Source organism: Watersipora subatra, chromosome 9 (assembly GCF_963576615.1).
Source record: "Watersipora subatra chromosome 9, tzWatSuba1.1, whole genome shotgun sequence".
In the NCBI taxonomy this organism is placed as follows: Eukaryota; Metazoa; Bryozoa; class Gymnolaemata; order Cheilostomatida; family Watersiporidae; genus Watersipora; species Watersipora subatra.
In genome coordinates, this window is record NC_088716.1 from 55086753 (window position 1) to 55208648 (window position 121896).

At 36.1% G+C, this 121896-nt stretch overlaps 2 protein-coding genes across 2 annotated transcripts in view; both read right to left on the reverse strand.

The window, feature by feature from the left end:
- LOC137405235 (midasin-like) overlaps positions 1–27966 on the reverse strand; it is a 64231-nt gene extending 36265 nt beyond the window's left edge. Inside the window, exons 1-16 of the mRNA XM_068091465.1 lie at positions 27841–27966; positions 25508–25627; positions 23497–23738; positions 21239–21375; positions 20689–20798; positions 20000–20179; positions 19145–19366; positions 17623–17819; positions 16486–16747; positions 14759–14866; positions 12314–12477; positions 9362–9526; positions 8331–8412; positions 7051–7304; positions 2767–2960; positions 1843–2057 (exon numbers count right to left, since the gene is read on the reverse strand). Of these exons, the coding sequence (XP_067947566.1) occupies positions 1843–2057; positions 2767–2960; positions 7051–7304; positions 8331–8412; positions 9362–9526; positions 12314–12477; positions 14759–14866; positions 16486–16747; positions 17623–17819; positions 19145–19366; positions 20000–20179; positions 20689–20798; positions 21239–21375; positions 23497–23738; positions 25508–25627; positions 27841–27966 (2778 nt within the window). The remainder of the gene's footprint in view (positions 1–1842; positions 2058–2766; positions 2961–7050; positions 7305–8330; positions 8413–9361; positions 9527–12313; positions 12478–14758; positions 14867–16485; positions 16748–17622; positions 17820–19144; positions 19367–19999; positions 20180–20688; positions 20799–21238; positions 21376–23496; positions 23739–25507; positions 25628–27840) is intronic.
- Positions 27967–70733: 42767 nt separating this feature from the next.
- On the reverse strand, positions 70734–120896 carry LOC137405237 (midasin-like). The gene is made up of 42 exons (XM_068091466.1): positions 120798–120896; positions 120433–120557; positions 119776–119953; positions 117348–117487; positions 116950–117057; positions 116050–116218; positions 111010–111186; positions 108931–109050; positions 108279–108435; positions 106638–106762; positions 105928–106137; positions 105507–105584; positions 105203–105339; positions 104238–104389; positions 102204–102368; positions 98671–98858; positions 96691–96827; positions 96431–96583; positions 95307–95444; positions 94700–94863; positions 93968–94145; positions 92854–93032; positions 91782–91990; positions 91301–91447; positions 90470–90617; positions 89988–90133; positions 88392–88513; positions 88160–88289; positions 88109–88114; positions 87053–87207; positions 85612–85720; positions 85232–85428; positions 83601–83749; positions 82793–82945; positions 80282–80484; positions 78441–78563; positions 77331–77528; positions 74832–74939; positions 73249–73326; positions 72062–72238; positions 71477–71608; positions 70734–70874 (listed from the first exon to the last, which is right to left on the reverse strand). Exons 1-42 carry the CDS (start codon positions 120894–120896, stop codon positions 70734–70736), a joined length of 6108 nt encoding a protein of 2035 aa, XP_067947567.1.
- Between the last annotated feature and the right edge of the window lie 1000 nt (positions 120897–121896).

Sequence of the window (121896 nt, forward strand, 5' to 3'; positions counted from 1 at the left end):
ATTTTATTGTTTAACCACGTCTTTGCAGATGGGCTTGTTATCTCCCATGTGAATACAATTCATCGTATGTATGTAACTCATACAACTAGCTACTCAAGATAGTTGATGCATTCACATTACATTCTGAAACTTGTTAAAGCCTTGTCCTCTAGTGTATAAATACGTACAAACTTTGTACCTATGGTTACATTGATTCTTGTGCACCTTTCATACAAGAAAAACTACTGTAGCACCTTCTCTGGATCCTTCTACAAGCGTTAGCTAGCTAGCAGTTTTCTGTCACTGATTTTTTTTTAAATCAGAAGAAAAATTGGACAGGACTAGACAACTTTCTTTCGCCTGCTAAAAATTCCATTTCATTACGTATTAAATTAACCTTCAAGTGTACAGCAACATAATTAACATTGATACGTTTTTACCTCCTCTCTGCTTTATTCGCTACATGTACCAGCTAAAATCATGTTCCTCCAAAGGTATGTACGCCCTGTATAATAGTAAATAAAATTTCATTTGTCTTTTCGGTAGCCATTAAATGGTCAGGTGTGTGCGAGGCCGCTTTCGATAACTGCATCGCTCGGCCTTTCTTATTGAATTTTGGTTGAAAAAGGTTTCAACCAGACACGCTAAATTTTATAATGAAAGTGAAGACAGAAACTTATGAAGGATAAAATTTCGTGACAATAAGTTGAAATTCAGTAAACTAATTCAAAATACATACTAAAACAAATTAACATACTATTTTGTTACTAATTTTCAATATGTACTGCATTTTTATAAAATTTTGGACGATTTTTAGCTTGTATTTTTCCATTGTATAATTACAATGGTTTCTATACCCCGCCATACGGTTTTTCGCTATACGATGTCAGCTTTGGAACGGATTAACATCGTATCTCGAGGGTGCACTGTATAGTGTATAACTTACTCTGTTACACTATATATAGTGTATAACTTACTCTGTTACACTATATAGTGTATAACTTACTCTGTTACACTATATATATAGTGTATAATTTACTCTGTTACACTATATATAGTGTGTAATTTACTGTTACACTATATAGTGTATAACTTACTCTGTTACACTATATATAGTGTATAACTTACTCTGTTACACTATATATAGTGTATAACTTACTCTGTTACACTATATATAGTGTATAACTTACTCTGTTACACTATATATAGTGTATAACTTACTCTATTACACTATATATAGTGTATAACTGACTCTGTTATACTATATATAGTGTATAACTTACTCTGTTACACTATATATATAAAGTAACTCAGAGTAAGTTGTACACTATATATAGTGTACAACTTACTCTGTTACACTATATATAGAGTAACTCAGAATAAGCTCTACAATATATGTATAGAGTAACTTACGGTAAGTTACTCTGTACCACTGAACCTACACTTCTGTTCATACATGAACATCTCTAAGATAAAGTAATAATAAACGTTTCACAGGTTATTGCTTTACTATATGAGTGCTTACATATAATTTAGGTTTTTACATTGAAATTTTTGAAAGTTTTATATAATGCAATTGTTTTGAATAGAAATATTTACCATAGTTTCCATGCTATATTAACAGATAACGAATAGCAAATACATACATGTAGGTGTTGGAATGTTGCTACGATATATTAAAAATAAAGACAATACCATGTATTCCTAAAGATATATTTGCTCCTACAAACAGCAGAGTTTGTATGCAGAGGCTGAACTGTAGAGATCAATATGTACATATGAAGCGAATTTAAGGTAACTAATAAGTAGGGGTCTAAATTTTGTTCTTGTGATCCTAAAAGGCTGGGAGACAACTCAACTCACATGATATGACTTCATATGTTTAGCGAGGGTCTTATGCGCTTTGTCCACACTCGATCTCACTGACCAGAAGTTCATATCATTCCATCTTGATATCTTCACAAAATTTTTCAACTCTTTCTCCAGCCCTGCTTTCTTAGAAGTAATGTACGTCAGCACTGGCCCTTCGAACTGCTTGTAGAACTCCCATATGGAATATAGGCTATTTAGGACAGCATCTAAAGCATGGGTTATTTGTATAAGAGATGTTGTAGCCTAGAAAATCTGTCAACATAATACATCATTTTTGCAGGTGCTTCCAACTATTATAGTTGTTTTTTATGTATCAATCATAGTGATTTACAACGGGTTTCCCTAGTTTTACTGGTATTAAAAATGTACATAAATTACATTTAATATATACTAGTACCCTGGCAGTTCGGTGTGCCGTAAGAGATTAGTAGGTGTAATAACTATACATATAATTATTCTGCAATGCTCATGGGTGGTTGAGTGGCGCAAATAGTAGCGCGCCGGGCGCTTATGCTGAAAGTCGCATCAAATATTTGTTACTTGGGCACTTACTTGGTCAAACATTAAGCGTAACAAATTAAATGAACAATGAAAATCTGTAAATCAATATTGAGCAAACATCTCAGATTTCTCATTTTATGTTCCAAATTACTGTTCAAATTATTCATTTGAAAGAAACTGACAAAATGGTCATCTCACAATTTCAATTTGTGTGATTTTTAGATGGTGTTACTTAGATTATTATCCTAAATTATATTAGATTGTTATATAACACCATATGAGATGGTGTTACCAACGCAGTGATGAAAATACTGTAACCTATACATATACGCCGTAGATAATCTTATTAAAAAACAACTCAATAGTGATTACCAATTTATTCAACAAGTTGACTAGTTGATAAGAAAAGCTCACCGCTGTCTGAGCAATCACTCAAAGCAATATGTATGGTGAATGCGTGAAGCAGACGAAGACGGTAACTGAAATCTCCTATTGTTGACGATTCGAAAAACTGGATGACGATGTCAGCCAATAATTCAACAGAAGAAACAGTTTCTTGTGTCTCCTGCTCCCTTAGAAAGGGAAGAATCACTGAACAGAGATGGAACCTACAAAACCATTGGAATTTGGACTCGGGGTAATGCCTGCAATTCAACTAATAACCAAAAAAGTTAAAAAAATGTTCGTTCATTTAGCATCAATCCAGTTATCGCAGATATGCTTGTCAGTGATATATATATATATACATGTATATACATGTATATATATATAATTTAACGCCAGTTTATAAACATCTATATATATATATATATAGATGTTTATAAACTGGCGTTAACTTATCCATTTCAGTGATTAGGTCTTGAGGATATCCTATGTGCACAGTGATGACACAATGTGCAGCTAATACACCTAAGACTTAGTTACAGTACATCGTCAGTGTATGAGTGAAGAGGTCATTTCATTTGATGAGAGTTTTTTAAGTTGCAATTAACTAACCTAACGCTTACTAAATTATACCTAACTGTACAATGACTCAGCAGTGCTAAGAATTACCTACAATACAGCTAATATTTTTTAGAGTACATTGAGGTTTATTATTATAAGACCTTGATAACTGCATATATCAGTGATGATGCGGTTGATGATAAAGTTCATGATACTGACAATCTGGTGTTTTACTTGTATACTTTCTATACAATTATATTGTGCTATCACTTAGTACACTGATACAGAAGAGGCTCTTATCATTTGGAAACTAGCAATTTATACAGCTATAAAAAGCATTTCAAAATCTAAGTAATGACTCCACCAAGAAAAGTATCATTGATAACATTGTACAGTTCTGATGACACTATTTAGTTCATAACACTGTTTACTATATTCCTCTTTTGCTTTAAATACATCAGTTGCCAGAGGCATTTTATGTGACCGATGAAGTCAGACTGGAAAGAGACTGCACGTGTCTGATATTTGTGACTAGCCTAATCCAATAAGTTAAAGGTATGACTCTAAGTTGGTTTAGCGGAAAGTAATTGTCAGCCTTCAAGTAATCCCAATATTAATCAGCACCAGCACAATACCTACATGTACTTTTATACATGTACCTATATACATGTATATAGATACATGTACCTGTATACATGTATATAGCATGTCAGCACTAGTATCTACTGGTGCTGACTGAACACTTGTGCTCTCTTGGCGTCATCGGTAGTGGTCCTACGAAGTCCACGACTACGTTCTGCCAGGGTCGTCCTGCATACAGCCTCTGTCTACCGCCGGCTGTCTTTGTCCCTTCATGCTTTGCAGCCTGACATGTTTCACAGCTCTTGACCAGTCTCCCTACTGTTGCTGTCATTCCTAACCAGTACCATGTCAGACGGGGGCGGCTGGGCGTCCTTCCCACCTCAGAGTGGGCAATAGCATGTGTTTGCCACACGATGGTCTCTCTGATGGCTGGTGGGCAGACTGCACACCACCGAGGCCAGCTGTGAGAGAATGTCTGGACCTTCAACAATCCGTGCAGTCGTAATAGGAGGAACAACTGAGTTTTGTGTAGCTGACAGGGCTTCTGGTCTCCCAGCTCTAGCTGGTTTTTGGTCAGTTCTTCTGTCCAAGAGTGTGCTTAATACATCCGACCACAGGTCTCTAGCCTGCAGCCTGCATTCAAGCCAGTTCCTTGTCAGAGTCACTTTGAGTCTTCACCTGAGCAGAGTACCGGGGGAGTGTTGGTCAGCCCTAGGTAGGTTTTTGGTGTGTTGGCTCAGCTCGGAAGGGGGCACTGTGCAAGCCAGCACTGTGCAAGCCAACACTATGCAAGCTAGCCCTGCCGCTTTTAATGCAGGCTTCCAAATATTCACAGGCCAGGGTTCTTCGGACTTGCTTGCGAGTACACTCCTAGCAGCGCCACATGGTGACTCGTTTAGGCTCAGGTCTTGTTTCTTCAACCAGATCGTCTTCCAGGTGTTCGAGCTCCAGCTTTCCTACAGCCTCGTAGTAGTTCTGGATAGCTTTGGCTGAAGGCTCATTCACGGCGATTTCGGTCAGGGTAGTTATGGCAGACTTCCTCTGTGTTGCATGTCCATCACCTCTTGAGCTTTGTAGGCTGGAGTCCAACCTGGCAGGTATCTTCGACCAGTGGGTCGGAGCATCTCTTGCCAGGGTTGAATCGGTTTGGGGCTTCAGTGCAACCAGTAGTCGGCACTACTGCTGCGGCCCTTCAGTGTTTTCCCGGTTCTGCGGCTAAAGGTTAGAACAGTCTATAGATATGCCCCTACACCCCAGCATGTCAAGGGTTTCCTAGTCGTGGCCTTTTTAGGCCTGTCTTTTTTGTCCTGCAGCTGCTGAATATGCTTTGTCAGATGCTTCACAAGTAGTGTCAGCTGGCTGGCGGTTTGGCCCTGCACCACTGCAGTCCACTCCGCTTGCCCTTTTTCCACAAACTGGACAGTCATCAACTGGCATTCCCAAGATTTAAATTGGAGGAACTCTGTGACAGCTCAGATCACGTCGGTCTGCGTGAGTATGGGCAGTGCCAATAAATGGCATTGTAGGCTGCAGTTATTCATGGTGTTGCAGTACAACTCCTTCGCCAAGTTCATTCGGTAAGGTTCTGGCAAGTCTACGAATGAAACTTGGACAGCCGTTCTACATGGCCTGCGTCCTCCTGGAATGTAGTCATTGTAGCTCTCCTCAGGGTACTCAGTTCACACTGAGCCTGTGTGGAGAAGAGGCTGAACCAAGCTCTCAGATCGTCAAAGGTGGCTTCTACTTAGTCGGCTTGTCCATAGTTCTCTTCTTCCTTGCGCAGTGCCTTTCCAAAATGGAGCAACCTGGCCGCTTCTGTCCATTCATTGGCCTCAGACATTTCCTAGAAATGGCTGATGAAGCACTCGATGTTTCCCGAGGCAGAATACTGAGGTGATTTGAACTGGTGAGCCCGGCTGGGGCCCAGGCTACCCTCATCATCCTCTCTAGTATCTCAGCTAGACGGTCCATACCTCTATCTGCGCTACGAATGTGTCTGATGGCCTTCCTGATGCTAATCCTTACAAGAGTACCTCTCAGACCCTTGGAGGTGGGCTACCCTTAGAGCAGCTAAGGCTCTCCGCAATCAGGAGGTGTTTCGCCTCAGGGTACTCATTCTCTTTGGACTCATGGCATTCAAATAGAGGTTTTACGGTAACTGCAGTGTGAGACATCCAGGTACTCTGACTTCTGTAGCTTCTGTGGGATCTTATATAGAACCGATTAACCAGCAGACCCTCAGCCGACCGGAAGCACTAGTGAAGACCGTGTCATCTGCCAAGTCGGGACTCGTCCCGGCCCTGGCGTCGATCGCCTCGGCATAAGTGTTCCTCTCGCTCTCAGCCCTGATGATCAGCCACCGCACTATTGTGTAAATTGCTTCAAATCAACTGAAACGTGAAACTGCTGAATGCAAAGACCCATGCTGAACGTATTGGGCTGTAGGACTAGGCAAAGTAGATATACATTTCTGATTGATCAAGGAAAATACACCAGCATTCATGATTGACGATGAAAGTGATACAAGTACAGTGGAACCTCAACCTACAATCATTTCAATATATGAATTTTCAACATGATGTAAAATTTGGACATTCAAAGTAATTTCCAGCTTATGACACAAAGAGTTTCCTGTAGCATGGCGCTTTCATGATTGAAAGTGGAACAACTGAAGGCAGGAAACAATATGAAATCAATACAAAAGCAAAGTTTGTGTGAAAGTTCATGCATTCTAAGTGAGGAAAACAATTAGGCTGCACCTCTAACTCTGCACCAACCAACTACAGGCCTTCACCACCATTCGCAAGTCTCTAGTGGCATTAATAACCTCTTGCTATTCATTCTGTCTTTACTAAATCAATTTACATCTATCTTATATAATGCAGTCAGCGCAGTGCAGTATTTACTATGAAGCTATTGTAGCTGTGGAACTGATCACACAAATTACAGTGTCTCCTTATGTACATATTAACATGGGTAACAAATCCTGAAATACATAAAATTTATATGTAGAGGAGCGATTGCATAGATGACCGATCAGAAGTGAACAAACATTTATGATTGGTCAAAGAAAATATATCAGCAATTATGACTGGTCAAGAAGAATGTATCAGCATTTATGATTGGTCAACGAAGATATATCAGCGTGTATGATTGGTCAAGAAAGTATACCAGTATTTAGTAGAGTTTTGGCAGATTTTGGCTGCTACGCTTTCCAGGGATTGTCTCCATCCATCCAATTCCATCTTTCTCCACTCAATGATGAGTCCACTAACAGAGTTCATTGCTGCCTGTACAGAGACATGTCTAGCAGCATTTGTCTCCCACTCCTGTAGCTTCTCAAGAATGAGTTCAAGACCAGCGGTAAACTTCATCAGTGCGTCGGTCACGGGAAATGACTTGACCCTCTCAACAATACTCATTATCTGAAAACAGCCATTAATGAAAAGGTGAAAATTAATTCTAGGCAACCTTTCAGTAAGCTAATCCATATTCTGAGCAACACAAGAGATAACAATAACAATGATGCAAACGTCAACAGTGACCAATAGCTACGGCTAAACCTTTACGTGCTCAATATTTGTTTATTTTACAAAAAAATTACACAACTTCTAAAAAAACATGTAGAAATATGAGTTGATACAAATAGCCATACTATCTATACTTCAGCATTGTTTTTAAGCTCTCTGCTGCATTGGGCAATGCTATCAAAACCAATTAAAACTACACCTATATGCTATTAAAACAATTAATAGAAACAAAGACTCGTTTGATATTCAGCCACGTGACTGTAATGACGTGTGACGTAGTGACTGCTGTTGTAATGACCTGTAATGTGAGCCTAACAAGAAATACTGCACTCGTGTGTAGTATTTCCTGTTAAGCCAATATTTGCAAGTTGCAGATACTGGCCAAGGTCAGTATTTGCAAGTTGAGAGCAATGCTTGCTAAAGGCTGGTTCACACTACACCCCCATATGTCGGTGTTAATCACCCAATACTTCGGTGATCATCTGTGATAACATTGTTCACGCTATCACAAACCCATTCGCATTTACCTCAGCATTATAGGCAGTCGGGGAAATGATGAAATACTAGTTCTGCAGCAACTGCCACGAAAGAAAACATGGATAATACAATCCGGGACAGCCAATCACCAGCGGCGAAGTGGTGCACAGGCTGACCTGGATTCTCCGTGAACTAACGAGAAAGTTTGACAGTTAAAACCTTTTCCTGAAATATTCGCTTTGCCTCGATGATGCCATCAGTTCACGGTGTACATAGTCGATGAGTAATCACTGGGAGGACAACTCCGACATACGGCGATATAGTGTGAACCATCACTTACTAGACCCCATTATTAGAGCAGAGAGGACCGGTTTTGATATTACAACTAGCTTACAGTACAAGCTTGTAATAATATACATTGGAACTGAATGACAAAAATATCACCTGAAGGAGTAATGGGTGGTCTGGCCAATCGGTGAGCAACTCAGAGATTCGGGTACTCACTGTAGCCAGTGGCTCCAGACACCTGTGACGAATGCCAGAAAGTGCTTTAAATATGTACATAACGTATTGTGCAACAGATCTTTCTAGCCTTTAGATACAACCACTAGCCTACACTTTGGTCTCTTTACTTTAATCATTTACTTTGATCATTACTTTCCATTTTGAACCCTAATCTTGCATATACAAGCAGGTCACTGATCCGAATTAACCACTTTCCATCAACTCTGAAAGAATTTAGAGTAGCGCAACTATCTTTAAACTGAATATCATTCTGAAGCTCCAAGCTTGTAGAACTCTATGAAAAAACCTTTAATTAATTATAGTAAATAATTTTTTCCACACTCTTTTAAAAATGTGATGCTTTACAGGTAGCTAAAGAAACATAACGGTTGATGTACACTGAGTCTATCTGGTAGAGTGTGTATTATTATGAATAAAAAACAAATAGATTAGTGAAAAGCTCTTGTTACTGAAGAAAAGTTTTCTAGTTTTTGTCTATTTTCGATCGTTCATTACAACGAATTTTTATTAGTATGTCATTAGAAACTAATGTTCTGATGGCAGCCAATTTTCATTTAGCGATCGATTGAATGAGCCCTCGGTATTTCAGTAATATCTCAAGGACTAATAATCCTAACGACTTGAAACCTTGGAATTATACTGAAAATCGCGCAAAGCAACCAAAATGTCATGATCCTATGTAAACCAGAAATGCAGAAAAATAAAGTGGAACAACAAAGCTGTGTTCAATCGGGCATGCAACCAGGTGGGGAAAACAACTCCCAAAATTATATTGGGGCTCATTCTTCAGTGTTGAGCAAATCAATAGCAGTAACAAAGTAACACAAAAAAAAACTGAAAAGCTGCTAAGAGAAAAAGGATCTTTAACAAACTACTATGGACAAACCAAACAAAGATTTCATATAGTAGTCGTTGTACTTCAGCCTAACAATTAATTCAATGATTGATACCTGACAGCCTCGGCTACATTTGAATCCCTGTAGATGTCGTAACTAAAGCTTAGCTTTGCATCTGTGGGTGAGAGTTCCTGCCCATGACAGTTGGCCGATAAAAGTCCAGCTGATATGAGGTGAAGATGTACCAGCTTAGATGCGATAGATCCTTCGAAGCACTTCCTCCCAGCTAAGGAAATTAAGACATATACATGTAGCTAGAACCTAATAGCTAAATGGCAGCAAGCTAGTACTATTCATGTCATATTCATATCGTTATTATTAACGCATAACTGTATCACGTGTGCATATAACCGCACCAGCCAATGTTTTCAGGGTAATGAACTACTATTTAAAATATAAACTCCCGTGATATTAGGATGTAGGTATAAACATTTTGTTTTGCCATCTGATATGTAAAGAGTTCCATTAGACTAAGGCCAACATTAAGCATAATTAAAACACCATCCACTACTATTACCACAGTAAGTTACAGCAAATAAACCTAAATTTGTGTATGGGTCGATGATCGCCTGCTAAATTAACTAAAATACACACAAACAGGCGTTATAATTGCAATAATAATAGACAAACTTTAAATTTCTATTCAGCGAGCAGCTATTAGATTTCCACTTCTATAGAAAATCAATTACACCTAATACCAAACACCAACACCTTATCAATTTACACTATAGTACAGCGTTATGTAAAAACAGCTTCTTTAAATACACATAATTTGACTTTACTTCTTTTGTCTCATGGTCTAATTTGCTTTGAACGCCACTAACAGGTGATAATACAATTTATATCTATCTACTGAATCATATCAGGTCTTGTCTGCATTATGCATTGTTAATTAGTGTACAAGTAGAGGTCTAGCATCATGTTATACTCAACTACCAGCATAACCAACAGTATTTATTACTCAACAGAGAAGAAACTAATGGTATCCAATAAAACAGGCATTGGCTGTTTCAAAAGCCCTTGTCATAAAAAGAGTCATACGATAAAACGTACACAAGCACTAAGTGAATATGGTAGTAGTCTGAATGTGGCCATAAAATAATATAAAACAGCTACCCGCACATTCCGCACCACTACTCAATTTTTTCACTTCCTTCCATAATAACAGTTATTTAGTTTTGAAAGCCAATTTTCTTACAAGATGCAATCGGTCATGTAAGAATGTTGCCAGTCATGTTTTTTAATAGGCGACATACAACGTCTGTACCATTATGTCTAACGAACTCTCTTAAACTATAGCTTGTTGTCACTCACTAGAAGATTATGCAGATGTACCACACATTTCATGATGATAACGACGCGATTATCTACTAATACTTGGCAGGCTGTGTACACGTTTTGCTATTACCAACGTTAGAAAGTATTCTATGGGACAATATTAGTCACCGATTTATATTCATGGAAGTTGTCTCTTCATACATTTTAGCGGACTATTTTATTTGCAGAAGAAAACAAGCGAATAAATTAATCCGTGAATCCATCTAGCAATAGAGTACAAAACGTTAACATGCGTATAGCACGTGTTTAACTTTCTATTTGACTTCCATAATATATGTAAACGTATTTGCATATCAAATCATATACATGCCATGTCTGAATCAAAATCACCATTGTCAATGTCATCAACTTCAGTATTAGAAGATGTTGCAGGTGATTTCACAGTTAAAAACTGCAAGAGCGACTTTTGACCATGACATGCTGAATTCTGAAGAAATTGTGACAAACCTGAATAATTTTGTAAAGAATTGTGATGCATTGGCAATGGGAGCAACCCCCGCAATGGTTACAAAAGAGGTTGGAACTCAGCTAGGTTTACTGACTATGCCCGACAACCAGTTTTTAATTTTAGGTAGTAGTTATAAATCCTCTTTTAAAAAGCCAACAACTCTAATTATTCGCGAATTTTAACTAGTAACGGAAATGTCTGCCGTCAATTCGTGAATTTTTAAATCCATCGAATAATATCATCCTTTTAGGGTAGTCTATGGAACAATATAACTTCATGAATCATGTGAAATAGAGTAATGTACTCAGCTGCTGCTGTCAATGTAACCTCTATACTATGTCATTTGCTAAACTAACTAATTGATCCATTGGCTAACATGAACATGTTTTCTGTTGTAGGTCGCCAGGCCAAGTCTACGTTACTGAGGTATAATCACACATCAACATTTGGAGTCAATCATTTTTAATTTTAGTGCGCAGTTCTTTTGTATGTTCAAGCAAATATTCTTACAAGACATTGCATGTTGTTTGATTTGTTCTAGAGACCAAAAACAATGCTAAATACTTCATGTACTCACATATAACATTAAAACCGATGGAATATAAAAATCTATGTAAAATACTGAAATAAAATACTATGTAATTACATATAACATTAAAACCTATGGAGTATATACATATGTAAAATACTGAATTTATAAAATTGATAAATTTTACGTAAACTATAAATTAATAAAGTAACAATCAGTAAGAGTTGTTTTACCATAGAAAAAGTGTAGGTTCAGCAGTAGTAGAAGATAGATAGAAACATGCAACACAACTTACACGAACTTACACTAAATATATATTAAACTAATTTGATATATTTCTATTTTTACGTTCTATTTTTAATTTCAATCAGCTTTATTTCCGCTTACAAAACTGCAAAGTTTGAAAACATTTCAGACAGTGTGTTGAAAATTACTACATATCTCCAAAAAATGTTTGCGAAAATTTTACAAAAAATTTCGATAAAAACCGTATGTGCAGGTGATTGCAAGTTTGACTCTAGTATTTTAGTCGTCAGGTTTTTGATAAGTATGTTTTGTGTTAATTTTTCTTTTTAAATAGCGATAATTTTTATTGCTGATAGATGCGCTCTGACTGCTCGAGACATGGTTTAGATGAGGTTCAAGGTCTGGTTCCTAAAATATTGCTAAAAATGGAAAGTTTGTAGTTGACGTACCTTCCATAGATGATACAATTTGATGATTCATATTCAGTAGCATAAGATGGGATCTTGATCTATGAGTAGGAGGAGAAACCTTGCTATCTCCTGCATACCACGCGGTGCGGCCTAGTGTCAGCATGATATCACAGTGCGCTTCACTAATGAGCTCCATATCCTAATTGAACCCAAAATAGAATTACAGGGATACTTACACAAAAAGACCAGATCTAGTCAAATGGAAATGAGGAATGCAGTATCAAAAAACTAAATACATAAAGCTACAGCGACCTTACGGTCACTTTTAAAGCATGCATTGGAAAAAGGATAAAAGTTCAAGGTTGGTAGATGGAGCTGCTCAACTCTTTCGCTACAGTAAGCCGATGTATCGGCTTATCAATAGGGTTTAACTTATCTTTTCTCTACGTAGCCTACACATTAGCTAGACCAATCAAATTTTGTCTCCAATAAAACAACCTTGTTGCCAATCACGTGCAACCAATAGAAAATCTTTTGGCTCAGCAATTCCATTTCTAATTATTTTTTTAAACGGAGAAAACCACATCGTTATCGTCATGGCAATAAGAAACACACCGTGTTCGTTCAACACGGTGTGTTGAACGAACACGGTGTAATGCCTCAGAAAGCGTCAGAAATTTTGTGAGAATGGTACTCACCACACAATTTTACGCTTATCTTGTAGAGAATTTTGTTCTGAATAAGATACATTTTACAGTAAAATGATATCTGTTTTGATTCAGGAAATATTACTTAAATAAAGTCGGTATATCGATTTTTCGAAAATCCATTCGAATTAATTCGGTCAGAATAATCATTCGGTCAGAATTTAATGTGGTAGCGAAAGAGTTAACAAACCAACAATACAACTTCGGACTAGTGATACCCCTTTGTAAGCCTAATTCAATCATTAGAAAACACAGCAACATATGAAATATCAGTACAAAAAAATCACGAGAAAGGCATTACACAGTGGTTTGTTCTTGTTGTGGTTGTGCTAAAAACAAATCGATTAAGCCAAGCAGGGTGGCATAAAAACAGCAGAATTCACTGCATGATGAAAAACGATGAGAAATTACCATGTATTCATGCAATAGAGCATGTCGTTGTGAGGACTTTTCCAGAACATGAATGCACAGAAGATGCACGAAGAACAAGTATAGTAAGAATAGACTTTATTTGGGGAGACATTCATGTGACAAAAAGGCTGATCAGTGAACACCATCACCTAGCCAGTACTTATCATCAACTCACTAAAATGTTTAAAAAGACAAAAGGGCTCATTTTAGAGTCGATAAAATGACATTGTTATATATGTATATAACGTAATTTTATTGGGCAACACACGATCATTTTTTATAGAACATTTTATTTACATATGGTGCCACAAAAAATGAAAAAAGTAAATAAATAAAAAGGTATTGCATTGTTACACATTATAGATAGCACTCGGGGATCACCAGCTAACAGATTCCTTGTCAGAGGTCAATTAGAAACATCTTATATAGTGCACAGCTATCATAAATTTTAAGCATTGCTGTCGATACTATAGTTTTTTCTATTCAAGTTAGAGCTAGCAATACAAGCAAGAATGCAAGAATACAAGAAGAATAGTGAGAATACAAGCAAGTGTTGGCATGTGAGTGCCGATGACACTGGTCAACGACCTGAAAAGTCAAGGCCTTTTTCCTTGCATGGCCGAATCAGATGGCTTGCCTGCACCAACAGTGAACCAAAAACGTTTCTTCCCCTATTGCATGCTCAGCAATTCTCCCTCAAGCTTTCCATTGACATTGGTATTTGATGAGCCATCAAAGATGAACTTACACAAAACTTTTGTAGTTGATCAGAAATTATCAGCGATTTTTTATCATTTGCGATTATTTTTGATGTTTAAGGTGATCTGACTGCCAGTATGTTTCAAGATTAAAATTGACAAAACTAGACCATGTTTACACCCTTACATCAATCGACAAAGCGATTATGATGGCTATAATTGCAAATAGATCGACAGAATAGAGATGCGTAACACTTCAACTTGAACACAAAAGCTAATACTAACTATCGCAGCGGTAACAACAAGTCATCTCATTTTGCACATTTTTTTCTGAAAATTTCAAGTTCAAGTTTTGTTGATTTTAATCTAGAAACCTCCTGGTAATCAGATCACCTCAAATATCAAAAACAATCACAAATAATAGAAAAATACAGACACTTTCTGATAAAACCTACTAATTTTTTTGCAATTTCAAAAGTAATCTTTAAGCCAATTTTTTGAATACAAAATTTGAAATTTTTTTGAAAACAACTGATAGGCTTGACGTTGCAACTGCCACTTTCTTTTCTTGCAAAAAAACGTATTGTGTGAAAGTATGCACAATGACTGAAGGCTCATCACACAATGATCGATAGGAGATACAGGTACACTTGTATGCAAATACCTTCTCTGTGAGAGAAAGTGACAGCTGCTCATCTTGGCATGGCGCAGCAGGTAGCTTATCATCAGATGAGTCATCGAGTGTGTCAGACTGGATCAAATCTGAGAACTCCTACAAGTATTGCATAGAAATAAGTTTAAGTTGTAATCCAGAAATATTTGCTATCTTCGTGTTCACAGTTTATAAAATATTTGGCGAATAAGATTAATGAGATAAAGCTCGGTGTGGCCTCACAACATCGATGGTACAACAATAGTTAAGCTGGTAAACTTAGGATCAAGCTTTACAATACAGAATACAGAACACCAGGAGCTCATTAATGAGTTAGTAGGAACAAACATGCCCCTGACTATGTATACTGTAAACGTATTGGCACAGAATTAGTTTAAAGTTATAATGATATTTGAATTTTGAGTTTGATTAATTAACTCAGCATTGTACTCAGAAAACTGCCATTTTGGTAAACGTAGCTACTATCCTTTTATTTTTTTTAGGATATTTGTAGATTTGTAATATATAAAAAACCCAATTTATACAGAATATTGTTTATTGTAGTTTTGTTTTATTTTCAAATACAAAAATGGTCATCTATAAGCGCTGCTTTTGCAAAGTTATAATTGGCACAAATTAACAATTACGAAGGGTTAAACTAAATAAGCTTATAAATGCAAACAATAACCAAAGAAAATAATAAGCTTCACATTCGATAAATAAACAGGTAATAGAATAATTTGGTTTATGATCGTTCTGCTGCAACAACATCCGGTCTCTTGACAACATAAACTAATTGGTCAGCTAATTGATTGAAAATTGTTGTTTTGCTTGAACTTATAAATACAGTAAATGAAAGAGATAATAACTCTTGTAAAGAATATCGGCTGTAAGATCGCTTGAAATAATCAATGGTATAAAAAATGAATGAGACAAGAATCTTCTGAAAAATAGGTGCAGATCATCAGCTAGTGCATTTCAAGCTTCTCAAAAACTTGCGAGAAAGTCATTAATTTAAATACTGAAAAATGACCTCTAGTAAAATTGTAACTCCCAATGGCAAACAATTTCTTAGCAAATCTTTTTAACACAAGTCCTACACGCAGGTAGACAATTTCAATTAACTTTGCCCAAATTAGTCATAAAATACGGTATATTAAACATATAATGAACGCATATGCTACCAATTTTGTCAATAACTACGAAGTATTACTAAATGGTGACACTGATCAAGGAGCGGCTCCTCAGGCCGATCTCAATTTTTATAATCATAAATTATTGTTAAATAGTTCATGAATATGTGCTTAATCAAAATAACTGTGAGCCTCATTCACAAATTATTGGAACACCTTAAAACATTTTTAATACTGCAACTCTTATAAAAAATTATTTGTTTTATATTTGTCTAATAAAACAGCTAAACAAAAGGATAATTTCACCTTTTGGGCCAATCTAAAAATAATTTTTTCATTTTATTTCTTGGCTGTCTGGACTTACATACTTACTAACCCTTAAAAAGGCAGTATATACAACAATATATACATGTATGTGAATGTGTAACTCATGCGAGAAGACCAAAGAAAGGTAAAGATAAAACTAGTTTTAGAATTAAATGAGGTAAGCATGTTGTTGTAATTTACAGGTTGCACAAATATCTTCCTACACAACCTTTGATGGTTTGGGGTACCTAATAATACTTAGACATTAAGGGGCAAGTATTCGTCCAGCCCAGCACCTACTTTATGATAGCTGGGAAAATTTTGCTGAGTCAACTTTTCGAGTATCTGTTCATCAGTCTCCGGCTCTGCTCCGTGTTGTTTATAAGAATAGAGAGACGATGCCTCTTGTTCCTTTTCCGCTCTCTTATCGTTATCCGACCTCCACAAGGTCACATAGCACTGCATCAGTTCCAACAGTTTGGAAATGAGTGAGTTGTCGATGTTGCTAGAGCTGTGAGCATGGTTGCACAGACCAGCAAGCTGGAGTCGGAGGTAAGTGGAGCTAAAAAGGTCAGGGTAATGTCCAATCAACAGGAAAGGCTGGTGTCATGACATTCAGTTGACTTAGAACTAATAACTTGGTAAGCGGTATTCCTCTAGAATTTCAAAGCTTTCTAAAGGTATCATATTTGAACAATATCGATTTTGAGAAACATTAATTAAACATTCTAACACACGTAAAGTTGCTATTGTACGGTTACAAAACCTATGAAGGCAGCTGCAGCATCAAACACTCATGATCACGTATTCCAGCTCACCACACTTCCACCAATATCATTACACAATCTTTGAACATATTGCCTTTAAGCCAAACTTTCTCATTTCTGCATTTGTGTTACAAGTTTCAGAATCCTGCCTAAACTATGCCCAGATTAATTTGTATATACTCTTCCACACAAATGACAAACATCGTTTTCTACTCTGTAACACCAGCATACTACATCCACCATCGTATGTTTCAGTTTATGAACTTTCCGTTACTACAACCTTCGATTCACTGTCCCGACTCAACAATAATATTAAACTACCAACTTTTAAAACACGTTTGTTCAACCCACTCAATAATTCCTGACTTCTGTCTTCGCATTTTACTTGTATGTAATAAAAAACATCATCTTGTGGATGATTAATATTGCCACTATAAAGTTATACATGACTTACAAAATCATATAATTATTACATAAACAGACAGAAGTGAAATATTTACTGAGATGTACACCATAAAAAAGTTTAATAGCCTGTAAAGTGAAATATGCTAAAGTGTATATAAATGATATATATAATATACATAAGTGAAAATAGCCTGTAAAAGTGGCAGTCTGCACACAAGCAACTCAACAACAAACACTCAGCTAGCCTCGACTCCCCAGTGCATACCTCAGTGAAGCTCTCTGGTCATCTGGAACTTCCGCTGTCTCAACGACAGTGCGCATGAGTTCCAAACCCTCACTGCACGATTCGATTGAGCTGTATAGCTGAGCTGGTGAAGACATCGTGTTGGTGAGATGATGTACGAGAGATTTATCTGAAGAGAGTTGACTAGTGTAAGACATTTGTCTTACCCCATAACACACCTGCAACAAGAGCATGGATCATATATGGTATAACAATTAGTAGGGTATTGGCTACTACAACTGAGCCAACATATAGTTAAACGCTTGTCACGGTACATAACATCTGCTGCAACATGATATTCTATATTAATATAGCCATAAACCAACTTTAGAGTACCCGTAATACTAAAATGATATTAACTCATCTAACTCCCAGATCAGTAATTCATAATCTATATATATATAGATCTCAGTGTTTGTCTGTATGTCTGTATGTCGATTGTCTGTCCAGCTATAGCGATTAAAATTTAAAAATGAAAAATCTGCATCGCACTCAATTTGAACTCACAACCTCGGAGTCTACAGAAAGGCATGTCTAGCCATTATGCTAAGCTGTCCTTCTAAATTTTTATAATATTATCTATCGTTATGTAATATCCATTAGTTCGCTATTGTTTCCCTGCATTGCATCGGTTAAGTATATCAGAGTTGTATTAGCCCGTTTACTTCTAGCTGCGATTGCAGGTTACCAACTACATGCAAGTAAGTAGACTCGTTATTATTAATCAACTTAATTATTAATTAACCTTTTGCGTTTGTTTTTTTAAAAGCTTTATCATATTCATTGCCTATTTTTTAGTTTGTTATTTTCAAATATGTCGTTTTAATTTAGACGCCTTAAATTTCAGGTTCCGCTAGTAACTATTCCTAAGATTAATCGCTTAAAAATGTAAAAAAATTTTATTTAGACATGTTGTGTTATCTCGAGTAGGAATTGTCTTTACATTCTCTCTCCATTCGATCAGATAGGGTAGCCTCGTGCACTACACTGCTTCAGTGATGTCTTCAGATGCTTCCGATATGTCATTTTTACGTTTGTAACGGTATCGTTGTATTCAAAAATTTGATATATAGTTTCTGCTGCAACAGTAACCTTTTTATACAGACACTTCTATGTACTCATTGTTATTGTTAAATCAACATATTCATGATTTTTATTTTGTTTTTTCAGTACATATTAATTACATCAGTATCAAATCATTTTTCATTGTAGCAAAACAAAATATCTAGCCATTACTTGCTAATTATTTCACATTTAAACAACTTTACAATTGTTTTATTTATTCTCTTAATATAATTGAACTGCTTGCCCAAAGCAGTTTTCTCATGATATAAAGTTTAGTAGTTAGAATGATACATAACTGTTGTTTGTTAAATGAAAATAAACTTTTAGCACTGGGGCAACGTCAGGCATTCACCTACCTGGTAACAGATATAACATATTGACAGACACATTAGTGAATAGGCAACTACAAAGACACAAAACACTGAAAAGAGAAGCTTACCACTTTCACCGCATTGATATGAGGCTGGTGACAGTCTATGTATAGAGGATAGGCACTGACGATCTTATCTATGTAGTTCTCAAGCATTTTGTGTAGCATATTTGCTCGAGCTATGAACTTGTTGCAAACTGCTTGCCGTAGCCCAGTGACGAGCTGCAGAAGGTTATCATAGTTTAGGGCACTCTGCAGAGCCCCCTTCACCTCTGACACAAGCTGATGGAACTACAACATCAAGAAATATATTAAATACCATAGAAAGTATTTGTTAAAAGTTAAATTATTTAGCAAGGAACCCTCAGGGAACGAAACAATGACACCAGGAAGTTTAAGTTTTGGGGCTACATGTTGTAAACGACAAATCTAGCTTCAGTTTCACATAATATGTTAAGTATAATTAATGGGTGTGAAGTTAATGTTTCTAAAGATTTTAGTTGCTAAAGAGCAAAGTTGAAATAGCGCTCTCACGCTTTAAATTCATGGACAAAATTGGCTAAAGATGAATTATAGAAAATTATAAAATACAAGAGTTAAAGAAAAATTAATAGATAAGTTACAAACCAAGTTACTTCTCCATAAAGAAAGATAATCCTGAAGCGATTTCAGGCCCAATGTATTTTTCTAAAAAGATTTACTTGGAATGCTTAGTTTATTTCATCAAATAAAAACTAACCTGTAAAACTATATGAGATGATATTAAAGTGTGCAATTTAAGATATAGCCAACAACTGCATGACCACACTCAAATGTGAGGTAAGTAAACATTATCTTTGACAGAGCACAAAAAACTTAAATCCTTACCAAAAAGAGTTGTTTAGTTCCCATCTGGCATTAAGTAGACAACTCCATAATATTTACCTGCTGATTTATTGGTCTGTGTACAGAATCTTCTTGCAGTTCCACACGCCTTTTGTGAAGCTTTTCAAGCCTAGCTACGATATGGCAATAGTACGGATGAGTGACCTTAGAGAGCCTCTGTCCAGACTGAACCAAGGCTAAATTGTTCCTCAGCTCTAGCTCAGACTCCAGTTGTGATATCTATCAAATGAATGTTAAAATTATATTAATAACATTAGCCCAACTCCGATAAAAATAACAGAACAGTTTTGTGGGTTTGATGAATGACTAATTTTACTCTATAAAACAGCAATCGCTGATGATTGTTGTATTTAAGAGATGGTTAGGATTTGTGTGCTCGAGTTGTAAATTAATTTAATATTGTTATAAGTATTTTCATAATGAATGTGCTCAAACAGCAAGTGTTTCATTCTGCTAGCACCGTTTCGAATCTTTTTAAACGAACAATAAACCATGTGTGAATACCAGGGTGAATGTATGTCACTAAAGCTATGAAATAATAACTAATAAAACAGTAATATTAACTATAAAATAATACAATAATGATAAAAGCTCTAGTGATTTATATCTTCATATATATATAAGTGATCAGAGAGCCGGAGACACCGATTTGTCCATGTCTGTAATATTTACTCCAATTTACAACTTCTGTCCTAATGTTCATATAAATGGTACTAGGTTATACACACCTCTTCAGACACGAATCTGAGCTCTTCAATGCTTCTAACTACCGGATCCAAAACACCTCTGGGAGCGGTGCTTACTGCTTGGATATAACCCAGCCACACCCACCTGGCTCCTGTTATAATCAGCAGTCAATGTTGATAATGGGTGATGTCAAAAGTGCAAAGTTGAAATAAAAAATAAGTTTATGAATATAGTTCGTCCACTTTTTTTTTATACTAAAAGTAGACATTTGAAGAATATAAAAAAGATAAACAGCAATACTTCACATTGTATGAATGCATTGTTTTTCAATCAAATGTTAGTAATTTACAATGTAATTCATAGACAAACATGCAGTGTAATACATGAATGCAACATGTCAGTTTTGAATACAAACAGAGCTACGTATTTCCACAAAATAGTAAACAGAGCACAAGAAAGGTTTTGCTAGTGATACAGCAACAATAATAACAAAAGAACTGGTGGCTTCTGAGTTTTTGCACACAGACTTATGATATAATCTTTGTTGTTTTAAAACACATAGTTGAAGGCAACAGATTTCACACGTAGTACCTGTACATAAGGGCGATCCTTGTCTGATCTGAGCCAGGGCAGCTGCGACAGATGGGTTCACTAAAATTTCTTCTGGGATGTAGTCTTTTTCTAGTAAGATGTGTTGGTACTTCTGCAGGAGGTGCTCCTCTTCTTCACTGCCGTAGACATATTCACAATTCATGCACAATAGTCTGCGTATTAATACAGGTAAAGACATTTATATGTATCACTCATTTATATGTATCACTATGGTTGGTTGCTCAACCTATATCTGATTGTTAGTTACATTTATTGTAGACTAATACATGTACAAAAATATATATTAAAGACTTTGCAAAATTGTTTTTATAAAATCTGAGCTCTAGGGTACTGGTGGATTCTCCAGATATTCCCTGGACGGGTGTGTTTGAAAATAAGACTATCGTTGAATAGCCAATTGTGTAGATCCATGTGTATCCATAAACTTGGAGTTATGTTCTGCATGTTACTTTTATTGATGGATGATCGACACGATAATTAATCTATCAATAAGAAAATGAGGGGTAGATGAATAACGAGGCATTAAACACTGCTTGCCATTGGCAACCAGGCTTCTATGACCCAATCATCACATACCATCGCATAGCAATGCAAAAACTCCTATAAAGCTAACACAATGGTAAGGGGGGTAATGGAGAAATTAAACTCCATAAATGCACTCCTACACATAGAGAATCCAAAATCAACATGGTAAGTGATCAGAAGTCGAAACAACCAACATTTGGAAAAAACTGTTTAATGGGTCAAAAATGACATAAAAAATTGTAGCTATTTCATGTCTTGTGGTTGCACATATCCATTTGCTGCAGTATGAATCATGATCATTTGCGATGAATGAGAATAAATACTGAAATCACCAACACGTTGGCAAACTAAAGGTGAGCTTTAGTTGTGGATGGCTGAACTAAATGAAGCGTGGTTCAAATCTTTCGTTTACAATCTTTCATACTCCAGTTATTTTGGCCGTTTCTCCAAACCAAAGCTTCCTATGTCGGATGCTTTGTTTTGATGGCTGTGAGGCCAAGATTTAGCTCAGACCCAGGGCCTTGACTACGGAGTCACAAAGCATTTGCCTGTGAGCAATTTACATGGCAGTATAAGAGCTGAGCAAGATAAAACACTTGCCTTGTCTTGAACGTAAATGCTTCTTTCAGTCACAAATGCTTGCAGTTTGCGATGCAAGACTTAAGCCTGGTTCCCATATACGTCGCAAAGCACTGCAGGCTATTAGCGGTGAAATGGGAACCTACGCGCCGGGTACCGCCGTAGTTGCCGGCGGCAATGCAAGAGCTTAGAGCTGTTCAAATTTCGCGAAGAGCCGCAGGCAAAACTTTCCCGAAATGCACTGTACAAGTGAAGGTTAGCATTATAGAAACAGCTTGGCGAGCGAAATTTTAATGCCGTTATTAACGATGCAGCTTTACATGAACATAAGCCAAGCTAAGCATCGCAAATGTTACCGCCGGAGTCTCGCAATCGATATGGGAACCAGGCTTAACAAGCCGATTTGACCAATAAAATGCATAACAGAGTGATTATGCATTGTTGCTGGTTAAATAAACCTCTTTGCTACTACAAATTTGATTACATCTGTATTATATTGTATTTGCATTTGATTACAATTTGTATTATCACATCTTGTGACAAAAAAACCCAGCACATACTAAAGACCTTCACCTTGTAGCAGAGATTCTCGAGACTTGATCGAGACCAGAAACATTGAGCTCCACGGTTATACCTCAGTTAAACCGTAAAGAAAGACTGATTACCATGCTACTATTCACTAATGGCTATTCACATAGTTTGAGCCTGGTTCCCATATACCTCGCAAAGCACCGGCGACAGCACCGCAGGCTATTAGCAGTAAAATGGGAACGTACGCGCCGGGAACCGCCGAGGATCGCCGGTAGTAGCAGGCGGCAACACAACTGTTTAGCGCTGCTCCAATTTCGCAAAAGGCTGCAGGTAAAATCTTCCCGAAATGCACTGTACGGGTAAAGGTCACCATTATAGCAACGGCATGGTGAGTGAACATTTTATTTGATTACGCAATTATGTTTACGATATTATTAATGATGTAACTTTTAGGTGAACAGATGCCGCCGAGCCTAGCGTCGCAAGCGTTTTGCTGCACATGTTACCGTCGGAGTCTCGCAATCGATATGGGAACAGACATCTACTGCAGACTATTGCAGACATCTACTAGCAAACATAGCCTAAACACCATTATAGCTTACTTGGCATTAGAGGAATCTAGCAAGGCAGCATGACTCCAAACTTCTCTGCAGAACAGATTCAATTCAATCAGTTTGTCTTTATAACTTCCCACACAGGCCTGTGGGCTGATTGAATGCAATGCTTTGTTTTCTTCTCTAGCATCTGTCATTGCGGATGTAGACTGCGGGACAGGCGATATGTCAACAGCGAGGAGATGGGATACTACCATGAAGAAGGAGTTCCCATCAAATGAAGGCAAACACTGAAAAATATAGGTAGCATATAAATACAAACAGATAAGATAATACAACAGAACCTTTTCTAAAAAACATCAGCAATGAGAATTTGCTTTGTTTTTATTTTGTAAAATTGAGTCTTAGCTATTGACAGCAAGTATTTCTACTAACTTGTGCGCAAGAATATACAGAGACTTCCAAATTTAAATCTAATATGACAATGCTTAGATCCCTAGAAACATCATAGTAAGTATTGCAATATAGTAAGTTTTTATAAAGAACCATGAATATCAGTGTTGAAAAAGTATGATGACGACGCCATCGCTAATGTTATGCTTTTTAAAACAAACATTCGAAAAGGACTTGATTAAACTTCAATAATCAGTTCAAGTGCACTTAAAAAACGGCTAGTTATGTCAGTACAATATCGCATATTGTTCTAACATTATGTGCAAGCAGGCTGCTAAGGTAAAGTTAGAGATCACAACTAAAGCCTGGTTCCCATATACGTCGCAAAGCACCCGCGACAGCGCCGCAGGCTATTGCGGTGAAATGTGAACCTACACGCCGGGTACCGCCGGTAGTTGCCAGCGGTCAGCGTTAGAGTTTAGTGCTGTTCTAAAATCGTGAAAAGCCGCAGACAAAAACTTACCGAAATGCGCTGTACAGGTGAAGGACACCGTTATCGAAACGCATGGCGAGCGAAAATTTTATGTGATTATGCAATTATGTTTAGCGATGCAGCTTTATATGTGAACAGAAGCCGCTGAGCCTAGCATCGCAAGTGTTTTGCTGCGCAAGTTACCGCCAGAGTCTCGCAATCGATATGAGAACCAGGCTAAGACAGCAGCATCTATATGAAAGATATTTTATAGTGGCTGTCCCAATTCTTCCTATAGCTAATCATGTAACATAACATCAATCGTCATTATTCTGCAAACTACATATTTTTCAACTACATTTTTGGAAATTTAGTGCTTTTGTGCTATCTGTATTATTATCATATCCACATTACATAAACTTTATATTAATTTATTAAAATGTTTGAATCGCTGCATTAACAAGGTTACAAAAATGTGATATGAACCAAATTGAATTTTAAAAGTGGTTCCAGAAAAATGATATATTATTCATTATACTATTATGATGGGCTATAAATGCATCTTTGTATGCTTACAACAAATTGTTATATTTCCTATTAATATTGTTATTCATTTGATTAGTGAAAGAGATATTGAGGTTTGATATTTGTATATTTAGAAAACTTTAGGCTTTCAATTTATTAAAAATATTAAAAGACTAAAAATAAATGTTATTATCTATTTTCCGAGTTTGAAAAACAGCCAAAACTCAGGATCTCTTGAAATAGAGGAGCTAATGTGACTCGCCTGACCGGTTTAGGGAGTTTCTATCTCAAACCGACTTGCACCAGTGGCAATGGGAGCGATCATAATTTATGGTACCTGATAGAGATCAGTCTTGTATGCAAATATAAGAACAAGTAGATAATATATTTTGGTAGTCAACTGTAGTTTGTGACATGTTGTGAGGGCTAATATTTTATGGCTACTGGCACTCACATGTCACTCGTCAACTGACATCAATGTAAACTTGATGTCAGTTGACAAGCACATGACATCGAAGTTTACATTGATGTCATTTGCTAGTAACATGACATCAATGTAAACCTGATGTCATGCGCTTAGTAATCAAGTACAAGGCAGTGGGCCACATTGAATTGCCACATTGCCACATGAACTAGCCTTTACTTGTTTTAGTGGCGAATAAAAATCACCTGCTCCAATGTGTCGGCTTGTGCTGATATAGTGAATGGCTGGCCTTGACGGAAAGCGGTGTTGTTGCACATGGCATGGGCCCATTCGCTGATGGCATTCAGACGTGCAGAGTCACAATTCTAAAATATAGAAATAGATTAAACACAAAATATGTTTAATACAAAGCAGTACATCTTGCTTCTTATTCTCTTTACGGACATGGTGCAGCTTCAAGCTAGTTGATATACAATACACGCTATTAGACTGTCTAGGAAGACAATCTGAGACATCTTCGCTGGAACTAGAGGCCAGTTTGTAACTTTGTTGTTATTCAATAGATTGGGCCGATTCAGTGATTGAAGGAGCAGCGGGTTGAAGCAGAGTGTCATTCAGTAAATCCGTGAATTCTCTCATAACCTACGACAGTTCCGTAGTATTACTACTTCTGTTCCTCAAGTTTAGTCCAGATAATTTACTAAAACTCATCCTGAGAAATCATCTTCGCTTACCCTAATACCTAACTTATTCAAACCTAACTGCAGATAGTGAATTTTTTAACGATAATTTTTGAGACTACAGACAACTAGTTTGTTGACGATAACCTTTATTATGAACTAAACAAAAAGTTTGTGCTGATGATTAGCTAAAGAAGAGACCGTATATTTATTGCTCATGGACTCTTTCCCAACACGACGCTTTATACGTCGCAAACACACCACCCGAAGTTTTGTTGATTTTAATCTTGAAACATTCTGGCAGTCAGACCACCTCAAACATCAAAAACAATCACAAATGATAGACTAAAACCTCTACTTTTTGACAAAATCAAATAAAAATTTGGGCAAGTAGGTCTGTAAGAAAGTGGTTATAAATTAGGCTGGGTACTCCCCAGGTGCTGCCACAGCTGCATGCCATTTATTGACTCCATTTATTGTATGCCTGTACTGACTCTGAACATAAAGCTGTATTTAGTAGTAAAATAGTGTTCAGTCGTATTTGGCAATGCACACGCCCAGATTCACTAAGAGCAGTCAGTGTAATGGGAACTACTTGACTTTTACTAGTCATATCGGCACTTCCGTCCTACCTGTGCAAAGTTGCCCTAGAAGAAAGCTACAGTTTGTTACAAATAGGGAGACCGTGAGAAAACAAATCCGTGAGAAAGCTACAAATGTGCATGTCATATACACACTCCCTTCCGAGCTGTGCAAAGTTGCCTTAAAAAAAAGCTAGTTTGTTACAAATCAGGAAACCGCGAGAAAAGCAAAGGAAAGCTACAAATCTGGCAGGGACAGAGAGAAGCTCAAGGTGGCTGGCTACATATTTGAATGTGGCCAAAATAGAAGCTCAAAGGTGGCTGCCAACATATGTATATCTAAATGTGGCCCAGATGAAGGCTAGGATAAACTACAAGTTTAGAGTTGGCACATCATAAGCTCCTGTAAAAAAGACATTAGGTATTTCGGGTTTAGATCTAGAAAAGCCCAACATGTAAGCTAAAAGCTTAGGCTAAAAAAAACTAATCCCTAGCTGCTAAATACATCCCAGTGGCTATACCACCCTGTCAGCGTGTAACTGAAAATGAACAAAGCTAACAAAAAATGGATTCTAAACTTGACAAAAAAATTAAGTACTGTTCAACTTGACTAGGACGTGACAGTTTAGTTAAAGAAATCATCAAATGATGAGTTTTTAATTCAGTTTATATTTTACCATTGACATTTGCATTTTTGACCTCGGCAACTACATACATCAACAAAGTTCAACAGTATTCTAACAATGAGCAGAAATTATAGATCTATAACCAATTACGTAGTTATTAAAGACAATATCAAAAATGCCACTCCTGCAATAAAAAATATGTTCCAAAATTTGGACTTGTCATTCCACATAGTTTTGTTAATATCACTCGTGAAATTCCAGTTCAAACTTAAACAGACAGTTCCAGTGCTAAGTCCACTGCTAAAACGTGCTGCATAGCCATTTATAGCACAAAAATTTTTTCTTCAACTAATTGAAACAAAGGCAATTGAATGTAACCTTGTTTATAATGACGGAGCATCGTTTCTTTAATGAACTGAAGACGTTGGTCGAACTATTGACCATAGCTTAACAACAAACTTTAAATGGTATTTCTACAAGATTTTACAAGTAAATAACACATTTTTATTGATTTATTCACTAAAAGATACATTACACTATTTAAAACAACTTTCTGTACAATAACAACGCACTTGACATACCTTTGTATATTAGAATACAAATAAAGTTATACGAATAAATAACACGAATAAAATTATAATGAAGTGTTTCAGCCAAAACTAAAAACAACGAAAATAGCTGTCGAAGTCACCTGTGATTCAGCAAGCCTATGGATGTGAAGAGTGAGCTGGAGAAAAGATGGTCCACAATCATAGGTCTTGAGAATATCCAGCAGTTCCATTTGGCCGTCAGTCTCGAGACCAAAAAAGTGCAGCATGGCTCTTAATAGCCAATATTCTTTTAATGGCCACAGTTTGCTAAGATAGTCTGGGAAAGCATCAGCACCCTCACTTCTACTAAATAGCTGAGAGAGCTTTAAGAGGGACTCGGCCATACTCTCTCCTAAATGAGAAATAAAAATTCAATTTTTAATGCATTAGTTTTTTTTATCACATGCTTGCTTTCATGCAAAGGCTAAATAATAAGCCACAGCTTACTAAATGAAATCCCATCTAGTAAACAGATAACCTTGTCTTGACAATGTTAACAATCTCCTAAAGAATTTAATCTTTGAATGACATGAATGCGACAAAACAGTGAATTTTATAATGACAGTCTTTTAGAAACGGCCTAGCCTTTATATATACTAAGTGCTCTGCGGGTTGATACTATTAACCAACTTCCTCCCTAATGTAAATAGTCTAAACCTCATCCCTAAAGTAGCTATTCTAAACCTGAGTGAACAGACAATCCCAAACATACAATGAGAAAAGTATACAAGATACGAGGCAGAGAGACATATACCCACCAGTTACTTCAGAGTGAATAGCCCTATCAGAGGCCACCAATATGTCTATCACACTAGACATATTCAGGGTAGAAAGTTGAGCAAGGCAGGTCTTTCTCTTTCTGGCATCACTCTGCATACCAACATAAGTGACAATACATTTCAAATGCAAAGTGAAAGAGCAAAAACTAACACGAAATTAGCATTTTTAAAATTGTGTTAAGCAGTATTTAGTAACTTATGGGGGACTTGGTTCTCCACAAATTTACCAATGCCAACTCTAGACTTAGGCTCGTCTCATACTAAAAAAGAAGCTGGTACTAACAACCCTCTGGACATAGTAGCCGGCATTCTGACTTTACCATGAGAACTGCAAATTAAAAAGAGGATGCATGTGACTGGTCACCTAAATACAGTCAAATCATTAGACAGAAATTAATCACTTTTGAGATGTAGCCTATGTGTTAAAACCGCCGTATGTTGGCGCAAATACCCTCCTAAGAATAATACTCCTACTATAATACGTTTAATTTCCGGTTCAAAAACCTGCCATAAGCACTCAAACACTGCAGATAAAATTGCAAATAACTTTAGATATACAATATATATAAAAAAACAAATGAAAAAGAATCGCACAAAAACTAAATCAAGTAATAATCAATACAGAGGTTTTTATTGCCAATTTAACCTATGAACAAAAAGGTGAGCTAAGTGAGGCATAGGCTGGAAGGTGGAGGTGGTGGTAGGGATACACTATGTAATATACTCTAACATGGAATAGGTAGAATTCAATGCTATCTAGCTTCCATATTATTGTTTCAATGAAGTTTTAAAGTCGTTCTACCTTCACTTGAGAAACTGTGATGCTTTGAGAAGTTTCTGATGTCATATATTGGTATTTACTTTTAATGTAAAGTTAACTACTCCATGTTAAAAGAATTGTATGTTGAGGTGATAGTAAGTGAAGGTTTGTCCACAATACCTAATACACTAAAGTCTGCAATATTTTTTAAATCGGAAAAAAGCAATTTGACAATACAAAATATTGCTGGATAGTAAAGATTTGCTGATGTTGCTTTGATAGTAAAGATATAAGCAATAGGGTGCAACTCAATGTTGACCATTTACCTTGATATGAGAGGAAAGCATGTCTAGGGTCTGCTGTAGAAGCACAGCTAGTTGCATTTTCCCCTCTCCATTTCCCTGACAGTTGATCGGAGAGGCGGATGGAAATGAGGCCCAAAGCAGATTGAAAAGTCGAGAGTCAGCATTGCTGGCAGCGAGTACAAGGTCTATGTTCTCTACAGACTGCTTCAGCTCGTGACAGCTGTAAGCAGGTGATTAGCTTATGAGAATATTCCAAGTGAAAATAGTAGAAATCACAAAAGGGTACACAAGGAAAAACATTTATGTATTCACATGTAGTTTAAAATGTTGTCATCCAGTCAGCATATTTAACATTAACTAAATCACAAGGGCTATTAAAATTGTAGTGGCCAGATCGCCACCTGCTGAAGGAAATCAAGGCTAGTAATACATTGTCTCAGCCAATGCCTACTCGTTGAATGATGCCAGATCAGTTATGCACTGCTCCAACCATGACCAGGCAAGTGTCACACTTGTTATAGTGTTTGATGAGAGGAACCTTCTAACCAGCTCCAGGACAATCAGCATCTGAATATAACAAAATATTCTGTGACACAATACAAAGACAAAAAACATTAAAATCTATACTAAGACTTGTGTACTACCGATCATGTATTCCAGTTCACCACAACCATCCCAAAATCTTGCAATATTTTGCCTTAATCCAACTCTTAAAAACCCGTCTGTTCAACTCACTTTATATTTCTTGAATTCTGTTTGTTCATTTTTGGCATGCAATGAAAAACATCATTTTGTTGATGAATATTAATAAGAATAAAAAGTTATCTATATATATATATATATTTATATATATATTCTTTGTCCAGTTATAACGATAAAGTTTTAGCAATGAAAAATCACTTTCGTACTGAATTTGAATTCCCGATATTCAAATTGCAAAAAAAAGCGCGCGTAACCAAGAGACTAACACATTCTTATCTGACCCATCGCTCTTACCATATACTATTATACATGTACATCTTTTTCGTGATTGCATGCGGTAAATGTGCACTTGTTAGTATTAATTAACACGGTGCTCCCTCCAGTTACGATGACCCTATTATACGATTTTTTTGCCTTATGATGTGGAACACGATATTTCTTCGACTTTTTTCACCATATATCAACAAAGATTTCTCTCAAAATTAAAATTTGGCAGTCGGTGTGCAAAATAACAAATATGTGTGTTGAAATAACAAAGATGAAGATATGCCACTCGCCGAAATCCCTCTCACAACGCCTGAAAGAGATACGATGCGCGCTCTCTATCTCAGTTCAGCATTATTCGTTGTGATTATAGTGAAAACGAAACTAAAAACACATAGGTGAGACAATTTTAGCCGATGACAAACTTGAAGTTTAGTTTAGTAAAATACATACTAAAACTTAGCTTGTAAGCATGTGTTTAGTAAGCTAAACTTATTGAAGCTAAATTTAATGCTTATGTTATATGTCTATCACGAATGTAAGAACTCTCTACAGTACGTACTGCAGGTAGTATTTTGTAATATTTCATTTTATTGCAGCGTTTCATATTGTAATAAAATGAGCTGCAATAAACTGTTTGTGAGCATTGTTGAACCTTTTCAACAATTCATGAAAAATCATGAATTTGTTGAAAAAGGTTACTACTGTATAGTAGCCTTTTTTATTCACAGATTTCTACAAATCATTTTTCATTATAATTGTAGCAAAACAGACTATATTTAGCCATTACTTGCTAATTATTTCTCATTTACAATTAAACAACTCTACAGTTGTTTTATTTTTTTCCTTAATTTATTTCAACTGCACAAAACACTTTTCTCATGATATCAAGTTTGAAAGTTAGAATGGTAACTGTTGTTATATGTTAAATAAAAATAAATTTTCTGTGCAGACTTTTTATTACCCATGCAATGGCGGTCATTCATTTAGTACATACAAAAAGAAACAAGCAACAATGGACAAATAAACATAACAATCTTTACTAAAACAGAGATTGACAGAGATTAAAAAATTAAATTTAAGCGCATTAAGAAATGCTGATTTCAGTTTCATTATCCTCCAAAGCAAAAAGGTAATTTATTAACAAACAAGTTTAAGTATACAAAATACAAAGTCCTTACTTACCTGAGCAAAGGCAGCATCGGTCAGCAGATGTGATTCAGTGGAATGAGACAGTTGCAAGAGGAGTGATCGAACAGATGCTAACAGCTTCTCATAGTGAACAATGACGGGATGAGAAAGGTGCTTAGCATCCAGCATTTCTAGAATTCAAAAAGCCAGTAAATGACATGTCCTCATCTCTTCATTCTTAAACCATTTTAAGCACTTGCGGGACATCAAGAAAGTTTTACATGTAAAATAGCCAAGACTTTGCGAGTGCCGAAACAAAACTAATACATGTATTATTCGCTTGATTTTACAACTTCAACATTTAAGATACTCCTTCAAGCATTTGAATGATCATTTCAGTGTTATAATTACGCTGATCAAAAGCATATGCCTTAAATCGTAAAATGAAACATATTTCTACTAACCTAAATGAACCCTGTGAGACAAGGAAAACCAGCTGTTTGCCGGAAGGTTCTCAACATACGCCTGGAGTTGTTCACTTGCCAACAGCGCCAGCCAGGAATTGAGAAGACAGGTCAGGGTCAGCTTCCTCGCGTCACTGTCTATGACTCGATGCCAAATGCTAGGTAACCAGCGCAAGTCCATAGGTAGACCTGCGCCACCTGAAACATCTAAGAGGGAAACATACAAAGTGTTTTAGATGATATTCTACTACCAACATGATAACGCCGAAAGGATTTTTCATCAGTTAACTGTTAACAAATGCAAAAACTATCTGATATGTTCCACAGCAACCATGGCCAATGGAAAAGCTGCTCCAATTCAAGACCCTTTCGCATTCTTCAATTTTAGCAATTTAAATTTGGTAGAAAGAACTTAGTGTTGAACTTGTTTATTTTAGTCTCGACAATAATATTTCTACCTTTACAGGTTGAGAAAACATACAAGAAAATTCAACAATTGGTTCTTGGAACATTTGGATGAATAAAACGTGTCCGATACATCCACACATAAAACACATGTAGTGGGAACATTTGGATGAATAAAACGTGTCCGATACCCCCACACATAAAACACATGTAGTTGGAACATTTGGATGAATAAAATGTGTCCGATACCCCCACACATAAAACACATGTAGTGACGTAAAGATGAAAATTTAACGAATTAAAAAAACCTAAAAACCCTTGAAATAGGTTAGTACAATTATGATGAAACAATTTGACTCCCTCCATAAACTTATGATCCAAGTAACACATTTTTAATTTTTTTTATTTGTAACAACCTTTGCCTTAATGCTTTTTTTTGCAATAGTATTAGTAAAGGAACCTTAAAATTTCTTTTATGTTTGTCTATTTGACTGATTTTTAGACAAAACACTGTAATAATCATGTACATAAATTGGCAATGAGTTAGGCAAATACGCAGACTATAGCATATTGTTTGACCATCCCTAGCTAAAACAGTACACATGATAAGAGTTGAAATTTTCGGGTGTTTTTACACAAAAATCTATGATTGCATACATATGAGATAAAGTGCATGTATACAAAGTGATGCGGAACAGGATAAAAGTGATGCATAACCTGGAGTTCTCAACCATGAAAGCAGAGTTTGATAAGAATGCTGCGTAGGTCGATATAAATAATGATACTTTGTCAGTCTCACTTTCCCTCAAACACCAACAACATGTTTGTAAGTCTGACACGAGTAGAGTTTATCTTATGCAAAGACAAACTGAAATGTTTGAACACCCAAAACTGCCAGCAAAAATCTTTGTCCGCTATAGCGCCCAATAAAATTATTTATAGATATTACGCTGCCAACTGTGATAGTACCTGCATATAGAAAAAACTTACTGTTGGCAGCCGACGCTATATTTTCTATGAGTGGCATTGCAACAGATAGGAATGGTCCACAGTTGTTTAGTAGATCACAGTGGTTGGCTGAGAAGGAAGGCAGCAAGCTGATCTGGTCTATTGCCAATCGCTCCAGTAGAATGAATTTTACCAGAGATGCGGCAGGAGAGGGCGACTGCCTAAATAACACCCAATGGTGCAACACTGTTGAGCATGTTGTCATATAGAGCAGAAGAGTAAAATAAATTTCACAAGTGAAAAAAGCTCAGGTGTCTCTGCCAAGTTATAATCAGAAAATGGATTAGTGTGCCAAAGCAGGTATAAAAAAAATGAGTTGGAAAATGTAAACACCATTTTAAACACAATTGTAATAATTTTTGTATGCAAACTCCTCATGTTAGAGTTGCTTTTCAATTGGACATGGAGAATTAGTAAATAATAAACATGGCCTTTCAGCAGCAGGAAGGCCATGTTTATTATTTACTAATTCTCCATGTCCAATTTTATACCATGTGACTTGGGCACTTTTTGCTGAGAACTTTTAAATCCTTACCATTATCACATCCAGTTGTCAACTTTGTTGTTTAAAATCATATTTACCATTTCCAACTCAACTTTTTCCAAAATAGGATTTGGGTGCTTTCAGCACTGGACTCATCAATCTCTGTTGCCTTTGGCCGACACAACTACATGTGCACACACCAAACTATTCAGAACTAATGAAAAAATTACAGCTAATAAGAACAAAGTAATCAATAATCAATAATAGTAGTCAATAAACCTGTTTTCTTCAGCGTAAGAAGATTTACAGCTGCCACAAGTTTTTTCAAGAGCACGATGCCAAATAATAGTTCTACTCATGAAAGGAATAAGAAACCAGGCAACATGTTCAACAGATGACCTGCAAAGACTATGTATACGCAGTGTAGAAACTACATGTACACTTGCCGATGCATCATGTAAAACTTACTGTTAGCCAATTAGGGTTTTAAAGACAAGTAATTGAAAAATAAGACTTCATCCTAACTCTAAACTAACTATGACCTCAGATAAACACAATTTAAAGATGCTAATGCGTAGTTGCTCTCTCTACATGTGAATATATTTTGTGGTATTGAAATTCGCAAAAGCATGAGTAGGTAGTGAGTAAACTATTGACAACAAAATAATGACTTATAATAATTTACTTACATAGACTGAGCTTGTAGCATGTCTCTACAGAGTTGATCGAGCATAGACATAGCTGGCATTAAACACATTCGGGCTATGGTCCAAACTGGAGCTGGTGTAGAGGTTACGTTTATCAATAGATCCGTATCATCATGCATAGGCTGTCATACGAGATAGTGCAAATATATTCATACTATGTTCAAGGATGTAGATGTTAGGGAAACTGTAATTCTTAGTTATCCTAAATGTTGAGTGACAGATTGATTAGTGACAGTGACACTTAGACTATATCATAAATGCATTCATAAAAATTTATTCTGTAAAATACCTACTGTATCAATTCTAAGCATTCCCAAACAGGAAAAGTTGTCATACATTATAAGTCGATAGAGCATTCAAGTTTATTATCTTATAGGTAGGTACAGGTATCAAATATTATATTCACAAATTTTTTTTATAATTTTTAAAATTTATTTCCTGAATGAGAATAAAAAAGGCAGTGGAACTAATGTGGCAAGTGTTAGCTATGTGTACCAGGTTTGTTATCGATACATTTAGCTAGCAATTGAGTTCTGGAGTTGAAAGTAAGTTAAGTTGCCAAACCAACCACAATATTTACAATAATAAGAGCCGTGTCTGTCCTTCTGTCTGACGCCATGCTCAGAAAAAAGATTGCACCACACAGGAATTGAACTGCGATATTTGGCTTGGCAGCAAGTCACACTAACAACTGCGCAACTCGAGCACCTTGCAGAATAATTGTGCACACATCTGTTACACATAACAATCTCACACGGTGCATAGTGTTGAGTATCCTAATCGCTAATGATTTTAGCGATTGTTGTTATACAAAACATTTGGACTTTTTAGCGAGTCTGGTATAAACTCGCTTGTTATAACTTTATATATGAAATAAAAGGTGATCATGCGCGGCGGCTAGTTTCCGGTCCGTGAGCATGGAACATTTAACCTACAATATTTCACTACTGATTTATTAAATCTACCTACATAAGTCACTCGCTGATACCGTCAGTCAAGCAACTTTACCTATGGTGCCCTAGTATGGTGCCCCGAGTATTTTTAATGTATTTAAATGGAGAGTCGAATTGTATTTCATTGTATGGAAAGTATTTTTTTTCAAACTCATTAGTCTCGGACGTTTGTCATAAACGAACTTTATAATAATTATACAGTCGTCACGTTATTCTTGGATGTGAATAACACTTTGAATATGGAAAAAATATTGTGCCCTGACCCTTTAACTGATGGAGCAGATCTTCCTGAGCAATGGAAAAGGTATAAACGGAATTTTACGTTATTTCTTACAGCAACTGAGAAAACGGATGCTGATGATGCTGTAAAAGTGGCCTATTTGTTGAGAACAATAGGTGCACGAGGAGTCGATATACAGACGGTTCCCAACCTACGAACGCGTTATGTTCCGAACGATTGTTCGTAAGGTGAATTTGTTCGTAAGTTGCTTCAGTGCTCTATTTTGTATTATAATTTATGTTTAAGGTCTATATAAGTATATTGAAGGTTTATATAAGTATGTTTAAGGCTTGTATAATTAACCTGTATTGGTTTGTACTGAAAAAAATATTTAATAAAATGGAAATAATACTTTGGTGGACGCCGGGCCATGCCACGGCATTTCTTATTTATTGTCCTTTCTATTATATTTTTGCTTTAATCGTTATGCTATCACTTATCGTTGTTGTCTTATTTTTTGTATGTGTTGTCCGTTTATTATATCGTTGTTACACTCGTTATGCTATTGTTATATCTGATATACCGTCCTAACACCATCACTTATCGTCACTTAGATTGTTGTCATACCAACGCGCTAGCAGTCCTATTCATTCACCTTGTTAGCCGGTTTTCTTACCGTTTGCCGTTAGCCGGAACGGTTGATATTATTGTATATAAATAAGTGCGCGCATTTAGTTGAGCAGAGCAAATAGCCGTATGCTCCTCGGCTGGTGAAATTTCCTTCGCTAATAAGAAGCTGGATGAAACTACAGGCACTCTCTTATCTTTATTTATTAGTAGAGATCTTGCCAAGTAACGGCCAGCAAATCTCTTTACAATACGTATGTAAAGTTCAAACAAATAATTCGAAAGTTAATCGAGTTACGAACAACGTACATGCGTTCGTATGTACCGTTGTTCGTAACTCGAATGTTCGTAAGTAGGGAACCGTCTGTATATGACTCTTTTACATGGACAAATGCAGCAGATAAAAATGTTTATGCTACCGTGCTTGACAAATTTGAGGAATTCTGTGCTCCACGAGTAAACACTGTGGCTTTGACCCACAAACTACTCACCACCAGACAGGGAAGAATGACCATCGATGAATATGTCACTGAGCTCCATAACATAGCCAGGAACTGTGACTTCCAAACAATGTATGAACGAATGGTTCTTCAAGCTTTGATTCTCGGAGTAGAAAGTGACAGGACCAGACGACGTATGTTTGAGAAAACAGACTTAACACTCACAGATGCGCTCAACATATGCAGGTCCCATGAAGCAGCAAGTCGAGAGCTTAAAGCATTGGATGCCAGAAACATAGATGATGAAGAGCTCCGCTATGCCAAAGCAAATAAACGCGATGCTAAGTACAAACCTTCACCAAGCGTTGGGGCAGCGAAATGTTCCCGGTGTGGCAGCCCACACGCTCCTAGGAGTTGTCCGGCCTATGGAAAAGAGTGTCATCTTTGTGGAAAAATGAATCACTTTGCCAAGTTGTGTTCGTCCAAGAAACAAAGTCGAGGCAACGATTCAAGAAAGTTCCACAAGAAAGAAGAAGCCCACCAGACGACTGAGTGGAGTTATTCATCTGATTCGGATGAACATAGTAACAGCATCAGCGTCTCCAAGAAGGATAGAAAGCTGCTGTCAGTTTTGAACATTAAAGCAGGAGATGTTGCAAGAAACATTGAATTTCAGCTAGACACAGGTGCTACCTGCAATATTCTCAGTACTAAAGACTATCACCTACTTGGACGGCCAAAACTAGAACCCACGACCACGACGATTACCTGTTACAATGAGACTAACAATACTCCGTTAGGGTGGTGTTATTTGGAAACGAGAGACAGCCAAGAGAACAAAATAACACTAAAATTTCTGGTCCTTGATGTAAAGCAACATAGCCTGCTGTCAATGAGCACCTGTTTAGAAATGCAGCTGCTCCACGTGGCCGAGTCCGTGCACATGACGATGCATGAAGATTTGGATGCCCTATTCACTGAGTTTGAAAACGTTTTTGATGGACTAGGAGAGCTACCAGGGGAATACGAGATTGAAATAGATCCTGAAGTAAGACCGGTGCAAGTCAGACCTAGAAAGATTCCGTTAACCATGAAATCTGAAGTTGAAGCCGAACTAATCAGATTGGAGAATGAGAAGATAATTACCAGTGTAGACCGACCCACAAAGAGGATAAGTCATATGCAGCCAGTTAGAAAATCCAATGGTTCAATTCGTATTTGCATAGATCCTCACAACCTGAACAAAGCTATTCGTCGGAATCACACTACTATGCCCACATTGGACGATGTTTTACCACAGCTCAACGCTGCCAAGTACTTCTCGCTCTGTGACGCAAAAAGCTAGCAAGTCTACAGATTTAACTACATTTTGGACCCCAAAAGGCCGCTACAAGTATCTGAGAATGCCCTTTGGGATATCTAGCGCCCCTGAAGAGTTCCAACGTCGATTATCAGATTCTCTGGTTGGTTTGGACGGCGTTACAGTAGTTGCGGATGATATCCTGATCTTTGGTAAATCTCGCCCTGAACACGACAGTAATCTAAGAAAGTTACTAGAAAGAGCAAGAGCTAGCGGGTTACGCCTAAATAAAGAAAAATGCAAAATTCTACCAGAAGAACTACCATATATTGGACACATTCTCACTAGTTGTGGAGTTAAGGCCGACCCACTCAAAGTATCATCCATCCTCCAGATGGAAGCACCTACCTCAGCTGAGGTGTTAAACGTTTTTTGGGACATGTGACATACATGGCTAAGTTTCTAGCTAACCTGTCAGCAGAATCGGAGCCTCTAAGGAGGCTGCTAAAACACAAACTGTTTGTTTGGGAGACAGATCAACAAAATGCATTTCGAGTAATCAAAAAATGCTGACTCAAACAGAGAACTTACAATACTTTGATGTGAACTGCCCAGCAGTAGTCCAAACAGACGCTTCAGTAGCAGGTTTAGGCGCCACCCTTCTGCAAAAAGGGAAGCCGGTTGCATACATATCACGATCTTTAACAGACTGTGAGAAGAACTATGCGCCAATAGAGTTGGAAACACTAGCGATTGTTTATGCTATGTCAAAGTTCGACCAGTATTTGTTCGGTCACAGATGTCACAATCCACACCGACCACAAAGCCCTCATTCCAATCTTCAAGAAGCCAGTTTTTAAAGCATCTAGGCGGATCCAGTTGATGCTGTTGTGCCTTCAACGGTATGCAGGTGCGAAAGTTGTGTGGCAACCAGGTAAAGACCAACTAACTGCAGATCTTCTGTCTCGAGATGCTTGTATGGAGCCAGCAATATCAACGCCAGTCAGAGATCATGCTTTCTCGGTTGCAGAAACTAAATTCACAGATTGTCCGCTGCCAGACAGCACATATGTGGCACTAAAAGAAGCTACCCTAGTAGACCCAGACCTTCAGAAAGTTCAACAATATGTCGAGGGCAAGTGGCCACCAGAATGTGCAGTACCCCCACCCTTGAAGAAGTACCTGTCATTTCAAGATGAGCTGTCGGTAGAGCAAGGAGTACTCTTCAAAGGCGTGCGGGCAATCATCCCAACAAAAATGCGGTCAGATATGTTGAATCGGCTTCACAGTTCGCATCAAGGAATCAAAGCCACGCTGAGACGGGCACGGATGACTGTTTACTGGCCCGGAATGGCAGAAGACGTAGTAAAGAAATGCCAAGAGTGCAGGACATGCCTGAAAGATGCGACGAAACAGCCAAAAGAAGATCTGAAAAGCCACTCTATTCCTGTTCAACCCTGGAGCAAGGTGGGAATTGACTTGTTTGAGCTGGAAAAAGAACATTTTGTAATCATTGTTGATTATACCACAGATTATTTTGAATACATTCGTCTTCGCAGTCAAAAGGCAGTAGATGTTATTACTGGAATAAAAGAGGTATTTGCTAGGTTGGGAGTGCCAAAGATGGTGCAATCAGACAATGCCTCAAACTTTACGTCAATCGAATTCTCAAAGTTTTCCAGAGATTGGAATTTTATCCACTCAACCAGTAGTCCACACTATCCACAGTCCAATGAGAAGGTGGAAGCGGCTGTTAAAATAGCGAAACGAATTCTCCGACGCTGCACAGATCCGTATCTTGCGCTCTTAGAGCATCGCAATACCCCTACAGAAGATATGTCTACCAGCCCAATACAAAGAATTATCGGCAGACCAACGCGATCTATGATACCCCAAAACATCATTAGCTCTAAAGAAAATGAAGCTAATTGGCAGGAGAAGTTGGTAAAGCGACAGAAGATTCAGAAAAACTACAATAAAACGGCTAAGAATCTTTCGCCCCTCCAGATTGGCCAGCCAGTAATGATTCGCGATTACCGAAAACACAAACAAGGCTGGAAAGAAGCGAAGGTAATAGCCGAACTCTCAAAGAGATCATACACGGTGGAAGTCGATGGGAAGCTGCGAAGAAGAAATCGGAGAGACCTACGTCCGGCCCCCGTTGAAGCTGGTTATCCCGGTATAGAGTCCGATCAAACCTAAGCAGAACCACGAGTCCACAACCCAGTGGTGTCTGAGGAAACTGTGCCTCCGAGTAATGTAGAACCAAGGCGGTCTGGGCGACAACGCAACGAACCTGCGTGGCTGAAAGACTATATCCGATAACCGGAACTCTTAAGAGTATCTGTGTGTCATGACAATCTTATCATATTATGTATTCCAAGTCACTAATTACTAGTTATTGTTTTTTCCTTGTAACAGCGGGGATGTTGAGTATCCTAATCGCTAATGATTTTAGCGATTGTTGTTATACAAAACATTTGGACTTTTTAGCGAGTCTGGTATAAACTCGCTTGTTATAACTTTATATATGAAATAAAAGGTGATCATGCGCGGCGGCTAGTTTCTGGTCCGTGAGCATGGAACATTTAACCTACAATATTTCACTACTGATTTATTAAATCTACCTACCTAAGTCACTCGCTGATACCGTCAGTCAAGCAACTTTACACATAGTAATGCCAGCATATTAGTGTTCTATGAAACACACAATACCTCTCTTATTCAATGGACACAAATGCATCTACCAAGTACATCTACTTTTCCACGTACTCTCCTTCAATTCTTCCCCAAGAGCTTACCTCAGACAGTCCAGATTTCTCAGAATAATAGTAGTAGAAACTTTTAGAAGAAGACAATGATTGGCCGATACTGAATCCGCGCCTCCTGTAGGATGCGAAAAGCCTCGCTCGCTCCAACATCACTTGTTCCCCAACATTGCTCCTACCGTGCCACAATCTTCCATGCTCTTTTTTAAGAACCAATACTAAATCTTTACATATACCAGTCATGCTGTAAAGCTTATCTTCGTCTTTTGACAACTGACAATCCTACAACATGACAATTGGAACAGAAGTTATCTACTCTTACATAGCATCACCGACTGTCTTAATTATGAATAAAACATTTAATTCATTACTACAAGAACTGTAGCGTATTTATCCTTTGCATATCAGTACACTTCAGAATGGTGTATCATTAACAGCGACAATTAAAATGTAAGTTTTTATATTTTATTGTGAAGCAATTGGTAAAACCAAGGAACATTTCTTATCATGGTTCCTAGAGCAGTCCAGCTAGTGTGAATGGCTATTATAAGCTTCTCTTGTTGTGAGAATTCTTTTTACCATGACTGACGCTGATGAGATAATAGAGCAAGATATCTAAGGACATTCTCAATGCATTATGGGTATATACATGTAAGACTTAACAATAGCATGAAAGGGAAAAATTACCTGTTGGCTTGGAGCTGCGGTAGAGATAATAACTCCCCTGTTTTTCAAAGCTCTAGAGAGATCCTTTTGTTGGGTATTTGCAGTTAGAATAAGCCTAAGCAAATAAAAGTAGCTGTGATGTAAATTATGGCGCAAGCAAAAGGTGAATCCGCACACGCTAGCTGACACCAACAACTTTGTCATACTCAGTTGTCATGTCAGTTTACTCAAATAAAAGTAACACATTACCATAACCCAGTACAATAATTTTCACGTCATTAGCAAAAAAGACACAAGCGTAAAAGCTAGTTAGTAATATTTGTATGGATATAAGCACATATTTGAAGTTTAGGCAAAATTTTATTGTCTGAGAGATATATATGTACTTGATAATTCTTTGTACACCCACAACCCTTCATTCAAAAACTCACTACGCAGCAACAGCTAGAATCAACTACTTTGTGAAAAAAAATACAAAATTGATTTTATAATTGCACTACAATGCTAAATATAAACAGTAACATACAATTTTATAAAGTAATTTTAATGCTTCCACACAGCCATTTACACTTAAAGTATGGTATTGAGGGACAGCAGAAATGTCACTTGATACCGTACACTGGAAGCAATATTGTGCCAGAAACTACCAAATAATAAACAAGGCAACTGGACTGTCGAATGACGTAGCAAAAAGGAAATGAAGTCGATTATTAGAGAGGATTTTACTCACCTAAAGTTTGGATGAGGCCTGAGAACTACCGGCTCCCCATCAATCACTCCTCTTTCTGTCATGGTCAGACTTCCATTTGGTTCGAGGAGACAGTTGAGGCGGTCCAAAACCGAGGCACTGGATGTTAGAGGAAATCAAGCCGTGTATACTCAGTAAACTATGTCAACCCTGGTCTGTTTCACTTGTGCAGGAGTTATGCACCCTTTTTGCTATAGGTTGGGTTGCCCAATGGTTAAACCAGAAGTTCTACTAGTATAACTACCAGCAACATTCATGTAAGTTACGCCAGACATAACAGGCTTTCATATTTCAGACTATCCATGCGATAGATCATGATTAGAGTATGTTATAGGTGCTTGCATTTAGGAGCTGACATTTGATTATCACAAGCATGGCCTTACATCTTTGTTTTCAAAGGTAAATAAGAGCTTGCCCAAAAGTAATGTCATCAATTTGTGTAATCATTTTCTAAACAATTTAAAGTTTATAAATTAACTTATCATTAGCATTAGAAATTAGGGTTTCAATAATAATCTTTTGTAATTTTCACCAAATACTTTTATCAACATTTTCAAGTCACAAAAATGAACAGAAAAATTCATAATATTTGCAAAATACTGAATGAAAAGAGCTGCGATGCTAAGTATATTAAGTTATTTAATTATATTAAAACAACAGTTTGTGAGCTAAATTATTTAAAATTTATCCATTCAAAATCCGTATACATGAAAGCAGAGCATATGTTAATATGTTTTTAAAGGATGGCTTTCGAAAAAAAGTAACTTTTACTAATGACTTTTTAAATTTCCAGTTGGTGTAAAGGAGAAATTTAGTGCTAGAGCGAGTCTCAAGAGGAAACCAACAAGCTGATTGGTGCAATTCTATAAGCACTGTAAAAACCAATTCAAGAAATATAACTATAATACAGACTTTTAAAGTACATGTACCTCCGCAATCAGCTTCGACCTTGCGCTGCATCTGCGGGCGATAAACTAACCACTAGACTCAACTACTGACAGGCAGCGTATAACAGCGCTCAGTAAATGTCATCAGTGCTAATCTTATTTTTATTAAGAATTTTTATAACTTAATCCATTTATAAGTTTATAAAATGCCTCCTATGAGGCATTTTAAATAACGGCCAACATAAACTCACTTGTCTAGCGGTCACATATTGGTGATTTTACTGCATTGACATTGGTAACTTTTGCCGAAAAAATGCCCTCATTACATTACGTATCATAAGGTCATGCCCTCCTTATGTCATGCGGCTTCTTTGCAGGCGTTTTTGTCTCCAAAATTAAGTTTTTATTCAACTAACAATTGATTGCTAAAAATGAAATACCTCGAGTATGTTGCTATAAATAAATGTGATTTTAAAATTTTGCCATGTCAGTTAACTCTCAAGTACATGTATTTCTAACAGAAATGTTTCGAGGCTCATCATAAAAGCTGTTGGCTCAACTGAGTTTGGTTTCCCTAAAGGTATTTATCATGACTCATATACAGACAGCTATCATCTCGCGCAATCGCTTCCTATACTCAAAGATGGTAGAATGAATGCTAAAGTAACCTGCATGCGTTGGCATTCTCCACGAGGAGCCAGTGCCCATCTCTCACTGCTTCCACTAGTACACTGTCCTGCCATTCAAATGTACCACTCAGTGCCGTGTAGTCAGCAGACGATTTCAGGCTAAGCTCGTCAATGGTTTTCCTCCACTCATCTAGTCTGGCAGACAGGGCATCATCTGCTGAGGATGTAGCAAAGCATTTGGGAAAGCTATTTAGCTTGAAAAGAAAAACGACTGACATGGTGACGGCAGAAAATTCACAAATTTCAACGTTTCAAAATTTCTTTTTTCGGCAGGTTAAAAGTTATTAGATTATAATTTTATTGATCATGATTTGATTGTAATGTTTTCATATTAACACTTATGAGCTAGAGTAAAGTTATGATGCTTTACTGTAGTTCATAATTATCAAATCATGAACAACGAAATTATATTCTAATAACTTTTAATCTGCCAGAAGAAAAACATATTGTTAATCTAATAGATTAATAGTAAACTTTTAACACTTTTTTAACCGTTGCTTAAATCGTTTCAAACTTAAAATTCGAGCTTCACACACCAACAACATTTTTAACTGATATTTTATAGCATCCAACAATTACCATGGTAACAAAAATTCTTCTCATTATTAATACAGAAAGGCAAAATCTAATAAAATTTTTGGCACTTTCAAATAAAAAAACTATATTTTGGTTTGGTTAGCAGTAATTCTGTAAGGTTAGGGTTACTTTTAACAAATGTTTTTATGGCTGGATAACCATTCTGTCAGCAAACTATAAAAGAAGAAATGGTAGAAGAAAAAGTCTTTTACAAGCAAAATTATAATATTATATTAAATCTTCTGGATATTCGTCTTTGATGCAAGCTCACCCTAAGAGTTTCACCAGAAATGCCACAGCAGGTTCTTGAATCATAAAATCTGTTATCTACATCACCTTCATGCCTTACGTATCAAAATTATATACTTTACTGTTTTGTTTTGCTTTATATTAAAAAACAGAAAATTTATTTAATATTTGAACCTGAGTGCATAAAAAGGATACAAGGGTAATTTATGATCAATGAAAAGTTTGAATATGATAGACAAGTTTCCATTACAACAACTTCTGGCGGCAAATATAAACAGATACAAGTCTATTATTACGACTTCTGGATGTAGGCAAAAGCAGGCAAATTCTGTACAAGGAAGGTTTCTTTTGCAAAAAGGGCCTGGTAGGTGAGTATATGGAACTAATCAACTAGCTACACAATTTTGCAAGAAACTTTCATAATTATCCCTTACCGTAACTTATAGCAAAATATTATTATCAACTTTTTATAATTAGATATATTTTAATGGCCATCTCCTTTTTTTCAGTAATTTTAGCATCTTTGGCACTGACAGCATATATGGCCCTTCGAAGCCCACATAGAATACAAGAAAACAAAAGATAAATAATCAGCTTCTTACCCTAAAATAACCTATTGAAGGTATTTCAATATTCACCTATATTCAATAAAGAATTATGGTGAAAAGTGTGACTTGATAAATCCATAAGAACACTTAGATATTTAGAGCAAATTAGACTATGAGACAGAAACAAAAACAGTAAAATTATGTGTATCAAAAGAAAAAGCTACCCATCGTTTTTTTTTGACGTCATCAAGTTGTTTGCACATGCGCTCGTTCACGAAAAAGCCGCCATATTTGTAGAAAACGATCGATTTTCTTTTATTTACTAGTACTTTTAGGTGTTGTTTTGATACTATAATAAAAAATTGCAAACAAAAGCATCATTTTGAAAATATCATTGCAAAAGCTTCGTGTTTTCAACGATAAAATTGTCTATAATGAGGGCCGACAATGGTAAAATGACGTCACGAAAAAACGAAGGATTTTTACATAAAGCTGTTCTATAATGTAAAATGGCAAAGTGTTGGTGTCTGGTATAAGGTGTAGAGGTTTTTATGGGAAAGTAGCAATGTATGGGGTGGTCATATTTAATGCAGACATTAAATATGTGCCAATGCTGGTCAATCAAAGGGTTGTTTCATATTTTACCATAATAAGACTAAAACATACAAATCGCATTAGACTTTTTACATATCGTTTTACATCATTTTGCCCTTTTCTGATATTTGACAATACAGACTGATTATAACTGGACAGAACTTAGAAGAAGCCAAGAAAAGCATTGCGTTACAAAATAAGAAAGCGCCTAATAGAAAAAACATTAGTTATATTAAATGTACAACAGCAATGTTTCAACTTTTGAATATACATCTAGGTTCATAGCTTTACTGCTGAACCGTTCGATGAGCTCTATTAAACTATCTTATGAACAGAACTATATCTTTTTATTATACACCATATACTTGGATATGAGCTAAGAAATGCTGTTTCACTTTTGGCAACGACAAAGCTAAAAACTGGAATATGGCGACTGTTACTAATTTTAAAACAGCTTGAATGACACAAGTGACTCATATTTACAAAATAAATATTACGCACACAATATTATGACATAGGAGTTAAATATGTCTGACTAAACAAAGAATCGTGTAGAACGTACGTCAATTATTGTGTAGAAGGTGCATCAATTATTATACACAAGGTACGTCAATTATTGTGTAAAAGGTACGTCGCCTAAGGAAATATGTCTAACAAGTAATAGAAGAATACACACAATCTGTTTATTGTCTCTACCTAACATCTAACAAATTACCTATCTAAATCTGGATACAGAGATTAGTGAGCTCCTATTCGTAACTAGTAGTTCTCAAGTTACTGCAGGAGTAATTGATCTGGTTGGAGAAACGTATAAACGGCTTGAGCAAATATTTCAATTTTAGTAGTGAGACCAATGGGTCACGGTTATCCATGGCAACATTGATTTAGTGGCTGGAAGGTGCTAATTCTTGACGATCTCATTTCCAGTTGTATATGCAAACTACATTTACATGACAAAGATGAAGCATGACTAAAACTTCTTACTATGCATTTATAGCACGGTAGACTACATCCACATGTTCACTGCATGGAAAGGAGTGGCGATAAAATCAATCAATAGTGTACACCTAAAGGTCAACATCGCACATCGATGAGTTCAGCAGGTACTTCAGATGACATGTCAACATGTCGACATGATTCAAGAAGCTAATGTTTGATTATAGAGCTTTTAGTTCCCACTGTATTCTCTTGGTCACTGTAATATAGTTCTAACAAGTGGTAAAATATACTGAGAATATACATCTACTGATATAAGATGGTTGGCAGCACAGGTTGTTGTTTTATAGCACCAATCTTCAGCAAATAATATGAAGATAAATAAATATGCTGATGTTTCCTTCATAATACTTGCGTCTTATTGGCTATTTCTGTTAGTGACAAGTACCTTTGCGTTTTAAAATGTTATTGAAATGAAAACCACAAACTCAATACTTCTGTTAATAACTACTAGAGCTAGAAAAGGATTGTTGAAAATAGTTTTTACCATATAACCTGATTGGTCAATATCTAATTTATAGATATATAGATCTCAGTGTTTGTTTGTCCTTCATGTGTCCAGTTATAACAATAAAGTTTTAGGAACGAGAAACTTCTGTTTCTGCAGACAGGTGTGCTATACATTACACCAAACAGACTAACTGTAATGCGATGGAATAATTAGGCACATACTTATTACACCTGCCAATCTTTAATGTCAATTGGTTAAAAGACCCACGTTTCAGCACGCTTGAACTAATTTACAAAAAGAAACATTTTACTAGAAAAAAATATGTGCCTAGATGTCCTGAAAATGCTATAAATAAGTGTGTATATAGCATAAACTTAATTAAACTTATAACACACACAGAAATAAACATACACCTTTGTTTACAAGCTAGAATGGTATATCTTGTACATGTATGTGTTGATTAAAACAAATTTTCCGTGCAAAAACATTTTTATTAACCATGCGATGTCGGGCATTTTGCTACTATGTAATAATCGCGATTCCGTTCCATGTATCATGCATGCTCGACTGGTTTAGCTGTTTGCTTTTCACTGAAAATTGGTACCTTAATTAAAACAGCCTGTCTAACCAAACCTTTACTATCTGTAGCTGTACAATCTCAGTATGTTGGGGTTTGAACCTGCAGCAGTTCAACAGGGCAGAAACCACTGGTAACTATTATACATTCATAGAATTGAGTGGGGCAAAAATAACAATGAAACCCAGCGCAAGTGATGCCATTTTAAAAGCAGCAACACTGCCTGGTTTATCCATTGATTGTGAAAGAAACTCGTACAGAAATTATTCCTCTATAAGCAACAGATTATATATTTGGAACAAAGTTATTTGATGGATTTTATTACCATCTTTGTGAAATAAGAATAGATATGCTTCCTAATGTTACCTATTTTGCGAGATAGGATTAACTTGTGAAACTATTTTTGCACAATACTTTCATTCATAGTCCAAGATAAAAACTTCACATTAACAATGCATAGACCCTGTGAATCTTAATTACCTACTGCTTATGAAACCTGGGCCAGCCAAATAGACACTAAAACTATGATTACGGTAGTTTGTCTGAAGAGCGTTGGCATGAGGCAGACTTATATTGCCCAATGTACACATTAGCCCTCAAGTTGTTTTTGTTATCATTTTCAAGCAGGAAACCAAACCCTCAAGAAAAATATTTCTTATTTTATAAAATAATAGCAATTACCAAATGTTAGAAAAATCAGCTATGCTCATGATACAAAAATCAATGTATCAATTTTTATAGCAACATCTATTGGCAAAGTTTTAGAATATTCATATCATATAATTATGAATTTAACAAATAATTTGTATTCACCCTTTTACACATATGACAAACATCGTTTTCTATTCCGTGACACCAACATACTACATTCACCATCCTATGTTTCAGTTTATGAACTTTCTGTTACTACAACCTTCAATTCACTATCTTGACTCCTCCACAATACTATTAGATTATCAACTCTTAAAATACCTTTGTTCAATTCAATCAATAGTTACTGATTTCAGTTTCTGATCTTCTCATTTTTCTGTTGAACTGTGACAAACAACATCATTCTGTTGATGATTACAATCGCCAATACTAAGTTATACATACATACATAACTGGTTAAGATGATGTACTGAGTTTCTTATAGAAGCAGCAAAAATTAGAATAACATTTAATATTGCGATAAAAAATATGAAACAAACTAATTGCAACAGCTGAAGGCTTGCGTTCTACCTGCTAGACTTTCCCCAAGCACCTGACCCCCAAGACTAACCTGAAGCAATGGGCAGATGAGCAACTAGCTCAAGAAGCTTTCCAGCATGCTTAAGTTTGCGCTGAGGAACATCTTCCTGTTTCAACTGATCAAGAGTATTCATTAAATTTGAATAATCAGTTACAGAGGTGACGAGTAATGACCCAGCCATTGCATGTAGCGCAGTTGACACGGAGTTGCATGCCCTCACAATGGATCCTGCAGTATCAGCCTACAACACCGCAACAGCTAATGGAGAGTAATCAGAGATGCACAAGTCGGTGTAGCAAAAAATGACAGCTGCTTTTGCATCAGGCTATTGACACTGAGAACACGGGTTAAAGGGTTAGCTTCGGCATGACACTTGTAACATATTTGAAAAATCCCTAAGGTGTTTTTAGAATGCTTAAAAACATAAAATGGGATAGAGACTTGGTTTAAATTATCATGTAACTTGTATAACAAAATAGATTGAAACTAATTTAACTTAACAGGGTTTCACAGAAATTCAAATTAAAAACCTGGTGAGTGTATAAGAATCAGGATGATTAAAAGTAAAAGCTGGGTGCTGTGGACCGCAGCTCTAACTAGATATCACTGACCTTTTTTAGTGAAGAACAATAAGCTTAACAAAATATTGTGAAAAAAACCTCATCAATAATAACTATTAATAACTAATAATAACTATTTAATACATGTATGACTAAACTCTAAATTGTTAATGTGACAAAACTCAATCATCTTCAGTGTATAAATAGTCTGCAAAGGATGCAGGGTATGTTCAGTATGCATAGTCAACAGCTCTCTGAGTGTATAGGATATCGATGGCGCAAGACCACAGATAGATAGAACACATTCCATTTAGTCAAACTTATTTATCCTACAACACTATTTTTACAGAGCTGATCGAGGAAAAAAACCTCCAGCTAGTCTAACTTTCATATCGCGCTATGACGAGCATCTGCCCCCTCCTCTACTATAGACCTCTACTATAGACCTCTACTATAGACCTCTACGATGGACCTCTACTATAGACCTCTACTATAGACCTCTACGATAGACCGCTACTATAGACCTCTACTATAGACCTCTACTATAGACCTCTACTATAGACCTCTACTATAGACCTCTACTATAGACCTCTACTATAGACCTCTACGATGGACCTCTACTATAGACCTCTACTATAGACCTCTACGATGGACCTCTACTATAGACCTCTACTATAGACCTCTACGATGGACCTCTACTATAGACCTCTACTATAGACCTCTACTATAGACCTCTACTATAGACCTCTACTATAGACCTCTACTATAGACCTCTACTATAGACCTCTACTATAGACCTCTACTATAGACCTCTACTATAGACCTCTACTATAGACCTCTACTATAGACCTCTACTATAGACCTCTACTATAGACCTCTACTTATGCTCATTAAATCATCTCGTAGTAAACAAATAAATTCATAAACACGCGAATGAGAAGTTGCAATCAATAGAAATCAAATAAAAGGTTCTAACGGCAACAGAGTTCGTATGCGGCTTCTATAATTTCCAATCGATGGAGAAATGACAGCGCTGCAGAGAGCCCTTAAAATGGCTCGAGTCTGTTGACAAGAAGCGATGAACCGGCATTGCGTTACAGGACATATTATCATCAACAATCATAAAGAACTAGGCAGCTTCAACAACGCAGAGACAAGAGCAGGTTGATTTAAACTCCTTGAGAAGAAACCCAACCGACACAACATTGTAGCAGCTCGCCGAAGCGTCATAGGGAAAGAAATAACGTACAGACCATACAAAGATCGGTCCCTAGAGCCACAAGGAAATCGGAGCCGTAAAACTACGCTGTCAGCGAGACATCAGGGATTTACTCAATCAATCGGTAGCCCATGCAACAAGGCTAGCCATGAGTCAAATCGGAGTCGAGTATAGTACCTTGCTGAATTTTAGTGAGTGGACACTACATGAAGAATCTTTCGGCACCAATCACGAACAACATCCTTTTAGCAAAGGGGATTCAACTATCAATGTACAGCGAGTGGCGGTACTCCTAGTTTTCTCCATACTCGGCCTTTTGGGTAACTTTTTGACAATTTTACTCGTGTCAGTTACCAAACAGCTACAAAGGCCAAATAACTCTTTTTTTGTACACCAGTGTCTGCTAGACGCTATAAAATCAGGATACTGCTGCGCTTTCAGCAAGGTAAGTGAAATGAATATTCCAGTACAATTATATTCCAAGAACAATTACAGGCAAAGATGCATCCAACTTCCTTTAACAAATCTCTACTTTTTAACAGAAAATTTTAAACCATACATTTGTATTTATTAGCAAATTAATACTTTGAAGACCTAGTTTGAACTATAACAACTTATTAATAAGATCATAAAAGCCTATGGGCATTACTATATCCGCTCACCTCAGTTGAATTTTTTTGTTCCTCTAAAAAATTGCTATGATAAGAATCAGGGCTTCATTACAAAAGCTAATTCTACCGATTTCATGTTAACAGACCAAGTGAAAAACTATTGATACCTTACCTAGTTGAAGAAAGTTATATTTTAGCGCTTGCTGCAATATTATTATGATGTTTATCTATACAAGTTATTCAAGTGCGAAACCAAGGTCAAGAATATTACGATTTAAGTAAATTGATAAACCTAGTCTTCTATATTCTTCATTCATGTGTTACACTGCACCAGCAACATCCATAAAAAGACATTTCATTGGATAGTGGCAATTAAAATATAATAAATTATTCATATGTAAGTTTAGTATACATATATTCTTTAATCTGAATGTGTTCAGAATGTGATAATCTAAAGGTGTTCACATAATAGCTGTCACATACACTATTTCTATATTGCCAGACTGCACATGCGATAACGTATTCGGTCGAACCAAGATATCACACCAGAATAGCCTTCAGACAAGCTACTTAAAATTTAGTCAAGCACATACTTCGTAAAGATACAGTCATACCTTGACATATGAGTGCCCCAACATACGCGAAAATCGCGATAGGAGCACAGTTTCGCGCAAGGTTCTGCCTTGAGATACGAGAAACCTTAAAGATATGAGCATATGAGCCAGTTCTCGATGGACACAAATGGCGAAGTATACGAGAGGCCACTTTTGAGAACAAAAACCAATTAGTCTTTCTCTTGGAATTAGTTTGAAAAAAAGTTTTAAAAAGATTGGCTAAAGATTATGGTGAAAGCGAAGCAAAAACCATCAAACCGAAAGACAATAAAAAATATGAAAACAAAGACAAAATTAGAAGGAAGTTTACTGTAAGATCAAAACTTGTCTCTAAATGTGTGTATTTAGTAAGCTACTGTAACAATCATTTAAGTTTAATTTAAAGTTTGTTTTATGTTACGAAGCATCACAAGAGTGTAGCTAACCAACGCGTTGTCATCAAGTCTCTCTCACACTGTCATTAGCCACCACATGTGTCTCAAAGTTGAGAACTTCATATAGTACTAGACAAAGTAATGTTACAATTTATTGTTCATCATAACCACTAAATAGGTATTTGTAACTTTGTGTGCGTAGGCAGTGAATTACAATAATTAAAACTTGCTTTTTCATCATAACATCCAGTTTTCAGGTGCTTTTTTATAGTGTGTGAACGAATAAATTTATATTTAGTGATTTTATATAAGAAATAGTGCCTTGAGACACGAGTAAATTGACATATGAGTTCAGTCTCAAAACGAATAAAGCTCGTATGACTGAACCCAAAATTTGGCAATTAATGCTAAAATGCAAGTTGAAATAGAATTCCTATGCAGAAGTTTAAAATGACTGATCATTGAGATACCAGCTAGACCAAATAGTAATGCTGTTGAGGAACATTTAGAGAGCTAATGCTGGGCACTCCTTCAACCTCGTCATGAGATGGACTCTTCGACAAAACCATAACTCCTGCAAACCCGCAGACTCCTCCCTAGCACAAATGCTATCACTAACCGAAAGATTATATGCGAGTATTGATGAAAGCTTAAACATGTAAGTTCAAGCGAGCCAGAACAAATCATAGACTTATTATATAACTATACTTTATCTAGAGTACATTCTGTTGACCCAGAGCCTATTGATTTCCAACATTTCTTTAAAGCGTCGCGCTATGCATGAAAAACTTATCAAGTAATAAATGAAAAACCGAAACGACGTCACGTCAATGTGAAACGATCAGATGTGATCAATGAAAGGATGATACATTAGAAGATAGATAAAAATATAGCTGTAGACCAACATAACTCAAGCAAAAACTGACATAATTCGATCAATAAAATTTGAAAGATCAATCTTGCCCAGAAAAGATTGCTTATGAAAAAGTCAGCCCTGAATAATCGACTCCTTAGGGGCAAAGGTATCCATAATATCATAAAATAATAAACCTGGCAGACATTTTCAAATTCACCCAGCTGAGGCAGATAGTTGCCGTATTTTGACACAATGTCTGTGTGACTGTAGCAGTTACTACTTCAACATCTTTGTATTGGCTTTAAAAGGTTGAGCACAACTTTACGCATTGTAAAGGTCAATTTCTTATTAGAATGACCAAATTTAGATCATGGATAATGGCTAATAGACACCGTTTTACCACATATAATAGTCAATTTATAGGCCTGCCAAAAATAGAACAAAAAAATATGGAGCCAGCACTGTTTGACATAGTTATTACTACTACAGAAGTAAAATTTTGTTGCATTTCTTCTGATATTAGTTTTTTGTTTTTGGTGAACCGTTACAAACAATTTGCTTGATGTCTCTCCTCAGCTAATGTGCTTGGGAAAGCAGTACTAACCTTTATGTTAGTTGGGGTTGCAAACAGAAGTGTTATCATTTCATTTTGCATGTTGTGTATGATCACATAAATGCGCTATACAAATCTTTCTACACTACATTTCGTGTACTATACCACGAAAGTGGAATTGCTTCTTCCTTATCCTATCATGACCTTAAAGTGCAGTTAAACTAGGTATTGAGACCGGCGAGTTTTGCTATCGAATCTCCTGAGAAAATCACTGCAAGGTGACATGCAACTCATCTATTTACACCAGTAATTAGTGATTAGTTTACTTGCGGCATTGGCCAATAGGACTTAAACAGCCAGTCACTAGTTTCGAACTGGTAGATGTTCTGCAACTATTGCTACCGAGTTTTTAATATTTGTTTTATTTCAATAAGAATTAGACATTTAAAGAAAGCGAATTAGTGGAGTTGTTGACAGTACTGCAAAAAAGTGCAAGGGATCTGAACATCACATTGGCCATCATGATTCTACCAAAAAGTACCATACTTTTCAGACTATTAGCCGCTACTTTTTTCCGACGATTTGAGCCATGCGGCTTATATAAGGATGCGGCTATTCTGTGGCTTTTTCTTTCACCGCTAGGGCGCATTAACCAGAATCTCTGATTAGTGTGCCTCTAGCGGTGAAAGAAAATACCAAACAATGCCTAATGGTACTGTTCCGTTAGACACTAGGTTAAAAAGCGTCGGTTAATACGAAACAATGCCGTTAGGCACTGTTCCAATGTATTGTTTTATGTTCGTTTTTTGGAAAATAAAGCAGATGCAGCTTATGTAAGGGTGCGGTTTATAGTTCGAAAAGTACGGTATTTCAGAGGCCAACTAAAACTCCTCGCCTATAAATATATAGCCTAGCTCCTTGCAAACGTTCTCTGATTATAATGAACCTCTGAAAATGCGGCTCTATGCAAAGTTACTTTCACAAAATGGATTATTTCAAGTAGCAATTGTATATGATCATCGCAGATGCAGTTGGCACAGCGGATAATTCACAGTTCACACTTAGTGACTTCCACAGACCTAATACAATGCTAATACATAGCATTCATCAACATACTATAACACAAACAGCAACACAGACCCTGTCATACACATTTGGTGCATAATTGAGCTCTCTTATATATTTGATTAAAACGTTATGATTATATCTTGCTGAATACAGAGCTCACATGGACTCAGCAGCCTTTGCAGAGCATCAATATTATTCTCATGACACTACATTTGTATGTATATAATTACATACCATTAGCCAAAACTAGCGTGTAAAGCATGTCTCGTGTTGTGTAAGGAGAACTATGATAAATCTGTATATATAGAAACTTCAAGAAGCATTTTTACTTTGTGAGGGTTCTTGTCTGGCTCGAGGCTATCAACAATCAATGAGATCTAGCACTATGTTTAGACAAGTCGATATGACTGTAGATGGATTTACTATAATCTCTGCTACTTGGTTATATCTGACAGGATAGTTACTATATTTTCCTGCATCCCAAATACTTCAACCAGCAAGCTTCATCATCATTAGCATTTGGTCCTTTTGAAGCTAACAGCACCTTGGGAACCATGAACCATTCTGTACCTAGTAATAGCCATCATTAGTATAATTGGCCTCTCCCCTGCCAATAATCATTTGTCTCCTTTTTTTGCTATACTTGGGATTTTTGCAAGCTGAGTGACATTTTTGACTGTCTACAAGCTATCGCAGTTTTGCAACTAACAGGTTCAAATAAGCAAAACGTTAACAGAACACATTCTTCCTACTCAACACAACCTTCTATCGATGAAATGTCTTATTGGTTCAGAGATCATCCACCAGTCGATCAATGATCAGTTAATAAATAATGTCTGTGGTCTGCAAAGTGTATGAGTGTTTTAATCAATAGGTAAAGCAGCTTTACTCTCGTGTGTCTTTTGAGAAAGCAAATAAATCGGCAAGAAATTTACAAATGTATGTGGTGAAGGAGATGAGAGGATTGGAAGCCACTATAATTACTTACAAATCTAAACATTCTATTAGGCTGATTGGCAGCTTTGCAGAATGCATCATGAATGTGGGGGTAGTAAATAGCCTGTCCTTGTAGATAATTTAATTATGACATCTCAGCGTTCAATAGTCTAAGATAGTCTAAGATGCATCTCTCTGCTGAGCAATGAACTCCCAGTTTAATGAGATTCAATATTCTTGAGGAACTCTCAACTGTGGTTTAACTATCTCACGGGGATGAACAAAAAGGATTTCTCACATTCAACCATAAATTTCTAGAAGATTCTGTAATAATTTGAAATCGAGTTTGATTAAGTAAGTGTTGTGCGAGCGCCGATGCCCTCAATCTGTACAACCAGTAACTTCATGTTCCAAACATGTCTCTATTCAGATGTTCCGATATTCACAAAGGAAAATGGCCGGCGAAGCCTGCATGCTGTGGAAATTGGTTGCAAAACAAACTACTTCATAATAATTTACAGTGGAATAACATAATTAAATTTACAAATGAAATTTACATAATAAACAGTGGAATAATTTCCCAATGTTCAGTCTGCTTGTACTCAAACAGTACTGCAAGCCAATGACAAAAGAGAGATAGATAGATGCTGTTATAGCCATGTTTCCTAACCATCTAAAGTCAAACCTCAGTTATCAACCATAATCCGTTCCGCAAGACTATTAAAAAAGCAATTTGTTTAAAATCCCAAACTATTTTTTGCATTATAATTAATGTAAATAATTTTAATCTGTTCCGAATCTAGAAAACAACTTTCTTACATTTTTTTTAAATTTCCCACCATACATTTTTTTTGTAAATTTCACACCATAAACTGTTCACAAAATGTAATACGCAAGCAGGTATGTATGACATAGACTGATTGTCGCATAGAAGATCGGTATTGATAGACAAGAGTAGGGTGGGGAATGTATTGTACTGCTGTATCTGTAGCAACTTGCACCCCAGCCTAGTTATATACACGTATATAGCCTTTAGTTGGCCAGTACAGCCATACCTCAGCTGACCTCGACCAATTTGGACTTTGACCCAAATATTGGAGATTTTTATGCCTCAAACTTATAAAAAATATTCAACTTTCGACTGAAAGAAGATGTTTTTACGTTACAGTTAGTAAAAAAAAGACAAGACATGTTTCTGCTGTTTTTTGTTTTACACAATCTTTGCTAGGATACATTACTGTACTACCTCATTAGAAGTTTTTTAGGTCATAACCTTACCGTAGGCTAGCCTTCACTACTTTAATGTTTAGTTAAAATAGCAAAAATGAAACATACCAAAGTTTTGTGTTTTTTACGATCTTAGATGATTTATTTTATTAAAAAAGCCCAGTCTATTTCTAGGCTTTTTTATTAATGATATACAGTACACAAGACTCTGAGTAAACTAGGCTGGGGTGCAAGTTGCTACAGATACAACAGTACAATACATTCCCCACCCTACTCTTGTCTATCAATCACAGTCTTCTATGCGACAATCAGTCTATGTCATACATACCTGCTTGCGTATTACATTTTGTGTACAGTTTATGGTGTGAAATTTACAAAAAAAAATGTATGGTGGGAAATTTAAAAAAAATGTAAGAAAGTTGTTTTCTAGATTCGGATCAGATTAAAATTATTTACATTAATTATAATGCAAAAAATAGTTTTGGATTTTAGACAAATTGCTTGTTGAATAGTCTTCCGGAACGAATATAGGTTGATAACTGAGGTTTGACTTTAGATGGTTAGGCAACATAGCTATAACAGCATCTCTCTTGTGTCATTGGCTTGCAGTACTGGTTGACAGCAAGCAGTACTGAACATTAGGAAGTTATTCCACTGTTTATTATGTAAATTTCATTTGTAAATTTAATTATGTTATTCCACTGTAAATTATTATGAAGTAGTTTGTTTTGCAACCAATTTTCACAGCATGCAGGCTTCGCCGACCATTTTCCCTCACGAACATCGGAACATCTGGATAGGGACATGTTTGGAACATGAAATTACTGATTGTACAGGCCAAGGGCATCGGAGCTCGCACAACACTTACTTAATCAAGCTTGCTTTCGAATTGGTTTCAAATGGTCGAAAGTGTGAAATCCTTTTTGCTCATCCCGGTGAGATAGTTAAAACACAGTTGAGCGTTCCTCAAGAGTATTGAATCTCATTAAACTGGAAGTACATTTCTATATGTATACTTGCTGTGCTTCCCGGCGTTGTCCGGGTATTAAAAATCTGCTTATAAACAATGAGAAGTGATGAGAGTTGCCTACCACTTGCTATTAGCCTGACACATTGCTAATGGGAAATGGTATTAAAAATTAGCTTATAAACAATGAGAAGTGATGAGAGTTGCCTACCACTTGCTATTAGCATGACACATTGCCAATGGGAAATGTTATTAAAAATTAGCTTATAAACAATGAGAAGTGATGAGAGTTGCCTACCACTTGCTATTAGCCTGGCACACTGCCAATGGAAAATAGTGTTAAAAATCTACTTATAAAAAATGAAAATTAATGAATTGCCCACCACTTGCTATTACCCTGGCACATTGCCAATGGAAAATTCCAGTACGCTAGTTAATAAGCGCTAGGCTTGTAATGACTGTAGCCATGACGTTGCATCAGCGCTGTCCAGCTGCAGCTATTCTGACAATAGCTATAGCTGGAGGAACACATATACACATACATACTTTGAGAAATATACCGTATAGATATATGGACTTTGGTTTCAGAAAATGCAACATTCATCATAAAAACTACTTTTACTTACAATGCAATTACGCATGTTAACATCAAATCTAATACTTTGGAACACATTGCAAAGGAATTAAGCTTATCATATGCTCGCGTTTGCAATTACAATCAGTATTAAAGTGCTACTGATATAGTTCTAAAATCAGCAAAGTTTACTACTGCCTGCTTCATCAATAAATGTTTAATATTATTAAAAACAGCAAAAAAAGGTATATTGATAAAGAACCCCAGCTGCAGTAAAAATTGGAACAACTAAAGTTTTCTAACTTTTTATTGCATACACTTATAGGCAGCATTAAATGCAGTCAGCAGCACGTGAACATACTAAAGAACGCAATCTACATTTGGTTTTGACAAATCAAAACATGAAAACGTTTTTCCTGTGTAACAAGTGGGATACAGCGTGATGTTGGTTCATCATTATCATAATTGTGTGTAAAGAAACTTACTTTCATCACATGTTACTTTTTAAATACAACAACAAATATAATCGACAATAGAATAATTATTCTCCAAATACTTTGGTGTTGATCATTTTTGAGTGCACCTATGGTAAATGATGAATGTCTTTTTCAACAATTTTTAACCCTTGCGCTACACGGTAGAGCATTCAAGCTGGTTCATATATCTTAAATCAATCCTTTAGATAGCAGTATTACAGACAATCATCAAAAATGATGAAGGCAAAGTGATACTACGATTAAAACAAAAATACTTTATAACACTGCAAATGGTTTCTATAAATCACTTCTATCTGTTTCTATAAATCACTTCATTCTATTAAATCTAGTTTGATTTCAAGTCTCAAAACCATCATCAAAAATATATATTTATTAGAATTTTAAAAATTTTTAAACATTAATAATTATCCCGTCTGTTCTATATATTTTTAGAGTTTATTACATGAGGAAGCTCCAACCAGCTGTGCAATGCTTGGAGCTTCTTATATAGTGTTCGTTACCACATCTGCCTTCAACATCCTAGCCATTACCATAAATGAGATCTATCATTTTACAAATGAAACAGTCGGCGCACAGTCTTGCAGCAAGTGCTGCGTTTTCTTTGGTCTTGGCATCACCTGGTTTGCCAGCATTATTATCAACCTTGGACTTGCTTTCCTACCTGGCAAACCTTCATTTAACACAGAGGTATGTTATCATATGCTTTTATTTTATATTTTTATGTTTTGTTGTTTTTTAGAAATGTTATGTATGCAATACATAGTACATAGATTGAAGTTGATATATTGTAGGCAACAGATGCCTCGCAAAACAAAAAAACCATGATTATCTTGCATGGTTGATGGTGTATCAACGACACTGGAATACTTACTATAGAGTAGGCCTACATTAAAACGCTCTCAAATGTGTTATAAGTGCAGTAGTGAGCCTAAAGACTCCACATTTCCAGATTTTAAAAATCTGGAAATGTGAAAACAAATCATTTCGAGCACGAGCTGATTTTATTCGATGGTTCCTTTTCAAACCGATGATAATAATAAATAGTGTAATTAAATAATTTTAACCAATTAAAATAATAGGGCTTCACAGAAATGGCTATGCATATATATAATATATATGGACAAAAATATTCTTATTTGTAATAGATAATTGCAAGTACTTGGCATCAATTGGAGCCATCAAACACTTTGGTTAAGTTTTAGTTTATAAAATCTATTAAAATCCAAATACTGTAATTAGCATCTGTTCCAAGATAAGGAAATGAACGTTTAAGGATTTTTACTTGAGTACTTACTTTTACCTTACTTTTTACTTACTGCTTAATCCTTTTACTGAAGATAAACTGAAGATTTAGAGATATCAACATAAATGATAAGATTGAGATCAATATAAATCAAACAGAATTTTTTCATTAGTCAGAAATACTGTATTATTAAAGTGAACTAGGCTGGGCAATGTATCGCTATGCGATAGCTATGTGCTATCTCTGTATGTATAGCTATCTCTGTAGCAACTCGTACTCCAGTCTCATGTTTCCAGATTGTGTGTAATGTAGAAAAATGAAAGAATAGCTTGCGTATTTGTTTTCATTAAAACTGTACAAAGACGTAAATATTTTTGTTTAACAATTGCAATATAATAATTATCATCCAAATAAATTTCCTGGTTCTTTCATTAAATGAAATGTTCAATAAGTCAAGTAAGTTAAGAGCGTATTTAATAGTTATATTTTAGATGGATACAGGTCTGTTACGTGACTTAGAGTTAGGGATATAATATTCTGAACAATAAACTGTTCAAACAGCAAGCATCGGAGTGTTATTATGGTTATAAATAATTAACCGAGTAACTATAGAGAGAATAACAAAAGCTGACAATCGGTTACAGGTAGGCTACTGCACATTCATGTATGGAGTGACTGGGAACTACCTGCTACATGTCTTATGGATAACGCTAATCACCTTATCACTATTTCTCAATTTTGTGTATCTTCACAAGCTCTGGATTGATATTAAAAAAAGGTAAATATATTGATATCTAGACCCTACCTTGCAGTTTGTTAAGAAAATAACAATGAGTGATATACAGCTTGAAAGTGGAGTACTCTTTCAGGCAAACCAAACACAATGAAATTTGGGGTGTTTTTTATTCTCTATGAGAGAAGAGGGTATGAGTGACAAAATATCACAAATTATTTATCATAGAATGGGATACAAATACGTGCTCGTTTAGCCCTACTATTAATCATAAACATAGAGTTATTCTCTATATACCATTTTTAGAGACATGTTACTCTATCGACGGCTCGCGAAATAATCTAATAAAAACCAGGGTTGGTTTAATATATATCGCTTGATATATATCATCGCTATATATCGCCAATAGATATATTTTTTGGTCAAAAAATCGATATTTTTGAAAAATATCCATTTTATCATTCCGTTTTCACCTTACAACTATTGCTAAGTCTAAAAATGCTAAATAACACCTAAAATCATCAAATACTTGCATAGGGGCCTATTAGGCTTACCTAACACAGACAAACAAAGACAGCCAGACCAATTAATTAGTGTTTGAGTTGAGAAGAGTTTTTCAGATCTAAATTGTATTCCTTCATCCCAATACTATCTCCCTAACCCAATTATCTCATCTCATGTTAAACTGTTATATTTTATTGCCTTATTGGAAGACCAGCCTGCTGAAAACCCTTTGAACTTCATAATCCATGATTTTGAATTGAACATTCTGACACCCAGAAACAGAATTGTAAGCACATTACACTGACTCACTGAGATGACAGAGTAACTTATTTCATCATTTTCTGTAAAAATCTTTCAATGAATAGCTTCAAAGAATTCTGGCTCAGTATAAAATCTATAAATATGGTGATATAACTCTGACTGCTAGTGTTGAGTGTGTGTTTTCATAATGTGGACTGGTTCACAGCAAGTTGAGAAATTGTCTCGGTGTGGTGAAGGCTGGCAAGCTGGTGTTTGTTTACAAATACCTAAACTAGACAAGAGTAGGACATTACAACACACTTGGACTATCATAGTGTGTATTTACTATTTGCACTATTTTGTTTGCACTTTGCATTCATGTCATGATTTCCAATTTAATAGTTGACGAACATTTTCATATTTATAAGTATTATTATTATACTAGGCTTACAATAAATCAAGTGTTTGGTATTAAACATTGCTGACTGGTCCCATACAACCTATAAAATACATCAATCACAATGTAAACACCAGACGAGTTCAACCTAGCTTCGAATTTTTTTCAAAAATGTCATTTGTTTCAAAAATATCATAAATATCAATATCAAAAATATCAATAAATATCATGATATATATCAGTGATATATTTTTAAAAAAATCGATCTTTTTGCCAAAACTGATAAAAACATTTTTAGCATACACCTAACACGCTTGCTATAAGGCAAGCATTTAGTTATCATAGCCTACAAACATTAATATATTTTTAAAGATCTCCGGCTGAAGTTTTTGCCGATGTATCATCACAAATGCACTTAGCCATTGTCAACAGAGCCTACCTAGCTAAGTTGTGTACATTCGTGTAACACAATCAAGGCAAAAACCTGTCATATTTCCCTTAAAACTGGAAGAGAGGCACAATTAGAATTTCCAATAAACACCATTTTAGTAATACTCTTAATGATATTCTTCATAGATGTTTTCAATTGTAATCGCTGAACACGCTCTCGAATGCACTGTGTGCATTGACTTTCATGCTATTGAATTGTGAAATTATAACAAAATTGTGAAAACTTTTACGATGTTTTACAACGCCTTTTATTAGCTCCCAAGGGTAATATTCTTATTCTGTGTTATCATATAATTGTAACATAGAATGACAACAAAATGCATTCATTATTTATCACTATGATACGATGAAAACAGTCTGATTCCCATTATTTAGCGGATTTATTTTGTTTCCATGTGCCGAAAATTAATAACATTAGGGAACAATGCTGTTAAATCACTGCATGACACTGAAACAAACTATTTAGAACACACTTGTAAAAAACATCAAATCTATCAAGTGTAACATTGAATTTTAACCATTTATATATGCTAATTACAAATTCAAAATTTTCCATGGAAAATGTATGGTGTGTACAACTAGTGCTGCGATAAAACGATATTGCACGATAGGTGTCGATTTTGTGTGGGACGATATCATTTTGGGGCGTTTTGTAGATCGATTCTGTAATCGGGTATATCGACATTTTCGATATCATGTCAAGACGATAAATATCTGTGTTTAATTGGCAGAACCAACATCGATTATCGCCGGCTTTCATCACTCAATATCGGCACAGCACTAGTTCCTGAAAACTTATTTGCGAGCTCGCGGTAGTTCTTTGTTTTTGAGAATCCTCTAGAAACGAACCGGCGAGGTAGAAAAAAGTTTCTTAAATAAAGTTAAAGAGAAAAGACAACTCCTATTTTTTTGTACTTTTTGTGTTTTGATGAAACGTCACAATAATTTATACCGAGAGCATAACTCCAAAGTTTCAATACTGACCGATATCGATAGCTCACAGGGCCAATATATCGTTTTGGCATGTGGTGCCATATCGCACAGCACTATGCACAACCTGTAAGAGTATTTTGGGCCGATTGAGTTCCAACATTTTAGTTTCTGAGCTTTTAGAAAAAGACCTATTGAATTATTGTTCAGTATATAATATACTATTAATATGTATAATGTTAATAATCAGCCTGTTTCTCATTACTTCAGTCACTATTGTCTATTATACAATAACTAGTGAATGCCTGGTGTTGCATTGGTAATAAAATAATTATCCAATGAATTTTAGTAACTTAGCTAGTAAAGCTAATAACTCACTATAATTTAAGCTGTGTCCTTCGTCTGAAGCCAGCTTGCGTTACGCAATACGTTGCGGCGTAATGATCTCTAATGCAATCATGAACGTGCAAAGATATTTGCAACCGATGCATAAGTATGTGCCCTATTATTCCATTAATGGCAAATACAGCGTAGCATATTGGGTTAGCTGGCCCATCTGCAGACCTGGAGACTCTGTGTTCAAATCCAGTGCACAGGAGATTTTTCATTCCTAAAACTGTATCGCCATACAGGCAAATGGATAGACTACACAGACAAACACAGATATTTATATAGATTATTAGCTTTACTATATAGATTACTTGTGTAGTCAATTGCAGCCCATGAACTTTAAAAAATCTTTTATTTCTCTAGAGCCTACCACAGAATTGCAACAGTTTTCCAACACACAGTTCGACTAGAATACACACAAGGAGCCTCAGAAGAGAAGACCAAATTGCGAGAGAAATATATTGAGAAAACAATAGATGTGGCCAAGAAGAACTTCTGCCTTCTGTTCGCCATGATAGTTATATTCATACTTCTCTGGTATCCTCTCTTTCTACTTACACTAGCTGATCCACTCTTTAAAGCTCACGTGAGTGTTTTATATTATTGTACAACAATGTAGCTTTAAAAAAGGATTTTGTATCAGACAGCTAATGGCCTCAGCTTAAAAAGATTATTTCACTATTGGACCTTACTAATCCGTGACAGTCGCACTTGTTTTTTAGCCAATTATATGTAATCATTCAGTTAGGAACATATGTTGAGAGTCGATGTGAGACAATTGCTACCAACTGGCAAATAAATAATTTCAAAATTGTCAGAATTTTGAATTCAAAAATTCAATTTTGAATTCATAATTTCAAAAATCAAAATTTCACAAATTCAAATTGTTTTTATAGGGTAAGTAAATTTCCACACATACGCCATGTTGTTATACAGAATTATCAGCTGCTGTGTGCATTTCCTTATGATTAATCAACAGTAAGGTCTTGAATTATCAGCTGCTGTGTGCATTTCCTTATGATTAATCAACAGTAAGGTCTTGAATTATCAGCTGCTGTGTGCATTTCCTTATGATTAATCAACAGTAAGGTCTTGAATTATCAGCTGCTGTGTGCATTTCCTTATGATTAATCAACAGTGAGGTCTTGAATTATCAGCTGCTGTGTGCATTTCCTTATGATTAATCAACAGTAAGGTCTTGAATTATCAGCTGCTGTGTGCATTTCCTTATGATTAATCAACAGTAAGGTCTTGAATTATCAGCTGCTGTGTGCATTTCCTTATGATTAATCAACAGTAAGGTCTTGAATTATCAGCTGCTGTGTGCATTTCCTTATGATTAATCAACAGTAAGGTCTTGAATTATCAGCTGCTGTGTGCATTTCCTTATGATTAATCAACAGTAAGGTCTTGAATTATCAGCTGCTGTGTGCATTTCCTTATGATTAATCAACAGTAAGGTCTTGAATTATCAGCTGCTGTGTGCATTTCCTTATGATTAATCAACAGTAAGGTCTTGAATTATCAGCTGCTGTGTGCATTTCCTTATGATTAATCAACAGTAAGGTCTTGAATTATCAGCTGCTGTGTGCATTTCCTTATGATTAATCAACAGTAAGGTCTTGAATTATCAGCTGCTGTGTGCATTTCCTTATGATTAATCAACAGTAAGGTCTTGAATTATCAGCTGCTGTGTGCATTTCCTTATGATTAATCAACAGTAAGGTCTTGAATTATCAGCTGCTGTGTGCATTTCCTTATGATTAATCAACAGTAAGGTCTTGAATTATCAGCTGCTGTGTGCATTTCCTTATGATTAATCAACAGTAAGGTCTTGAATTATCAGCTGCTGTGTGCATTTCCTTATGATTAATCAACAGTAAGGTCTTGAATTATCAGCTGCTGTGTGCATTTCCTTATGATTAATCAACAGTAAGGTCTTGAATTATCAGCTGCGGTGTGCATTTCCTTATGATTAATCAACAGTAAGGTCTTGAATTTTTTGTTGAAGAGTTAAAGACTTCATTTAACAAAAAATTTTTTTATTATTTCAGTTCATGAACATAACATTGGATCAAAAAAATATAAAACAATTCATGTTCTGATTAGTTCATAACTAGCTAAAGAATTAAATACAGCGAATAAAATGACCAATTAAATAACTATCCGACAATTATGTGTGTTGTCAGATGTTATCACAATTATGAGAAGTAAAAAAGCTTTTGACCTTCATGCTAATACACACAAAACATTTTGATTGATTGAAAAATTTCTCGATTCAAAACAGAACGTAAAAATAATTATAGCTTTAAACATTACTACCTTTTTGAAATCTATAAAAACTTCAGGCGTATTGTAGTTTTGACAAAACTTTTGTTTTCAATTTAACTACACTTTGAGAATTTCTTTCACCTTCGCAATGAGTTTATCGAGACATGTAAAACGACGAGAGGATTCTTCTTTCAAATAATGTGACAAAAACATGGACCGATGTGTTACCTAGTTGCTAACTGGTAGCACATCCAGCATGCCAAACTTAAACTTGAGATGCTCACAGAATGCTTGCATATAATTGGCTAGTAAACTGATGTGGTGCCACGAACTGGTTATGATGTATCTAGTCATGATGTATCGTCAAATATATTTGATCTCAGGCCACCTTGCTATCTCTGATGTAAAATCTTCGTTCGTGTTTGATTAACACACCCAAATTAAAAATGTCTCATGTATGACAAGGACAAACATCAACTTTGCACAAGGCCATACACCTGCAGAATGTCTACAGTCATAGACTATGTTCTTGTTTTAAAAAATATTTTTGAATGGTTGTAGCCAAAATACTACAAGACGCTGACAGTGGTTGCCTGGTGCCATTCCTCCCTCACTCCGTTATTCTTCCTAGCCTATAATATCAGCTCTGTCAGGGTGAGAATCATTCAATCAGTCAGCTATAGTATCACCTATGGTATATTTTAGCAGCCTTGCAAGTAGTTGTCTTCTCACACCAGCTTAAGGCTGCATTCAAGCCTAACATTTAAATGTCGGCTCTAACTGGGTCAGAATGTGTATATTATTATGCCTTTAAGCATTTTCAAAATATTTAATATTTTAAAACATAATAGTAATGTAAAAATATGACATGTGCATAAAAACATAATTAACGAAAGATATTTTAGCAGCCAGTGAGAACATATCCAACCTTATTCTCATACTTGGTGATGCACTCAGGCTCCCAAGTTCTTTAAAGAAATTTATAGTTTTTTCTAGGTTAACGACAGGAAAGGTTCTACATCCTGAGATAGCAAAAATTTCTGGGTTGTTGGTATACCTCAACTTAAAAATTAAAAAAAAAAAACTAAATCTGTAATGCACTCGAAAATTACTATTGGCTATAAACATGTACAGACTGTTTTATTTTACATATAACTAGTACCATGGCAGTCTCTTGAGCCGTTAGTAAACGCCTGATGTAATAGCTATCTGCACAGTTATTACAAAATATGGCAAGGCTGTCGATTGGTGCAGGTGCTTGTGTGCCGGACTACTAAATCAAGTGTTGCGAGTTTGAATCCCACAAGATGCAAACTTTTTCTGACCTCCATCCGTGGTTTCAGACGGATGGTTGGACATGGCTCTTATTATAGTAAAAATTGGACATTTATCGAAAATATTTAAAAAATCAAGTTTACCCAAACGTTTCAAAAGCGCCAATGTTGCTGTATGAACAACAGATTTGTAGCTGCAAGCACTAAATGGTACATAGAGGTTCGACGATGTAGAGAATAACAAACAGAAATATTTTGTATACCCACACAATGCTAATGATAACTTTGCCTCAGTGCCTATGATGTGTAAAAGTAATTATAAAGTTGGACTGAATATGATAAACATACACAGGGCTACACCCGCCAATTTTTCATGGCACTACTCTACACTAAGTAGCTACACATCGATACGTTAACGGCGAGACGGACCAAGCCCACTACCTATTCGCAATAACTCAAGTACTGATAGATTATTGGCCAAGAAGTTCCACATTCAAGACCATTTTAACAATTGCTTTCTAACTTCATCAGTCAAGAAAAGAACTATTGTAATGGAGGTCCAATCCTTTCTGAGAATTTTTCACTATTACCACAATGAGCTGACAGAAGGCCAAAGATGCAAAAGCAGCATTTGTGATAAACACCAACACATTGGACCCGGTATCAATGCCATCAGAACTTGCTGGTACCATGACTTTAGAATATTACAAGAACTTAAAATTATTACTGATAAATAGGGAGTAGTCGCCATTGTCATGTTTAAAAAAGATTGACTGTATACCCAACAACTGCAACTATGGTTTAATAACCTGTAGGACATTCAGGAGAAACTAATATTGAAAGACGACAGACAGCCTTCAATGCATTCCTTTGGAACTCTTAGCCCACGAACCTACCACTTAACCAGCGATTCAGGAAGCACACCATGTAGCCCTCAAAGACCAAGCAGCTTAAATGTGACACCTGTCTACCACTGCCATGACCATCTATCATCAGGTATGCAAGTGTGCATGAGACATGAGCCGGCCATCTTTGTACATATTACAGCAATAAAAACTTGTGAAAATGGACTAAATAACCGTTAAAATGGAAAATAAAATTTTTGTCTGAAAATGACAATGTTTGCTTAAAGTAGTATCAAAACAAGAACATCAAAAGAACAAAATTGAATAGTATATTAGAGTTGTTTTCTCAATTTAATGAGGAGGCAATTTACAAAATTGAAATACACAACTCGTCTTGATTGCAATGAAACTCATTAAAATTACTATAAACTTACATAAAATTACAATTTTAAGTAAGCAAGTATAGTTGATATGAAAATTATTTTGTATTTTGTTGTGTGAGATACAACGAGTTTGAATGTGAAAACACAAGATCTATCCAAAAAGTTCCAGGGCAAAGTAGCATTGATTACTTCAACAAATCAATAGCCATCAAAATGAATTCTATTTGAGTTAGCATAGTGCCAGCATTCTTTTGTGATATTTTGTGAATATTTGTTCATCTCATCAACCACATTCGTGTGAGCCTCAATTTTGTTCTTTTAAATTCCCTCTTTTCCATTTTAAAAACCCATGAAAACTACAAAGAGTGAGGGTGAGTGTGTGCTTGCACATGTGTGAGTAGGCAGATAAATGAACTGTTAGAAAAATATATAAAAATAAACAACATTGTCAAAGTTCCTGCATAACAACCCTTGATCAGTCTAACATATCCTCAAGAACTGGCTTATTATTCCTAATCAAAAACATCTATTTGCCCAGGTACCTGCGCAGAGAGCATCTGTTCTCGTGCCAGACAAATTAAAACGGCAGAAAACAACTCTATAGGGAAATCTACAGTTTTCAGCAGACACAGATGTGAATCTGTCGTCTCTGGACCTCCAAGAAACTGTAAAACTTCTTATGAAACAAGGAAATTGCCTCACAGTTTAGGCAGTGAGTCTCGTGTTGATCTCAAGAATCTTTGGCTAAAAGGTGACAGAAATGATGAGACCAATATCCTGAATGGTAATCATATGAACAGCTCAATGGCGGTGACTTATCGGATAAACAAGTCAGGAAGAGTAAGACGACTTTCTATACCCTTTAGAACTAAACGTATAACCTCTAACACTTCGATGAACACTCCATTGATCAACGTGACCAATGACCAACGGCTACGCGATCAACAATTTATACGGTGCCTTTCTCACTCCAGCAGCCTTACACTGCAAACTATAAACCATCTGCCTAACATGTCTCAAAGTCAGACAGTGCCAAACAATTTGGGACACGTGGGAGTGCGTGCAAGCCCCTTAACAACAGGATATGACTATACACTAGAACAGGACAAGAAAAGTCATAAGAATGTGATTGATGACAATGTACCGAACCGAGAGACAGTGTCCAATGGTATAGATACATATGTTGATAAGCTAACAACTCCACCAGATTGGCTGACAGTCCACTGTGAAAGTAACGGATCAATAACAGCCGTCCTTGAGAATTCAGTACAACGTGATGAAAGCCAGAATTGGGTGTGACCGTAAACGAGTGCGAAGAACTTTTAAGAAGGAAAAACTAAAGCAGTATGTTTGAGCTGCTGATGATGGTCGTACAGGTTTACAATAAAATGTTGCAAAGAGATATAGACTAATAAATTGTGTTGCAGGATAACCTAAGGACAAGTTGCCCGGTGAAAAGGTAAATACAAAGACAGAAAAAGACTAATATGACTCAGCATAAACAAATAGACCAATCAGCTTACAGTGATATGTCATAGAAGAAAAGACATGGAACTCAAGGTGCTATAGCGTTGCAAAACCTCCCAGCCCCCACATAAAACAGTTCTCAGTTTACTTTGTCATTGATAATGTTCTGTGAATTTGAGAACTAATTTTTCTGAAATCGCTAACTTTAGTTGAAATAAATTTAAGTAAAAGTCAAGCACAGCCTTTTCATTAATCTTCGTGAAGTAGCAGAACGAGTCCTATTTATGAAGTTACCTGAGCAAATCCACCAAGTAGATCTGTTGTATCCATAGCACTATTCATTGAAAACACTTTCAGTTCCTCTCCTATGAGGTCACATAGAATGCGGGCTATTGTCGACTTGCCACTGCAGTCTGGTCCATCCTGCAAAGGTAAAGTGCTTTATGCGCCGTCGTTCAACACGATGTGTTTCAACAGTGTAACTGAACCAAAAAGACGAACGATGTGATTGCGCTGGTGAGGACTGCTCTAATCTAATTCTAAAATCCAACTACTTGCTAAAACTTGCAAGAGCAAATTAAATTAAAACTTTATATGTTATTCGTAATGGCCAGTGCTCAGTTAGTAGGATAGGTGTATCAACCAATGAACTGATCCAGCCAAGTCCTGATAAAGCAGTTAACCTAGTCAATACTTTACAATGACCAATCGATCTGATCGGTTGTTTAAACTATATACCTACAACGTGAATCCTGTTTAAATTTTCATGAATATGTTAGCTAGCTGACAGATAGCTTAAGGTAACAAATAGCAGGTAGTCTAGAAAAAACAAACGATGAAAACACCCAACAGGTTAGCAGCAGGTTAGCTGAACTACATGTAGATACGGGCATAAAGACAATGACAATTATCACTAACAACTATTAGTACTTACCTTTGCAGTAAGTAATAGGTAATAAACTACCAATGCTGTTCAATTGTATATGATTCCTTGAGCCGTTGTTAAAGGCTCTATTCTAACTCACCAGTATTGCCATCCATCCCATATCCATGCATGTAGCAAGACTTTCCAAAGCAGACAGTTGCTTGTGAAGAATACAAGCCTCTGATTGGTTAAAAGATTGCTTGTTCGACCTTCTCATCAGCATATTTCCGATCTAGATTTACATATTAGTAAAATGTGTCATTGTTATGGTGATTGCTCGGAAAGTTGTTCGGTTGATCGCTTCGAAAGTTTTTGTGAGAATGGCAATTCTCACAAAATCCTTACAAGCAATCCTTCCAAAATGATGTAGCACAAAAATCAAGTTTGAAAAAACAGCACCAAAAAAAAGAAAAGCATAAAGAAAGTTTTCCAAACTGTAACAGAGCTTCTTAAACCCTTCAACAATGTGATATGTAAGTCGTATACAGCAAGTATAAAATAATAGAAGTCTATGACTAATAAAATAAAAATTGAAACAGCCTCAAAAAATGAGGCGTGACAATGACGAGTCCATTAATAGTTAATGAGAGCGAGAAGATTTAAATTATCTTTTTACAACATCCCCAAATAGCAAGTGACCGAGCATTCTTAAATAATACTGATGCATGCAGATTTCCATTATTACCAGTAGGTGATCATTGGTGAGATGAAATATTCTCATGGTGTTTATGTCATGTCTAGCTTGTGTTCCAGTCACACTCTCGAATATCTTGTAAGCTTTTTCGCATTGAGCAGCAGAGGCTCTTAAAGGCTGTACATAGAGCAGGCTAAAGTGTTCAGCAAGACTGTAACCACTCTTGACCTGGAGAGTAGAAAGGTTAGTTAACTAGGTATATGGGATAGCATGTCTTTGAATGAGAGCGGTTTAGTGTAATGCAAAGAACCAGAGCATGATATTTTCTCAAGGCTCAGTGTTCATCTTCCACACCATGCACATCAAATCCAATTTTAGCTGCCTTTTGCAGGCATGATGGATAGGTAAATACATCCAAAATAATGGCATATATTTTTCCAGCATCGTTTGTAAACCACCCGATCAGCGATAAAATGTTGCAAAGAAAGAGATATGGACTAGAAAATTGTGTTGCAGGATAACCTAAGTACAATTTGCCCAGTGAAAGAGGTAGACACAAAGACAGAGAAAGACTAACATGACTCAGCATAAACAATAGACCAATCAGCTTACAGTGACATGTCATAGAAGAAAAGACATGGAATTCAAGGTGCTATTATAATAGCGTTGTAAAACCTTCCAGCCAGTAGAAACCAGCATTTTGACTGATGCTACCCATCAGTCAAAAGTTTTCATTGTTCGGGCAAACATGGCCACAACGAAAAATCACCTGGACCAGATATTTCCGGACAATTAAAAGTTCGGGAAAACAAATTCCGAAAAAGCGGGGTTTGACCAATCATGTGCGAGCACAGATCAATGGGAAGGGCAGACTACTTACATGGGCATATTTCCTCGTAAGATGATGTAAATTATCGGATACCTATTGTATTTATCATTAAACGTGGTGGTTCTGATTTAAGGTGGTGGTGTACTTACAAGTGTGGTGAGTGTTCTGAATTATGAAGTTAAATAGGCGCATGTTTCTGTGAAGCTATCATCATAACTTATAACTTCAAGAGAACATACCACAAGACCTAATAGTACTTGTTACAAATTGATGAAAAATTTGATAGCCTTACGCAACACTGCTGAGCCTACAACCTACCATCTACAACCTACCGTCTACAGCCTACAGTCTATAACCTAGTAATAATCCTGGTGAAACCTGTTTTACAAGAATTACATCATGAGATTACCTGGTACTTGAGAATAAGCTCACACCATCTGAAGATATCTCTCAAGTTGTACTCCCCTGGTAGCCTTTGCTCTACCATCTGCACAGACAATACATATTTTGTATTCACAGTGATAAAACATAAATATATTACAGTTAATAGAGTATCAGCGCCCTTATTGCAATGAGAAGACAACTCTTAAAATGAATGAGTGGCTTGGGCCTGATTAAAATAATAAATATAAGCAAAATTCGCCATTGGTAATGTCTAATTTAATATGTTATTTTAATGTTTTTTTATTACTTTTATTTTTTTATTATTTAGTAAACATATTCATTAGAGTTCCACATGGTTCAACCCTACATGTAATTGCTTATAGGAATGCAGAGCTGTAACGTGAGTAATAATTCAGATGTGTTCATGTTACCATGGTACCACAGGAATAAAATCAAAGCAGTTTATAAACAATGCTTATGGGATAAGCAACTTAGTTTTAACCCGTTGCAACTTCCTCATCATATCATTTGTAATCACTTGACCCATTTGAGAACATCCAGTAAAACTGACAAATTAAAGATTTAGATTGTTATCATGAATGCCGTGCAAGCCAACTATAAACCTATAAACTATAGGCCAGCTGAAATTGTGTGTGTTTTATGTGACAAACAGTATGCCTTTTCTTCATGTTGAATGGTAAAAAAACCCTGCTCTACATAAGCCTAATACTAATTCATAAATCTATCCCTACTACAGATATCCTTGTTGGTGCTTTTATATCAAACCTAATTTTCTATGCATTGTTAAGGATTTAAGTCTATTTATTTTGCACTGTCTATCATTATAAGCTACATTAAATGTTTTGGTATAGTAAAAATCAATAAATTTTAATCCTATTCAATTTTAATATTGTATTAAATCTAATTAAATATTATATTAGTAAGACCTGAAAACCTTTCAGTTTTACTTATGCTAGAAGTATAGAAACGATCTAAATATTTTTCGCTGTATATTCTTACCTGGATAATTATGTAGGCAAAATTTGAAAGTGCTATAACATAAAAAACATGTCAGTGAGAGAGGGCAAATCCAAATTTAGTTTTGATTTTAACCATAATATAAAAAAGCTATTAGTTAATGTTTGCCAATTTTTCAGTTCACACTTTAATAATCAGTTGATCTAGTGATTCGGCTTCTAAAGGCTAATATATTCAATCAAATAGTGTCTGTAATGGCTGCGCTGTAGAAGTTTTTATCCCATAAAAATATGAAAATAATAAGGAATGGATTAAAAATAAAAACATCAAAACCTATTAATATAAAATACGTGGAGCTGTTTACAATTTAGTGCATATTGAACATATTTATGAATTTAGTGCATATAATTATAATCACATGACACAGAGCAGATACTGAAAGCAGTTAGTAAATATTATTATTATCATGATTGCATCAGAATGAGGTTGGTCATAAAGTCATTACAAAGTGCAACCAGTTCTTGGTGTAATGCTGAGCACACTGTTGCACCAAACGTGTTAGACAAAGTGTAGAGCAAAAAAGATTAATTCATGGCTGATACACAGGATTACAAGCTGGAAAATTGTAACCTGAGCATTGATGAGAACCATCTGTTGCAGGAGAGAGCGGGGAATCTCTGAGTACATTGAGTGAGCGATAAACTCTTGGTCTTCGCTGTCCATCTCGTCTATGTATACCTGTCGTCATAATGAGGCATAGAAAACAAAAAATTAGGCTGCTTTCTATTGCGGTCTATTCTTGTGCAAGTATTTCATATCATCCGCTGTTGGCTAATTAATCAGAGAGAATTAACAGAAGTCTAGGCAAATCGTTCGGCCAGTATTTTAACTGCACAGCCAGTAGAAACCAGCATTTCAGAACAAACTACAAACTACTCCATTTTTGTATAAAAAACACTTTTGCTATATACCGTGAAATTTTTAATTCAATGTCACCTTTATTTGAATGCGATCTTTATTTGACCACCACTATGGAAGAAGGGTTGAAAAATAGAGTGCCACCCTTTAACTGAATGCCCCCTTGACATTTTCGATCTTTAGTATCACAAAATAGCAAGTGATCAGAAAAAAACGTCCACAAAATCGTACTAATAATGACTCGGTTACATCAATAACAATTAATTCTCTAGTTTCTCTGTTCATATCGAAGTCCGTTTTACAACTCCAAAGTTTTTTGGTAATTTCGTTAAAACTTGGAAGGCAACACCGTTGAAATAATTACCGTATAACCTCTAATTGAACGCCACCTCCATTTGACCGCCACTTTGACTATCTTTTATCTTTATGAACCCATAATATCAAGTAATAATTAAAAAAGTGTCCACAAAATCTTATTAATGATGAATGTTTACAATACATTAACAACAATCAATTATCTCGTTGCCAACTCTAAAGCTTTTCACTTTTTTCTCGTTAAAACTTTGGAAGCAACACCACAGAAATAATCAATAACGGTGTCAGGCTAATAGTAGTTACTGGTTTAACACGGTCTTAATACTTCAAAGAGCATGCACATAAAAAGCGGTTTACAAGTTTTGGGCCAAAAGTTACGTTTAGCGAACAAAACTTTTAAACGTTGCATTTGTGCTAAATGCAGTGCGTGAAAGTTTTGCTTTCCGAAAAAATTGTTTGGTAGCTAATATCGACTAGTTCAGCAATGCAGAAGAGTTGAGGCCAGAAAATATGGTGGAAGTTATTGGACAACTAGAAGATGTTCTAGCTGTCGTTCCATCGAAAGCAACAATCAAAACGCAGCTATCCAAGCAAACGATGGAAATATTTTGGTTTTAAAATCGTTAATTTTTGTTTCTCCACGTAATATGAGTATGATTCGTTTATGTCACTTGTCCATGAATATATATTTGTGTCATTGGATAAATTATCATTTTATAACTTATAAATATGCAGATTTATATCATGTTATTTCATAGCATCCTTGCGGCTATCTTAACATAGCTTACAATTAATTGATGCTCATAACTTCACTTCTATTGCATATTAAAATGCTAGTTTTGGCTGCAAACTGTAACAAACATATCAATGAGTGCAATGAGCTTTTATGCAAAATTGTTAAATAAAGATATAAAATAAAATGTCTAATACGTCTTTAAATTTAGAATGAAATGAAAATTGAAAATGCCAACAAATTGCAAAGGACACAGGCTATAATATCATCGTAGGTCAATTGCAAGCAATAGATATCAACTGGTAGAGATATTTCTCGATTTCTCGACGCATATTTATTAGGAGAACTTTGACAAGTTGGAGGTAAGTTAGTAGATTTATTGCATCAAAAAGATGTAATATCGCACCACCGGAAAAAGAGTGCAAAATATAGGCGACATTCGCTTCACACGTAAAAGGGTTAATTTTATCTTTACAAAACTCTGACGAGCTATTTGAAAAATACAATGCCAGCCTCTACTTGAACGCCACCTATATTTGACCGCCACTAAAAAGGAAGGGTTGAAAAATAGAGCGCCATGGCGTTCAATTAAAGGTGTTGCAGTAATAAATTAACAATCAATAAAATAAAGGTCTTTCTTTACACATGTTTGTAAGACTCTGCTCCAAGATTATGTATCAACTCTCCACGTAGCATCTTGATTCTATTACTATCAATTTATAATTTTTAACAAAGCTGGTAATTGCTTGCAACTTCTCTGAAATTCTCTAATCTCTTCTAACCTATTGCTAATATTATTAGTATAATTTGATTAGGTTATTATTACTTGTTGATGACTTAGAAGAGTCCTATTTGAATAATACTCAATTAGCTTCTAGACGCTAAATCATTCCTGCAGCTATTATAGCTATTAGCCCTATAGGGAAAAGGTTGAAAAATAGAGCACCATAATAAATAGAGGTTTTACAGTATATTGAAATAATGTCAGCAATAAGTTTACATCATTCTGATCCATTTTTTACGTCAGTTTCGCTTTTTTGGTGTAAGACGTCTACAGTTATTGTATTCTAAAACAAACTTAAAAGCGCTGATAGCAATAGAAGATTAGTATAAACTATGATTTTCAAGTAGCAACAACAGGGCAGGTGTGACTTTAAACTAACCTGAGTGAAGCGATTTAGGAAGGACTGAGGTAAGCCTTGTCTACCACCACCCTGCTTGAGAGGGTTTTGACACGCAAAGATTTTCACCTTTTCGTGCTGGATGTGAAAAGTCTTACACAGCTCTGGCACAAAAACCTCTGCTCGATGGTCAAAGCAGGCATTGAGGCCTTCCAACACAGACTGAGACGCTAGATTTAGCTGCAAAAGTTATCAGAGTCAAGTCAACCGATTAAAATCCTTTAATTTCTTGAACAGAATCGTAAAAATGAATCATGCCAAGTATTTAAGAGTAAATGTGACAAAATATCTACTGCGTAATAGAATATGTGATAGGTATTCATTTAGTCTAGGTGTATCCATATATTTGAAGTTATCATATATATTATATTTTCAACAATGTGGCCGACAATTGATAACGCTGTTGATGAACCATAAATGAGATCGATTAAATTTTTTTAGCATACACTGAATGCCTTTATTATAAGACAAGCATTCAGTCGTCGTAGCCTAAAAATATTATAATTGTTTACAAAGATCTCAGGCAACCACTTGTAATTAATGGTGCATCTTCACGGGTGCACTGATCAAGTGTCAACCCTACTTACTCATCTTGTACTCCCATGTACCCCACACAAGCACCCACACAAGCAACAACTACTATATTTTTTCTAAATGATCTGGAGCACAAGATTGGAATCTGAATATCTTTTGCATACACCAACCACGGACTCCCTATGTGAAGGGAACATAAAAAGGCAACCTAAATCTAGGAGGAGCATGGTCACATGATAGTGTAGTGTCTTATGGAGTTGTCCGATCACAGTTGTATATCAATACCAGCATCTGTAGCTTGCATATTAGGACAGATGAGGTAAATGGTTCAATCAATGTAAGCAGATAATTTGTGATTAAAACAAGTTGGGACTAAAAACTTCTATAAAGGTCACGAGGTCAACTAAAGGTAAGAAACTTCCAAAGAGAGCTTTTTTCAAGATGGCAGAATAAATATTAGACTATAAATCCTATCCATATGGTTTTCTCTTCACACACTTGACATCACAATGGAAAGCATGGTAAAGATGGCATTAACTAGCAGGTGTTTTCACTTACTTCGTCAAGTACCACCCAGTGGCCTAACTTTAGAGCCTGTAAAAAAAGACCATCCCTCCACGCAAACTGGCCACCCACACCTCCTTCCACAGGCAAGTCAGCACCAAAGAGATCAGCAATGTCCTGCATACAAATATAACAAAGTCTTTTTGTATTAAAGCAATAAAATGTTGCGTAACAGGTGCTAATGAGCTGAGTAGACTACATACTATTTTTCATAAAATTCAAGCTTCTCCATGCCTGTTAACTGACCGCGCACAAAATACAGTAGACGCTTCTAGAACGTAAACAATCCCTTCAAGGAACGTTTACATCATAGGGATTTTACGTTATTCGACCAGTAAAATACATGTAAATTGCCTAATCCATTCCATGATATTTCCTAACTCACCCCTTTGGCCCTTGAAAAAGGAAAAGACTAGGATTAACTTATTAAGATAATGAATGTACAGTAACTGTAGTATTACTGGTTTGTGTTGACAACTTTTCTCTTTTCCTTATCACTCACTCAGTTCATAGTCGGTGATTACAGTATATTTACAATTAGTTACAGTCAGTTCATAGTCGGTGATTACAGTATATTTACAATTAGTTACAGTCAGTTCATAGTCGGTGATTACAGTATATTTACAATTAGTTACAGTCAGTTCATAGTCGGTGATTACAGTATATTTACAATTAGTTACAGTCAGTTCATAGTCGGTGATTACAGTATATTTACAATTAGTTAAGAGGCACACCTTCCATGACAAGTTATATCGATTTTTTTTCTTTATTTAGACAGCAATGCCTATTTTGCGAAAAACAAAGTATGAAAATGTTTCACAAGTCTAAAATAAAGCAAAACAAAATTATGTCTTAATAAAAATGTCTATTTGTCGAAAGGGTTGAAGGTTATAATGAAAAGCAGCTTTGGACGATACTCCAACTTGTGATATTCGGATCGGTAGACCAACATTCTAACACCTGCACCAATTGATCGCCTGAATAATTGTGCAGCTACTTATTATCCGCGCTTTATTGACACACCTGACAATTTCTTACAGCGAAATATACTGCCAGGGTGCTATTATGTATAATAGAGATGAGCGTTTCTCTCTGAGAGTGGCAAGGGAGAAAGCGATATTTTAGGAATAACGCCGAGAGTCACGTTATTCAAATAGAATGTGAGCTCTAACGCCGACTTGACACTTTATGTTACATTGAATTTGTTTACGTTGTACGAAACAAGGGCTTTATATGAATTCTTTACGTTATGTTGAATTTACATTATAGGAGGTAAACATTGCAGTAGCATCTACTTTATAGATAAACTAGCTGTGCTACCCAGCGTTGCCCGTGTGATAAAAAAGTCTAGACAGAAAATTGATTTGTATTTAACATATAACAATATTTACTATTCCATCTTTCAAACTACATATCATGAGAGAAGTGTTTTGTGTATTTGAAATAACTTAAGAGAAACATAAAAACAATTGTAAATGTTTTAAAACTTTGTCAAACAGCTGTAACTTTCAAGCTATGAGCCAGGCACAATGCCAATAGAAAATTCCAGTAAGCTGCTAGGCTTCTAATGACTGTATCCCATGAAGTTGCGCCAGCATTGTAGTCCGGCTACAGTTATTCTAATAATAGCTATAGCCGGAATGCAGACAGACATAGGACATACTTTGAGAAATATATATATGCACTAAAAAATACGCACAATCTAATAGCAAAGACTGGAGTTAAGGTACCTTTATTTGATGTATACAACAACAAACTATCTCCTAATTGTTCTCAAATGAACATATTCTCCTTATTTAGACCAGAGAGTGCTTCACACCGACATGAATGTTTACCGTTTGTTGTGACAAGTTGATTCTGGCAATGTGATGCCCACTAGCTTTAGCCAGTGCTGTAACCAGAGACGTTTTGCCAACACCCGGAGAGCCTTCTAAGAGAATGGGCTTGTCTAGCTGAAGACCTCGAACTAGTCTCAGACAGTTGTGGCTAGTGGAAGGGGCATCCAGGGTATATTGGCGGAGTACCCTGTCATCAGTTCCTACAATAACCCATATTAGCGGTTACCTGATACCAATGAGTAAATGATAACTTTGTAGTATGGCTTCAATTGATAACATATGAGATAAGATGTGTAGGAGAGGAAACAAGCAGGATCTGGTACATAGCAATATCCAAACCATGTTTATTTGGTCCATAGAAATGCATCCATCTCATCGACGACAGATTAAATCTTTCGTTACCAAATTAATTTTTCTTTGGGACATAATTATATATTAGGTAAAACCTAATGTATGACAAGGGCACATTAAAAATATTTTGATACCAAATTAATCAGCATAGGATTTTACACTAGCTGAGGCAACAAAAAGGCTACCAGCATGTTGCAGAATAAGCTCAAACATTTTTTCGGCCATTTTTGTTATTACAATGAGCATGTTTCGAGTCGGATGAATTCTCAATATTACTATAGCTTATGGCACTAATATTATTGCTAAAAGTAAAATAATCACTCTCAGTAGTACTATGGTTTAATCAATACTAATTAGGCAAACTAACTAACTATGCACTAATCAGAAATGTGTATACAATGCCTAGTAAAGCCGGATCATGGGGCTCTTGGCCATAGCAAACGCTGCGCCGAGCAGCACTACGCAGCTCGTGGTATGCAAAGAGTTGATGAATAAAAATGTTATAAAAGGTTATAAACAATTCATGGTTGTTTGCTCACAGCAATAAGAAGAAACACCTTTTTAAAGGCTGTAAAGAAAACAAAAGGTATTTTATTGTTTTGTTGAGAATTTTCCAAGCATGAAAAACAATTCACTATACAATAGGCAAGGAGGAAAAGCACTTGTAACAATCTAATCATATTTTCTTTGTTGAAATTTATGACTCATTTTATGATGAAGCTCGAATTGATCAACTCGTTGAGGTGCATATAGTCTTATTACATAAAAATATCTCATTGTATTTTTTCATTTCATCAAGAACTGTTTTGTAAAAAAGATGGTATGTATACTATATGTTGCCTGTTTTAAAACTCTATAAACGCAATATGTTGCCTGGTTTAAAATGGTAAATACGCCATGTGTTGTCAGGTTTAAAATGGTAAATACACTATATGTTGTCAGGTTTAAAATGGTAAATACACTACATGTTGTCTGGTTTAAAATGGTAAATGCGCTATGTGTTGTCAGGTTTAAAATGGTAAATACACATGTTGCCTGGTTTAAAATAGTAAATACGCTATGTGTTGTCAGGTTTAAAATGGTAAATAAACTATATGTTGTCAGGTTTAAAATGGTAAATACACTATGTGTTGTCAGGTTTAAAATTGTAAATACACTACATGTTGTCTGGTTTAAAATGGTAAATACGCTATGTGTTGTCAGGTTTAAAATGGTAAATACACTACATGTTGCCTGGTTTAAAATGGTAAATACACCATGTGTTGTCAGGTTTAAAATGGTAAATACACTATATGTTGTCAAGTTTAAAATGGTAAATACACTACATGTTGTCTGGTTTAAAATAGTAAATACACTACATGTTGCCTGGTTTAAAATGGTAAATACACCATGTGTTGTCAGGTTTAAAATGGTAAATACACTATATGTTGTCAGGTTTAAAATAGTAAATACGCTATGTGTTGTCAGTTTTAAAATGGTAAATACACTACATGTTGTCTGGTTTAAAATGGTAAATACGCTATGTGTTGTCAGGTTTAAAATGGTAAATACACCATGTGTTGTCAGGTTTAAAATGGTAAATACACTATATGTTGTCAGGTTTAAAATGGTAAATACACTACATTTTGTCTGGTTTAAAATGGTAAATACACTACATGTTGTCTGGTTTAAAATGGTAAATACACCATGTGTTGTCAGGTTTAAAATGGTAAATACACTACATGTTGTCTGGTTTAAAATAGTAAATACGCTATGTGTTGTCAGGTTTAAAATAGTAAATACCCTATGTGTTGTCAGGTTTAAAATGGTAAATACACTATGTGTTGCCTGGTTTAAAATGGTAAATACACCATGTGTTGTCATGTTTAAAATGGTAAATACACTACATGTTGTCTGGTTTAAAATAGTAAATACGCTATGTGTTGTCAGGTTTAAAATGGTAAATACACTATGTGTTGTCAGGTTTAAAATGGTAAATACACTATGTGTTGTCAGGTTTAAAATGGTAAAATACACTGTGTTGTCAGGTTTAAAATGGGATATACACTATATGTTGTCTGGTTTGCGGTGATCATCAAATGCAACAGATTTATTTCAATGTCCAACCATTGCGAAAGTGAAGCCCCAAGTGCCAAATTATGTAATAACAGCACTTACCTAGAGCAATGGAAAAAGGGCCAACAGAGAGTTGCTCACCCTCCACATTGAGTGGTACCAATTTTTCCTCAGCTGTTGGGGAGCTCAAGTTGACTTGGCTATAGAGAAACTCCAAGCAATGTTTTCTAGCAGCAGTGCTATCACTAACATTTGCTAAGGAGATAAAAAGGTACAAATGTATATAATACATCACCTCTATCCAACCACCAATAACTACCAAAAATTTGATGATATGACAATTACAACTAAGTATAGCACAGAATTGTTGAAATTGCTCAGGAGAATATCTCACTTTGTATTCTAAAGAAATACAAAAATAATTTTAAAATACATGACATGTTTTTAGTTAGCAAAAACTAAAGGAACTATGTTTCTAGTTAAGTACAATGTTTAAAACCAGTCAATGCTGTAACTTCCAACGCCTTTGTTTTTAAAATGTTACAAATGTATTTAATGATAAAGAGTGAACAATACACAGTGCAATAGAAAATGCATAAAATCATTTTGTAAGTACACTTTTTGTACATAACGTAATCACAATTTGAAGCAAGTTGAATCTTGTGTATATTTTTTGTCATTTTGTCCTCCTTGTTGTCTGTATTTAGCCATTAGTAATAAGGAATCCTCCTAGTCCTATAGTAGATTTTTTACTGCCAAAAATAGTTGACAGTAAAATTTGACAATTGACAGCTCTTGCCGCTTATCAAAATTTTAATGAGCCGCAAGGGCGCTGAAAGGCAAGAGAATATGAAAACAAATTGTTGCACATACGTGTACATAAAACCATACACAACAAACTGTAGCTTACAAGAGCCGAGAGCATCGAGGAAGACAAGACAAGCCCCATGAATGTACATTTCAGCAGCTTTGTCATGGCAAGAAAAGGAAGCAACTGGTGACAGGCTCTTGTTTATAAAGCCTACCCATGCCAGCATGTCTCTGACACTGATAGTGCATCTACAAAGATAAAGAATACTCTCGAACTATCACAGTTGACTATAAAATCATCGATTGCTGAGTTACAGGTCTCCACAGCCTGGTAACCGGTGAGTGGCATGCAGAAGTCTCGACAGCCTGGTAACAGGTGATTGACATGCACAAGTCTCCACAGCCTGGTAACAGGTGAGTGACATGCACAAGTCTTGACAGCCTGGTAAGAGGTGAGTGACATGCACAAGTCTCCACAGCCTGGTAACCGGTGAGTGGCATGCAGAAGTCTCGACAGCCTGGTAACAGGTGATTGACATGCACAAGTCTCCACAGCCTGGTAACAGGCGAGTGACATGCACAAGTCTACACAGCCTGGTAACAGGTGAGTGACATGCACAAGTCTCCACAGCCTGGTAACAGGCGAGTGACATACACAAGTCTTGACAGCCTGGTAACAGGTGAGTGACATACACAAGTCTTGACAGCCTGGTAACAGGTGAGTGACATGCTCCCTCATAAGGACTGCTAAAGTTGAAGCTCATAACAAGCCATTTGGACAAAAGCAAATTGTCTTCTTCAAGTCATATTTCTGTTTGGGTCAATCCAAGAACAAATATGGCAATAAAATATACATATATAACACTTGGTACTTGCAATGTCAAAAGCTCAGTTCATTGTAGGTTTGACTATATAAACATATATATGTGTGTATATTGGGTATATGTGTTTGTATATAGGGTATACGTGTATATCTATATATACTAATATATAGATAATATGATATATAATACGATATAGATAATATGTACTAATATGTATATATATACTATATATTATAAGCGCCCAACTATGTATTTTATATATTTATGTATTTAACCCTCGTTTTTGTTTGGCAAATTCTTATACCTCCTGCCCAGGATTTTAGTTAGTCATATTTAGTACTTTAATTGAGCTTCCTATTTGTTAATTAATGTTCAGTAAGTGCTATGACTCATATTTTAGAATCGTAATATCTGCCAAAACTGCCGAATTATTCGCTATCTCTAGTGTTGCTGAGTGACCTTACTGCTCCAGAATATGTTTTCTCATTAATTATTCAATAAGCTCATGCAAATTCTCATAAATTTGTCAATAAATTTGGCAACTAACAAAAAAGTTGAACGTTTTAACTTCAAATAACAAACAATGCGATGAGCTAAAACCTAATTTTTTTAGTACAATTTTCTCATCGTGTTACATTGTAATTCAAAATAAAAAAACTTAATGTGTTGAGTTTTTTTATTTTCTGTTTGAAGAGCATATCAACCTAAAACCAGCTAAGGAATATATGATAGATCAAGAGTCAAATTCAATATTGATAACTCTAGCAGCAAATCGATGAGCCAATCATGCATAGAAAGACGAGTCCTTTGGCCTGATGAATAAGTATGAATAAGAATAATATGACTAACTGTTGAAAGATAAAAACAACTAAACCAAAGGTTTTAGCTAAGATGGGAGGCTGCTTACCGTCTACCAAACGTCTGGTTATGAAACCAGTCAATAAACTGTACAATCGCATCGCTGTATTCCAACACCTGCCCTCTACAGTCCAACATCTTCAGCTCAGTGCTAATATTATGAGCGATTATCAGCTTGAAATCATTAAGGTTCCTGCTTTGTGGGCACCATATTTCTGTGAATCGATTCCTCAAAGCTGGGGAAAGCTAAAACAATCAAAACAAAAGTGAAAATGATTGTTTCAAAAAATGCAAACTCTACGTACTGAAGTCATAAGTATGTCCATCTTGCAAGCCAAGCAGTGTTTCCTGTTTGACATGTGCTAAATGACAGCAGAAAGAGCTGTGAATAGAGCAATTGGATAAAAAAAACAGTTTGTCGTAAAATACCTCCTTTTTGCCGTAGTCCCCAGCTGGGTTCATCGTAGCTACCATTCTAAAGTTAGGGTCTGCTTTGATGACTTCCAACTCTCCTCCCTTCTCAGCCAGCACCAGAGTCCTGGATAATTGTATCAACAAATGATCCATAGATAGTTCCATTTCATAGAACAGCCACATTCTCTAACTTTTACCATCAAAACACAAGAGAATGAATGTTGCAAAAGTCAGACGACCTCATGAGGTCATAACATAATGCTGCTGCATTTTGCAAAAAAAACTTCAAAGAAGAACTCACACAAATTGTTTGTAGGTTTTAAGAGAAAGTGTCAGTATTTTTTTATTATTTGTGATTATTTTTGATGCTTGAGGTGATCTGGCTGCCAGGATGTTTCTAGATTAATATCGATAAAACTTGATAGCGATTAAAACACTCAGATGAAAAATACGCACGACCTGACGTCACCAAATGTTATCGTTGCGATAGTTGATATCGGTTATTACGATTAAGTTGAAGCGTTACACGTCTGTATTCTGTCGGTCCCTTTACAATTGTAAACATTATAATCGCACTTTAGATTGATCTAAGCGTTTTAATTACGACCAATTTTATCGATTTCAGTCTTGAAACATTCTGGCAAGTCAGATCACCTCAAACATCAAAAACAATCGCAAATGATGAAAAATACCGATACTTTCTGATAAAATCTACACAAATTCTGTGTAAGCTTTTTCTTTAAAGGTCTAATTCAGTAGGCTAACAAGATCCCTCTGAAGGGGCGTATGGGAACATGACTTTTGCTGTAAAAACTAAAGGCAATATTGAAATGTGATTCACCTGAATAGAAAAGCAACTTTGGGTATGATTTGTAAGCTTGTAGCAGCAACCAATAAAAAGCATTGCACAGCAGCTAATAAAAATAAAACAATGTTCGAAATATACTTTTTCTTTTTTGAAGGTTATTAATAGTAAATTAAAATATGCGTGAATGAATGAGAAATAAATTAAAATCGAAAAATAAATATAATAAATTGTAAATAAGAAATAGAGAACTGAAATAATTATGATAATTAATAAATAGATAATTACTGAAAAGGAATCACTATCTGCTATTAGTCGGTTGACAGCCAAAGTATTTTCAATACAGCAATACGGGTTGCTGTAATTATCCCAGGCAAACTATTATTTGTATATATGGGATTTTGGTAGGAAAAGATTTGCTCACCAACTACCTCAGTTAAATTTTCTTGAGATCGGTATAGAAAACATTTGATGTTGATGTTCGATCATTTGCTGATGTTGAGCCTAAGATAATAAATTTGTACAAGGTTGACACAACAGGAAGGTTCCAGAGCAAACTTTCATACAAATACAACCTCAAACGCTCAACAAAAACATCTTATATCAATACAACCTAGAAAGCCCAAAGGCAAATTCTTATATAATTCTAACCTAGAAGGTTCCAAAACAGAGTTGAGTCTTTCCAGCACAGAGTCATCAGCGAGCGAGATTTCATCCACAAGAAGTACTGAACCGGAGAGCATGCTAGAGACAAGAGGTCCATCCTGCCACTCAAACAACCTCCCAACTTTTCCATCCTCGTCCATCTATGTAATCATCATTTACAAACATAAGCTTATGAATTTTTACAAAATAATATCATCATCGTTCAAACTGTTCAGACGTAGAAGTGACCACCTACCTACGCGAATTACTGCGCCTGATTATAGTAAATTTCAACACTCAATTTTAGAACATTTTTAAATTTATCTTAAATAGGTTTTTGAAGTGCGAACCTGGCAAGTACAGAATTTAGCAATAGGTAAACTTTACAAGCAAAAAAAATATAAAGCCATATTGTCAGTTGAACCTGTACAAAAAAATTCAAGTTATTCTAAAATTCTGTAAACATCAATGCATTTTATCAAAAGCTCTTCCTAATGTAATTATCGGCAAATATGTATGTCTGAATGTTTGTCTGTTCGAATGTCCAGTTATAGAGATAGTCTCATACATCGTCTCATATAATGTCTTATATAAATAAGCATTTATCCACCACACTACGCTGTCTAACTGACTATACTATGGAATAAATTGAGCATACTTATTATACATCCCAATCTTATACAGCATCAAGCTCAACACCGCAGCTAGCGTTATGTGTTAAGCCATACCAAAAGAAAAATGCATAAACCTTAGACTTTCGCAATAGTTCAAGACTATTGCAATCAGTATACCATATTTTTCGGACAATTAGCAGCTACTTTTTTAAAACGTTTTAAGCCATGCAGCTTGTTTAGAGACCCAAAATACCAAATACCAAAACATACTAAAATTTAATCTTCTGAAATGCATATTTGTCCTGAAATTCACGGACAGTTGAATGTCTTCTTTAAATAACTAGATCAAGAGAAATGAGGTGATAATTACAAAAACTGAATAAGAAACCAGAGTCAAAGTATCTGTGGTACATTTATTACAATTCCCATACTCATGCTGTCCTAGCACTTCCATCTTTACATTGCATCTATGCAGTGCATTATAAAAACAATCACCTACCTCTACATGTCGGACAGGTCTGAGGCCACCGAGAAAGTGGCTTCCCTCTGTGTGCATATGACAGTTGACAGTGTACAACTCTCTCTTATAGATATGAGCAAAGTATTGGCAGATGGTGGTCTTGCCACACCTATTAAACAATGTCAAGAACCATATAGTTGCTAGCTCAAGTATCAAAGCTTACAGACAACTAAACGCCGACAAAGTTGAGCAGAAGTCAATGAGGACATACCCAGTGTCTCCAACCATCAACACAGGCTCATTGTACTTCATGGCTTCCCCGACTAGGACAGCAAGCCTAGCTAGACTGTATGTCCATACTATGTGTTTGAACATTCCTTTCTCATCTTCTGCCTGATAATAGTAATGTTGAAGGGCAACACAAAACATATACTGACTCTATTATTTAACGTAAAACCGGAGCATCTCTAACTATTGCTACAAACATCATCAAGAAATACAATTTATGAAGAATAAAAATGAAACAGCAGTTGAAACTTATGGCCTTTGTTAAAAAGTAGAAGTAAGATTCTACAATTCCGTACGGTACATTTAGTACTAGACTGATCTTGTGTCAGTCAACTCCCTACCTTTGACACCGGATGCTTAAAATATATGTATTAGCATATGTAAAACATATGCTTAGCGTATATGTTCCGTATAACATACAATAGTAAAGCTAAATAACCCAGCAAGAATATTGTCATTGCTATGACCATGATTTCGACACAGCTGACTGACTGGACTGTAGAGTATGGACAACTCTAAGTAGCTGCTTGCAAGAATCATGATATAGCTTATCTTAAATACAGTTAAACATATGTTTACCATCATCTTAACATACAAATTTTTCAACAAATAACATGAAACTCTAGCAAATATTTCACACTGCAAGGGCAGTAATGTTAAACTTGTTTGAAGCATAGGAGCTTCATAAGTGATGATGAAAAGGCAGGTGAAAACTAACATAGAAATGTACAAAAATATGAAAGCAATAAAACAAAGTAAGCTAAGTTACCTTCTACTAATCTGAGTTGGAGAAAGTCACTCTGAATATCTCTATCATAACTTTTACTTAATAGTTGTGTATGGATCGCCAAGCCTACATATCTCTAGCATGAAGTGGCAATAATAACTTTTTATTGTCGCATATTACTTATCAATTTGGATTTGTTCATACGTCATATTTATTCGAGTATAAGTTGCACATTTTTCTACCAAAATATCGCCCAAAAAGTCAGGCACGACTTAGACACGAATCAACTTTTCCAACGTATTTTCTCACTATCACTTTCTACAAGCTATCACACGTGGCACACATACCTAATTAAAATTTGCTCTTTTGCATGCGACTAGGACGATACACGAGTGAAATAAATATCGACTTAAAAAATGTACTGTTTGTCATGTCAAATATGACGGTGTGACCTATACACTAATGAATACATTAAGTTGTTTTTCTCCACCTCATGTTGTTCACATTCCTACTGCGTTGGTTTTAATGCTCTGTATAATTACCTCCAGCTTCTATTTACTATATTAACAAGTTATCATCAGATTGTTTGGCTGTGGAACAAATTAAACGAATTACAATGTATTCCTATAAAAATATTTGTTTCAACATACAAATGTTTTAACATATGAGGCACGTCTTGAAGTAACTTCATATGTAGTGGTTTACATGCACTCGAAATCATTGTATTGTCAGAATTTGCTATCCTTTGAATGAGAATGTCAGACCGCTCCAGATTTGTATTCAAGTATCTACAGACATAGCAATGAAAGTATTGGTGCCTTCGACAAGAATGATGTAAAAATAGTCACGTACCTGCTGCATATAATGATCAAAGTAGCTAGAGTCAAGAGAGAACAACTCCAGGTGGTTTACTCTACGTTTGAAGTGTTTTTCCAAAGCATCAACGATGACCTGGTCTTCCTGCGCCTTCCTCACTCGACCCGCCAATAGCATGAAACCTGATATGAGATAGCCCTTGTATGTGTATAATCAACTTTTTTGACACTGATATTTTACTATTTTTACTACCAAGAAAGCAAAACCGTTATATTAGCACTTAAGCAGCATGAACAGATAATTCCAAATTAGAATATGAAAAATCGTGCATTCGAGGAAACCTCTACAAAAAAAAACAAATGTGTTTCTACAACCTAGCCAAAGCGGTCATTATTGAAATATATATTTTGGTATGATCCAAGCCATAAGTAAAACTTTACGATGCATGCAATCATATCATATCATATCTCACTCTCTGGCTTTTTGTTTTAGGGCTATCAAAGATATCTTAAGCTCACCTTGTTCAGCCAAGAGCTGATCCCAGTCATAGAATGTATCAGTGATCTTTTCAGCTGTTTGTCTGTATCTCTCACCCCATCTGAATACATCTCTCAGTGTAATATAGCCTTGTTTCCCAGCAAACAGTCCCGAGTCTCGACGTCTCAGCTAAATGGACAGAGAATATCTAAATGAATCAAAATATTCGGGGATATTAGATTCACTATTAGATGCAGCAACAAGAATTAACTGTTCACTTTCATAGCATTTGAGTGAAATTTAAAATGTGAAAGGATAGAAAGGTTGTCAAGTCTGTGTCTAAAATAGACAAGTTGTCAAATCTGTAAATGAAATAAACTTGTCAAGTCTGTACCTAAAATAGCTGAGTTGTCAAGTCTGTACCTAAAATAGACAAGTGGTCAAGTCTGTACCTAAAATAGACAAGTTGTCATGTCTGTACCTAAAATAGACAAGTTGTCAAGTCTGTACCTGAAATAGACGAGTTGTCAAATCTGAGCCTAAAATAGATGAGTTATCAAGTCTGTACCTAAAATAGGCGAGTTGTCAAGTCTGTACCTAAAATAGACGAGTTGTCAAGTCTGTACCTACAATACATGAGCTGTCAAGTCTGTACCTACAATAGACCAGTTGTCAAGTCTGTACCTACAATAGACCAGTTGTCAAGTCTGTGCTTACAATAAACGAGCTGTCAAGTCTGTACCTAAAATAGACGAGTTGTCAAGTCTGTACCTGAACCCTCTATGCATTCTGAGAGAGAGGACTCACATAGCAGTCACCCACGAGCAGCAGCTAGAATTAACAGCAACTATTGGCAGAAGGCTAATAATTACCTGGAGCTCAGACATGACCTTGATGATCTTGCGGCTGCTGGATAAAGGCATGGCACATCTCTTGTGCAGAATGTGCTCTAACTCATCATTAGGTATCTCATCAAAGTGCAGCTCAACAAACCTGTTCCTGAATGCCCTCGACAGCATCTACAGATATTAAAGTAGTTCATTAAACCTGGTACACCGTATAAGTTTAGGTTTCTGAAAAAAGTAGCTCGGACAGGTAGTCAATGTTCTCTTAAGATGCACATGAAAATGATTTATCGAAGGCTAGTTACAAATCGAAAAGATGTAAAGCAGTTCGTAAGTATAGGTCCAGCGTTTCCTCCAACGCCCTTACATTGCACGATACTGTTTGCATATAATGAACCCGTGAAGACCCTCTGCAATAAGATTGTTTCTCAGAGTAACCAATGACTAAGAATAGTAACACAGGGTCAAACCTGAAATCAATCACTAGTTTAAATGATGAGCAACAAACCTTTCGGCCGCCATAAAGTCCAGGGGGATTCTGGGTAGCAAAGAGAATAAAAGAAGGATGAGCCTTGACAGTGGTCTGTGTCTCGGCTATGAAGAGCTCTCTGTTGTCATCAAGCAGACGATTGAGTGCTTCCAGCACATCAGTTGGTGCAAGATTTAGCTCATCCAGGATTATCCAGTAGCCATTCCTCATGGCATCCACCAGAATACCTGCGACAGAAGTAGTCAGAAGTATATAGCGCACCCTTTCATAACCAATATCAAGCCTCTGAGTGGCATAACATACAAATCATTTCAACGAGAATATATAATCGTGGTGGATATTCTCATTGACCAGCAACCAAAGTAGCTACAGGTTAGTTAGCATGCAAAAGGAAAAGCATGACACACAAAACGAATTGAATTTTCAAGATAATATTATTTTTGGCCTACCCGTTAAAAGTTCAAGGAATGATGTAGATAAAACGGTGCAATTTCACAGACATTTTTTTCACTTGTGTCATATTTATAGTTTGAAATAGCGGAATACCGCGTAATATTTACGTGGAATATCGTTGCACGGGTATTAAAAATCAGTTTATAAACAGTGAGAGTAATGTAGTTGCCTGCCGCTTGCCATCAGCCTGGCACATGGCTAATTTGAGTAAGCTTACTGATAAGAGCGCCGTTACATTGCACTGTAATAGAGCGATAGCGTATTTTCACCCACATATCGACATATATCGCCCAATGAATCCATCACTGTAGCGTATTTTCACCCACATATCGACATACATCGCCCATTGATTCCATTATCTTGCGTAGCTAAAATGATAAGGTGTTTGGCTGGTGAACGGGAGGTTCTGAGATCAAATCTTCTGTGATACGGATTCTTCATTCCAATATTTTAATACATGTAGCTATAGATGGACACACCGAAGTACAGAATCACAGAGTAACACACAAACTGAGGTTTATAGATTGGGCAAGGTCTCAAGCATGCAACCAGTATTTAGTCACTTTCTACATATAATAAGCCTAGCTGACTGGACTGATTAGTGTGCAAACATAACTAGTGAGTTAGTTTGACTAACCTTCCTTGAAGACAAGATGTCCATGCTCATCAGCCACATAAGACCCTGTATACTCCTGAACATCAGTGTGTTCGTGGTTATTAATCCTCACACAGCGGTTGCCACTCGCCTGCGCTATGTATTCTATCATGCTCGTCTTGCCTACAGAGGTCTCTCCTTGCAGTAATACGGGGTGGCTTCTACAACATAGGATTTCTTTTGTGCTCACTTGGTGACAGGATGTAACTTTTCTAGTCATACTGTATAATGAAGTTTTAGTTTGGAGTGATTTAAATACTGCTAATTACACCAAACCCTACATAATATCATAAAATTTCGTCTGTCAAAATGACCAACTCAAAAAACAGTGTTTTATTGCAATGTTGTTGAAGAACAACAAACTAATATAAAGAGTCGCACACATAACAGACAAGCTTCATGTAGGTTTCTGTTTGCTTTAATTGTGTTTGAAGTAAGTCTAAACAAAGGGCCAAATATTAGCACCAACAACACATCATTTGCGCACCAGCTTAACAAATCAATCTAATGCCAAAAGAAGAACAAACGAAAAATAATTTCAAAAACTGGTTTACCCACTAAAACGTAGCCAAGATTGAGTGTGTCAAAACTCAACAAGTAAACGCGGCACAAACAACTCTCAAGTCAATCTAGGTGATTCAGTTATCAGTATCACAGTCAATCACAGATCAATATCACAGTTAGTCACAGATCAGTATCACAGATCAATATCACAGTTAGTCACAGATCAGTATCACAGATCAGTATCACAGTCAGTCACAGATCAGTCAGTCACAGATCAGTATCACAGTCAGTCACAGATCAGTATCACAGTCAGTCACAGATCAGTATCACAGTCAGTATCACAATCAGTGCTACTATCAGTCACAGTAGCACAGACAGTCCCAGATACAGGTAAGTGGAAACAAGTTTACGCAGGAGTTGTGAACCTGATTCAAAATAAAACTATAATTACTAATCTTAATAAAACTCAATAGAAAATGATAAATCCAAACATAATTGGCAGAAAAGCAAACATGGTAGTCTATATAAAGACATTTTTGGGAGCAAAACGAGTGTCTGATGAAAAGAGAATATGAGATATTCATTGACTAACCCACAGGCAACAACTCGTGCAACATCTCGCATATTAGCTTTAACTGTCTCGGTGAGAATATAATCTTTGTCTCGTATTGGCTTATTACTTCCTTTTTTAAGCCAAAAGCCTTCAAACTTTTCACAATCTACTCCGACAGGTGGTAGCAGAGGCTTAGATAAAACGGCCTTGGCATTTTCTACAAAGTTAACACAAGAGTAACTAGTGACATAGCATATGTGTTATATAGATTGTAATGAGGAGACATCCATTGATCTCCACAGATAGTATTCACAATAGCTGAACTACCACCCTAGCTGAACGACTCCTGTAGACAGATGATAGTCATGTTGAAATACTACCAATTCAGCAACTCAGCAGTTTGTTTAAAATACTTCATCAAATACTTTTTCATGAACGGTAGAAATGCAACAAAATGTGTTTAGACAAGGTCTTTAGGAATAACTTGCAATCCCACTAATGCTAAAAATACCTTGAATTAATCTATGCACACAGTTTGGTAGCGTGCATATCTAAATACACTGGTGATGACAGCCATAACTACTACAACATGCCATAGAGGCTAGTCAGACATTGCCAACCATTTTAGTTCTACTTCTATAGCTCAACACCAAAAACAAAGTTCTAACTGTGTGTAATCTGGTTACAAATTATTCAAAAAAGGTTGATTCAGGGTTACCATTAAATGCACCATGAAAAAGACATAAGATCATGTAGTAAGGAGTTGTTTACCCTTGCCAAGAATGCGCTGCAGAATAAGTCTTGTGACACTGGGATGGGAGGACCTATCTACTTGTGTCAAGAAGCTCATGCAGAAGGCTTCATATAGACTTCGTTGTACAGAGTGGTAAGGGTTAGATGCTGCGTACCGCAGTGCTCGGCACAGAGTTCGGAGGCTAAAAATCATATTGTGTTATGATTAAAATTAATTTTTTTGTAAAACTTGTACGAGATATTACTAAAGCAATCGATGAAGTAAGTTTTGTGTATCCATATGATTAGTGACTGGTCTTCCAAAAAATTAAAGTAATACTCTAGAAATGAAAAATGGAATTGGTACACAAATATTTTATGTGGTCAGCATTGAGACTGGGGCAGATAGAACGAACCTCAAATGTGGTCCACGATAAATTTTTAAATCAAATAATTTTTATTAAACTATTAGCGAATTTTTGAGTGGCATGCAGAATCATCGAAATTCAAAACTACATTATTCAAGCTATACTATGTATGTATACCCAAAGAATGCTTACAGAACCACTACAAAATATAACAAAAACTATTTTATTACAGTCTAGTGTAACCAAATTCTAAAAAGTTTGCAAAAACCATCACCAACCTGTAGGTCGGGCGCTTTCCTGTTCCATCTGTTAGCTTCATAAGCGCTTCCTTTTTGATGGCCAAATAAAAGTTGACAATTCCATCTGTTTGTTTAGGAGAAAGTGAAAGTCCTGAGAGGTAAGCATTTACCATGACCCTATCAATTCATAGAGAAACGCTGGTTACATCCAGGAAATACATTAGCTATTCTCAACAATGCCAGAAAACAAGCATCTCTGACACTAGAATAACTGTGATAACTCTGTAAAAGTAAAGTAGTTCTATGTACTCTATGTGGTGACGCCGACTTTATGACACTAGGATTATATGAATTTGTTTAAGAGACGAACTGTGAGACAATGAAAACCTGGGCTACTACCTCCAAAATTTTTGGTTAAAAAGATAATGAAAGCTGTTATGAAACTTTGCTGATGTTCTTTTAGCAATTAATGGCAATCATAGCAGGTTGAATGCTGATATTAACATTGCTAATAGAATGATTACATATACACAGTTGTTCATAGTTTGATACTTTCAGCTCAAGATGGCTTACTATTTTAGACATGAACACAGTTTTCGTTCAATGTAGATTAATGAGTTTATTCCAGGAACCACATCGGTAGCATTGACTTAGCTTTCTTTGGTCAAAAACAAAGTCCAACAGCGACGACCATTAATGCTATTTTTAAAATAATACAATTCTTAAGGGTAAGTTGGCATAGCCTGTTGATAATTGATAATGTTAATTTCAATGTTTCGTATCGTACCAAAGAAAATATTTCGCAAGTCTAAGGAAAATTTCTACCAAAGGATGTTTCTTAAATGAAAATTTTGTATGCAGTCCTCCAAAAGTAGAGGTTCAACTGTATTTCTAGCGATTAAGTTGGCATAGTATTAATAGGTTACTGAAGCGGGTTCAGCTAAGGATGAAAATGTGAACTTCAGTTCGTTGTTTGTTTTGATGTGAAACTTGGCATGAGTGCTTGTACTCAATGGCTGAGTTTATTGGTGCTTATACTCCAATAACATAGCAAGAGCTAAATAAGTACACAGTAAACATGGTTTTGATCTTCTTACAGAGGCATTACGTAATGAGCCATTGGAAATATGTAACAGACCTTTCGCAACACTTCTTTATCTCACCTCAAATCAGCCTTACTCTCTAGCTCGTCAACAAAGAATTCGGTAAATCTGCTCCTCACACCAGCAGTTAGCTCCTTCTTGCCCACATCTGTCGCTGGGTTCATGCAAGCGAAGAGTCGAAACTCTGGGTGTCTGTAAACTGGTTCAGCATCCCTGACATAAACAGATCAATATAACTTATTTGATGATGTATTGACGTAAGTGTAGTCAGTATGTGACTGAGGCAGCTAGTTCATAAAGGAAGTGGTTTAAAGACCTACCCTCTCTCTACGAGAGTAACAGAACCATGTACGCTGTCCAACAGACCACACAAACAGTCTAGGGTTTCTGCTGTTGCCAAGTTTATTTCATCAAGTAGAACCCAGTCTCCATTAGTGAGGGCCTTTACCAATGCACCCTACAAAACAAGAACACGCGCTGAGGGCTTTCAGACTGCCTATACATACGAGTTATATGTATAGGATCGCATTGTGTTCAATTTCTAATCATGTACCTCCTCCCACAATCATAGAATAAGAGTAGCTTTGCTTTAATTGGTGTGCACTATGGTTATAGAAGCATTGTTGGCATTGGGTACAAGCATGTAAGCATGCTTCTACAACACATCATTGATAAGCATGACATGATATCCTCATCGATATTCAACGTTTGTAGCCTATAGGAACCAACTACTCGGCACATGACAAACACATATTTGCAAACGCTAAAAATGGTCAATAGAATAATCACAGTAATTAAAGTCTCAAAAGTTTATCGTTGAAACGGCATAAAGAAGACAACTCTAATTTTATGAACACGTGATCGCGTACTCCCAGTCACTAACATATGGATTTACAACATACACGAAAGAGCAACACATCCTATGCTCACACAGCCTTTAAAGAGCTGAGTTTGAAGTAACTAAAATGTTTGTTACAATAAATTTGATCGTAACAAACGTTTTAGTTACTTCAGGCTAATTATCGGGGATGCTGAAGCTACCAGCTATATCCGTGAAGATCATAAAGTTTTATCAGCAAGATCCATAAAATTTAATAAACCTTGTGGCTTGTATACATGAAAAAAAGAATTGATTTATTCTTTAAATTTCAAGGGGCAAAGAAATAATGTAAATTTTTCCAATTTACTAACTTATGCTCACACAGGAGTTGAATCCATCAGCGCCACAACCATACCATTAGGTATTTATAAATTATCTCTTTCCTGCCTGATATAAAATGAGACAATTCTCAAGTCAGTAGGACACATAACTACCAGATTAAAATAACAGGCAAATAGTACAACCGACAATGCAAGATATTGTCACAGTTAGCTCATCCCAAACAAAGTGAGGAACAGCTAAAACGTAATACGTTTACAAATTGCGCTAATATAAATAATATAATATAATTTAATATAAATTTGTTTATTTTCCACCTAAATAAATAGGGTTATTACTAAAAGTATTTCATACTTTTTCAACAATATAAATAAATTTTACATATAAATTTATACTCGCCAACTGGGTGTAGATTAGTTCAAACATAGAGACAACAACTGTATGAGCAATCTTTTGGGGTCAAACCCTATATCCTAAGACTCAATTGATCAATATGAAAAGGCTCATACACAGGGAACCCAGATGGATATCAGTTAGCTACCTAGCTACCTGTCTCATTGACTCCTTAAACTGCGCAATATGTCATTCATTTGTAATTATACAGTCAAACAAATTTTTCAAATGCAAATGTAAACTTATTTTCTCTTCACAATATTGTATAGGCTAAACACTTCATATATGTTGCTAGAATGAACTTAGGAGTTGTCTCACCACAACTAAAAGCAAAGGAAGAAAAACGGAGGCAAAATTAACCACGCTATACACAGGAGAATGTATGATGTATAATTGCTTGTTCCATCATTGTGATTTAATTTATGATGTTTAGAAGTCATTGTGAGGCAGCAAGACTCTTATAGCAATCATTATACAGCAAGAATCATTATAAACTGGTTGAATGTAACTCAAGATCACTCATTACATATAGAAGATGAAGACAAGCTATTGCTATAACAGACTTCAGAAAAACAATACAGAGATATTCTAGAGTGTTGGACATCGAGTTAGAATGACAGAATTAGATAGAACTACGCCATAATCAGCAGTAACAGAAACCTATCTTGAGAAAGGTCGTGTTTGGGTTAGTTGCGAGCTTGTAAACTAGGTTGAACCGTTAACATGAGTGGGAAAACATGCTACAGACCTCGACAAAGGAGAAGGCGAGGGCACTTGAGGCATACTTCACTTGAAGTTTTACGGTAGCGAGTCTTTCCTGCAGCTTTCCCCATGCCTCCAATTCGAGTGTCTTGCCAAGGGCAGCCTTCACGGTGTGCTCTACCAGCTTGAGCAGGTCAGACCATCTCTTGTCAGCAAAGCATTGCTGGATATGTCCTATGAGTAATAAGTACGTAGATATGAAAGCCAACAAATGCTGTTGAATTTAAACATAATAAATCATTTCATAAGTCTTTTTGGTTTCTAACATCCCCTCATATGATGCTAGCTAGAGCAAATATTAGCATCGAAGAATGAGCAATCATAACATCCTTCGATGCATGGAAAAGTGCAAAATTCCAAAGATTTATCTCTTGAATAAATCTTCTAAGATGTTTATTTTGCAAAGGGAAGGGATGGTCCTACAAAGAATGCTTTGATGAAAGAAAATGTAAATCTTCAAAGTGATATTCAGTTTGTATCAAATGTGTTGTATGTTCGTATTAGTTTGTATCAAATGTGTTGTATGTTCGTATTAGTTTGCTAGATAAAAAATTAGCTCAACTTTACTGCTAAAACCATACAGCTCAACTACTACTAAAATTTTTAACATAAATAAACTAAAAAGTAATTGATAATATCAATTGATAGCAATAAATAAATAAACCGCCAGAATTAGTTAACAAACATGTACGCTGTAAATCATGCTCGACAGTTTTGTATCTTGTCAGCTTAATTTACTTTGGGTACAACAATCAACCAGCAATTATGACCTCTACGTATGACTACTTGTGATCTTGTGTGGCAGTATGGAAACCCACTCGCAACTATTTCAATGAAAGAATTATTATAACTGTAAAGAATATATTCGAGGTATAGGAACAGAGTAAATATGTACGATTTACATAGATAGATGAATAGAAATGTATTTACTAATGTATTTACACCCCCAGAATACGATTTTGATTCGTCCCAGGGTGGACATCGTGAAAAAGTCGTATGTAAGGGTACAGCAATTATATAGTGCAAACATCCCCTGGTAAAAATCGCCAAAAGCTTATATATAAGTGCTGTCCATATTAAAAATTAGTACCAAAATAGTATGTTAACCTTAGTAACTATAGTTACCTACAGTAACTTTATTGTATTTAGTGTACTTAGTGGTTCTGATCTGCAGTAAAATGTCACATTATAATGTACCATATACAGTACGTATCGTAGGGAGTTCTTACCTTCAAGCCAGAGGTTCATATAACATGGACTTTGAATTCACCTCACACACACACACTACCACCATTATAGACATCTGTTTTTGTAGGGCAAGAGACTAACTATTGCTACCTAGGAAGATACAAGATTTAAACATATAATCCTTATAAAATATGCATTCACCTCCAAATCATCATTGCACTTTTTTGAAATCAAGCAAAATTGACAGTAATAAGTTTAGTTTACTGAACACACACGCGCACGCGCGCGCACGCACACACACACAAAGCTACATTATGTTTTAGTATGTAATTTTAACTATTTTACTGAATTTCAACTTTTTATCACTAAAATTTTATTGCTAATCAGTTTCTGTTGTCGCTTTCACTATAACTTTTAGCAGACTTGTTTAAAATTTTTTTTAACTTAATTCGGCAAAAAACACGAATGACATTGTTTTCGTAATAAATTGGATTTTTGATAACAGGTCAAGAGAAGTTGTCTGACCACTGACCTGTTTGAGGGATCGCAACTCCAACTTTGCTACTGGTTATAAAGTAGCCTGTCTTGACAAGCTGTTGTTTTTGCGTAGTTGTCCCCCCGTCGAGCGGCGAGCAACAACAGCTTGTCACAAGACGTACTGCACCTGATGCATCAGCTGCACATATAGGGAGTTGTTCTCTTCCGTCTACGCAAGTTGGCCGCGATGTTATGTCGGTCGCTCCATTGGTAATCATAACGGATTTCACGCAAATATTTATGTAGAAAAAAACAAGATTACAACGTTTAACCAAAGACCAGTTTCTGTGATAAACTTTAGTAGAACTTAAGAATAAAATAAACTCAAAATAAAATCCATAAGAACAAATAAAACTGACTGATACAAAAATAGAAATAAAACTGACTGAGCGCACAAATAACGACATGTTTAGTCGCTGTTGTTGCCTAAGTTCTCAAATTCTAATAAAATTTACTGCAGAGAGGGGTCGCCAGTTAAACGTTCTTATCTTAATTTTTCTACATAAATTTTTGCGTAAAATCCGTTATGATTACCAATGGAGCGACCGGAATAACATCGCAGCCGAGCCGCGTAGACGAAAGAGAACAACTCCTTATAAGTGCAGCTGATGCATCAGGTGCAGTACGTCTTGTGACAAGCTGTTGTTGCTCGCAGCTCGACGGGGGGACAACTACGCAAAAACAACAGCTTGTCAAGACAGGCTAGTTATAAAGGGACAATATTATCGTTTTACACACAAGAATTGCTGAATTTAGAGAAACTGGCTATCGTGTCTCTTTCAGGCATTGTGAAAATACTTTTGGCAAACAGCATTTCGGTGTTTGTGTTATTTTGATGTACGTAATAAGCCCACTAACTGCCAAATTTGAACTTGGGCAAAAATTTTGTTGAATTCGTATGGTGAAATAGGATTCACATGATTAGGGTAAGGAATCATCATGTTCCACTTTGTAAGGTGAAAAAACCGTATATCAGGATAATCATATCCTGAGGGTGCACTTTATCTCAATGTATCTCGGCGTTGATGCCTCAATACTTCAATGATTGTCAATGATAACGTGTTCACACTATCACAAACTCATCTGCATTTGCATCAGAGAATATTCCGGGACGCAACGTTCTCATTTTTCTTTTTCTCGAAGAAGCCTCTTTGTTTCTGCGTGCTTGAATGAAATACTAGTCCCGCAGCAATTACCAAAAAAGAAAACAAATCGATTACGCTATCCACGACAGCGAATCACCATCGCCATATGCACCAAAGGGTGCATATTGCACAGCCCGTTGCTGATGCTCAGTGAACTATCGGAAAAGTTTGACAGCAACAAACTTTCCCGATGTATCCGCGTTGTTTCGTCGATGCCATCGGTTTACAGATGCATATAATCGATGAAGAATGGCGACATGTGACGATATAGTGTGAACAGCCTGAAAGATTCTAATCAGTGTGAGCAATGCTGAGTGAAAATAAATGATGAGACTTCTTAAGATCTCATTGAATTGTTTCAGCAAATCATCAATGACTTGACGTTTCGAGTAATTACCCCTCGACACTATCGCTATTATAAACATCTGCTTCTGTAGGGCAAGAGACTAACTATTGCTATTTAGGAAGATACAAGATTTAAACATATAATCCTTATAAAATATGCATTCACCTCCAAATCATCATTGCACTTTCTTGAAATCAAGCAAAATTGACAATAGTCAGCAAGTGAAATGCAACAAACTACAAACAATGCATACATTTTTCGAGTGAAAAAAACAGTGCATACAGAAAAGTATTCAAAACTCACCAAGGAATGCCTGGTTTTGTTTCCTGGAGAATGTCTTACAGAAAAGCACTTCAAACTGCTCACGTAAGGGAGAGATAATCCTTGAGATGGTAATAGGCTTGTAACCTCCGAGAAGGTCTGCGCAGTCGCTCTGTTGATTCATGTTGATCACGGTGAGAGAACGACCTAGGAACATAAGCCATGCATTCAAACTGACAAGCAAGGCGCAGTGGCATATCTAACTCCAGCAGACTATCAAAAGGATTAGATGAAAGTGTTGTTCTCTATTATAGCCATGCCCAGCCTACATAATAGTGTGTTCTACAGTGACTCCTCATACACTCCACACATACTCAGATGTATACCAAATGACAACGAAGACATACAAAATGAGCAAATTTGTACGGCATATAATAAACATACCTGTTTATCTACGTAAACATGTAAACATACCTGTTTATCTATGAACATGACGCTAGTGGAATAAAATCACATTAAGCATATGGGTGTTCAGGAATTTATAGACTGCTAATTACTTTTTTTTCCATCTAATGAACAAAACCTAAACTACTTTTTAATTTGTGTTTATTTCATTGGCCCTCTCTCCGTTGGTTCTTTCATAGTTTACGGCTTTGTTTTAATGGCGATAAGAACGTCATTTTTTTCAAGTCATCAAGTCGTTTGCACATGCGCTCGTTCACGAAAAAGCCGCCATATTTTTAGAAAACGATCGTTTTTCTTTTATTCAATAGTACTTTTTTGGTGTTGTTTTGATATTATAATAAAAAAATTGCAAATAAAAGCATCGTTTTCAAAAATTCATTGCAAAAGCTTCGTGTTTTTAACGATAAAATTGTCTATAAAGATGGCTGACAACGATAAAATGACGCAACGAAAAAAACGAAGGATTGTTAATGACCCGTTTTTCTAGCCTGTAGTAATAAGATGATTAATCTAACTCATGATAGCAGTATAACAACAATTGCTTATTATTCTCAACATACCACTAAAAACACTAAATAAAAACTGAACACTAAATAAAAACTTAACACTAAATAAAAACACAAGTTCACCCAGATTACTTTCACTCATGACTTGTAGTTTGTAGTAGAAAAATTGAAAATTTTAAGTGGTAAATGACTTGCAGGCTGCAGGTTGGAATATAGTCAGGTACTTCTTAGTCCAAGTACCAGTTTCCACGTGCACTACTCGAGTAGTAACTAGTTTTTACTCACCATTTATGACCAAAATCACATTAAAACAATAGGAAGACAAGCTAAGTTTCCACAAGCATTATAAACCAACGCAAATAGCAAAAAAACTATTAAAACCTGAAACAAGCACGGGAATACTCACAGCATCCGAACTGCTTAATGATCAGGATAAAACTAATGAACTAATCTAGGTTATAAGCGCCAAAATTTACAGTAAAACTGAAGAATAAACCAAATGGTTTGTAACTTTGTATTTTGATACAGATTGCAAAGGCTAAAGATTCGTTAAAATTTGGTGCTCCTTGGCTCATCAACACGATGTTGCAATATATCAAGTAAGAATCGTCTATGTTTAGTCAAAGCCCCAGAAATAGCAGCACTCTCCTACTTTGTTTTTGGCTTAAAATACCAAGATACTAAATACCAACTGCACAAATAACAGAAGCAAACAAAATTTAGAGACAGCAAAAAGAATGGTGTCCAAGACTACTCAATAGAGCTAGTCTGTCACAGCTGCAGACAACTTGAGCAGCATGGGGCAAAACATAAAATCTAAAAGTGCCACCAGTTGTGAAACAGCACCTGACATTCGTGGTACAGATCTAAAGAATTTTTTGTTAGCGTTTGGTGTGAATACTGGCAAGTGGCCAATTGTGGGCAATGTTGGCCTTTATATGTATCTATCACACTACATATTGGAAGGTAGGAAGTCACAAGGTACACAACCATGGGTAAGCTGTCACGAGGTGTGCATTGATGAGTTAATCAGTCAAGAGATAAGTAGTGACAAGAGAACCGGGTCGTTTGATGATCAACAGATGAGTAAAAACAGAAAGAGCACCTGTATGGGCAGCCAAGTACTGAACGACAGAAGTCTTTCCTGTGCCAGTTTCTCCCACGAGAAGCACTGGTTCCTTGTGTTTCACACAGACACAGATCTTCTCCAGCAGAGCGCTTGATTGCCGAGTGAAGGCAAACCTGCCCTGCGAGTCTCTACAGAAATATACAGCCGCATGTATTTATATTACATTAGAGAACAAAGAATATTAGCACCGTGCAGACTTGCTACAGACTCCCCTCACCAACCACCTTTACAACGGCAGGAATCCTTAAGCACTTTCTGATAACTGAGTGACAGATTCTGTCTTATCAGAGTATTGAAAACAAAATTAAAGACTGTTCCCTTGAGGTTGAAAAATCTAATTTGAAATGTAGGAATGGAGTTGCATTTTCATGCGCTTGGAATAAATATGGAAGAGCATAGAGCAAAACAAGACTTACTAACAATACAAAGAGTATAGCATTGCATACCATGGTGTCACATTACATAATATCGGCCAGCAGACTGTGGCATACCATATCACTACTTAGTACTATATTACATACCATAGCATCACATACTGTAGCATTGCGTGCAATAACATTATATACCATAGCATTCCATGTGAATTGAATACATACTCTGCTAATACATATTACAGCATACCACATGTCATTATCTACCATACCATAACATGTAAAAGTATTGCATACTCTGTTTTGCATCATAATACTCTAAGTCATAGCATTACTTACGATGAACTCGCATGACATCATTACATGCCATAGCATTTCGGACCATAGCATTACCTTACATAAAATTACATACCGTTCAAACCATAGCGTTGCACACCATAACATGATACTTGAGGCCTATTAGTTTGCACAGCCTAGTAAAACATGCACGCTTACAATATGATCACATTTCACAAGCAGTCTGCAAACAGAAACTGAGGTAGCCAGAGTTACTAATAGTCAGCATATTACCGGTTGAGAGAGTCGGCAGCGTTCATGGGCTTCCTGTCAAGAGAAGCTCGCCCGACCTTGATAAGGTCATTACTGATATCGATGGTCGGTTTGTAGACATTACAGTAGTAGTTGGCCTTCTCCGCTGTCACATTTATCTGCATTAGATATTAGTACAAGTTTTCAACCTCAATAGTGTTAATGAATTGTTTATAACTCGAGTTCAAATAAATCGTCTGCTACATTAAATATGACTGAAAATGTCTTGTAGCCAATTCAGAGTTTATAAGTAAAATTGTACATAACTGATAAAAAGTAGACTCACCTTTGTTCCTATAGCCTCAGCTAACTTGATCCTATTAATGGGGTTGCCAAGGCTGTCACAGAAACAATCCAGAGCCTCCTATTAACAACCAGAAGGCTCTGTAAACCTTTCAAGGAACACAGGCTAAGAAACGAGGCGATATCACTCTTGTAACATACTCCTTTTACACCCTTTTTGAAGCCATTTCAAAGAACAGCACAGTATGAGGTCAAAATTAATCCAACTGTCTTTTAAACACTAAAAATTTCTCTAAAATTATTTCCAAATGAATAAAACAATATCATGGAGATTTCGGTGGCCAATGGCCTACATTGATCATATTAAACTATTCTACTTTTAAGATGTAATGAAGCATTATTATTATTATGCCTAATCATCAAAAACATACAAAGAGGATTAGTTTTACATGAGGCGAACTTACTTGAAAAACTAGGATTTCGTTGTCAGCAGATTTAAGCTCAAAATCTCTGGATATCCTGTTGCACCAACGAAGTAAATCACGAGTAGACAGCTTTCTGTTGCCATAAAAGCTTGTCCACCAAACCATTTCTTTGTCAGCGGCATCAGGTCGGTCATCCATATGTTTACCAGCACTTAGTGTCAGGTACATGTCCAGCAGTCGATCAATTACCTGTCATGGTAGAACATCAACTACATGTATGTACAACAACCAGCGTGCATATAAACTAAAATACTACTGTCATCAACAGAATACAAATAGACCCACTTTAAAGTCCTATTAGTAAATAAACATGGGACGATATAAAAAACACAACTTAAAAAAATAAAAAATCATGTGATAGCTAAGATTGCCAGGGCTCTGCTAGTATTCAATCAAGGTAAATTTGGTTTACCTATAAGAATAAAAATGTTAAGACGCTGCAACATGGGTTTTTAGCACCTGTTATATACAGATAAGGCATTAAGATCACGCTATTGCTACACTTAACTGTATTGATGAAAGTTTTTGTCAGAGATGCGTTGTACGCTAAGTGGTCAACATATCTGAAATGTTAAAGTTTTTGACAAAGAATTAAGGATTTGGGGTTTTAATAAATTTACATATATGCGTTAGATCTCTCCAGAGGAGCAGTGAGAAAGATCTACAAATGTCCAGAAAAAAAATTCTACCTGAGTGAGGTTGGGGTATAGAGCTTGAATGATGGTTGAGAGCTCAGATCTGGAAAGAGGCTCAACTGTCACAGTCATGACAGATTTCTCCAGTAGAGAGCAGGTGGTATGCGCACCCCTTAGTCCTAGAGATAACAGAAAGACCTTCACATCTGGGAGTACACATTAGGAATATGCATCATACCTAGCTTTACAAAATCTTTCAGTTGTTTTAAAAAACAAATCATCATTTTGAATTTGCTTAGAAAATATCATTCGGTATGGAGTACAATCCCTTATCTAATATAATCTATAAATCTTCCAAATTAGCTTGAAAAACAGCTAGAAAAATGTTCTACTTTGCTTTCTGGCACGACAATTATTGCTGTTCCAGATGGTCAATCAAGTATGAACGAGCACATACCAAGTCGCTTCGTATCCATCAGTATCTACTAAACAGTATGTGAACATTCAAGTAAGTATACATCTACTTGTTCTTACACAGAAGGTCTACAGATCAGATCATATCATGTTAATATTAAATATCAGAAACTGCTATTCATTGCATCACTAGAGCGCTTAAAAGCATGTCATATAGGTATTTATTTGGAAGGAAACTGTGAGGCAAACAACAATGATGCGCAAGCTATTTTTCACTGTCATCCAAATAAAGTCTTTCCTTGACCATTTAAACTGTACATGCCTCTGGCCAGGGTTGAAAAAACTACTAAACTTTTTTTTAAATCAGATTTTTTTCAATTTAAATCACTTTTATCGATGTTTATTATTCTTTTGATAAATTTGATTTTTTTCACTCATTTTTGTTCATTCCAATTGGCTGCATATCGAATATCAGAATGCTGGAGAACTCACATTTTAGCATTAAATACTTACATGCTTTGACAAATTCTTATATATTTCTTGCATTCAACAGCCACATAAAATTATAATGTTCAAATTACATGTAAGTTAGCGTAGTAGAGCTACCGGCAGTTTTACATAAAGTGCGAATGAAAGCCAAAGACATAAAAAGGTAGTATGAAATATTTAAGCACTTTTTTTGATGCGATCGATGCAGTTGATCATGCAAAATGTACATGTAAATATCAGCTTGTCAGTTTTTAAGTACCTAACCAGTTTTCTTAGTGTTGAATGAACAAAGAGAGATGTGGAGAATATGCTTACAATACTTGCACTTAAGCTGATTGCAGTAAAGAGTTTAATGTCAATTGGAGCTGCTACCTAACAATTAATCCTGCTTTGAGGTTTACTAAGGTTTACTAAATAAACTCATGGGTCATAACTTCAAAGATCATCATGTAGCGCTGTACTACACATGAAGTCAATTATCTTCATTTGCTGATTCATGACAAAGGAGTGATCACAAATACTTTTGTCAAAAAAGCCTGATTTTTAAAAAATTATGAAAAAATCATACAAATTGAAATCTTTCCGTGGGAAGCTTTGGTGGATCCATTATGTGGGGAAAAATGTTATAAATACAACTACACGATGTGATATTAGCACTATATAAAGCTGAATGAATGAACTTCATTATGATAAAAGATTTCGGTATTGTTTATATAAGCTACTGAAAGAAACAGTATACAGTGGGTAACCGATGGAAATACGTCACGCTTGCTTACAGCTGTAATGTCTTACCAGTAGCATGCAGTCGTTTGGTCATGAACAGTTGAAAACCAGCTGCAGCCTTAGTGTTATGCCCTTGATTAGAAGGGAGCACTCCTGTCTCGATAAGACTCAATAGAGAAGAGATGACATCCATTGGAGCTATGTCTATATCCTCCAGTAAAAGCCACTGCAAGAATTATCGTAGAATATTCCTAAAGGCATTATTAACTACTCAATGGAGTATTTATTTAATTCGATGAATAATAATAATTTATTACATAAAGTGGAGGTGCCTTTTAATAATTGCTTTATATCTTTCTTTTTAAATTTGGAAACTAAGGAGTGGCACATGCCAAGACAAAGACATGTAAGCACAAACATAGTCTGAACTCAGTTCAACGGGTATCAGTGACCCTTAGCATTAGCGCCCAAAGGACAAATGTGAACTTCACAAAAAAACTTTGTTCATGTTTGACTGAAGAATACCATCCGTAAATGCGAGATCAGAAAAACTCTATTCGATTTGTAATCGACTGACGAACAATGACATAAAACAAGTGTTTTATGTAAACTTACTGCGTGAAAAGAGATGAACAGAATAAAGGCTACTTTTCATAACAAAGATGCTCTCAAACATTCCTGCTTTTTCAGCAGACTATACCATAACTAGCTAAAAACTGACCTGTCCTTTGGTCACTGCAGTAGTCAAAGGCCCAGGCCGCCACACAAACTGTCCTGGAGTCTCTGTACAGCAGTAGGAACCGAGCAGAGTTTTGCTGTCAATCTGCTCACCAAGTTGAACCTGTCAGGAAAGCATCAATGGTACTGTTGCTGAAACTAAACTGACAACAATGTTGTAAATTGTGACCCAGGCAGTCAGAATGAACAATCGTGCTAAAACCACACTTTTGAGTTATTTAAAGATTTAAAATCAGCAAATTCTGAGGATTTTAATGCATTTTAAATTTTTTAAATCGGGTTGTTTATGCCCAGGTTATGCAAGATTTAGTAGAGAAGGTCTCGTGATGAAATAAAACTGTTGTTTTGAGTTTAAGCAGGATAAAGTTGGTTATTCATGAACTGTAAATCATGGTATTTGTTTACAAATCAAAATGCTATAGCAACCAACCACTTAATCTCAACCTATTTTGATGAAACCTGGCATTCTCCGCAATCAAACCCTGAAAAAGATGATCGTTGCATTTTTATTCCAATTCGATTGACAGTTGACCTCCCAAAGGTCATGGTAAGGTTAACAATATATGTGGCTAAAAGCTCACCGTCCTGGAGATATTCATTAAAAGGGTATGCTTCAAACTGGGCACTTCTCATCAAGCTATATTGCTATGACTGCATATAATGACAGTCCAACAACTTAACAAAGAGTTGGAAGTGTATTCAGAATTGTCCACCTATACAGAAGGTCGTGGTAAGGTCAATGAAAAGTGACAACAGAGGGCATCAGGATGCGGAAATATCAACCCAACTCATCAAGTGACCATTCAATCTAGAGCTCTTTTTTGTAGTTTAACAATCACACAGTGTAGCACGAGTACGCTGCAGAGATTTATTGTAGCGCATGGGAGGGGTTTGTTTGTTATGCTAGTGGCAATTTGTCCCAACACATCCATATCCAATGTTTCCTTCGGTAATCCTTGATACACAGTTTTAATGAGACTTAATTGCTCAGATGACATAAAACTAGCGCATAATTTCCTACATTTGCACCCACTTATTAGTTTGATGTCAACAGCTAGAATGGGAATGTTATCAGCAGTGATAGGCTGATCGTTATTCTCTGTAATTTGATTTAATTCATTCGCATTATTGTTAGCAGCCACATATTGCGTAAGCAGCTGTATTTCTAAGGTTGCTTTCTTATCACAATCCTCATCATCGCTTTCACTATGATCTGAGGCAGCTGACTCAGATTCTAAGTAGAAATACTCATCTAGCATCAACTAGCCGTAATTTTTGCGATGGTTTTATTTTGTTCTAGCCTAAAGCATTAAAACAGGAAATAGCCGCATACGTGCGCGCACCCGCAGTTAGAGCCTATATTTATGATCTTGGGTTATGAAAAATTCCATAGCAACCACAGATATGGGTATAGTTAAATGGCAATTCTGGCTTTATGATTGGTCAGACACAAAAATAAACAAGACCATGTGAAAGAGCAGGGTCAAATGCACTATAGACCACTTTTTACTAAAATAGTGACGGTGAGTCAAATAATAGCGTAAGCACGCTATAGCGCGCCATTGTGAACAATGCAATTACCGCACGATTGTACATTCTGACGGCCGGGGTCACAATTGTGTGTGTGTGCGTGTAAAAAAGGTTACTGTTCGACCAGAATCTATCAAAACTTTGAATACGACGATACTGGTACCTTTCGACATCGGTAAAAATGTAAACATGAGATATCGGACTGTTTTTGTCTAATGGAACGGTGAGAGAATGTAGAGGCTCTTTCCACGGAGACGATATAAATGTCAGCGTGAGAAAAATTGGCCTTGACCCCAGATATAGTAATTGAACTCTACGAAAAATATTTCTTAACAGGGGCATTGTAATGTGTGGCCGCATCAGCAAAATAATCAGTGTGCGCTATAGCCGGAGTGACAGACAGACATGCTTTGAAAAATATATATATAGATAAAAACAAATTCTAATGAAATGTTTCTACATATCTCCTCATCTTCATGAAACACAGACTATAAAACACCGACTACTACTTTCATAAAGCACAGGCAATTACCTTAATGAGTTGCCCGTGTCTGTTGGTCACTTTAGCCAGATACTCAACCAGGCAGGTTTTACCAGCACCAATATGTCCCGAGAGAACGACTGGTTCCTCTGAGCTCACAGCTATAGCCATGGTTTGCAGCGCCGCGAGGGCAGATGGAACCACCACCATTCCCTTCTCTGCCTCTAACTGTAGATATGATATGCTTATCTAGGAATACTGATGAGCAAAAACTGACCTTATAAGCGAAGGGATTAAAAGTTTGAGATGAACATGTGAACTGCTACAAAAACTTTAATTGAGTGAAAGCTTAAAATTAGAATTTATTTAAAGAACAGCAAGTAATGAGTTATTGAGCTAACAGGAGTGTCGTAAAATTAAATTTCAAACAGATGAGCCTCACTCAAGGTCCAAATATTTGCTAAAAATAGCTTACGCAATAAGTAAAACTTAATGGTCATCCTGAAAGATGTGGTTGCGTCAAAAAATTTGATTTAATGAAATTAAGACCCATGAAAGGCTAAAACATCAGCTACAATTTGATGCCATTTTTGACTTTGTAGACCAACCCTGTCCAGAGATATATGCGTTTGAAAGAGGCCCTCTTTTAAAAAGCTCACGTTCCAGCGGGTGCTTTTTTCGTGACGTCACTAGTAATACATCTGAAAAGAAACCACGAGCGATAAATATAAGGTCGCTTCATTAGCCAATCATCAGCGCAAAATTTTTATATAGATCGTAATAAATGTTATCACTCGTAAAACGCGTTGTCTGTGATCTCAAATTTAGGAATTTCAATCTATAAGTAAATCGCATGGACATCGATATTTACTAAATTAATTAACATCGTTACTTTGATGAATTACTCGATCGACACGTTTTATTGGCGAACAACATAAATGTAAAAATTGCTGTGAAGTTGCTGTGAAGTTACTGCGAAGGTTACTCCGAGTTTTCTGGGCATCAGGTGGTTAAAGTTCTACGTAGGAAGATCGGAGAATGGAGGTAAATTTATCTTTTACTTTGAGTCTCCTTTCCTGTTGAGTTTACATTCAGATTATATTTCCCTGTTTGAGGCTAAAATGTAATTTCCTGCGCGTGCGAGATACGTATGTATAGTGAGTTCTTGACGGCTTCTCTTTAATCCATAGCATCTAGCAATACAATGGCTTAGATTGATGAATATACTAAAGGTTATATTTTAGTACTCATTAATACATGTACTAATTAATAAAATTATAACTTTTTGCTATCACTAATCATCGTTTTATATTTTTTATCGGTTTACCTAGCTACATTTGCTTCAAATTTTCTGTGGCAGTTTTATCTAGTAAAATAGATTTATAATTTGACTTTAGATGTTCACTTCTCACTTGTAGAAAGTGAAGAAAATCGATTGATCAATGCGAATCTTTAACTTCCAGAACCAAAGCTTCGAATCGTTGGCTTGGCGTACTTGTGCCTTTGTTAAAACTATGTGAGTAGCCACGACTTGATGAATATTTTTAATAAAAGCTTTATGCCAAAATAAAAAAATTTTTGCTTGTAAAAATTATATAATAAAATAATGTTGTTGAAGATAATGCAAAACATGATGTGCAGAATATTGTAGTGAATTGGATACAGTATATGGATGTCCGCAGAACTGGAGAATGTGAGTTCAAATCCAGTTTGCAGCAGACTTCTCATCCTTAAAACTCTATCCCTATGTATATTCTTTTCAAAGATGCAGCTTGCTTATTTTACTTACAGTAGGTAGGAACTAGTTTTTGGTGTGGGTAATGATATACAGCCCCGGCCCAAGGATAGGCGACGGACATAATGTGGGCGGGGCTTATACAATATACTGCGCTGATACAAAGACCTTATTCTACATAGTTTGCTTGACAGAATTACCGTAGACCAGTAGAATTGGTAGTCGGTACTCAAATGTTTACACAGCATTTGGAGAAAGTGAGTAAGACAAATTTTCAATTTTCATTATTTGAGGCCTTTGAAACATTCATAATAATGTATCTTTAGCGGGATTTAAAATTTTATTCCAACCAACATGAGCAAATACAAAATAAAATATATGCCAATAGAGCCGCGTAGGACTAGACTTTTATCGCAAATAGCCGATGTGAATACGAGATATATTGACAGATAAATCACACGTGACATCATTTTGGGCAAGTCTGGGCATGTTTTTTTGGCCTGAGCGTTTTTACCGCTATCAGATTTTTTCGATTTTAATCTTCAAATATCTTGGCAATGAGATCGCCTAACACAACAAACAACATATTAACTGATAGAGAAAAAAAATGCTTTCTTTTAAGATCAACGCAAATTTGACGCAACCACATCTTTAAGTTGTATTCAAATAAGCTTTATAAATACAAGCACATGCTGTGTGTGAGATTACAATCACTGGCTGCTACTTGATGATGCATTACGACAAAATAAATCTTACAAAAGCAAACCAAAGATATGTGTGTTTATAATAGCTTTACACAACATATATTCAACAAAGGACAGCAAAGATTGCGCATTATTGGGGGTCCTCCCATGTTTTATGACGATTTTAACGACCTGACGACATGGATATTTACAAAATGACAGATGAGACGACCATTTATCACTGCAGGTAACGTTGACGAGGTGATGGTGATTATGTAAGTAGGATTACTAAAAGTACGGCTACACGCAAAAAATTTTTCGTTAATTCCGAGTTCTGGCCCAAATCACGTAATGAACGAAAAACACAGAATTATTCAGTTGAAATTCACAGAATTATCTGAGCAGTGCATGCCCACCAAATTCGTCGACGAAACGCTTTTAAATAGCTAAACAAATTATTAGTGAGGACGATTCTAGCAGCTTTAGCAATTATTATAGTCCAAGAGACGTATTATGACACACAATAAAAGTACGAAGGCAATTCAACATAGTACACACGATATAATTGCTTAGGTTGCGCTATTGCTAAGTAGCGAGCACGATTCTAGCAACTTTTAAAATTTATGTAGTCTGAAGAACATAACGCGACACACAAGAAAAATATTAGGGCAATTCACCATAGTAAATACGATGCGACTGACTTGCTTGCGCTAAAGATGGCAACACTTTCTACCACAACACTTTTGCTGCTAAAAGGGAAATTGTTATTATTAAAAAAGGAAACGATTAGTAACCATAGCGTCCAAACGATAAATACCAACAATAGCGCAATCTAAGCAGTTGCATCGTGTGTACTATGTTGAATTGCACTCATACTTTTATTGTGTGTCATTACACATGTACATGTCTTGGACTATACTAATTGCAAAAGCTGCTAGAATCAAGCTCGCTAGCATGAGTCTAGCAGCACAGAATAATTCTGTGTGTTTTGTTCAATTCACGATTTCGGTCAGAAGCAACAAAATTTTGATAAGTCGCTTGCGTGTTGCCGTACCTTTACTAACTTGTTATTTGTCCATAAATCAACATCATCAAATGAAACTTCACTAGTTTCGGTTTGAAGCATCTGGCCCAGCATTTAAAGACTGCCAGGTAATTTAAAGGTTGACTTGCAACAAAATTCACATTACAGTTAATTGGTATCAAAAGATTCACCATGTCGTACTCTGTTGTGTTGTAGGTGCCAAATGTGTGGAAAAGTGATTACAAGCTCTTAATAGCTCAAAAACGAAAAGCCGCCGTAGGTTGGAATCTATTTATTTCTCTGACGTAGTCATGACAGTTTGGTTGTCTTGTCACGTGATGTTCTCACGTGAATTAAAAGGCCAATAAAAAGCTCAATATAAAACTTATCGTAGCACTAGTTTATGACAAACACTTCGGGTTTTACCGAAGACCCCGTATCAAATATAGATGCTCGCTACTTTACAGTTTTGTTTTGGCCTGGTCTAATCGGCAAGTCATAATCTGATCATGTGACCCAATGCTTCGCAAATAATTTTTGCAGCACTTTTCGATTATCACAAGTGACCAACAGACTCGTCATAATTATCAGACAACGATATGTACTCATTCGAGGTAAGGTTAAGAAATTAAATGAATTTTTACAGTAAGTTATAAGATATCACTGCTAAAAGTGACACGTAAGAACAATAGACATGGTTTCATTGAATGCGTGAAGTATATTTGTGAAAATATTTCGACGAATAAGGTTGCATGAAAGTGTAAACAGAAACCATCTACCACAGCTATGTCACATTTGAGCCGTTTTGAAAAGAGAATCCAAACTACGGCGGTCTCGTGTGGCTGCGATTAACTGTTCGTTTTTTAGCTTTTAAGAGCTTGTAATCACATTCCCACATATTTTGCACCTACAACACAACAGAGTAAGACATGGTGAATCTTAGAGTAAGACATGGTGAATCTTTTGATACCAAATAACTGTAATGTGAATTTTGTTGCAAGTCAACCTTCAAGTAAACAGCAATGAAATGCCACGACACACTGACAGCAAATTCGTTTCCAAGTCTGTGACTGACAGTGATTATTAAAGACAATCTCGGTCTATTTTCAGTACAAGAAGTGTAGCTCTAAAAACCTAAGAGGCCTGTCACTCTTCGTGGGGTATTCAGCAACTCTCCTAAGCATCAGTAATGAATTTGTGAAGATTGCTGGTTAAGCCATGCTTTTGATTAGCAGAAGTTCAAGCTGAGCAAGTTTCAGGTTTTCAACGCAACCAAGTGCCACCAGAATGGATATTTGTATTAAAATAACGAATGTGAAGAGAGAGGTTGTTTTGGTTACCAGCTTAAAAAAGAGTGACAACAGTGATTTTAAAAGTGATGACAGTGATTTTAAAAGTGACTATTATGACGACAACTCTGTGTCGTAGGACCCTCATTCATTTATTTTCTTCATCAATTTGTACAGTGAAATATTGTTTGATTTGCTGGGTTGTATAACAGATTTATCTTTTCTGCAAATTTAATAGATTAAATCTACAATTTCCTGGGAACATCCACACATAGTTCGGACACAGAATAAGATATAGAAAGTACAATGGGCCTGCCTTATTAGTAGCTCAGTCTATTGAAGTAATGAAAGTCAATTCACCTGCTCAGTGATGCCAGAAATCTTTGGTAAAATGATGCCAGACACAAGAGTGAGCCCTGCATGCAAATCATCAGCAGTAATCACACACTCCCCACCAGAATCATATGATATAGCATCTGGAGCTTGCAGGTGAGCATAACTCTTCATATCTTTCTCCAGCTGCAACTGTCTGCAAAACACCAGCTACATGTATATATTTAAAACCATTATGCCGTGACAGGATATTATAATAAGTAAGAAATCATTCTTATTCTAGGTTAAGTTGAAGGTAAAATTAAAATCGCCAATTTTGGTTTGCAACTTTATTGATGTCGACTAAACTTTCACAGCTTGCTCGGCAGCTTATGACTGAGCTTAAAATAGGCTGCTTCATTTTAAATGGTTAAAAAATGGGAAGGGCAGCAGTTTTAATTAAATTTGCAATTAGTAAAAAAATGCAAATAAACCTTAGCTTTTGGGGTGTTTCAAGAGTCATAGAACATGGTTTGCAAAGATAGAGTCAAATGCTTTAGCAACACACAGCTAAAATTCGGTATAGCATAAATACAACAGTGGTTTAATCTATAATAGACTGATATTTAGCAATTACACATATGGTTCCATAAAACCTTGGTGTAGAAAACACAACTACTTGACAAACATATACAGACTGAAGTGACAAAATTATTTCACAAATAAATTACTCAGAAAAGAAACCTGTCCACAGTGGTTCTAGATGCAAGCAGTTTGACAACTCTCAAAAGATAACGCCAAGCTGCTCGGTGAGGTCACCAAATATTATTCAGAGTCAGATGTAAAATATTTTTAGCGTATTCCAACAGAAAACGGAACCGATCAAGAAGAAAAACTCATTCACAAAAAACTCAAACGGCATTCACGAGGAAAGTACTATCCACTTACCCTGACAGCATCTCAGCTTGTTTTTCCACAGAAAAATGCTGGTTCAACAGAAGCTGTTTGTCCTTTCCTGACAGTCTATTGGCAATACTGAGGGCTTGTATGACATACCTGCATATTAACTGGTGTGGCTGACTCTGCTAGCCTTGATTTGCTTGTGATGCAGCGATTAGACAAGGGAGACAACTTTGTAATGATTATAAAAAACTTTAAATCCAATTGTTTTCATGGTTTCAAATGACATACAAATATATGACCGCTTTTTAGATCAATAAATTATTTATATCTAAAAATAAATGCATAAATTGAAGAGCAAAGTTCGAATAAAAACCAACACTTATGATTACATGCTTAGCCTCAATTGTAACTTTAGTAAAGTAACAAAAAAGTACTCAACTTACCATTTGGTTTCCAAGCAAGGAAGGTTGAGATAAGAGATGAGGTTGGACCAGTCGTAAACATCCCTGAACTTCTCTGGTCCAGCAAGAAGCATAGTATAGCAGGCCTTAGATCTTGTTAGAGCTGAGACTCCAGTTGGTTCCTATAAATATTATTGTTCCACCTCTTCTCTGTATCTAACTGACAGACATCGGGGAGGGGAGTCCATAACATCAGAAATTCTAGTGCAAACTAAGGAAGTTACAGTCACACCTTGACTTACAGTCATCATTAAATACAAATTTTTCAACATACAATGGGAGCAAATATTTGTCTTGTTATTTGTAATATAAAATGCTCAAACAAACTTTTTACAACCATAATTGTTCGTAAAAGTAAAAACTAGGTAAAATTTAAAAATAAAACACAAAAATGATTTAGATTATATACAACTAGTGTAAGCTAAGTTACACCACCTATTTTTATCACTCACTCTATCGCTGAGCCTGTGCATTGCCGAGCCTTCACTTCTGTTCATGTGTCTTCAGGTAACAATAAATACCTCCTTTTACTGGTTATTACTTTATTAACTTAGTCGTTACATATAATTTAGCTTTATACATTTAGTTTTTTATGTAGTCATATATAATACTGTTACAGCAGAGCGCCACGACCATAGCCAGAAAGACCGATCCTACGGCAAACGGCATCACCGGACAGAGCCTTTCTACAATCGGAGAAGGCCCGATCAACGATGAGCCGACTCGGTCGGCCAACTATAAACAAGAAAAGGGGCGGTGCCTAATGTAAGAATGATCGATAAAAAAAGTGTTATCGTTCAGCAGAGCTAGCGAAGGCTCTTCACATGGTTGTTCATTGCATGCATTGCATTACACTTTGGCTTTATGTATTTACATAGATTTATAACAAAATATATATATTTTGGTTATTAAACACTCGGTGTGTATATTTATTTATTGCTTGTTTTGTGGAGAAGTAAAGGGAACAAGCAGTTTCTTTTGCGATTTGTTCAATAGTATATCCAGTTAGTGATGTTTTTTGGGTTCTAGAATAAGTTAAACAAAATAAAATGAATTCTTAGAAAAATATTTGTTCCGGCACACAACTGTTTCAATATTCAAAGCAAATATCGGAATGGATTAATTTAGAATGTGAAAGTATGAGAGTAGGTCTTGGTCAATCGAACCCTAAGACCTCGATCCCCGAGGAAAAAAAGGGCCATCATGTACGTATCTAGATCTAGTTCAAATGTTTTCAATAAAAGTCAAGTAATATTCGAAGTAAGTAAAATCATGACTATAAAAAGTGCGTTAAAAATTTCCTCGTAGGTCGCGAGAAGTTCTCGGTAAAAAACTGTTATGATAAAATGTTTTGCTGGCTGGAACAGCCCTAGGTACGTCATTGGATACCGATCTGGTATGATGTGAGTGTGTGTCATTGTGTATATTGTTAAAATTATTGATTAAAGACTCATGCACACTGCTGGAGAGAATTTTTATAAGTAAAACCATTCGAGCCGACTTCCGTCTGTTCTTAAGCAATTCCAACCCTAATTTGTCTCTGGCCATAGTTACGCTTTCCACCCCTTTAAGATCCGCAATAAAACGCACAGCGCGCCTCTGGACATTTTCTAGTTGTGTTTCATGTTTTATGAGGTACGGATCCCATACCTCACAAGCGAATTCCAAAACGGGCCTGCACAGACTAAGATATGCAATTTTTTTGACGTTTCTGGGTGCTCCGTGTAATACTCTCCTCAACATCCCTAACCTTTGATATGCTCTAGAGGTAATGTCATCTATGTGTATGTCCCATTTAAAGTCATTAGAGACACTCACTCCAAAGTATTTAAAAGATTCCACAATCTCCAAGTGTACGCCATAAAGGGTATACGATAAATTAACTTGGTTGATTGGTGGCTTCCAGCCAAACAAAACTACCTGGCATTTTTTAACATTAAACTCCATTTTCCATGTGTTAGCCCATTGCTCAAGAGATAAAAGATCTTGCTGAAATAAAAGCGTATCACTAGGCGTTGTAATTGGACAGTATAAGAGAGCATCATCAGCAAAAAGGCTTATAGAAGAATGTTGAAGAGAACTTCCAATATCATTAACATAAACTAAAAACAGTGAAGGGCCCAAAACAGAACCCTGGGGGACTCCGGATGTAACTGCCAAAAAGCTTGAGTTACTTCCTTGGATAACCACTCTCTGAAATCGATCCAACAAAAAATTTTCTATCCATTTGATTATTGACTTGTATTCAAGGTGTATTTAGGTGTATTCATTTGAGGAGCGTTGCCACTGTATTTCAAATTAGAGTCAAGAAAACGTACAATTTGACACAAATAAAAACTTCCAACAAATTTAAAATTCCACATTCTAATTAATTCACATTCACATTTTATATTAAATTATAAACCACCACCTTCTTTAATCGTTTCTTAGCAGGTTCACCAGCCTCTCCAGTGCAGAGAAAGGATGTGTGATTGAGCAGGTAACTGTGAGTAAATGAGTGGCACTGGGGGTAGACCAGTACCAGTTCGCATAATGCAACACAAAACTTGCACTGCAATTCAGCACTGTCTCTTGACAAGTCTGCAGCTCTGCAAAAATGTGCTAAAGATAACTACACAATTACTGCGGAATGCTGAAAAGAAAATAAGAAAAGAGGGATGACCAAATAAGCTAATAACAAACATTTGTTCAATAAATGATTTATTGAACACAAGTAATTGAACATAAATTTAGCTACCTGACAGTCATCTCATCATGAACTCTCTTGACATCAATTTGTTTAAAAAATGAATGCTCAGGCATGAATCAGCCAGTTTTTACCTCCATTCACACCACATTGTTGGTCAGCTATCGTAATGTTTTATCATAGATTAATGCAAAAACAGCAACGATTTTCCGCTTTCTAAGAGTAAGAATGTGTGTAGCAGTAAAAATAGTTTAGAACCTAGCACATGCCAGAGTCGAAGCAAAACGTCTCACTAACAGTTTTACAAGACTAAGATAACATAAAATTTATGTAGTTAAAATACTGCGACACATAAAAATGAGCAGCTAGTTGGCTACCTACCCATGTAGTAGCTGAGGAATTAGTACTCGAAATCTGGAGGATATCTCTAATGTTAACTCTGGGTCGATGAGTAGCTCTGATAGCTTGAGTAACAATTTAGACTTGGTGTTTTTTGTCCAACCTCGCTGAAACGATAAAAGTGAATATTCTATACGCCATGGACAAATCCGTCATTAGCCTACCATTTAGAAATGGTCTCTAAAAATATAATAAAGATTAAATTGCCACAATGTGTTGTCTTTTTGTTAGCAGGCATTTGACATTAAAAAATAGATTTTAATCTTTTGAACCCAATCTTCTTGTGTTGGCAGGGACATTAAACAACGAATACTGTCAAAATTTTATTTGCGAGTTATCTTCGTTACCTTCCCTAAATCGGTTATAACATCGCTGTGCTTGTTTAGATTGCTTCCACAAAACGTCCTTATACTTGAATCTAAACATAGTGGAAATCCTTCAGCCATTAGCCTTGTCAAATGGCCTTATACGAGAGATTTGGCAGTCGCGTAAATTTTTATGCGCTGCCGTTAAGAACTATTCGGCCAACGCTGAACATAGTGGAACATGTGCGCCGATTGTGACCTTGAAATTGACACGCTTATATACAAGGTGAGTAAACAAGTTACTCAATCTGTGCTTTTCGTCGAATCAATGAATTTAGCTTCCGTTTATACAGAGCGTTGTGCAACACGTACATGTATTTTGTATTGTCATAGACGTATTTTGTTCCCTAGAGTTGTAAGTCTTACACCGCATAGGGTATTTCCGCTTTTGATGGCGCTCATTCGTGATTTGGGTAGCAACCCCTAACAACGCTATTATTGTTTACATCTTGTTATTATTGCATGTATGTTTCTCCGTAATTTAATATAGGTAATGAATTTTTTGGGGTGCCTATTCATGTAATTACTTTTCTTCTAAGTTGTTGATTCAAGTTTTTTCCAGTATCTAAATAATGGTTGATACAATTATCGATGTCGGTTTTGTGTTCCAAAGGCAAGGAAATTTGTGAAAGAAGAAATTGAGAAATGATCAAGCAATTTATTCGAAGACCGCTGTACAGCAGTAGCCTATTACTTAAATAGGGTTGCGAAGTGATAGAAGTCATAATAAACAATCTTTTGAATTTTTTTCCCTCAGTTATCTCCCTCTTTCTGTCAATAGCAATATTTTATGGACATGTTTGTTTTCTTGTGGCAGCAAAAATACTTGTGATTCAGGCAGTCATATATAGTAATCCCGTCTTCAATTCATGGAAAGCTTTTCATATTGAATAGGAATTCCATCCTTTGTACCACATGGCTTTCGAGAACTCGAGCTATGGCTGATGTCATTTGTACTTGTGCAGGAGATCTCTCTTTAGGGATTTGGCTTTGCTGCTGATGCACGCATTTGATAATACGCAGGTGATAACTAATATGCAATTATATCACAATAAAAGGTTTTTTAGTAGCTATTCAAAGT

Bases quoted from the DNA above. Each gene is read 5' to 3' on its own strand.
- LOC137405237 (XM_068091466.1), bottom strand. From the start codon at position 120,896: ATGGCTGAAGGATTTCCACTATGTTTAGATTCAAGTATAAGGACGTTT. The intron at 120,558-120,797 runs GTAACGAAGATA...TTATCGTTTCAG, and splicing joins TTATAACCGATTTAGGGAAG to CGAGGTTGGACAAAAAACAC. The intron at 82,946-83,600 runs GTAAGCTACAGT...TTATCTCCTTAG, and splicing joins CCTCGATGCTCTCGGCTCTT to CAAATGTTAGTGATAGCACT.